At 42.8% G+C, this 144,179-nt stretch overlaps 2 protein-coding genes across 2 annotated transcripts; one reads left to right on the top strand and one right to left on the bottom strand.

The window, feature by feature from the left end:
* Positions 1 to 62,671: 62,671 nt before the first annotated feature.
* LOC134572387 (cytochrome P450 2G1-like) lies at positions 62,672 to 112,510 on the top strand. Its single transcript, XM_063431314.1, has 9 exons — positions 62,672 to 62,934; positions 87,907 to 88,069; positions 95,474 to 95,623; positions 106,212 to 106,372; positions 109,400 to 109,576; positions 109,701 to 109,842; positions 110,149 to 110,336; positions 111,878 to 112,019; positions 112,104 to 112,510. Exons 1-9 carry the CDS (start codon positions 62,764 to 62,766, stop codon positions 112,283 to 112,285), a joined length of 1,476 nt encoding a protein of 491 aa, XP_063287384.1. The 5' UTR covers positions 62,672 to 62,763; the 3' UTR covers positions 112,286 to 112,510.
* A 6,486-nt stretch (positions 112,511 to 118,996) lies between these two features.
* Positions 118,997 to 139,625, bottom strand: LOC134573469 (uncharacterized). Its single transcript, XM_063433236.1, has 5 exons — positions 139,545 to 139,625; positions 130,534 to 130,792; positions 126,583 to 126,616; positions 120,268 to 120,388; positions 118,997 to 120,193 (listed from the first exon to the last, which is right to left on the bottom strand). Exons 1-5 carry the CDS (start codon positions 139,585 to 139,587, stop codon positions 119,895 to 119,897), a joined length of 756 nt encoding a protein of 251 aa, XP_063289306.1. The 5' UTR covers positions 139,588 to 139,625; the 3' UTR covers positions 118,997 to 119,894.
* Between the last annotated feature and the right edge of the window lie 4,554 nt (positions 139,626 to 144,179).

Below are 144,179 nucleotides of genomic sequence, written 5' to 3'. Positions count from 1 at the left end.
GTCAGGCATAGAAAGCCTGTTAAACAAGACTCACTCAGATTATGAGATAATTTCTCTTATTTGTGGTTTGCTAAGAGGAAGTGAGTTTATTTCCTAGAAATTAGCATCAAGGACATTTATAACTCGCTGCTTCAACAGCGACATTTTAAATGAATTGCTGTTTCGATTCACTTTAACTCCAAAGGGAGATAGCCATGCAAAGCATCATGGGAGTTGTAGTTCTGCAACCATTACCGTAGCCTGTTTGTTTCACATTATGTTTGATTTTTCGTACCATTTGTACAATGCTACAGAATATGTTGCTAGATAATATAAATGAATACTTGTGGATATATAACATACATTCTCAGCATATACCTAACCAATTCATTTTTTTGAAATAATTATTCCAAACAAAGGATCTTTGAATGATCATTTTAAAGAACTCCCATAATGCTATGCAATATATACAAATGAGCATACTGTCTTGTCCACGTTCTGAACTACTCTTTGCTTTCTTCAAATCTGTGCTGATTCTTTATGGCTCTGTTCAATATGAGACTGATTTGCTTGGGCCTCCTGGAACCCTCAAGAAAACAAACACAAACAAATAGATTGTAGATTATATCAGCGCTCCTCAATCTTTTCTCACCCAAGGTACACAAAAGCTCTTCCCAGAATTCCACAGCAAACCACAAGCAAAAATATACAACCACAGGGTCACCAAGCACCAGCACACTTTTCAAAAGGTCACACTGCCCCCACAGCACTTGCAAAAGGGTCAGACTGCCCACACTCTTGGCACAGGGGCACTTGGCAGAAGGGCAATTTAACACAAAACTTGCTGGTTGCCAGTATCACATTGCCCCATAGAACATGCCACAGTCCATTACCCATTAACAATATACAACAGTCAGTGCCCATTAATAAATATCACAGTCCGTGTGCCCATTAATAAATATCACAGTCAGTGTGTCCATTAATAAATATCACAGTCAGTGTGCCCATTAATAAATATCACAGTCCGTGTGCCCATTAATAAATATCACAGTCAGGGTGCCCATTAATTAATATCACAGTCAGTGTGCCCATTAATTAATATCACAGTCAGTGTGCCCATTAATATCACAGTCCGTGTGCCCATTAATAAATATCACAGTCAGGGTGCCCATTAATTAATATCACAGTCAGTGTGCCCATTAATTAATATCACAGTCAGTGTGCCCATTAATATCACAGTCCGTGTGCCCATTAATAAATATCACAGTCAGGGTGCCCATTAATTAATATCACAGTCAGTGTGCCCATTAATATCACAGTCAGTGTGCCCATTAATATCACAGTCAGTGTGTCCATTAATATCACAGTCAGTGTGTCCATTAATATCACAGTCATTGTGCCCATTAATAAATATCACAGTCAGTGTGTCCATTAATATCACAGTCAGTGCGCCCATTAATAAATATCACAGTCAGTGCGCCCATTAATAAATATCACAGTCAGTGTGCCCATTAATAAATATCACAGTCAGTGTGTCCATTAATATCACAGTCAGTGTGCCCATTAATATCACAGTCAGTGTGCCCATTAATATCACAGTCAGTGTGCCCATTAATAAATATCACAGTCAGTGTGTCCATTAATATCACAGTCAGTGTGCCCATTAATATCACAGTCAGTGTGCCCATTAATATCACAGTCAGTGTGCCCATTAATAAATATCACAGTCAGTGTGTCCATTAATATCACAGTCAGTGTGCCCATTAATATCACAGTCAGTGTGCCCATTAATAAATATCACAGTCAGTGTGTCCATTAATAAATATCACAGTCAGTGTGTCCATTAATAAATATCACAGTCAGTGTGCCCATTAATATCACAGTCAGTGTGTCCATTAATATCAGTCAGTGTGCCCATTAATATCACAGTCAGTGTGTCCATTAATATCACAGTCAGTGTGCCCATTAATAAATATCACAGTCAGTGTGTCCATTAATAAATATCACAGTCAGTGTGTCCATTAATAAATATCACAGTCAGTGTGCCCATTAATAAATATCACAGTCAGTGTGCCCATTAATATCACAGTCAGTGTGCCCATTAATATCACAGTCAGTGTGTCCATTAATATCACAGTCAGTGTGCCCATTAATAAATATCACAGTCAGTGTGTCCATTAATAAATATCACAGTCAGTGTGTCCATTAATATCACAGTCAGTGTGTCCATTAATATCACAGTCAGTGTGTCCATTAATAAATATCACAGTCAGTGTGCCCATTAATAAATATCACAGTCAGTGTGTCCATTAATATCACAGTCAGTGTGTCCATTAATAAATATCACAGTCAGTGTGCCCATTAATATCACAGTCAGTGTGTCTATTAATAAATATCACAGTCAGTGTGTCCATTAATATCACAGTCAGTGTGCCCATTAATAAATATCACAGTCAGTGTGTCCATTAATAAATATCACAGTCAGTGTGCCCATTAATAAATATCACAGTCAGTGTGTCCATTAATATCACAGTCAGTGTGTCCATTAATATCACAGTCAGTGTGTCCATTAATATCACAGTCAGTGTGTCCATTAATAAATATCACAGTCAGTGTGCCCATTAATAAATATCACAGTCAGTGTGTCCATTAATATCACAGTCAGTGTGCCCATTAATATCACAGTCAGTGTGTCCATTAATAAATATCACAGTCAGTGTGCCCATTAATAAATATCACAGGCAGTGTGTCCATTAATAAATATCACAGTCAGTGTGTCCATTAATATCAGTCAGTGTGTCCATTAATAGCACAGTCAGTGTGTCCATTAATAAATATCACAGTCAGTGTGTCCATTAATAAATATCACAGTCAGTGTGTCCATTAATAAATATCACAGTCAGTGTGTCCATTAATATCACAGTCAGTGTGTCCATTAATAAATATCACAGTCAGTGTGCCCATTAATAAATATCACAGTCAGTGTGTCCATTAATATCACAGTCAGTGTGCCCATTAATAAATATCACAGTCAGTGTGTCCATTAATAAATATCACAGTCAGTGTGCCCATTAATATATATCACAGTCAGTGTGTCCATTAATAAATATCACAGTCAGTGTGTCCATTAATAAATATCACAGTCAGTGTGTCCATTAATAAATATCACAGTCAGTGTGTCTATTAATATCACAGTCAGTGTGTCCATTAATAAATATCACAGTCAGTGTGTCCATTAATAAATATCACAGTCAGTGTGTCCATTAATATCACAGTCAGTGTGTCTATTAATAAATATCACAGTCAGTGTGTCCATTAATATCACAGTCAGTGTGTCCATTAATAAATATCACAGTCAGTGTGCCCATTAATAAATATCACAGTCAGTGTGTCCATTAATATCACAGTCAGTGTGTCTATTAATAAATATCACAGTCAGTGTGTCCATTAATATCACAGTCAGTGTGTCCATTAATAAATATCACAGTCAGTGTGTCCATTAATATCAGTCAGTGTGTCCATTAATATCACAGTCAGTGTGCACATTAATAAATATCACAGTCAGTGTGTCCATTAATATCACAGTCAGTGTGTCCATTAATATCACAGTCAGTGTGTCCATTAATAAATATCACAGTCAGTGTGCCCATTAATAAATATCACAGTCAGTGTGTCCATTAATATCACAGTCAGTGTGCCCATTAATAAATATCACAGTCAGTGTGTCCATTAATAAATATCACAGTCAGTGTGTCCATTAATAAATATCACAGTCCGTGTGCCCATTAATAAATATCACAGTCAGTGTGTCCATTAATAAATATCACAGTCAGTGTGTCCATTAATAAATATCACAGTCAGTGTGTCCATTAATATCACAGTCAGTGTGTCCATTAATAAATATCACAGTCAGTGTGCCCATTAATAAATATCACAGTCAGTGTGTCCATTAATATCACAGTCAGTGTGCCCATTAATAAATATCACAGTCAGTGTGTCCATTAATAAATATCACAGTCAGTGTGTCCATTAATAAATATCACAGTCAGTGTGTCCATTAATAAATATCACAGTCAGTGTGTCCATTAATAAATATCACAGTCAGTGTGTCCATTAATATCAGTCAGTGTGTCCATTAATATCACAGTCAGTGTGCACATTAATAAATATCACAGTCAGTGTGTCCATTAATATCACAGTCAGTGTGCACATTAATAAATATCACAGTCAGTGTGTCCATAAATATCACAGTCAGTGTGCCCATTAATAAATATCACAGTCAGTGTGCCCATTAATATCACAGTCAGTGTGCCCATAAATATCACAGTCAGTGTGCCCATTAATAAATATCACAGTCAGTGTGCCCATTAATATCACAGTCAGTGTGTCCATAAATATCACAGTCAGTGTGTCTATTAATAAATATCACAGTCAGTGTGTCCATTAATAAATATCACAGTCAGTGTGTCCATTAATATCAGTCAGTGTGTCCATTAATATCACAGTCAGTGTGCACATTAATAAATATCACAGTCAGTGTGTCCATTAATATCACAGTCAGTGTGCACATTAATAAATATCACAGTCAGTGTGTCCATAAATATCACAGTCAGTGTGTCCATTAATAAATATCACAGTCAGTGTGCCCATTAATAAATATCACAGTCAGTGTGTCCATTAATATCACAGTCAGTGTGCCCATTAATAAATATCACAGTCAGTGTGTCCATTAATAAATATCACAGTCAGTGTGTCCATTAATAAATATCACAGTCAGTGTGTCCATTAATAAATATCACAGTCAGTGTGTCCATTAATATCAGTCAGTGTGTCCATTAATATCACAGTCAGTGTGCACATTAATAAATATCACAGTCAGTGTGTCCATTAATATCACAGTCAGTGTGCACATTAATAAATATCACAGTCAGTGTGTCCATAAATATCACAGTCAGTGTGCCCATTAATAAATATCACAGTCAGTGTGCCCATTAATATCACAGTCAGTGTGCCCATAAATATCACAGTCAGTGTGCCCATTAATAAATATCACAGTCAGTGTGCCCATTAATATCACAGTCAGTGTGTCCATAAATATCACAGTCAGTGTGTCTATTAATAAATATCACAGTCAGTGTGTCCATTAATATCACAGTCAGTGTGCACATTAATAAATATCACAGTCAGTGTGCCCATAAATATCACAGTCAGTGTGTCCATTAATATCACAGTCAGTGTGCCCATTAATAAATATCACAGTCAGTGTGTCTATTAATAAATATCACAGTCAGTGTGTCCATTAATAAATATCACAGTCAGTGTGCCCATTAATAAATATCACAGTCAGTGTGCCCATTAATATCACAGTCAGTGTGCCCATTAATATCAGTCAGTGTGTCCATTAATATCACAGTCAGTGTGCCCATTAATAAATATCACAGTCAGTGTGCCCATTAATAAATATCACAGTCAGTGTGCCCATTAATATCACAGTCAGTGTGTCCATTAATATCACAGTCAGTGTGTCCATTAATAAATATCACAGTCAAGGTAGGCATACAATGTGAATAAACAAATACAAGTGGCTGGGAATTAAAAATAAATAAATAGCACAACCCATTGCTAAAATTCTACTGCATTTGTGAAAAGTAAAAATTATCTTCCAATTGTACAAGTAATCAGCAATTGTTTTTGATATACAAGTAATCTATCTTTCCTGGACCCTTTGTGATATTTGGACCTCAGAAACTGTAAGTTTTGTGATGACTTTGCAGGGTGTCAAACACTGGGTCTGAAAGTGGAGGAACTGAATAAGTATTTTATAAAGGGATACATTTTAAAGTGATCAATAATGGTCTCTATCTTGGTTTGAAATAAAATGCCTTACCTGGATCTCGATCTGGCCTCTATCTTAAACAACGCTGAGATGAGATCTTACAACAGCTAGAATGGCTTTTATTTGTCCAAAATTAGAAACACATAGTACAGTACGGATCAGTCAAAATTTCCATTGCACCTTCTGTGGCCGGAGTTGTGGCTAACCATATCAAGTATCTCTTCAGTCTTGATGGTTCCTGTTCTCAGAACATCTTTATCTTTCTGAGGTTTATTAACCCCTTAAGGATACATGACATGTGTGACATGCCATGAATCCATTTTATTCCAGAAGTTTGGTCCTTAAGGGGTTAAACAGATTGCTATTTGATATTTTCAGGAGATTTATTCACTAAACAGTGATGAGTGGATAGACAAGCTTGCGCTCCCTCACTTCACATAGGGAGCGTCGTAGTCGGTACCAATATCAGTGTGCCGTAGCTTCAAGGGCCCTCTTAAAGTGATCTGCACCCAATGTTAGTGCATACACAAAACACCAGACCACCATGGATTCAGTTTACACTCCACCGTTCCACTAGGAATTCAGCTCACACTCCACCAGACCACCAGGGATCCAGGGCACACTCCACTGGACCACCAGGGAAGGTAAACGGGATTAGGAGGAGAATATCATGCACACATGCACACACACCACTCAAACTCCCCTGCACATGCACACGTCGCCTGTCCTAATTGTTATCTAGATTAAGAAAATGGAGACAGCAGTCCAAAGTCAGGCTGAAAGCTTTGTGCAATACTTAGAAAATTAATCCAATATTTAGAAACTGACGTCACTTCCACATAAAAAACTTTTTCTTTTTTTTCCCGCACATTAAAACATATCCACAGCATGGACATTAGTGCAAATAACAAAAATAGAAAAATGTCAAATTACGCTACAGCGCCCCAAGTAAGCTCCCCACGCATTTCGCGTTCCATGCTCTTATAACAGCACTTATAAATAAGTGTCATTATGGCACAAAATGCATAAAGTGTGGGCAGCTTACTGTGGCTTATCTCGATGTCAATGATTTTTAATTTTTCGAATTTTGTTATACTTGTATTTCTCTATGCTGCAGATGTGTTAATATGTGAAAACATTGCTAATGACATTATTTTTAAATAAGGGAACATGTTTCTCCAAACAACACAATTAAATCAGAGATCTTATCCCTACAGAATTATTTAAAGAAAGGGTTAATCCTAGGAAGTTAAAGAGAGCAAAACACAATTAGTGAGTGGGAGGAGGCTGCAAGACACCATTCAACACCTATCATGGAAATTCTATGTATATATAAAAAATTGGAGAAAATTAAATTCAGAAGTAAACGAAGAGGTTGATAAAATGGTCCTGGGTATTGGGCGGTTGGGCAGTCTTGTTGAGGTGGAAAATGCAACAATTTAAGTCCAATTCCCTATTTGATTCACTGGATGCAAAATTAAAAACAAATCTGGACGAATTGCAAAGATATCACCAAACTACAAAAACCATCAAGAATTTCTGATGGCCCATCGAGCTTTCAGAACTGGGAGAATATATATGAGATTTAAAGGACTATATAAAGGTCTGTTTAGACTATCACCTCAAAACTGTTCTTAATATAATAATCTCTTCGTCAAGTTTCTAAAGGAAATAGACAAATATATATATTTTTAAATGAAGTATATAAAAAAAAATGAGAAAAAAATAAAGATTTCACCCTTTTAAGTCCCATGAGAGGCATTAGACTTATAGACACTCCAATAGTACATCACCTCAGAATTCATGATATTAGTGAATCTAGTGTACTTTGGTTCACAGGTATAGAATTGGTCAAAATGGGTCAGGTGGAAGGTAATCTTAATAAAAAAGTAAGAGGAAGAGAATGTTATTGGATTTATCATTTAAAAACATTGACACCTCTTGGCCTGATTAAAGGCTTTCTTAATGCACCAGTTATAGAGGATTGATTAGTGGTAATTTAAGGAGCCAGTGGACACAATTGCCAATTATTGGGTATCTGCTTGGTGGTACAATCATGGTCTTGGTTTGTCTATGATAATTGTATATAAGTAAGTTTACAATGGCTTTTTGGTTTGTGTGTTTATCCCCCTTGTACAATCAAGTATTTACTAGACTCTGGCTGTTTTAACTTAAACCTATAGCCAGACTAATTACTGGGATGCACTGTACTTTCCGTTGCATACTAAATATGGTCCACAAATTAACAGGCTACAGTACACAGTAAAAGGGTGTTGAGGTACCCTCAGAATATCCTAATATGTCTTTAGTTTGTCCCAAAGTGTGAGACGATTCTCGGTTATTTTGCGTCTAGGTATGGCACATTCCATTGCAGTGCACCCAGTGCCAATAGATATACCCCTCCTCGTTTTGTCTTTTTATGCTGCTGGAACCTGATATGTGATGGTGCTGAGACCTTAAAGAGATGAAAGGGAGCATTTACTACCTACGTATCCTGTTGATATTGGGGGTCTGCAGTTGTGGTTTGCTCTTGACCACATTAATGGAATGTGTGCTGTTTGTTTCCAAATGACATTTCTGTAGACCACTTATAACAATGCTCAGTTTAGCTCTGATTGCCTTCAGAGAGGCTTAACTCATTATGAAACAGCAATGGCACAGACGTTTCTTGACGTGAACACATTTTCCTAAACCCCATGTCTAGTTGGAGTTTTGGAATTTCTCTTTGCTGTTTTTTTTCCCCATTGACTGTACTTGTGGTTCACTTTTGACAATTTAAATACAAATTTGAACAAAGATTTAAAAAGAGCTGCTCTTCTTTTGGATTTATTGGCTAGGTGTCTTGCCCAAGGACACTTACTGGTGAGGGGATCGAACCTGGGTTTCCCGGGAGTGTTGTAGCTGCTGCTCTAAACAACCAATAACTGCAGTCAGCGTCTCCAAGAAGATATTAGACTACACTGGATAGACAATGTTGAAATAATCCGACATTACCCAATACGAACATGTAGGCTCACATTTACCAAAAAATGCATTTCTGGTAAATGGGGTCTTTTTGTTGCACAGAAAGATACTCAAAATGCAACCTGCTGAAGACCATCTATATTGGCTCTTGTTCCACTACATTTACGAAAACTAAAACAGACCGTGTCTCAACCACACGTCTCTTCTTTGTAGACTATTTCCTGTGGTCTCTTAAGGTTTTAACACTTTAATTAAATTGAATATATGTCATTATTTTATACCTATGGAAAGTAACATGGAGGAAGGGCTTGCTACGAAGACCTGTCCAATGGCAGCACAGTTTAACACAGGATTGCAGTCAGTATTAATATAAGTATTGGTATCACAGTATTACAGTACTGATGTCAGGGTATTACAGTATTGAAGTCGCAGTATTGTTATCACAGTATTACAGTCTTGATATCACAGTATTACAGTACTAATATTACAGTATTGTTTTGTTATTGCAGTATTACAGCATTGATATCACAGTATTGTAGTTTTATCAGAGTATTACAGTACTTATATCACAGTATAGTGATAACAGTATTACACTAATGATATTATTGCATTGTTAGCACAGTATTATAGTATTGCTATCAATGTATTACAGTAATGATATCACAGTATTGGTATCACAGTATTAAAGTACTAATACTACAGTATTGTTATCACAGTATTACAGTACTGTTATCACAGCATTATAGTATTATTATCATCACAGTTTTACAGTATTGATAGCACAGTATTACAGTATGGATAGCACAGTATTACAGTATTGATAGCACAGTATTGGTATCACAGTATTACAATGTTGTTATCACAATGCTGATATTATGGTAATGTTATCAGAGTATTAGGGCATTGGTATCACAGTATTACACCATTGATATTATTATATTGTTATCAGAGTATTACAGTCTTGATATCACAATATTACACTACTGATATTATGGAATTGTTATCAGAGTATTATAGTATTGTTGTTGCAGGTTTACCGTACTGATATCATCACATTGGTATCACAGTGTTACAATATTGATACTACAGTACTGTTATCACAATATTACAGTATTGTTAGCACAGTATTATAGTATTGTTACAGTGATACAGTACTGATACTACAGTTTTGTTATCACAGTATTACTATCACAGTATTATAGTATTGTTATGACAGTATTACACTACTGATATTATGGTATTGTTATCAGAATAGTACAGTACTGATATCACAGTATATGAATTACAGTATTGATATCTCACAATATTAATAAAATAGGAATCACTGTATTACTACATTACTGATATTATGGAATTATTATCAGAGTATTAAATTATTATAATTACAGAATTATGGTATTGCTATCACAGTATTATAGTATTGTTATCACAGTATTACAGTACTTATATCACAGTGTTGGCATTATGGTATTACAGTACTGATATCACAGTATTATAGTATTGATACCTTAGTATTAGAGTATTGATATCATGGTATTACAGTACTGATATCACAGTGTTACACTACTGATATCACAGTATTACAGTATTTATATCACAGTGTTGGTATCACAGTCTTACACTACTGATATTATGGTATTGTTATCATATTATTACAGTATTGATATGACAGTATTATAGTATTGATACCTTAGTATTAGAGTATTGATATCACAGTATTATAGTACTGATATCACAGTATTATAGTATTGATACCTTTGTATTATAATAATAATAATATCATAGTATTACAGTACTGTTATAACACTATTACAGTACTTATATCACAGTGTTGTTATCACAGTATTACAGTACTTATATCACAGTATTGGTATCACAGTATTACAAATACTGATAACATGGTATTGATATCACAGTATTACAGTACTGATATCACAGTATTATAGTATTGATACCTTAGTATTAAAGTATTAATATCATAGTATTACAGTGTTGGTATCACAGTATTACACTACTGATATCACAGTATTATTGTATTGATACCTTAGTATTAAAGTATTAATATCATAGTATTACAGTGTTGGTATCACAGTATTAAAGTACTGATATCACAGTATTATATTATTGATACCTTTGTATTAGAGTATTGATATCATAGTATTACAGTACTGGTATCACAGTATTAAAGTACTGATATCACAGTGTTGGTATCACAGTATTACACTACTGATATCACAGTATTATTGTATTGATACCTTAGCATTAAAGTATTAATATCATAGTATCACAGTGTTGGTATCACAGTAGTACACTACTGATATCACAGTATTATTGTATTGATACCTTTGTATTAGAGTATTGATATCATAGTATTACAGTACTGGTATCACAGTATTACACTACTGATATCACAGTGTTGGTATCACAGTATTACACTACTAATATCACAGTATTATAGTATTGATACCTTTGTATTAGAGTATTGATATCATAGTATTACAGTACTGATATCACAGTATTATAGTATTGATACCTTTGTATTAGAGTATTGATATCATAGTATTACAGTACTGATATCACAGTATTAAAGTACTGATATCACAGTGTTGGTATCACAGTATTACACTACTGATATCACAGTATTATAGTATTGATACCTTTGTATTAGAGTATTGATATCATAGTATTACAGTACTGGTATCACAGTATTACACTACTGATATCACAGTGTTGGTATCACAGTATTACACTACTGATATCACAGTATTATAGTATTGATACCTTTGTATTAGAGTATTGATATCATAGTATTACAGTACTGGTATAACAGTATTAAAGTACTGATATCACAGTGTTGGTATCACAGTATTACACTACTGATATCACAGTATTATAGTATTGATGCCTTAATATTAGAGTATTGATATCACAGTATTATTGTATTGATACCTTTGTATTAGAGTATTTATATCACAGTATTACAGTATTGTTATCACAGTCAGTGGCCGCACCAGGGCCTGCATGTTTGAGGGGCGTTATCTGTATATTGGATATATATTTACTTTTTAATCCTGGGTTACTTTTTTGGTGGTGAGTGGAACTTTGATTTCATATTATATTGCAAATGTCCTAGAGGAATTGTTCCACCACCATTCTGGCTTATACCCAGAGTTTTTTTTTTTTTTTTAGATGTATTTTGTATATCTTTTCATTTGAATAAATAATATATTTTTTTGCCAAACATCTGATGTCCTATCTGCTACTACTGACGAGTGGATCCTGCAGCCAGTATTGGCACTTTTGAGCCTCTGGTACAGAGCCTGGTACGACTCTGGGCCACGTGAGTGGTACTCCTACAGTCGTTTTAAGAAGTAGTTTTCAATTTGTATTTTATTATTTTATTGAGTTTTCACTCACAAAACACAACTGTATCACAGTATGAGATTAATAGGGTGGTAAACACAATGGTACAACAACGTCTTCTTCTAGTCCATACATATATTACGACATCGTTAAGTATAACATAGGGGTATGCCCGAGGGACCCGTGTTACCAACCATATCTAAAAGCAGAAGTGGTTATGGAGACTGGAGTAACCATTTAATGAAGAAAGATTCAAAGTTCCACTGTGTTATTAAAATAAATAAATACAAATGAAATGTAGCTGACAAGTAAATGGTTATTTCCATTTAAAATAATTTAAATCCAAGGTTATTAAATAGCTTTTAAATTGTAATATTTCAATTTTTTGGGGCATCTTTTACTTATTATCATGATTTACAGTGGTATTAAAAGGCTGGTGTGATAGCAAATAATCCTAGATTTTATTTGAAAATGTTTAGAGTTATTTAGTGAGAAGTTGGACTGGTTCTCTCAGGTCTATATCCCCACCTACCTACCTTAGATTTAGAGCTGAATTTCAACTACTTTAATAGCTGCAGCCATTGTAGCTCAAACCACGTCTAACAGAGTCCAAGGTGTGAAATTTATTAGAACCGTGCGTCATGTGCTATGGGAATTTTTAAAGTGTTAAAATTGTTATTTTGCAAAAAGAAAACAAATAACACAAAATGACACATTGCAACATAAATGAAGCCACAACTGTGGAACGTAAAAAACAAAACCAACATCACATGAGCATTCAGTTCATATTCAGTGGTGGTTGGTGTGGTTTTAAGATGGAACGGTGTCAGGCTAATTTCACAGAATTTTAAAGTACAGAAATATTCATACAATACAGAGATATTCATACTATACAGAGATATTCATACAATACAGAGATATTGATACAATACAGAGATATTCATACAATACAGAGATAGTCATACTATACAGAGATATTGATACAATACAGAGATATTGATACAATACAGAGATATTCATACTATACAGAGATATTGATACGATACAGAGATATTGATACAATACAGAGATATTCATACTATACAGAGATATGCATACAATACAGAGATATTGATACGATACAGAGATATTGATACAATACAGAGATATTCATACTATACAGAGATATTGATACGATACAGAGATATTGATACAATACAGAGATATTGATACAATACAGAGATATTCATACTATACAGAGATATTCATACTATACAGAGATAGTCATACTATACAGAGATATTGATACGATACAGAGATATTGATACGATACAGAGATATTGATACAATACAGAGATATTCATACTATACAGAGATATTCATACAATACAGAGATATTGATACAATGCAGAGATATTCAAACTATACAGAGATATTCAAACTATACAGAGATATTGATACGATACAGAGATATTGATACAATACAGAGATATTCATACTATACAGAGATATTCAAACTATACAGAGATATTAATACAATACAGAGATATTGATACAATACAGAGATAGTCATACTATACAGAGATATGCATACAGTGCAGAGATATTCATACTATACAGAGATATTCATACTATACAGAGATATTAATACAATACAGAGATATTGATACAATACAGAGATAGTCATACAATACAGAGATATTGATACAATACAGAGATATTCATACTATACAGAGATATTGATACAATACAGAGATATTCATACTATACAGAGATATTAATACAATACAGAGATATTGATACAATACAGAGATATTCATACTGTACAGAGATATTCATACACTACAGAGATATTCATACTATACAGAGATATTGATACAATACAGAGATATGCATACACTGCAGAGATGCTCATACAATAAAACAAGCATAATCGGTGGTTGAAGTAAAGTAGAGAGGGCCCTGGTGCAATAATTATTTTGAGCCACCTATCACAAGGATAGAAAAAAGGCAGATCCCCATCTGTCGTACAAGACCCACAATGCTTTGCCAGCTGCAGATCTACCATGTGCCCATCCTTGCAGGGTTGTACTTAGCACTGAGCAGTGTTTGCATGTTTGAATGTAATAATGTTTTTGTAGTGAGTATGTGTATGTGAATGTAGGCGTGCATTTGTGTATAGTGTCCATTTCTTTGTCTTTTTTGAACTGTTGCCATTTGAAAGCAGCAGCACACTTGTGTGTAGTGTTTGCCTTTGAATGTAGAGGTGTGCCAGCAGGGCCGGCACAAGACATTGTGCAGCCTGGATCCAAGTATGAAATGCTGCGCCCCCCCCCCCCCAAAAAAAAAATACCAAACAAACATATATGATTCTGCTATGGTACTGTCTCTATGTGGATGTGCTGGGGATGAAGTGTGTGCCTGTGTGTGTGCTGGAAGTGAAGTGTGTGCCTGTGTGTGTACTTGGGATGTATTTATGTCTGTGTGTGTGCTGGGGATGTAGTATATGTCTGTGTGTGCTGGGGATGAAGTGTGTGCCTGTGTGTGTACTGGGGATCAGGGCCGGACTGGCCCACCGGGATACCGGGAAATTTCCCGGTGGGCCGCGGCACCTGGGGGGCTGGAGAGTGAGAGGAAGTCCTGCTCCCTATATTTTAATAAAATCGCGGTCGCTGGCCGCATGTCGGTGCCGCCGGGTGGCCGGTTCGGCGGCACACTCAAAGGTGATTACTCACCTTGCGGCCAGCGGCCCCATCTCCTGTGCTGACAGCTATGCTGCTGTCAGTATCAGTGAGTGTGCCGGGCGGCCGCCCAAGCGATCCGGTGGCACACTCACTGATACTGACAGCCGTGCAGCTGTCAGCACAGGAGGACTGAGGGAGGGGGCGGAGCTAACTACCATGCTCCCTCGCGGTTTCCATAATTACCAGCATCTACACATCATAGAGTAGGGATTACTCTATGATGTGTAGATGCTGGGAATTTTGGGAACTGCGAGGGAGCATGGTAGTTAGGTCCGTCCCCTCCCTCAGTCCTCCTGTAAAAAGGTCAGAAGGGACACTGTGGCGAAACCAGCTTCGCCACTGTGAACTGGAGAGGCCTGGCTGCTAGCCTCCTACCTGCTGACTATGGCCCCTGGAAAATTGGTACAGTTAAAGATTTATATTTGGGCATATTGTACTGTATATTGCTGCTACTGGCCCTTTTAACAGCATCTATGGACACATTGGGACTTTTGGGACTACTGTCCCTTTAAGACTGTGAAGCATGTTCTAGTGTGCTGCCTGTAATATTGTATATGTATTCATGTGTTAAGTTTAACCTGGGTGATATGTATGCAGCATTCAGCTGATTGTTCGGTAGAATCACTCCATTCATTATATTGAGTGAAACTACCGAACAACCAGACCACCCAGGAATAAGTGTGCCTCCAATTACAGTTTGCAACAATGTTGCAAACGGGTAATTGGCAATCAGTGTAATGTATTCTTTGTCCTCTGGGTGGCCGCCATTCGGGAAACAAACACGTGGCGGCGGCCATCTTAAACTACCGAACAGCGGTGTTTTGCCGTCGAGTGTCTGGAACTAAAATCGGACACTTGACTAGGCAAACACCGCTGAGACCTCCATACTTCCAGGAATTCGTATATAAACTACCGAATGACCCGCCGTGCGGTAGAAAGAACCCCACAAACAAGGGAATTCATTCAAACCCTCTCCAGGCTCTATAACACAGGCAATTCGTCTGTTTTCATTCCCTTGTTTGTGACCGACCGCAGGGCCAAAATGCATGGAACTGTTTTCGGATACTTTACCCATGCGGTCGGTCAAATCTTTGGAAACCCATATCTGCCGAACTGTTCATCCGAATGACTTGAATTTTGGATATGTTTCCCCCCTGAATGAGGGCTATCCAGCGATGCTGGATTTAAAGGTGTACCCCCTGTTTTTGGGGTACATCCAGGAATTGGGGAAAAGGGTGTAGGGTATAATTATGTTAAGTGCTAATCTAAGGGGAGGAAATGTGTGGGAGGTACATCCATGTGATTGGTTAAATTCATCCTCCCCCTGGGAGTGTCCTGTATGTACTTGTTTGTAATAAAAGCCAGACTGGGTGTCCCAGTCCAGAGTTCTTGCTTAACCCTCAAAGCGATGTGTCGTCTCGGTCTTTGGGGGAATGGGATTGTTTGCTGACTGCCAAGAGTGTAAGCCGATGTCTGCTTTTCTTGTTCAGCTGTTCCAGTGTTCGTGTGGTTCCAGTCGGGAGAAGGGTGTTTGCAGTAGCTGCCTGTGCATCTGGAAAGGGGATTATCGCCTAAACTGGGTTTTATCCTCTTGTAAGTGAAACGGTCCGTTACAGACACAGAAGGGGAAGGGGGGGCAAATAATAGAGGGGAAGGGGGGAGACAAATAGAGGGGAAGGGGGGGCAAATAGAGGGGAAGGGGGAGACAAATAGAGGGGAAGGGGGGAGACAAATAGAGGGGAAGGGGGGACACAAATAGAGGGGAACGGGGGGGGGAGACAAATAGAGGGGAAGGGGGGAAACAAATAGAGGGGAAGGGGGGAGACAAATAGAGGGGAAGGGGGGAGACAAATAGAGGGGAAGGGGGGAGAAAAATAGAGGGGAAGGGGGGAGACAAATAGAGGGGAAGGGGGGACAAATAGAGGGGAAGGCGGGAGACAAATAGAGGGGAAGGGGGGGCAAATAGAGGGGAATGGGGGGACAAAGAGAGGGGAAGGGGGGAGAGAAATAGAGGGGAAGGGGGGAGACAAATAGAGGGGATGGGGGGAGGCAAATAGAGGGGAAGGGGGGAGACAAATAGAGGGGATGGGGGAGACAAATAGAGGGGAAGGAGGAGAGACAAATAGAGGGGAAGGGGGGCAAATAGAGGGGAAGGGGGGAGACAAATAGAGGGTAAGGCGGGGCAAATAGAGGGGAAGGGGGGAGAGACAAATAGAGGGGAAGGGGGGCAAATAGAGGGGAAGGGGGGAGGGACAAATAGAGGGGAAGGGGGGCAAATAGAGGGGAAGGGGGAGACAAATAGAGGGGAAGGGGGGGCAAATAGAGGGGAAGGGGGGACAAATAGAGGGGAGGGGGGCAAATAATAGAGGGGAAGGGGGAGACAAATAGAGGGAAGGGGGGGACAAATAGAGGGGAAGGGGGGAGACAAATAGAGGGGAAGGGGAGAGACAAGTAGAGGGGTAATAGAAACACAGGGGAAGGGGGACACAGAGACTGAGGGGTAATAGAAAGACACCAGGTTGGGGATGACGACAAAGAGACAGAGGGGTAATAGAGAGACAGGGGATGGGGACAAAGAGGGGTAAAAGAGACAGAGGGGTAATAGAGAGACATAGGGGTTGGGGGACAAAGAGAGGGGTATTAGAGAGACACAGGAGAAAGGGGGGACACAGAGACAGATGGGGTAATAGAGAGACACAGGGGATGGGGGTACAAAGAGACAGATGGGTAAGAGCAGTGGCGTACATACCAGGGTCACAGGGGTCGCGGCTGCGACCGGGCCCGGCCCACCAGGGGGCCCGGCCGCCCCTGCGACCCGGTATGTACGCTCTGGGCCAGCCTCTTCTCCTGGGGGGCCCAGGAGCCGGCCACCTCCGGGCCCCCCGAGGCTGGCCCTGCTTACACCCGGCGGCCGGTCAGGCTGGCTGGTGTGCGAGGGAGCACTCTCCCCTGCGTGCTTCCTCTTCAGCTCCCTCGCGCACCGCACTGATACCGGAGCCGGAAGATGATGTCATCTTCCGGCGCCGGTATCAGTACGCGGCGCGCGAGGGAGCTGAAGAGGAAGCACTCAGGGGGGAGTGCTCCCTCGCGCACCAGCCAGCCTGACCGGCCGCCGGGTGACCGCCCCCCCAGGAGCCCAGCAGCACCACTGGACCCCAGGGAATCCCCTCAGCACTCCAAAAGGTAGGGAGGCTGGGGGGATTAAATTAAAAAAATAACGTGTAAGTGTGTGTGAGTGTGAGTGTGTGAGTGTTAGTGAGTGTGTGTGTGTTAGTGAGTGTGTGTGTGTGTTAGTGTGTGTGTGAGTGTTAGTGAGTGTGTGTGAGTGTTAGTGAGTGTGTGTGTTAGTGAGTGCTTGTGTGTGTGTGTTAGTGAGTGTGTGTGTGTTAGTGTGTGTGTGTGTGTGTGTGTTAGTGTGTGTGTGTGTATGTGTTAGTGTGTGTGTGAGTGTGAGTGTGTGTGTGTGTTAGTGTGTGTGTGTTAGTGTGTGTGTGTATGTGTTAGTGTGTGTGTGAGTGTTAGTGAGTGTGTGTGAGTGTTAGTGTGTGTGTGTGTGAGTGTCAGTGTGTGTGTGTGTGTGTGTGTGTGTTAGTGTGTGTGTGTGTGAGTGTGTGTGTTAGAGTGTGTGTGTCTGCTAGTGAGTGTTAGTGAGTGTGTTACTGTGTGTGTCTGTTACTGAGTGTGTTTGTGTGTGTTAGTGAGTCTGTTTGATGTCTGTTAGTGAGTGTGTGTTTGTCAGTGAGAGTGTATGTTTTGTAAGTGAGTGTGTATGTATGTCTGCCGCTGAGTGTGTCTTTGTCAGTAAATGTGTGTGTCTGTTAGCTAGTGTGTATGCATTTGTTCGTGAGAGTGTGTGTTTGTGTCTTAAGCACTTACCTTTCTCCAGCGCCGGACTCCCATGGCGCTGGGGATCCCTCCGCCTCTCAGCTCTGAATGCGCATGCACGGCAAGAGCCGCGCACGCATTCAAACCGCCCATAGGAAAGCATTACTCAATGCTTTCCTAGGGACGTTCAGTGTCTTAAAATGGCGGAAGCGCCTCTAGCGGCTGTCAGTGAGACAGCCACTAGAGGCTGGATTAACCCTCAGTGAAACATAACAGTTTCTCTGAAACTGCTATGCTTTCAGCTGCAGGGTTAAAACTAGAGGGACAAGCAGAAGTGGGATACGGCTGTACAGTCTATATAGGGAACATACAAGGAAAAAAACAATAGTGTGATACAGTATATACAGTGAAAATGTGCGCTTAAATGGATGCACTCACGAGATAGTAAAGGTAAAACAGCATTCAAGGTGCCTCCCCAGGGAATATGGGGGGATGCTGGTATCCTTCGGTAGTGTCTAGCAGCCAAATGGGACACAGGACTCCAGGTGAGTAATGGTAGAAAATATTTGTAGTTTTATTTTCTTTAAAAGGTGATACAACACCAAGCAGATAAAATATAAAAGTGCAGCAGTAGGTCCAACGCGTTTCGTTCAACACAGGAACTTCATCAGGGACCGCACAGTAAAAGAAATAAACAACAATATTGCAGATTGTAAAAAAATACACATCCTACTCACCCTAACAATAATCACTATAAATAGGGCTAATCCCAATGTCCCATTGGTCCTAAGTGTGGGGGGTGTCCTCCGGGCTGCTCTCCATTGGTCAAGGGATAATATCATCCAGCTGATTCCATTTTCGGCATTTCAATGCCCAGAAAACGAGCGCGTTTTTTTCATACGCCGGAACCGGAAGTAGACGTTTTCTTTCACTTCCGCGTTCCACATGCGTTCCACGTGCGTTCCACATGCGTTCCAAGGGCAGTCCGCACATGCTCAGTGGGTATTGCACAACTATCTCAATCGAAAACATCCTAATGCATTTAAAAAAGCCCTTAAAAGCTCAAAACATAACTAAAGGTGCAATTAATCTCTAGAAAGAGAAAAAATAAATTAATATATGATATACAAACATAATTAATTACTTGAGTGAACCTAAACTTGTCATGTGACAAAATTAAACATTAAACATTATACTTCTGGTGTCTGTAGTTCTATGGAAATAACAAACACCTTCTCTGCAAATCTATTTAAAGTGACAGACTCTTCATAAATTTCTATAAACCTCTTCTTTATTGAGGATATTGTCATAATAAACCCCTCTATAGGTTTATTTTAAAGTGACACGCACCTTATCTCCAAAAACCTGTTTGAAGTTATAGATTCCTCCGTGAATCAGTAAAGGTGACAAGCACCTATTACAAAATTATCTAAGTGACTCATACCTAATAGGCTAAACGAATAATAAACTAAAAAACCATAACCTATAGATTTTACAAATGTTCCCTGAATATTATTAGTTAAGGACATTATAAATACCTAGTTAGTACACATAACCGTATAATATAAACTACGTTAGTTATTATTATTGTTTCATATATGTTATCTTGATCTGTTTTTTATCTTAATTATATTCTTTGGTTTCATACATATGCACCAAAAATAGATCACTCTCATTGTCCCATATCATCAAAAGAAAAAAAGAGAAAGAAAGGAGAAAAAAGGAGAAAAAAGTTATCCCCAGGCCAGAGGGAGTCCACATTAACATGTCCCTAGTAACCTATATGATTGATTGGTACTCCTTTGTCTGGAAGAAGGGTACTCCCTTTAAATAGAAATTATAAAGAGAAGAGTAATCATTACGGTTACTCCAAAAAGCACACCAGATCTATCCCAATGTTTAAGCCCCTGGGTTCCAGGGTCTTTAACTTGTGTATCCAGAAGGTTTCCCTCTGGGATAGCTTCTTAACTCTATCTCCTCCCCGCCAGTAGGGCAGAACATGCTCGATCCCCATACATCGAAATTCTTTAAATGAAAAAGAAGGACAGCTGGAGCAGTGGGCGGAGACTGAATGAGTTACAAGTCCCTTACGTATATTGTTTAGGTGTTCCAAGATTCTAACTTTAAAAATACGTTGTGTCCGTCCCACATACTGTTTGCCACACGGACACTGCAGTAAATATACTACATGGTCCGTGTGGCAGCTAATAGGTGATTTAATCCCAAAGGATTCTCCAGTTACAAAACTGCCGAATTCCTTGGTTCTTTCCATATGGGCAGTGGTGCAGGCTTTGCAGCTATTGCATCCTCTAAAACAACCTGAATCGGGAGGTACATTAGATCTGTTGGTTTTAATCGCATAGCTAGGCGCTAGCATGTTCTTAAGGTTCTTATTTCGCTTGAAAATCACTGTTGGACGTTCAGATAGAGAACTGCCCAAAATGGGGTCCTGTTGTAAGATAGGCCAGAATTCAGTTAAACTTCTTTTTATCTTAAGATGATCGGTATTGTATTGGGTTACAAAGGAAGATCTGAAATTACCCCTCCCTCCTGTCCCCGGTGGTTTGTCCTCCAAAAGTTGGCTTCGTTCTAAAGAGCCTATGGAACGGATCTCTTTCTCTAGGGTGTTTTTGTTATAGCCCCTCGCGCACAATTTATTCTTTATATGTGTGGACTGGGTATGGAAATCATGTGGGCGGGAACAATTGCGCTTAAGTCTAGTGAACTGGCTTCGCGCTATGCCTTTAAGCCACGGTTTGTGGTGGCAGCTACGTTGGTGAACGAAACCATTGCCATCCGTTGGCTTGAAGAAACATTTAGTATGGATTTGGCCCTGATCACAAAAAATTTCGAGATCCAAAAAATGGATCCTGCTCTTGTTCCACTCAGGAGTAAAGACAAGGTTGAACAAGTTGGAATTGAGATAATGAACATAATCTGAAAAGCTGTCAGAAGACCCCTTCCAGATAACGATCACATCGTCGATATAACGCCGCCAGAGCACCAGGCTCTCCCTCCAGTCATGCCCAGACCATACGAAGAGTTAAAACTAGAGGGACCTGACACCTAGACCACTTAATTGAGCTGATGTGATCTGGGTGTCTGTAGTGGTCCTTTAAGTGTGTGTGCATCTGCATGCAGTGGCGTACATACCGCGGTCGCAGCTCTGCAACCCCTGCGACCAGGTGCCCGCCGCCATGTGTTGCTGCCCCGGCCCGCGCAGAGTAAGCGCGAGGGGGGGGGGCCCACGGATCAATTTTCGCACCGGGGCCCCATGGGTAATGTGTACGCCACTGGGTAAGAGAGAGGCACAGGGAGGAGATGGGGAAGAGAGACACAGGGAGGAGATGGGGAAGAGAAACACACTGAAGGTTTGTTGGGGGGACAAAGAGACATACAGTAGGGAAGGGGAACAAAGTGACACAAGATTTGTGGGAGGCAACACTGGGCTGGGGAAAAAGAGACAGAGAGTGGCTGGGAGAAGAGAAAGAGGCACACAGAGTCTGGAGTTAGAAAGAGACACACAGATGAGATTTGGAAGGGGAGAAAGAGACAAAGTGGCTGGGGCTAAGAACAACACAAAAGGGGCTGGGGGAAAGAGAAATACAGAGGCTGGAGAAGGGTAAAAAGAAACACAGGGACTGGGATGAAGTAAAAGATGCACAAGGGTCGCTGTAAGAGAAAAAAAAGGAGACAATTGGAGACAAGATACACTAAACGAGGTAAAGGTAATAGACGTAAATTGATGTGATCCTGACAGTAATACACACATATATATATATGCATGTATATTGATGTGTGTATTAGTAACATATAATAATGCCTATAATATTTACACATATAGCAATATACATTTATATATGCATAATACACACATAAGTTTAAGGCCGTAAGGCCTGTATTTGTGGGAGGAGTTAAGCGTTCCATATAAACGCTACTCCCCCCCCCCCTTCCTACCTGCCGTACGCACGCTGTTCACCTGAGCACAACTTCCGGGTCCTCAACAGCACTTGCGGTCCTCGCCTCATGACAGCCGAACTTCCAGGTCTCTTCCCTGCTGCTCTTCCGGTCCGCTCATGTCATCCTTGCAGATTTCCCGCCAGTCGGCTCCTTTCGTACGCACAGGATGCAAACAAGTGAACACCAGGTAATCGGTGGGAATAGCCGCGTTCGGGCTATTTCCCGCCGTTCAACACATTTCATTTTCGCATTTTTTCCCGCACAAACGTACAGGTTGCCTAATTCTTACGCTTTCTGTTTTTTATACCGGTAGTTTCATTAAACTTTGACCAAACGAGGTCTCATGTATAATTTATTTTACTGCTGCCTATTTCCTCTAATTTTATACAGTCATCTACTGTAGCTGGCATAGAGAGATATGCTGCAGGTATAACTGTGTAATGGCTACAAACTACGATATCTTCACCCACAATTCCAGGTGTTTAATTGAACTACCAAAATGCCTAGCCTGTGTGCTAGGATTACTGCACAGACCCTTCTCACATTGTTAGAGAGTGTGGATTTATTGATACATTTATCACTAACAGATTTGTGGACTGTAAAGGCTTCATATGCAACTCCAGTACGGGAGGCAAATACTATTAACCCCCCTGCCTGTCAGCACAATACACTCCAGAGATTCCTTTCTGATGATGCCATTTAATGGCTGTAGTAATGTTGTGCACACACAGTGGCAGTATATCGACGTGATAAATGAGCATTTCTCCAGCAATGCATTGCCATGGGTTCTTTTGTTGGTGTAAATATTTAGCAAGCTACAAAAAAAAAAAAAAAAAAAAGGGTGCAACTACACAGTTCCTCCCATCCACCAACCCGCTCATACGCTAGTTCACTGGTAGGGAGTACTTATCCCTCCACAGGTCCAGAGGGATGCTAAAACTTCAATCATTGGGTGCAGGGATGTATATTGAATCACCGGGGCTTAAGAGTATGCATTGTTATTTATAATATCCTGTACCCCTCAAAAGTACTGTAAGTTTAATTATTATTCCGTCACCTTCCAGCTTTGACGATTTCACTATCTGGTTGTATTACATACGTGTCAATCTAGTAAATTCATGCACTTTCTATGCTATGTATTTAACTTAAATATTAAGTTCACTGTTGAATTTAAATTGTCTTATCTATCATCCATTGAAGTCGGTTTATAGTGAGCAAGCTGTTAACCAATTGCAGCCTTTAGTTGAGAATGCACGACATATTGATTACCAAAACATTTTCACTCCTACTCTCCATCATGTTTTTCATGTGCAAGATATACTGTGCAGGCAAGACTTTAAGGTAAATGTTTTTCATATGTGTAATTGGAGGAAACATTCAAATGTTACATTAGTTTCACAATTGCTATTGTTGTCATCTGCTATCAGTAGACAATTACTGGTTCGCTATTGTAGCCTGTTTCTAACAGGCTTAAATGTGTTTTCGTTTACATTTCCTACAATTGCTACGCAATTGGCCTTTAGTCAAACGATTGTCACCTGTTTATCAGGTTTAATTTCGTTTTGTTTCCAGACAACTGCCTCTACTAGGCCACGTTGTTACTCGATTGGGTTTTGGGGTACGGGGGCTTGATTCCTGCCTTGCCTCATCAGGCCACGGCTCCACTCGACAACTCTTCATTCGTACTCGCTACCCATAACAATCGTTTTGTTACTCGCTACCTTGCTAATTTCACCCTCCTCTTTCCGTCAGCTGCTACGTTTTCTTGGCGCAACGCCTTCTTTCATCTCCTTTCAGGTTTATTTAGTAACCATCACGAGAATCTTCAGCACCCTCAGGGTCTATCGATACTGTTCTATCAGCTATATCTCCATAGTACTTCACTGTACAGCACATTATTTTCCTTCCCTCGACTTCAGTTCCTTTCCTCTTCTTTTTTTTCCCCTCCTTCCTCTCCCTTCGTTTCCTCTGTCTGTCTGGGAATCTCCGGGTACCTGTCATTAACCACAACTTGGGTTACCAAACACGTTACGTTACCCCCTTATCAAGCCCCCGTCTAGGGTCAGAGAACTGGCTATCTAGGGTTAGGAGCTGGCCTCAGCTGTACAACGTAGCTGGTCCCGCGAGGCCAACTCCCCAATCTCAACACGGAGATTTTCGCCCCTCGGCCCAAATTATAGTTAGTGCCTCGCATTCACCCACCTATAGTTAGGGCCTCACCTGACACGGCCACACGTTTTTTGGATCTTTACTGTCACCGAGAGGCCACCTCCCCGCCACCACGCTAGTGGCTCGAGCCCCACGCCCAAATCATAGGTAGAGCCTCTTGCCAGCCGCTTGGCTACTAGCAGGGCCTCACTTGTCACGGGGTAGTGAGCTTTTCGCTTCGGCACTAGTTAGCCAGCCAGTTCTATTGTACTTAACCGTGTTGTTGTTATTTGAGTTCATTGTTGTTTTCATATTCTTTTTCAGGATGTCCTACAAAGGCAACGTCGGATGAGGGATTGCAGCATTTTCGTATCTATTGGGGCCGACTAACCAAGAGTCGCTCAGTCTCGTACCTCACCCAACTCACATCTCTCAAGCATAATCCGCATTTTAGCATCCCCTTCCGGTCACTCGGCTGTTGGGGCTCGACACATGCTGTCATCTAGAACATTATTCGTTTGCTCTAAGATACATATAACAGAATCGTGACATTCTTCCAAGAATCAGTGGAGCATGACTTCCACAGGCATACTGATCACCCTGTAGTCTTTTCTACATTTTTGCCACCTTTTATTCAAACCTTCATACGCACACGGTCGCACTATTCCGAACTGACATACACGTTTCTGACAAGCCTTTCAAACCATACCCCGTTTTTTTACACAAGATATCAAAAGATAATTGGTTTATCGCTCTACAGTAACGTACGTACACAGATGGGAATACCGGGCAGTATCAGACTCCCTAAACAGCATTCGCGCCACACAACCAGGTCTTAAATCTATGTGCCTGCAACCGTACAAGGGTTCGGGAACCCTACAACTCCACGATCACAACTAATCAGACTGGTAAGTCATGTCTCCCCAAGGAAAATTTAAGAAGGCACAAACACTACACCGCGTCACGTCAACATTCGAACCAGACAGTCAAGACACTTGACCTACTAATCATTCCCTAACTACTTCTAAATACGATTCTACATTCACACTCCTGTCATTAGAGTAAGTAGGACCACCGGCTCCTATTTTTCACATCCATTCTATAAGCACGACATCCAGTAGCAGTACGCCGGAACAAACAATTAGAGGCAGGAGATTATCCTGAGTTCATTTCTTTACTCCTACCTGTCTGCTACTAGTATATTATCCATGCTTTGTATTTGTCATTTTCTCTAAAGTACAGGAGCATTTTCTATATTGAATGATGAGGTTTGACAGCATCTTTTATTTTATTTTCTGAAACACAGACTGTGCGTCAAAAAGAGGGAAAGTCACCCCATCATCTATTTAAAAAAAAAAAACTTTTTTATGTTGTTAAAGCTGAAAATAGCGAAGATGTTTTGCTGTTTGTAGCTAAAATGTCAGATTTGTACTTGTTTTTTCATTGCATGATTCAAACTCTGCTCTTATGTAGGGAAAAGCAATCCTCCAAATCAGTTCAGTTCTGATCAATTGTCAGCTTGTGAATCCTCTAGACTGTAAGCTCGTTTGAGCAGGGCCCTCATCTACCTATTGTTCCTGTGTCACTGTGTAATTGTCTCATTTATTGTCAATTCCCCCCACCCCTTTTATAATATTGTAAAGCGCTGCGGAATTAATAATAATAATAATTCAATTAGTTATGGTGATTTTACCACCATTTAGTAAATCCACTTGTGTTAACACCTGCAAAAACTGTTATTAACCTTAGTTTCATACCTGTGACTACATCAAGCTGGGGTAAGTCCAGGACTTGCAGTTTTAAAAGAAAAGATCATTATCACCTCAAAATGTATAGGTTCTAGTATCAGGTATACTCAATAATACGATGATTTCAAACACAGAGCTTCCTGTTTTATGCACACATTTAGGGAAGTTGGAATGTGTTTCCACATTGCTCTTTTAACCACTTAAATGGTTACTCCAAACCCTGCAAGTGTAACTCTTTTTATTTAGCATGTCCTAATATTCATGGCTGATTAGGTCCTCCTCCCATTAAATCGTTAAAATAAATCAACAAGCTTAACTGAAATCCTGCGCAGTGCACGCTGACGACAGACATCATTCTTGCACAGAATTGACATTTGCCAGTTGCAGGCTGCCTAAGACACGTGTGCTGGGGGTGCAACTATCCACTGGCGCAAACGTTTTGATTGACTGATTACATTAGTGGAACACTCAACCTGGAAACTATGAATGTTCAAAACCTTGGCCAAGAATGTCATTTTACACAGAACCCCCTGTATAGTCTTTTTATTATGTTAGGCACTAATACAGCAGTCTATTTGGTGGACATCATCTACTAACTACACTGTGAACAATTTGCGATTCTATAATTTTATTTGACAATTAAGTGAAATATCTCGGGTACCCACATTTTTGTTTTGACAATCAGTAAGTGCATTTGGGATGTTCGTTTAGGATCATTTCTCCCCCTGTATTGTTAGAACCAGCCTGGGTTGTACATAGTGATACAGTATGTACAGTAACTGGAATATTAAATAATAATTAAGCATAAAGAAAAGGTTTCATTCTTTTAATATATTCATCCACATCTGGCCTACATTGAGGAAAATATCACTGAGTAGCAGAGATTATATAAAAGTATTTCTGTTTAACATCATTTGATATAAGAAGAGAATAACTACTGCTGTCCTCATAGAAGAGGTTAATGTTAACAATGACCAGCATGAGCAAAATGCACAGGTACGTTTTTCTTACATGCTAAACAGACTTGTGAATTGGACATCGTTGACTGTGAGTAGATACAGTTTGGTGGCCGTTTTCCTTTTTTGAGTGTACATATGGTGAGGTCGAAGTTGTGTGGACATGTTAGACTGTGGTTAGAACAATCCCCATCACAGAAGTAATCACCGGTGAAGGGTCTTGCTTTATGCATGAAGGTGTTGATTGACTTGCATTTTCCACCAGGGCCTTTTATCCCCCGATTTCGTATGGTAGAATTACAGTCAATGGGACCTGGATTAACAATGTGCTTTTCCTGGAACTGTTTGTAATTTTGAGATGTGCAGAGAGTAGAAATGCTTAGAAGTGTCCCAAAAACAATCAGTAAAGGAATTGATGACATCGTGGCTGAGATCTGCGGAGAAAAAGAGAGAAATCACAATTAGCCAACCACAAGGACTTATATCCTGAAACTCCCACCTTTAGGTCCAGGGAGAGTGTTACTTTATTTTGGTCTCTTTTTACCATAGATTTTAATAATAGTTAAAAACTATTTTATTTAAAATAAACTTTTGCCTATCAAATTTCCAAATCAACCAAATATTTCACTTGCATTATTCTGGTGATTGTCAACTCACTGTTTGCATGTAATCTCCTTAATAAATTCACTGTATTCCTAACCTTGCGCATAATCTCTTGTCTCTCGTTGAAGCCCTCCTCTGCCTTTTTAGTATCTTATCGTAGGCCTCATCAGTTTCTTTGTTTAAGAGAACCTCCCTCCATACACACACCAGGCACACCATGTCTCCATGACATCTTTCCCTGATGAATAATAAATAATTAGAATTATTTTGAAAAATTAAATTGAGAGGGGGAAAAGGCCTGTAAAAGGATTTTTATATACTTACCTGTGTGCCTTCGGTTATATCCTCTCCCTGCTGTTGAAATGCTTGTAATCGGTTCATTTTTACCATGTATTTGAGAAATGTATTTGTTCTACCGAACGGAGACCACCTTGGGTAGCAATCAGAATTGGAACGTTGAGAAACCAAAACTTAATTTCTCCTAGGTGGCCGCCATTCGGCATACGAACACGTGACGAGAACAAAGGATGGCGGCCATCTTAAATCTCACAAATACGGTCAGCGGGACTTACGCATGAGTTGCCTGGAACTGTTTTCGGCATGGCAACCACGCGAACGTCCGGTCATCATGGAAGTCCCGGCTGACTACTTTCCACCTCACGAATCAAACCGGCATTCGGGAGGTGGAATCTACCGCACAAGGGTAGCATTTCCATATAACAAACTGCAACGTTCGAATGGTAGTTTTCGTGTAATTAGGCGCGAACGGAGACCGGCTCTTGCTGCTGATTTCATGGAACTGTAAATCGGATACCACCACATGGCGAGCCGGTCAAACTTCCACACGATGCGACACGGAAACTACCGAACGGAATTTTGTGAGATTTGGATATGTGACTCCCAGTATCCTCAGCTACCCAGGGATGTTATAGTTGTATATGATGCAGAAAGTACTTTTCAAAAAATGTTAAAAAATTGTAATGTTTCTGGCCAGCAGATAATTGAGTTTAGTATGTTGCTAAAACTCAATTATCTAGCCTGGCCCAGAGGAGGAGTCTGTTACTGTATAAATTGAATGCCTGTTGCTTCCAGTAAATCAGTCTTGTTCCAGCATTAAGCTTTGGCTCATGTGTGGATTATTTGGCGATACCAGCAATATTTATTCCTGTGGATTATTGGGAATATTCTGCTATTGGGAAAAAGGGAATACTGGACGGTGATACAGATTACTAACGTCACAAGGCCCTCCTCGAGTGAGTTTACATTCTATAAGAATTAGAGATAGGCAGATATATGTTCTAAGACATTAATGTTATCACTGCTCACCTGTGGGGTTTTTCTGAGGACGTTGAGTGTTACTCAGCTATTCCCTTAGACCGTGCCAGGTAAAGTGTCCTCTTCCAGTTCTCGTGTCTGATCAAGTCAGGCATAGAAAGTCTGTTAAACAAGACTCACTCAGATTATGAGATAATTTCTCTTATTTGTGGTTTGCTAAGAGGAAGTGAGTTTATTTCCTAGAAATTTGCATCAAGGACATTTATAACTCGCTGCTTCAACAGCGACATTTTAAATGCATTGCTGTTTCGATTCACTTTAACTCCAAAGGGAGATAGCCATGCAAAGCATCCTGGGAGTTTTAGTTCTGCAACCATTACCGTAGCCTGTTTGTTTCACATTATGTTTGATTTTTCGTACCATTTGTACAAAGCTACAGAATATTTTGCTAGATAATATAAATGAATACTTGTGGATATATAACATACATTCTCAGCATATACCTAACACAATTCATTTTTTTGAAATAATTATTCCAAACAAAGGATCTTTGAATGATCATTTTAAAGAACTCCCATAATGCTATGCAATATATACAAATGAGCATACTGTCTTGTCCACATTCTGAACTACTCTTTGCTTTCTGCAAATCTGTGCTGATTCTTTATGGCTCTGATCAATATGAGACTGATTTGCTTGGGCCTCCTGGAACCCTCAAGAAAACAAACACAAACAAATAGATTGTAGAGTATATCAGCGCTCCTCAATCTTTTCTCACCCAAGGTACACAAAAGCTCTTCCCAGAATTCCACGGCAAACCACAAGCAAAAATATACAACCACAGGGTCACCAAGCACCAGCACACTTGTCAAAAGGTCACACTGCCCCCACAGCACTTGCAAAAGGGTCAGACTGCCCACACTCTTAGCACAGGGGCACTTGGCAGAGGGGCAATTTAACAACACACAAAACTTGCTGGTTGCCAGTATCACATTGCCCCATAGAACATGCCACAGTCCATTACCCATTAACAATATACAACAGTCAGTGCCCATTAATAAATATCACAGTCCGTGTGCCCATTAATAAATATCACAGTCAGGGTGCCCATTAATAAATATCACAGTCAGTGTGCCAATTAATAAATATCACAGTCAGTGTGTCCATTAATAAATATCACAGTCAGTGTGTCCATTAATATCAGTCAGTGTGCCCAATAATATCACAGTCAGTGTGTCGAAAAATAATGTAATGTTTGATATTTATAGATACACTGATACTTTCTTTTATATATTACATATTTTGTCAAAGTTTAAAAAGTTTATCCAACAATATGAAATTGATAGCTTAGAATGGATGTGTCAAGCATGCGTAATGGCCAAACTACCTCTCTTTCATTTCCATTAGGCCACACAGTAACTTTAGCTAGTTTTTTATCTACAACATTATCATCCTGATAATTGATGATATCCGATTATCACTAGAGTAATTATATTAGTATTTTGTGTCTATGTTTTTAAAGGGAAAGGCTAGCTTAAAATGCATACTAACTCCTACTTCAGGTAACACCCCTGTTACTAAAAAGTTAAAACAACAGCCTTGGATGAGATAAAGCCTCAGGAAATGCATTCAATGGAAATTTTCCCTTTCATTTATGTAAACACATCGTCACGAGATGCCCTCCTATCTGAGGTAACAGTAAATACAAGTGCCATGCGACTGCTCCAATTTTTAAATGCCAGGGACACAAAATTTGGGTGGGAAGAAAGGAAGAGTTTGGTTTTTCCATAATGGTTTTTGCCCCCAGTTTGCCAGAGTTGCCTCTTGTATAAATATAATTTCACGGGTGGTGAAGTTAGCTTTGCAATCATAATGAGTGGGTTATAATACACAGATCTCCTGCATGTAGTCTGGGCCCTAATCTCAGGTGGAACTAGGACCTCCAAGTCTTGGTCTGTCCAAAACTAGCTGGTACTCCACTATTGAGCTGCACCGGCCACCGTTTTAATCCAGGCCATTCCTGAGCTGAGTTAATGGCAGTAGCTAAAACAGTTACTGTCCAGGACTGTAACTTACTTTTATCTCTTGGTCTCGTGGTTGGTTCAGCCAGAGCTTATTCTCCTGTAATACGGTTCACCAATGGGTATCCTATCTCTCTCTCACTCTCTATCTCATTATATAGCTAATTTCTCCTCTGTTTACATATTTACATAATATCTTAGTTCCCTTTTTCTTGAAATTCATTTTGCTAAAGCAGAAGTTTTGTTCTCCTTTCTAGAAATGTCTCGAGTTAGTTTTGAGTTCTGCGTTCAAAATGAGTCCAATGCTGGTTTGCCTAATCAGCGAATCCGCTGTAAGTACATTTACTGAAAAAGCTCTCTCTTAGTGACTATTAGTTATTTAACGTTCCGAACATGGAATTCTCAGTATTTTTCCAGTATGTGTACAGTTGTCTCAGTAACTTCATTTATTTAAGCTATGTCACAATATCTGTGTCAGGGTACCTGTGGTCTCTACCTCCGAAAGAGGTAGAGACTTAGCTGTTCCTCCATCCAGACGGCCTGATGGCTCCCTTCCCCACGGTCTATTTTACAGCATCTAGGCAGGAAGTTGTCATCAGGACACTCCTCCGGAACGACCTGTCACTCAATTGCTGCAGGACCAATCAGGACGCCCCGGAGGCGTGGTTACTGCTCTGAACAGGGTACCGTATTTAACAGAGCTTCTTTCATTAGCTCATTGCCCTGTCGTGGTTCTAGCTTGTTCTAGTCACTCAGTGCTTGTGTATTCTATTATCCCTTTTGGTTTTGACCCGGCTTGTTTACCTTACTCTGCTTATCTCTGTTACCCTTGATTCGGCTTGTCTCTCGCTTACCTGTCTTCTGTTACCCTCGACCTCGGCTTGTCTTTGACCATTCTATACTGTACTACTTACGTTAGTCCGGCCATTCTAAGGTCCGGTATACGTATCTGGCTACTGTTTGTACTCTGCGTGTTGGATCCCTGTCCCGATCCTGACATTACGACAGGGCCAATGGATCCTGCAAGTACAAACAGTCAGCTGGCTTCTCCTGATCCTAGGTTTGAAGCCATGGATCACAGAATGGATCAGATGGCGCTTGCGCTACAGGCTCTATTATCTCGTGCCAATAACTCACCAGAGGAGATACGTAATACCTCTGTTTCTCCTGTCGGTTCAGGTCTAGAGGTAGCCACAGTGGGTGCTTCTTCTCGCATTACCCCCCCAGTACGCTATGGTGGGGCTCCTGAGAAGTGTCGTGGTTTCTTAAACCAAATTAGTATCCACTTTGAATTGCAACCTCGCTCTTATCCTACAGATAGGGCAAAGGTAGGATTTATTATCACCCTACTTATTGAGAAAGCTCTGAGATGGGCCAACCCATTATGGGAGAACGATAACCCATTAGTTTATAACTATAACGCCTTTGTAACTGCTTTTAGAAGAACATTTGACCCTCCAGGTAGAAAGGTTAATGCAGCCAGATTACTGTTGCGTCTGAAACAGGAGAACCAAACACTGGTGGATTATGCACTAGAGTTCAGGTCTCTGGCGTCAGAGGTCAAGTGGAATGAGCAGGCGTATATGGATGTATTTTTGAATGGCTTATCTGAAGTAATCCTTGATGAGGTTGCTACCAGAGAACTCCCTGAGAGTTTAGAGGATCTAATTTCGTTCATCTCTCGTATAGATGAACGTTTAAGAGAGAGACAGAACACTCGAGAGAGGAACCGGAGACCTTCTTTTAGGTTAGCCCCCGCTTTTCCAAGTCCTGACTCCACGGTATCTTTGCTTCCTGAACCTATGCAGATAGGGTATACCCGCCTCTCTGAGGAGGAAAGACAGTACAGGAGAAGAGAGGGTTTGTGTATGTATTGTGGAGCTAAGGGTCATTTACTCTCGAACTGTTCTAACCGCCCGGGAAACGCTCGCACCTAAGTCTCTCTAGAGGACAGGCCTTGGGTGTTTCTATTTTGTCCTCTACTACTAATTATAAAGATCACAGGCTTCTGCTACCAGTTTCCTTAACTTGCGGGAGGGAAGTAGTAAGGGCTATGGCTTTGATAGATTCCGGTGCTGCTGAGAATTTTATCGACCAAGCCTTTGCTAGTAAAAACAATTTCCCATCCCAGCTAAGGGAGACACCCTTGGCCGTTGAGGCCATAGATGGTAGACCACTACTAGACCCTGTTATCTTTCGTGAGACCATACCCATTGAGTTAAATGTTGGTATCCTACACGTGGAGAATTTATCTCTTCTGCTCATTTCGTCTCCTTCCGTTCCCATAGTTCTGGGGTACCCGTGGTTGAAAGAACATAACCCTATTATCGATTGGGAGTTAGGGGAGATACTCTCGTGGGGCCAGGGCTGCCAGGATCGGTGTTTGCGCAAGGTTTCTCCATTAGCTAATATTAACATACTGGAGAATCCTACTCAGTCCACAGAGAGACAAATACCAGACCTTTACCTAGACTTAAGGGCAGTGTTTGACAAGAAGAATGCCGATTCCTTGCCGCCACACAGGTCATTTGACTGTAAAATTAAGCTTCTACCCGGGACTATGCCTCCGAGGGGCCATGTATATCCTTTGTCTGTTCAGGAAAACTCGGTTCTAGAGGAGTATATTCAGGAGAATTTAGAAAAGGGATTTATCAGGAGGTCTTCTTCTCCGGCCGGGGCGGGGTTCTTTTTCATTAAGAAGAAGGATGGCACGCTGAGACCTTGTATCGATTACCGAGGCTTGAATAAAATAACTGTCAGAAATGCCTATCCTATCCCACTGATTACCGAGTTATTTGATCGTCTTAAGGGCTCCAAAATCTTCACCAAGTTAGATCTCAGAGGGGCTTACAATTTGGTGAGAATCCAGCAGGGTCACGAGTGGATGACGGCATTCAATACCCGGTATGGCCATTACGAATACACTGTTATGCCATTTGGACTATGCAATGCTCCTGCAGTATTTAAAGATTTGATTAATGAGGTACTTAGGGAGTTTCAGCATGATTGTGTTATTGTTTACCTGGACGACATACTAATACACTCTAAGGAGATTGAGACTCACCATAGACAGGTCAGAAAGGTGTTACACAAACTTCTGCAACATGGTCTATACTGCAAATTGGAGAAGTGCAGTTTTGATCAGTCTCAGGTAGACTTTCTTGGGTACGTGATTTCTGGGGAAGGTTTTAAAATGGATCCTGGTAAACTCCAATCTATTTTAGACTGGCCTTTGCCCAAAGGACTCAAGGCTATCCAAAGGTTTATTGGTTTTTCCAACTACTATAGGCGCTTCATTAAGGGTTACTCCTCTATCATTGCGCCTATTACCAATATGACCAAACAAGGGGCTGATACTAAGTTCTGGTCTGAGGAAGCTCTTGGTGCTTTTAAGACTCTCAAGGAACTTTTTGCCTCAGCTCCCATTCTAGTTCATCCTGATACGACTCTGCCTTTCTTGCTCGAGGTCGATGCTTCGGAGACAGGAGTTGGGGCTGTTCTGTCTCAAAGGTTAGGGGTGGATAAACCGTTACACCCTTGTGGTTTCTTCTCTAAAAAATATTCTGGGCCTGAGAGCAGATATGACATCGGGGAGAGGGAACTGTTAGCGGTCATTAAGGCTTTAAAGGAGTGGAGACATTTACTGGAAGGGACACTACACCCTGTTACTATTCTAACGGATCATAAGAACTTGTCTTATATTGGGGAGGCGAAGCGCTTGTCCGCCAGGCAGGCTCGCTGGGCCTTGTTCCTCACTCACTTTAATTATGTCCTTACGTATAGACCTGGTTCTAAGAACTCGAAAGCCGATGCATTGTCTCGTCAATATGAACCATCCACTATAACTGAACCACTTCTGTCCTCCATAGTTCCTAAGGGGAATATCATCGCGAACACGAATCTCAGGATTCACTCTCCATTGCTTTCTGAGATCATGAAGTTTCAGCATTTGGCACCCAAACAGACCCCTGGGGATCGACACTTCGTTCCTGCCGCTCTCCAACTGGAGGTGCTACGCTGTCTCCATAACAGCAAGGTGGCTGGGCATCCTGGCATCCGCAAGACTTATGCGCTGGTCTCTAAAGATTTTTGGTGGCCTGACTTACGCAAGGATATTAAAGAATTCATCGGGGCATGTGAAGTTTGTACCAAGACCAAGCTACCCCATTCGCTTCCATGCGGATTTCTGCACCCTTTAGAGGTTCCTGAAAAGCCTTGGTCCTGCCTGGCAATGGACTTCATTGTTGATTTGCCTATCTCTAAAAAGCAGACTGTCATCCTCACTGTGGTAGACAGATTTACTAAAATGGCTCACTTCATTCCCTTACCTAAACTCCCATCTTCGCCCGAATTAGCGGAGATATTCGCCAGGGAGATTTTCCGTTTGCATGGGATACCTTCCCAGATTGTCTCTGACAGAGGCTCCCAATTTGTTTCCCGTTTTTGGAGATCATTCTGCTCCCAACTAGGCATCAAATTGAATTTCTCCTCTGCCTATCATCCTCAGTCCAATGGAGCTGCTGAACGCACTAACCAAAAAGTTGAACAATATTTACGTTGTTTCGTTTCAGAACACCAGGACGATTGGGTCGGTTTGATTCCTTGGGCGGAGTTTGCACATAACAATCTCATTTGTGATTCTACGCATTCTAGCCCTTTTTTCTTGAATTATGGCTTTCATCCTTCCATCCTTCCTTCGGAGTCTTCTTCTCAAGGAATACCGTCGGTGGATGTTCATGTTGCCAATTTAAGAAAGTTGTGGGATCAAACTCGACAAATCCTTCTGCACAATTCTACGCTGGTTAAAAAACACGCTGACAAACGTAGAAGGGCAGCACCGGTGTTTGTTCCAGGCGATAGAGTATGGTTAAGTACTAGAAACATTCGGTTAAAAGTGCCGTCCATGAAGTTTGCTCCTCGATATATTGGACCTTACAGGGTACTGTCTCAAATCAACCCAGTTGCGTATCGTTTAGCGTTGCCTAATGCCTTACGCATTCCTAATTCATTTCATGTTTCCTTGCTAAAACCATTAATATGTAACAGGTTCTCCTCCACGATCGCCCCTCCCCGCTCAGTTCAGGTGGAGGGTCAGGATGAGTATGAGGTCAATTCCATCGTTGATTCTCGAATCTCCCGGGGGAAACTGCAATATCTGGTCGATTGGAAGGGTTATGGTCCTGAGGAGAGAAGTTGGGTACCTCAGGAGGAGGTGCATGCTCCCCGTCTCCGCAGGGCGTTTCACTCTCGATTTCCTTCTCGCCCTGGTGTATTCCGCCCGTCGGGCGTATCTGAGAGGGAGGGTACTGTCAGGGTACCTGTGGTCTCTACCTCCGAAAGAGGTAGAGACTTAGCTGTTCCTCCATCCAAACGGCCTGATGGCTCCCTTCCCCACGGTCTATCCGGTCATGCAAGGCCGGCCGCGAGGGAGTGACTGCCTTTTACAGCATCTAGGCAGGAAGTTGTCATCAGGACACTCCTCCGGAACGACCTGTCACTCAATTGCTGCAGGACCAATCAGGACGCCCCGGAGGCGTGGTTACTGCTCTGAACAGGGTATTTAACAGAGCTTCTTTCATTAGCTCATTGCCCTGTCGTGGTTCTAGCTTGTTCTAGTCACTCAGTGCTTGTGTATTCTATTATCCCTTTTGGTTTTGACCCGGCTTGTTTACCTTACTCTGCTTATCTCTGTTACCCTTGATTCGGCTTGTCTCTCGCTTACCTGTCTTCTGTTACCCTCGACCTCGGCTTGTCTTTGACCATTCTATACTGTACTACTTACGTTAGTCCGGCCATTCTAAGGTCCGGTATACGTATCTGGCTACTGTTTGTACTCTGCGTGTTGGATCCCTGTCCCGATCCTGACAATCTGATCTTTGAGCATTGACTATCTCTTGATTGATTTAGTGCTGTTGAGAAAGGTTTTCCATGTTTGTGTGTGAATTGCTCTTTTAGCTATTAATTACTAATCAATATTGCTTTGCACACTGACCAGAGACGTATGTGACATAAACATAGGTGTTATCCACCTTCCTGTGTCCTGTGACCGTATGAGTGATCTGATTGGATGATTGACCATCTGCCATTCCTCCTCTTTGGCTTGGCCTATCCTCCACTACTAGTCAATCTAATAGTGGGGCGATCGACCACACACCTACGGTTCCTGTACACGCCTCTCTCCAATTTGATTACTAGATACTAGTGCTGCAAGTTCTCTTATATACTCATATATACTCGATCCTAACCGACACCTGTCGTGCCTGTTCACTCATTGGCACGTCCCCGTGGCGGCTTAATATGTCCTGCTGATGGTAAGTTGCTGATATTACATACAAACACCCCCCTTCAAACTCCAAAAGGATATACAAGCACACCCCTTCACTCAAACACAAATACTTCACACAAATGTACATCCACATTCAAAAGTGAACATTCAATTCAAAAACACTCCCCTGCAATCAAATGCAAACATTACATACTAACACACCCTGTATTAAAACACTAAATTTATATACAATATAAACAAACAATACAATATTACCCAATACAATATTTATCAACAAATCACCTCTATTACAATTAAGAGAGCGTGTTATTTCTGTATTGGTAAAATTCTCTGTGTAACTTTTTTCTAAATACTTAGTCTTTAAGAGGGAAGCTTGTTCTAAAAAAGGTTCTTGGTCGGTACAATTCCTCCTCAATCTTGTAAACTGACTCCGAGGAACTCCACGGAGCCAGGGTGGATGATGGCTACTTTCGGTGTTGATATAACCATTTGCATCAGTCAGCTTAAAAAAAGTTTTTCTTTGTATTTTAGAATCCTTAATAAAAATTGTAAGGTCCAAAACATTTATTTCATTTTTATTACAAACTGGAGAAAAAAAACTAATGAAAAATTATTATCATTAATATAAGCCATGAAATGTGTTAAAGTGTCTTCAGTGCCATTCCAAAAAAATTAAATGTCATCGATATATCTTCTCCAGAGTACCAAGTGTGTGCAAAATGTATTATTGGGAGGGAGCCTAACCGCAGAGGGAAGCAGTCGCACTAAACTGGAGCTCCGAGACCCACAAGGGAAAATCGAAGAATAAAACCCAAACGGCATACCCCCAAAGCAAAACCAAGATCCCCTAAGCGTCTCCAACGATATGGGACGAAAAACAAAGAAAATTACCGCAGAAAAAACGTCCACCGGACTTACAATAGGGGAAATGTGGAGGCAGGCGCGTGGCGCCAGCGGGCCCAACATGGCGGCGCTCCACGGAGGCTGCTCAGACTTCTCCGATAACATGTCGGGAGAAGATTACTCATCTGCTCCGGCGCCGAGAATACCCTCACAGCCCAATAAATCCACACCGGACTCCACCCCGGTTACTACGCTAATCCTGAAACAACTACTTGCAGACCTACAGACTAGCCTGCAAAAAGATATCATGGCGCTGAGAGGAGACCTGAGGGGTCTGACAACTCGCATGGACACCCTCGAAAACGCCTCCACAAATAACTCCCGAGATATTGGAGAGCTCCAAAAGACCGTGAGTGACCTGCAGCTACAGCAACAGAACACGGCACACCGCATGGCGGAACAGGAAGATGCCAGAAGGTGCAACAACCTTAAGCTGAGGGGGATCTCTGAGGCGATACCAGATGCGGCATTACCACAGCTCATCAAACGCCTACTCACGAGTATATTGCCGCCTACCCGAACTGACAGGATTAGCCCTGATCGCCTCTTTAGGATCCCCATCTCGCCCAAAGCGCCAAATACAGCCACCAGGGATGTGATTGTCACCTTACGTACAAGACAAGACAAGACGGCACTCCTCACTGCCCTGCGGGGAAAAACGCCACTCCAATTTGAGGACATGTCACTGCACTTTTTTGCGGACCTCTCAAGCGACACCCTGGCGTGGCGGCGATCCCTTAGACCGCTCACCACACTCCTACGACAACACGACCTCCGATATCGATGGCGGCCCAACCACACACTGACTGTTCACCAGGGGACAGACTCCCACCGGATCCGTGACATAAGCGAAGCAACACAGCTGCTGCAGGCCTTGGGCTTACCGCGAGAATCCCTTCCACCGTTGAACCAGCAGAAAGCATCATCCCCAAATCACTCCTGGGATCCGTCCCGAATAACCCCCTTTGTGCCACAGGTACTAACACCCGACCCATATGCTACAGTCACCACATGAATGATGACCGGAAGATATCTACCCCAACCGGGATGCAGTGACTGCTACCACATAGATAAGCAGACCACCTAACATAGGCCCCCATTGTTACCCCACCCGGGACTCAGTGACTTACACCACAAGGCCTAGCAACCCACCTACCGCAGGCCTGACTACTGTTTGCATGTGTGCTTTTTTGTTTCGATCATTTTAATTTTAATATTGTTTAACTGTTTATGTTTTATCTTGCATGCCTCCTATTAATGTCTCTCTGCCGGTTGACTGCGGCCAAGGCATCACCGGGACGCATAACACCTGTTGCTCAACACTCCGTGAGCGCTAATCAAAACGCCCCTTGCTACTGGCCCACCGCCTATTCCGACACATAGCAACTAGAAGGCTCCTGCCTTGCCTGATCGCCCAACGGCAGCACACCCACATCCCAGCAAATGCATCCTATGTTTTACCCGCCCCCTGGCCCCTAGTCTTTCCCATAGATATCCAGCACGGCTAAACTACCCACTCTAGTGGAACACATATCACCAACAGATAGGTTAGCTGCGATCTCTTCTCTGTTTACCTACCTCACTGTTTAAAATTTTTACCACGCCACGGGGGAGGACACCTAGGTGACTAGTACATTTCTTTATACCCAGCGTAGCTAGCTACGCCCCAAGCAGGTCTTGTTCAGCAGAGTATACCATACACACAATGGTCCATAACTGATAATCTAAACTAGCACTGCATTAGGTCACCTGCCAACGTACGTTAAAACTGCATTTAGACTCAGCTTCTCACTGGCATATCATCGATAGCTTAATTCCTTGTTACTTGGCCTGACACACACTAGTACTAACCGAATGCAACGCTACTCTCCTTGATTTGAAGGGCACTGTTATATGCTCTGCAGCCCATGTTTATTGCCTGGATATAGCTTTCAACATACATTTTAAAGCCGAATATGTAAACAGCACACAAGGGAATCCATGTGACCAGATGTTATTGTACAGCCTGTTGTGTTTTCCTTAAACTCAGTCACCTTATTGCTACAGCAAAAGTCTAACAAAAGAGTGACAAATTATAACCTGTAATTGAGAGTTGCAGACAGTTCCTAGTACTAGCCTGCAGCCCTCACTTGTATGTCAATATATGCATAATCTATGAGGTCAGCAGATCAGATACCGTGCAGACTAGGATTGATTATTGCTATAATCATACATTCTCTAACCAATTACGTAAGCAGTGTATAATAGAACCCATGTGGTCAGACGTTATTTTATAGTCTGTGGTCTTTTCTTAATTTTTAATCTTTCTGACACGGCTTAGAACTACCAAACGTGCGACATATTATAACCTGTCATCTAAAGTTGTAGACAATTCTTAGTGCCAGCCCATAGCACTCACTTGAACCCTTCTGTATGCATGACTTATGCTGTAAACGGAGCGGCAGACGTGCAGACTAAGCCTAATCATAGTTTTAAACATACACTTCGAGGTCAACAACCTCAACAGAATATGATAGACCTAATGTTGTCAGAAGCTATTGTATAACCAAATGTTTAGATTGTACCTACTATGCCTGGAATAATGTATAGTCCTGTTATACCCTAATCTTACTCAATTTAATACTAAAAATGTGCAAGAACTGTTATATACCTCACTGTACTTAATGTTTGCAAAAACATGTGGATTGCCTTTGGGGTACCGCATGTACGTTTTGTTACGTTTATACGCACTACAAAAATAAAGAATAAAAAAAAAAAAAAATGAATTATTGGACCAAATAAAATTCTGTTCCCAATGGTTCAAAAAAATATTTGCATAACTTGGCGCGAACATGGTACCCATAGCTGTCCCTTGCAATTGGAGATAAAACTCATTATTAAAAAGGAAGAAATTATGTGTTAAAATGAAAAGAATACTATCTAGTAAAAATTAGCAGAAATCTGATGATATCACTGTATCTAGTTCTAAGTCTTAACCACCAGGAGGCCCAAATGATGTTGAATTATCGTATAAAGTGACGTGACATCAACTGTTGCCCAAATATAGTCACTTTTCCACTCCAAACCGTCAAGTTCTTGTATAAGACTTTTTGTGTCCTTCCCTGAGCATATTTTTGGAGACGGAAATCTATAAATTCAGACAATTTGGATGTAAGTGAATCTACGCCACTAATAATCGGCCTCCCTGGTGGTTGGGAAATGGACTTATGGACTTTTGGCAGAAAGTAAAAAGTACTTCACTGCTTATAATCTGTGAGCATAGCCCTAAGTTTACTGTTAAAAGTAGAGTTAGGGTTAGAGATCAATTTCCGATAGGTAGAGGCTCCAACTTTGTCGGCACTTTTAATGATAATGTCTCTACAATTTCTGAGGGGCTTAAGGATAGTGTTCTCATTCTTTGTGAGATTAAAATCTCTTATTTTATAATCCAATTTCCTAATGTTCCTAAAAATAAAAACGTGGAGTATCCCCAAAAAGAAAAGGGGAGGTGGTGTGGTGTCAGAAAATGGATGAAACATATCTTTTATTATAGACAAAACATTAGAGACATGTTGTTTGTTAGAATCTTACATCCTTAGAATCGTTAGAAGTAATTGTAGATTATACTAGCTTTAGTGTAACTATAATCTTAGTTTTATTAATGACAGGAGGCGAATATTTGCTTAAGTCTCTCTTTACTAGAACTCCACAGCAGCACATTAACAGAGAGATAAACACCAACAAAAACATAAAGGTATCTATATAAGGCTCCTCCTAAGCCACCATTTCCTCTTTCACGCTGCGACAACGTAACGTACACAACAATGACAATAACTAAATAAAGAAAAATTCACAACATAACGATGAATGTCATCTGGAAAAACTTCGGATAATGGATGAACTTGATCTTTATCCCGCCAAACGGCCGATCCTATGAACTGAAGTCGAACCATTAAACTGAAACGAAATAAACAGAATCGAAAACACTGATTAGTGAACGAAATGTACTGATAAAACATAAATCCCACGATCCAGTACTGATAGAATAAAGACACGAAATCCATACTAATGACCGTCAATACAGTATAACATGCACTTCCCACAACATCACCCCAGACTAACCAACCTAGCCCAGATAATCAGACAAATCAACAGAAATACAATCAATGCAATCCATCCAAAACAAGGGGGGGAAGAAATCAAATTGGGTGGGAAATATTCGCCTCCTGTCATTAATAAAATTAAGATTATAGTTACACTAAAGCTAGTATAATCTACAATTTTATAGCATGACAGGAGGCTTCATATTTGCTGTTTTAACGCTCCGACAGCAAAGCAAAAGAAGCATGTTCCGACGGTCTAAAGTAAAATAGGCGAAAAAACTCTACACGGGACCTGTCCGCCGAACGCAAAATGTCCTGAAGGGAAGCGCTCGCCAAAAAAACTCCGGAAGCTGCGGCGCCCCTAACCAAAAGCGCTCCGAAGGTCGCATCCACGCCCGCCAGAGCCAAAAGACATCTTATCCATCGCGCCAGTGCCTTCGCTACACGAAGCTTAGGCGAGTCCTAGAAGTAAGGGCATGATACAACCGTCGATTCCGACTTGGTACGTCTAAGCACCTTGACGGAGACCCCCTCTGGAGAAAAACGAGAAAGCGCCGACATCGAAGGCCCGGACATGCGAAACACGTCTGAACGAGACCAGACACAACAAGAGGGCAAATTTCGCTGAAAGCTGGCGAAGAGAAAGGTCCTGGTTATCAGGCCAATTCCGAAAGAACGCCAAAACCAAACGCACGTCCCAGAGGGAAGAATACTTGGGCGCCGGAGGGCGCACCAGTCTCATTCCACGCAGGAGCCTGCAGACTAGCGGATCCTGGCCGATGGGGAAAAACCCGAAGCGGGACAAGTGCCGTCGAGATAGCTGATCTAACCACGATAACCAAGCGATATGACCGACCCAGGTCAAAAGAGAAGAGACAAGAAATTCAGCACGCTAGATACAGGACCCGTAAAGGGATCGGTATCCCGTTCCAAGCACCAGCGAAACCAGGAGCTCCATGTTGAGAGATAACACCTCCTCTAGTGCTCGAAACCGAGTGGTTGATGTATTGCACCGCCGAACCATTGTCCATCCGAAGGAGCACGCATCAGTCCAACAGATGCTTCGCCAGGCTCCGAATTGCCAACGAACCTGCAATCAACCCCAGGCAATTGATGCGGGATTCAGATCTATTGTCTGACCACGGGCCCCCCGTGGACCTCGTCGTGCACGAGGCACCCCAGTCCCAAAGACTCGCATCCGACTCCTACACGAGATCCAGGGTCATCCCGAATATCGCCTTGCTGTTCCAGGCGGATATATGCAGGAGGCACCAGCTCAATCCGGCCTGCACGTCCGAGGCCAAGGAGATCATCTGGTCCTAAGAGGGTCTCTTGCGTAGAGAGTGCGCCTTCAGCCGCTGCATGGCCCAGTAATGTAGTGGGCCCGGGTAGAACGCCTGTATCGAGGCCAAGAGGAGACCCACCACGCGAGCCAACCTCCGGAGGGGAGTTCGGTCTTGTCGAAAACACGTCTGATCTCCTTCCGAATGGTCGTTATCTTCGCCACAGGCAGGCGGAGAATGCCGTCTTGCGCAACGACTATGAAACCCAAGAATTCCACCGTCTGCGCAGGCTCCAAGGCCGATTTCTTCAGAATAACCACAAACCCCAGGCATTCCAACGAGGAAAACGCAGAGCGCGTCCGAAATCTGAGCCCGGCGGGGTCCTCGCAAAGATAAGCAAGTCGTCCAGATAGACGATGCAGCGTACGGCCTCTGCTCTGAATTGGGTGACCACCGGTTTCAGGAGCTTGGTGAAGCACCAAGGGGCCAAGCTGAGGCCGAAGGGGAGGCATGGGAATTGGTACGGAGAGTCTCTCCATACGAATAAGAGGGGACTGCGACAGGCCCCGTCCACCGGGACGGAGAGGTAAGCGTCTTCTAGGTCCAGTCTCGCGACCCAGTCTACTGGCCAGAGAAGGCTTTGAAGAAGGTGAATGCCCTCCATCTCGAAGTGGTTGTATACCACGAAGGCGTTCATTTCTCCTAAATTGATCATTGGACGGAATTCTACAGACTTCTCCCTACCAGGCCTGTAGGACCGCGCCTTTGGCTAGCGGAGCTCGAACTTCCACCTCCAACAAGGGCTGTTGGCCTCTTGTGATGACGGGGATCCTCGGGCGTCCAACCTGTGTAGGGGAAGAGTGGAAGTCTGTGACATAACTCCGCACTGTCCCAAGGACCCATACGTCTGAAGGTAACCGTGGGCGGAAGACCTTCCCGATCGAAGACTTCGCTTTATCCCGGGAGGTCAACAGAATAACCTGTTTCTGCAGTTCCTCAACGAAAGGCTCCCTGAACAGCAGACCTTTAGCCAGGGGACCCACATCTTCGGCTCCCAAATCCGACAGCTTGTTGTCCATATGGAAGAGTGCCGTCTTCCTGGGTTCCGTGCAAAGGGCCACAGTGGCATTGCCCAGCAGGTAAATGGAACGAAGTGCCCAGTCCCTCATGGTGGCTGGGTCCAGAGCCCTACCTTCTGTGAAGGCCTCGTCTGTTAGGGCCAACATCCGGGGTAACCGCCACCCTGTCCGGCAGTACCGGTCTGGGGCATTCCGCCCGCAGCTTCTTGCAGGCCTCACTTCCAAGGGGTCTACGGACCCAGTAACGCACGAATTGTGACTAGTCCGAGGACCTGGGGCGTCGGATAGATTGAGGCTCTAACAGAGGTTCTCCAGTAGTGCCCAAAAGGGTATCGTCCCCCAACATTGTCGTGGGGGCCCTAGTCGGTGGCGCGTCTTCCTCGTCCCAGCGTCCACCGGGACCCTCGCCAAGGTCCGCAATCCAAACATCTTCTCCATCTGAGGGAGGCTGGTCTGCCCGCCACACATCCAGCACGGCCAAGGTGGGGGGGGGGGGGTAAGGAGGCCTCCTCCCCTGCGCCCGATAGGCGGTGGCGCCTGGCCGGCGAGGTTGTCAACCTCAAACCACGTCACTTCGCCAGAGTCTTGCCCGTCCGGGAGCGTGGTTCAGGGTCTTCACCCTTTCAATAGCGCGTTCGCGCACTTGCCTGCTCTCGCACCTGAGAGTCTGACTCATCCGAGTCTTCTGCCAACTGAGGGGTTCCACACACACCCCTGTCCGTATGTGGTTGAGGGAGGGCCCTAGCCAGGGCTTTTTCAACAGATGCGGTCACAGCCGCATTAAGTAAAGCCTGCAAATTCTGCTCCTGTGCAGAGGCGTCCATAAAGTCTGAGTCTATGATACTTGATACCTACGAAGCTAGAAAACAGGTATCATTAGCAGGCAAAAGGGGCAGCACCCCTAGTGTTGGCAGAGGCAAGTAATAATGCATGCAGGCTCAACAAACCGTTATCCAGGGTATGGAGCCACCAGTCCAATAGCATGCATAGTATGGCACAGACAAAGCAGGCCAATCATGGGGCACAGACAAAGCAGGCCAATCAAGGGGCACAGACAAAGCAGGCCAATTATAAAGGCACAGACAAGGCAGGCCAGTATAAGGGTACGGGCGGTACCGACCCAGAGGTATAATGCAGGCGGAAACCTAGATCCTTTTAGACATGTAGTAGAATCTTGACTATTAGGGTGCAGGGTAGAGAGGAAGCTGGGTCCTTATAGGCAAGGTTCTTCAAGATAGCGAAACACTTTAGTTTTTATATGGTTGTGCCTAATCCATTAGGCCACAAAATACGAGTGCCATGCTCAACCACCCAGATGGGGCCTGAACCCACAATCCCTGGCTTTGGACGCCAGTGCTACCTCCATCAGGCAACTGAGGCTTGATTAGAGCAGTCCTAGTTCAATAAGTGGGTAAGGACACCAGGCAGGGACACCTGCAGGAGGCACGCAGTGCCATGTGGAAGTCAGGAAAACCAGTAAACCGTAAAACCATGTCCATAGAAAAACATGCAGGGCAAGCACACATGCAAAGAATCGAAAACTAAAGTCTATTGCTTAGTTACTTGGGGAGGTGAGGGGGATTGAATCTGCGACCCTCATATATGGGGCATAATTTATGATGCAAGGGCTCACAGAGCTGCCTCACATGGACGGAAAAGAAAGCTGTCACCAAAAAATACGCACCCCCAAACCGCCCAGGAGATGGGGAAACACACCGGACCAGCTAGTCACTGTACCTTTAATAAGGCAGTGACGCGCGCGGAAAACACAGTGGAGAGCCGCGCACCCGCTGCCCGACCACGCGGTAGCGGGGAAGGTGACCGGGAGCGGAGGCTCCCGCGGCAAATGAGTAGATCCCTGCTCCGTCCCCACTCTGATAAGTGTTAGCGAGTGAGCGGGGACGCGGGCAGGGTAAAGAACAAAACGGGGATTCCCGCTCGGCGGACGAAGCCGGCGGGCGGGAATCAAAGGCAACACACGAGGGACCGCAGGAGTCTTTCTCCGCGGTCCCGGCGGTCGGCACGGGGAGCGGTCGGAAGACCGCTTCTCGGCGACCACCACGGCCAATAAGCCAGAGGAAACAGAACAAACAATAAAGCCAACAGGGTAAAACAAAACTCCCAAGGAGAAAACAGGCACAAAGAAATAAACACATGGTAAACTACTAGTAATCTGTATAAATAAACACATGGTAAACTACCAGTAATCTGTATAACTAAACACATGGCAAACTACCAGTAATCTGTATAACTAAACACATGGCAAACTGTCAGTAATCTGTATAACTAAACACATGGCAAACTACCAGTAATCAGTATAACTAAACACATGGCAAACTACCAGTAATCAGTATAACTAAACACATGGCAAACTACCAGTAATCTGTATAACTAAACACATGGCAAACTACCAGTAATCTGTATAACTAAACACATGGCAAACTACCAGTAATCTGTATAACTAAACACATGGCAAACTACCAGTAATCTGTATAACTAAACACATGGCAAACTACCAGTAATCTGTATAACTAAACACATGGCAAACTACCAGTAATCTGTATAACTAAACACATGGCAAACTACCAGTAATCTGTATAACTAAACACATGGCAAACTACCAGTAATCTGTATAACTAAACACATGGCAAACTACCAGTAATCTGTATAACTAAACACATGGCAAACTACCAGTAATCTGTATAACTAAACACATGGCAAACTACCAGTAATCTGTATAACTAAACACATGGCAAACTACCAGTAATCTGTATAACTAAACACATGGCAAACTACCAGTAATCTGTATAACTAAACACATGGCAAACTACCAGTAATCTGTATAACTAAACACATGGCAAACTACCAGTAATCTGTATAACTAAACACATGGCAAACTACCAGTAATCTGTATAACTAAACACATGGCAAACTACCAGTAATCTGTATAACTAAACACATGGCAAACTACCAGTAATCTGTATAACTAAACACATGGCAAACTACCAGTAATCTGTATAACTAAACACATGGCAAACTACCAGTAATCTGTATAACTAAACACATGGCAAACTACCAGTAATCTGTATAAATAAACACATGGCAAACTACCAGTAATCTGTATAAATAAACACATGAAAAAAACTATCAGTATTGTAAAGGAAACATTCCCCAAAGAAAATAAAAGAGCCAGAAAGGCACATAAATCTCACAACCAAGCATAGTTCATAACAATCATAAATAAATCACACTAAATCCCAAAGCCATCCACTAGAAGCAGGAGGCAGAGGTACTCTGACCTGTACTGATGCAGAGCCTTATATAGATACCTTATGTTTTTGTTGGTGTTTATCTCTCTGTTAATGTGCTGCTGTGGAGTTCTAGTAAAGAGAGACTTAAGCAAATATGAAGCCTCCTGTCATGCTATAAAATTAAATCTATCTATTACTAAATTCAATAATATAAAGTCATTTTTCAAATTCTTCTCCTTAACCCAGAATGTATCAAATAAAGAATCACTTCCAAACGTATTAATCTAAAGAAAAAACAAAAAAGGAACTAGAAAAGTGACAATTTCTGGGGAAATTGTGTGAAGTGTTCTTGCCTCCACCAGTAGTCTACAACTGGAGTGGGCGGAGTAACTGTTATTATTTATTTATATAGCACATTTAATTGCAACGTTGTTGCCCAAAGTGCTTCACAGTTACATTAAAACATACAGTTATAAAAACATTAGCAGGTGTACAAAAGGCCCTGTCTATGACATCACTTGCTGCTGCAGCTTGGCACAGGTCAGTGTATTTTGGCGGTTGCCATCTTCAAACGGTCGTATTTTAAAAACTATACATCCTACAGCAAAGAGCTTTATATTGTGAGAATCACAAGACCCAGACCTACATTTTGATGCATGTATGTCTCTGATGTATTAAAAATGAAGGCACAGACCGAGCAGGTTTTCTCTTTGTGTATTCTCATTTTTAAAAAAAAGTGTGCTGTTTGATCCATTATGCCATACTATGTTAAAATGTTGTGAAAATGCATGCAAATGCTGTTGTGGCCCTGTATGCCAGTTGTTCTTTCATGCACAATGAACATAAAGAATACAAAAAAAAAAAAAAAATGAAGGCACAGTCGCAGTTTAGAAATTGCCCTTCAAATTTGAGCTGGCTAGAGTGGAGTTTCAATGAATGTCAATGGACGGCGTGAGTTGCAAACAAATGGTCATATTGTGAAAACTATCAGGACTATGGCTTAGCCGTGGACATTATTAGTGGCAGCAGGGATTGCTGAACATTTTGATATAAGATCTGTGTAGGTGGGCTTGAAAATGAGGGAGTGTTGGCAGTTTAGAAATCATGTCCTGATTTTTCAGCTTTTGCCAGCTCCCACTCTAGCTTTGCCATTCATTCCTATGGGACCAATTTCGCCACAAGAACGACGATATTCCGTGAACCATTCGGCGAAACGTTCCACAAAGTAATAGCAATCCGATCGGGAACAATCCGCACGTTTCGGTATACTACTGTCAATGTAGTGTAAAAACTGTGGGAGGAGTTAGGGTGGTAGATTTGGCTATAATAAGAATAATATATATGTGAGATAACATTAAGTGGTCTTGCTATGCAAGAACGCTTAAATATACAAAGACAAAAGGAATGGATAAAAAATATTTATATGCTATGCACACAGGTAGGCACTAAGTAGCAGCATTGACTTGTATGTCAGTCTGTACAAGGAAACATCAACAATAGTGTGAGATATAAAGATATTCCACAAGGTGGCGCCAAAACCTTGTGTGAACTACTCTCTGAGCTGTCTTAGACATTTTCTATTTTCTCTTTACTTGGGTTCTGTGCCGGAGATTAGGCTTGTCCGAAATTCTGAAATTATTGCTATGGACCAAACGGAAATTTAGAGCAATTTCGGAACCAAAACAGACTATTATTCTCATTATTCCAAAGGATATTAAATTAGAGCGATGTGTTCCCTAATTTGGTAATCATAAAAATTGTAACCTCACACAAGGTACCAAATTAGGGAGCTATCTACTTAACACTAAACAGCTAACTGAAAGGTCTAAATGATTATATACATTTTTTTTCTTGATTTTCACCTTTCCACTGTTTAGTAGAATTTGGTATCCTTATGTGAAATTGACATAATGAAGGGTACCAAATTAGGGACCAATCTACTGAGCATGTGATAAGTGGCAGCCACTAGCATTTTCAGTTGTAAGCTATACCAAATAGAATAAGGAAAAAGGTCTCAAAAAGAGTATTAAACTAACGGGCCTAACCCTGAATATGAAGCTTAAAGGAGCACTATAGGGCCAGGAACACAAACATGTATTCCAGACCCTATAGGGTTAAAACCACCATCTAGCCACCCTGAGACCCTCATGCCTCCCTAAATATAGTAAATCTTACTTGTATTCAAGTCTGAAGCTGCTGGCTTTGTCCCTGTTTCCTTTAGACTTGCCTGCTGACATCAGCAGAAGTGGTAGCCTGATCCAATCACAATGCTTCCCTATAGGATTGGCTGAGACTGACAAGGAGGAAGATCAGGGGCAGAGCCAGCATGATTCAAACACAGCCCTGGACAATCAGCATCTCCTCATAGAGATGATTTGAATCAATGAATTTCTATGAGGAAAGTTCAGTGTCTCCATGCAGAGGGAGGAGATACTGAATGTTTGGACGCATTTTAGGCAGCCATGACCCAGGAAGGCTCTCTAACAGCCATCTGAGGAGTGGCCAGTGAAGTTACCACTAGACTGTAATGTAAACACTGCATTTTCTCTGAAAAGACAGCGTTTACAGCAAAAAGCCTGAAGGTAATGATTCTACTCACCAGAACAAATTCAATAAGTTGTAGTTGTTCTGGTGACTATAGTGTCCCTTTAATAATGCCGGTCCTAAATTAAACGAAAAGAAACCCAAAAGAATTGGAAAAAACTCATGAGGATCATGTGTATGCGATATAATTATTTACACTGAACTTACATTGAATAATAATATCCCACAATTTGGTGTACCATGGATAAAGGATAAAACTCTGACAGATTAAAGGAACACTATAGTCACCTAAATTACTTTAGCTAAATAAATCAGTTTTAGTGTATCGATCATTCCCCTGCAATTTCACTGCTCAGTTCACTGTCATTTAGGAGTTAAATCACTTTGTTTATGTTTATGCAGCCCTAGCCACACCTCCTCTGGCTATGATTGACAGAGCCTGCATGAAAAAAAAACTGGTTTCACTTTCAAAGAGATGTAATTTACCTTAAATAATTGTATCTCAATCAAGGTTCGTGCAGGGTCTAGCAAGCTATTACCATAGCAGGGGATAAGAAAATCTTAATTAAACAGAACTTGCAATAAAGAAAGCCTAAATAGGGCTCTCTTTACAGGAAGTGTTTATGGAAGGCTGTGCAAGTCACATGCAGGGAGGTGTGACTAGGGTTCATAAACAAAGGGATTTAACTCCTAAATGGTAGAGGATTGAGCAGTGAGGCTGCAGGGGTATGTTCTATACACCAAAACTGCTTCATTAAGCTAAAGTTGTTCAGGTGACTACAGTGTCCCTTTAATCCACAAACCCAATGCAAATACAAATAATCCTTTATTAGTGCTAGGAATATGCGAGTAATTCTATCAACAAAATACATTAAAAAGTGTAAAATATTGTCCACTATATAAGACAGGAATTGCCTAAACTCAATACTATATGAGAAATAAGCTCACTGAAAGGATGCAAGCTGGAGATTCAGGATATAAAACATATGTGATATGTGTTAGTTAGTTTATGTAGACATTACACAGGCAGCGAATCTAAAATCAGAAAAAATAAAGTGCGCAGTGCCTTTGAATTGTGGCTTCAATTTTTGTGCAATCAATATACAAATAAAGTGCTGAAAAAAAACAGCAATTTATTTGTATATTGTCTGCACAAAAATTGAAGCCTAACTAAGTTATCTTCTTTGCTACTCTGATTTATTTTTATCTACTAATGGAACACCAGGAAACTTAGTATAATATTTCCTCTTGAGTTACATATCAGATGTATCAAGCACGCTGTATTTAGACAGCATTTACTTTTGAATAAGCCTCTAGTGATTGAGTTTTGATTTAAGAGTACGGGTGCATTTGATGGGACAGTTCTATTAGCATACAGGGAGTGCAGAATTATTAGGCAAGTTGTATTTTTGAGGATTAATTTTATTATTGAACAACAACCATGTTCTCAATGAACCCAAAAAACTCATTAATATCAAAGCTGAATATTTTTGGAAGTAGTTTTTAGTTTGTTTTTAGTTATAGCTATTTTAGGGGGATATCTGTGTGTGCAGGTGACTATTACTGTGCATAATTGTTAGGCAACTTAACAAAAAACAAATATATACCCATTTCAATTATTTATTTTTACCAGTGAAACCAATATAACATCTCAACATTCACAAATATACATTTCTGACATTCAAAAACATAACAAAAACAAATCAGTGACCAATATAGCCACCTTTCTTTGCAAGGACACTCAAAAGCCTGCCATCCATGGATTCTGTCAGTGTTTTGATCTGTTCACCATCAACATTGCGTGCAGCAGCAACCACAGCCTCCCAGACACTGTTCAGAGAGGTGTACTGTTTTCCCTCCTTGTAAATCTCACATTTGATGATGGACCACAGGTTCTCAATGGGGTTCAGATCAGGTGAACAAGGAGGCCATGTCATTAGATTTTCTTCTTTTATACCCTTTCTTGCCAGCCACGCTGTGGAGTACTTGGACGCGTGTGATGGAGCATTGTCCTGTATGAAAATCATGTTTTTCTTGAAGGATGCAGACTTCTTCCTGTACCACTGCTTGAAGAAGGTGTCTTCCAGAAACTGGCAGTAGGACTGGGAGTTGAGCTTGACTCCATCCTCAACCCGAAAAGGCCCCACAAGCTCATCTTTGATGATACCAGCCCAAACCAGTACTCCACCTCCACCTTGCTGGCGTCTGAGTCGGACTGGAGCTCTCTGCCCTTTACCAATCCATCCATCTGGCCCATCAAGACTCACTCTCATTTCATCAGTCCATAAAACCTTAGAAAAATCAGTCTTGAGATATTTCTTGGCCCAGTCTTGACGTTTCAGCTTGTGTGTCTTGTTCAGTGGTGGTCGTCTTTCAGCCTTTCTTACCTTGGCCATGTCTCTGAGTATTGCACACCTTGTGCTTTTGGGCACTGAAGTGATGTTGCAGCTCTGAAATATGGCCAAATTGGTGGCAAGTGGCATCTTGGCAGCTGCACGCTTGACTTTTCTCAGTTCATGGGCAGTTATTTTGCGCCTTGGTTTTTCCACACGCTTCTTGCGACCCTGTTGACTATTTTGAATGAAACGCTTGATTGTTCGATGATCACGCTTCAGAAGCTTTGCAATTTTAAGAGTGCTGCATCCCTCTGCAAGATATCTCACTATTTTTGACTTTTCTGAGCCTGTCAAGTCCTTCTTTTGACCCATTTTGCCAAAGGAAAGGAAGTTGCCTAATAATTATGCACACCTGATATAGGGTGTTGATGTCATTAGACCACACCCCTTCTCATTACAGAGATGCACATCACCTAATATGCTTAATTGGTAGTAGGCTTTCGAGCCTATACAGCTTGGAGTAAGACAACATGCATAAAGAGGATGATGTGGTCAAAATACTCATTTGCCTAATAATTCTGCACTCCCTGTAGAGGATACCACTTACCTCTATTTATGTCCGGCCGGACTAATTAATTACCCATCTTTCACACTATAGCATTGGGGATTATATGGGGTATTATAATTGGGGTTGTAGGTATTTTGTTGGCTAGCATCCCGACTATATTATTGTCATGCCTTAACTATGGTATCCTCTTACTTCCTGGTTCCACGGAGCCTAGCCACACCCCTTTATGACACGGTCTCCTTATTTAATCCGACCGCACCAGCTGATCGACGCTGGATTATTGAACTACGTTCCGTACTCACGAACCGGCTACAACTTTGTTGTGAAAGCCCTCTGTTATCGGACCGGACTGGAAGACTTCAAGTTCCCTTCACCTCTCCTCATCCACGACTAAAGCTGAACTCTCTTCACTCATGATAACCGCCTCTGCGGAGATCTCGGGAACCAGTGTTCTATATGCCGGAAGCTAAGTAAAACCTCTGTGATAAGCGTTACATCTCAAAGCCGTTATTTCCTGTCTCCAAGGTCCTTCGATAAAACAAACCAGTTACAGCTAACTTCAACTCATACTCTATATAAGTTAGCTGCATCTGTCTTGCTTCAGTTAAATGCTATGGAACAGCTATTGTAACTTCTTATCACCTAATTCATTAATGCTTCTAAAAGACTCTTTCTGATTCAGTGTCTACTAATTACTACCGTTTACTACTTAAAGCTACAGTGCCTGTAATTGTGGACTTCAGTTATCGTTTACTACTTAAGCTACAGTGCCTGTAATTGTGGACTTCAGTTATCGTTTACTACTTAAAGCTACAGTGCCTGTAATTGTGGACTTCAGTTATCGTTTACTACTTAAAGCTACAGTGCCTGTAATTGTGGACTTCAGTTATCGTTTACTACTTAAAGCTACAGTGCCTGTAATTGTGGACTTCAGTTATCGTTTACTACTTAAAGCTACAGTGCCTGTAATTGTGGACTTCAGTTATCATTTGCTAATTAAAGCTACAGTACCTGTAAATTGGACTTAACGTCAATACCTTTTACTTTTTATAATAAATATTCAAACTATAAGAAATCTGCAGTTGTGTTCCTTCATAACAAATGTTTAGACGTGACAGAATAATCCAGTCCTTGTAATGGATCCAGCAGATTTCGATTCTACGATAACTACGCTGAATCAAAGAGTTGATACACTAGCCCAAGGTGTGCAAGACCTGCAAGTTACTAACGAAAGAATTCTCACTTATGTCAGAGAACTCATACTCCTCATACTATTCTGCACTCGGCTAGTGATCCTGCTGTATGTAACCCTGAAAAGTTCTCTGGAGATCGTTCTAAATACAGGGAGTTCCTTAACTCTTGCAAACTATTAATTGCTTTGAAACCTAGATCTTATCCTACAGAAAGAACTAAGGTTTGTTCGGTTATTTCCTTTTTAAGAGGTGAACCTATGTCATGGGCCCATTCCTTTCTGGAAAACGATGACCCCATCTTAGACTCACTGGATGAATTTTTTGAAGCCATGTCTCTTCTCTATGAAGATCCTAACAAACAAGCAACAGCTGATTTAACAATCAGAACTCTACAGCAAAGACATAGACCCGTTGAAGATTACATTGCTGAATTTAAAAGATGGGCAGTAGAAACGCAATGGAATGACATCACATTGCGCAACCAATTTCGAATTGGTTTATCTGAAGCTGTAAAAGATGAACTATCTAGAACAGAACTCCCTACTACTTTGAACGCTCTAATTCACCTATCAATCAGCATTGACAGAAGATTAAGAGAAAGAAAGGCTGAAAAAGCCCTCTTACATACTAAAGACCGAAAACCTTTCACTCCCTCAAAAGCTCCTGAAAAGACTTCCTTACCAAGCGAACCTATGGAAATAGGGGTAATAAGAAGTCCTCTCACTCCTGAAGAGAAGAACCGAAGACGTCAATTAAACCTATGCATGTATTGTGCTTCTCAAGATCATTTGGTTCCTGATTGTCCCTTATTGAAACGGACAAAGGCCGGTAGGCAAGCCTATGCCTCTGCTATCTTAAGTGCACTCCCTTCTACACCAACCACTCAGTTCACTCCTATATCTCTCATACTACAGTGGGATAAGGTGAGAATTATGACTGAAGCTATCATCGATTCTGGTGCAAATGGAGTATTCATCGATTCAACCTTTGTAACAAAGAATAAAATTCCTTGTGTTCGAAAAAACACTTTTGTTCCTATTAGAGTGATTGACGGCTCCCTTATCTCCTCGGGACCGATTCTTCATGAAACCATCCCTCTAAAGGTAACCACCAATCATATTCATACTGAATTTCTAGTATTTGATGTTATTCCATCACCTCTCTATCCCGTTATAATAGGGATCAACTGGTTAAGGAACCACAACCCTCAAATTTCTTGGTTTCCTTTCTCTCTCACCTTTAACTCCCATTATTGTAAAGAAACATGTTTACAACAAATTCCCATTCTTCAGATCTCCAAAGAACCAACTATACCTTCTTGTTATTCAGACTTTTCAGACGTATTCAGTAAAAAAGAAGCTGAAACGCTCCCACCTCATCGTTCCTACGATTGTCCTATAGACCTCATACCTGGTGCCCCAGTACCTTTTGGGCACATCTACCCTCTCTCTGAGGCTGAATTGCAAATTCTCAAAGAATATCTGGATGAAAACCTACGGAAAGGGTTCATTAGACCCTCTAGTTCACCTGCTGCCTCAAGTATGTTTTTTGTGAGAAACAAAGACCAGACTATACGTCCTATCATTGATTACAGAGCTTTAAACAAAATAACAGTTAAAAATCGTTATCCTCTTCCCCTCATCAATGAACTGGTTGAACGATTAAAAACTGCTACCATCTACACTAAGCTTGATCTTCGCGGGTCATATAATCTCATCAGGATAAAGGCTAATGATGAATGGAAAACTGCTTTCCGCACAAAATATGGCCTCTTCGAATATCTGGTGATGCCTTTTGGACTCTGCAACGCCCCTGCAACATTTCAACATTTCATAAATGATATCTTTAGAGACCTATTGGACGTCTGTGTTATAGTTTATTTAGATGATATTCTCATATACTCCAACACTCCTGATGAACATAGAAAACATGTCAGATGGGTGTTATCCAGACTCGGAACTCACAAACTATTCGCTAAACCCGAAAAATGTATTTTTCACGTCAATGAAATAACCTTCTTAGGTTATGTTATTTCCCCTCATTCAATAAGTATGGATAATTCAAAAGTCGATTGTATCATCAACTGGCCTGTTCCCTCTACAGTAAAAGAATTGCAGCGATTTCTAGGGTTCGCCAACTTCTACAGAAAATTTATTAAAAACTACTCTGAGATAGCTCACCCACTCAATCAACTTAACAGTAAAAAACATCCCTTCAATTGGAACGAGAAGGCTCAAACTGCCTTCAATGAAATAAAGAGAAAGTTTATAACAGCTCCTGTTCTTCAACTTCCAAATCCTTCATATCTTTATGTCCTTGAAACGGATGCTTCGGAAATTGCAATTGGAGCTGTCCTTTCTCAACATAAAACTCCTCAGGAACCTCTTCATCCAGTCGCCTTCTTCTCGCGATCATTATCTCCTGCCGAAAAGAATTATCCTATAGGGGAAAAAGAATTATTAAGTATCAAAGTGGCTTTAGAAACCTGGAGACACCTTCTTGAAGGTGCTCAGACCCCTTTAATCGTATATACTGACCATAAAAATCTCGAATATCTTCACTCCAATAAAACACTGTCTGCTCGACAAGTAAGATGGAATCTTTTTTTTTCCCGGTTCAATTTCCAAATCGTCTTTAGACCTGGGTCTAGAAACAAAAAGGCTGATGCCCTTTCCAGGATCCATAAAGACACTATAATTGAACCTCCTCCGCCTACAGTCATTGGAATCTTATCTTCTCTTATTGACGACATTAAAGATCTCAGTGAAGATGCTCTTGAACTTCCTAAATCAATTAAATTATCCAAGAAAAACGGTCTCTACTATTTTAAAGACCGGATTTATGTACCTCCCTCTTTCAGAATTAAAGTACTTGAATTTATTCATGATTCTCCTCTGGCAGGTGATCCAGGTATAAAAAAGACCCTTGAATTGTCTAAGAGATACTATTGGTGGCCTCGTCAAGACCAAACTATTGAATCTTATGTCAAATCTTGTTCTATATGTCAAAGATCCAAACATGTCCATCATCAACCATTCGGTCAATTGTTGAATTTACCAATTCCTGAACGACCTTGGCAATCCATTTCTATGGACTTCTTGGTGGAACTACCTCCTTCTCACCATCATACCACCATTTTAGTGGTAGTAGACCGCTTCACGAAAATGTCTCATTTTATTCCTTTAAAGAAGTTACCCTCATCCTCTGAACTTTCAAAAATATTCCTTGACAACATAGTTAAACTTCATGGACTGCCAGACGAAATCATTTCAGACCGAGGAACTCAGTTTACCTCCAAATTCTGGAATGCATTATGTGCTACTCTTCATATCCAACGTAAACTATCATCTGCATATCATCCTCAAACAGATGGACAAACTGAAAGAGTCAACCAATGCTTAGAGCAATATCTACGATGTTATTGTTCTCACTTACAAGACGATTGGATAACATGGTTACCCATGGCAGAATTCGCATACAATAACTCTTTTCATACCAGCAGCAAAATGACTCAATTTTTATCCAATTATGGATTTCATCCCTCCTCATTTCCTGCTCAGACAGTTTCTTAATCTAACCTCTCCGATTCGAATCAAATCTCTCATATGTCCTCTTTATTCAAGAAATTGCATGAAAATCTAGAATTGGCCTCCTCCAATCAAAAGAAGTTTTTTGATACAAAAAGACAACCTTCACCCTCTTATGAAATCGGTGATCTTGTCTGGCTTTCCTCAAAGAACATCTCTACAAACCGTCCATCAAAGAAGTTAAGTTCCCTTTTTCTTGGTCCTTTTCCAATAATATCGGTTATCAACCGTAATGTTGTTAAATTGAAACTTCCACCTACTTTGAAACTACATCCTGTTTTTCATGTGTCCTTGCTAAAACCTCATCATCCTGACCCTTTCCAAAGAAATGTCACTACTTCTCCTGATCCCATATTGGTCCAGGGTGAAGAAGAATACGAAATTCAAAGTATACTGGATTCAAGGATCCATCGTGGCTCTTTACAATACCTCATCAGATGGAAAGGATATGGAATTGATGAAGATACATGGGAAAACTCCTCTGTCGTTCATGCTGACAAATTGATTTCCAAATTTCACAAGCGTTACCCTTCTAAACCAAGTCAATAGCACCCAGAGGTTGCTCATTAAGGAGAGGGTACTGTCATGCCTTAACTATGGTATCCTCTTACTTCCTGGTTCCACGGAGCCTAGCCACACCCCTTTATGACACGATCTCCTTATTTAATCCGACCGCACCAGCTGATCGACGCTGGATTATTGAACTACGTTCTGTACTCACGAACCGGCTACAACTTCGTTGTGAAAGCCCTCTGTTATTGGACCGGACTGGAAGACTTCAAGTTCCCTTCACCTCTCCTCATCCACGACTAAAGCTGAACTCTCTTCACTCATGATAACCGCCTCTGAGGAGATCTCGGGAACCAGTGTTCTATGTGCCGGAAGCTAAGTAAAACCTCTGTGATAAGCGTTACATCTCAAAGCCGTTATTTCCTGTCTCCAAGGTCCTTCGATAAAACAAACCAGTTACAGCTAACTTCAACTCATACTCTATATAAGTTAGCTGCATCTGTCTTGCTTCAGTTAAATGCTATGGAACAGCTATTGTAACTTCTTATCACCTAATTCATTAATACTTCTAAAAGACTCTTTCTGATTCAGTGTCTACTAATTACTACCGTTTACTACTTAAAGCTACAGTGCCTGTAATTGTGGACTTCAGTTATCGTTTACTACTTAAGCTACAGTGCCTGTAATTGTGGACTTCAGTTATCGTTTACTACTTAAGCTACAGTGCCTGTAATTGTGGACTTCAGTTATCGTTTACTACTTAAAGCTACAGTGCCTGTAATTGTGGACTTCAGTTATCGTTTACTACTTAAAGCTACAGTGCCTGTAATTGTGGACTTCAGTTATCGTTTACTACTTAAAGCTACAGTGCCTGTAATTGTGGACTTCAGTTATCGTTTACTACTTAAAGCTACAGTGCCTGTAATTGTGGACTTCAGTTATCGTTTACTACTTAAAGCTACAGTGCCTGTAATTGTGGACTTCAGTTATCGTTTGCTAATTAAAGCTACAGTACCTGTAAATTGGACTTAACGTCAATACCTTTTACTTTTTATAATAAATATTCAAACTATAAGAAATCTGCAGTTGTGTTCCTTCATAACAAATGTTTAGACGTGACAATTATTAGTTCAGGTAGCACTGCCGTGTACCCTCCCCAATACCCCTTTATACCCTCTGTCTACTATTGGTTCCGGTATACACACACACATACAGAGACACAGATATACAGATACAGACATACAAACATACAGACATTCACCCGATGGGTCTCTTCATTGCTGTCCTGGCGGTTGCTCCGCGCACCTGGGGACACACCACAATGCCGGCGGGGACCCCGGTCACAGGGGTCGGCAAGGTGATCAGGCACCCTGGAGTGACGGGCCTGGTCGCAGCTGTGACCGTGGTAGTTCCGCCACTGCATGGAATAGCCTTCCAGTGGAAGCAGTTAATGCTAACAGTGATATAGAAAGGGTAGTAGATACCTGGAATAGCCTTCCAGTGGGAGCAGTAAAGGATAATAGTGATATAGAAAGGGTAGTAGATACCTGGAATAGCCTTCAAGTGGGAGCAGTAACAGTGATTTAGAAAAGGTAGTAGATACCTGGAATAGCCTTCCAGTGGAAGCAGTTAACGCTAACAGTGATATAGAAAGGGTAGTAGATACCTGGAATAGCCTTCAAGTGGGAGCAGTAACAGTGATATATAAAGGGTAGTAGATACCAGGAATAGCCTTCCAGTGGGAGCAGTAACAGTGATATAGAAAGGGTAGTGGATACCTGAAATAGCTTTCCAGTGGGAGCAGTAACAGTGATATAGAAAGGATAGTAGATACTTGGAATAGCCTTCCAGTGGGAGCGGTAACAGTGATATAGAAAGGGTAGTAGATAGCAGGAATAGCCTTCCATTGGAAGCAGTAACAGTGATATAAAGGGTAATAGATACCTGGAATAGCCTTCCAGTGGGAGCAGTAACAGTGATATAGAAAGGGTAGTGGATACCTGGAATAGCCTTCCAGTGGGAGCAGTAACAGTGATATAGAAAGGGTAGTAGATACCCAGAATAGCCTTCCAGTGGGAGCAGTAACAGTGATATAGAAAGGGTAGTAGATACCAGGAATAGCCTTCCAGTGGGAGCAGTAACAGTGATATAGAAAGGGTAGTAGATACCCAGAATAGCCTTCCAGTGGGAGCAGTAACAGTGATATAGAAAGGGTAGTAGATACCCGGAATAGTCTTCCAGTGTGAGCAGTAACAGTGATATAGAAAGGGTAGTAGATACCTGGAATAGCCTTCCAGTGGAAGCAGTAACAGTGATATAGAAAGGGTAGTAGATACCTGGAATAGTCTTCCAGTAAGAGCAGTAACAGTGATATAGAAAGGGTAGTAGATACCCGGAATAGTCTTCCAGTGTGAGCAGTAACAGTGATATAGAAAGGGTAGTAGATACCTGGAATAGCCATCCAGTGGAAGCAGTAACAGTGATAGAGAAAGGGTAGTAGAAACCTGGAATAGCCTTCCAGTAAGAGCAGTAACAGTGATATAGAAAGGGTAGTAGATACATGGAATAGCCTTCCAGTGGAAGCAGTAACAGTGATATAGAAAGGGTAGTAGATACCTGGAATAGTCTTCCAGTAAGAGCAGTAACAGTGATATAGAAAGGGTAGTAGATACCCGGAATAGTCTTCCAGTGTGAGCAGTAACAGTGATATAGAAAGGGTAGTAGATACCTGGAATAGCCTTCCAGTGGAAGCAGTAACAGTGATAGAGAAAGGGTAGTAGAAACCTGGAATAGTCTTCCAGTAAGAGCAGTAACAGTGATATAGAAAGGGTAGTAGATACCCGGAATAGTCTTCCAGTGTGAGCAGTAACAGTGATATAGAAAGGGTAGTAGATACCTGGAATAGCCTTCCAGTGGAAGCAGTAACAGTGATAGAGAAAGGGTAGTAGAAACCTGGAATAGCCTTCCAGTAAGAGCAGTAACAGTGATATAGAAAGGGTAGTAGATACCTAGCTCCTTAATGGTACCCATATGCAAGAGTTCCACTTTAAGAGTACTGAATTAAGGAGCTATTTACAAATGTAACTGTTATAATTGTTCAGTAGTCCCCAATTTGTTATCCTTACGAAAACGAATGGATCCTAAAAATGTAATTTCAAATCTTTTGTTTTCTGTTTGTTTCAATTTGTTAGGAATTTGAATATTCAGATATTTAAGAATTGACGAATTTGTCTATTTGATTGCCGGTGCCTAGGAAAAATTAGCTGGATTGTCGAATCTCCTCCCCAGGGAATAAAACACGCTGTATTTACTAGCCACATGTTTATTTTATTGATTAAAGGTTACTTATCCTTATCTTTGGATCAAGGCATTTCTTTTCCACCCTACAAAGCTTTATATGTCTTCAGATATAGGTACAATTTGCTGCACATTATATGGTACAGTAAGAATTGCTCTTGTCTTCAGCGCTTTCTATATTTTCTAAGATAAAGACATTTTATTTAATTTTACCTCCAGTGTTATCTTGTACCTGTGTGAACTTTAAGACTGAAACTCTATAAACCCCCACAGAGGCAGAACCTCAGATTACATATAGCTGGGAAATAGCTGAGTGGGTGGACGGTGGGTGTGACACAATGTATTGAGCGTTCACATTGTTAGTGTCTGCTTTTTGTCAGCAAACATTGTATACAATCTGCTTCCTGCTTCTCACAGCTCTTCCAGAGAGCAAGCTTATAGCTATGGACTGGGCCCAGGGACTGGCCAGCTTGGCTTTCATTTCACTGATAATTCTACTGGTCAGAAATGTGTTTGGGAAAAGACAAGGTCTGCCTCCAGGTCCCACACCGCTTCCGCTGCTGGGTAATCTGCTGCAACTTAAAAGCAGAGAGACACACAAGCCCCTGCTAGAGGTGAGATACTGTCTTAAAATATTTCTAGGAGAATACAGCGTACTAATGACAGTGACATGTTTAAAGGGACACTATAGTCACCAGACCAACTACAGCTTATTGCATTCGTTCTGGTGAGTAGAATCATTACCTTCAGGCTTTTTGCTGTAAACACAGTCTTTTCAGAGAAAATGCAGTGTTTACATTACAGTCTAGTGATCACTTCACTGGCCACTCCTTAGATGGCTGTTAGAGATCCTTCCTGGGTCATGGCTGCCTAAAATGCATCCAAACATTCAGTGTCTTCTCCCTCTGCATGCAGACACAACTTTCCTCATAGAGATTCATTGATTCAATGCAGGATTTACCGACTTATTATTAAAATTCTATTTGGTGGTAATGAAGCCAGTGTGTATTTTATTACTGCTTAGAGTGATGGGAGTTATCGCAGAAGAAGAATCAGAGAAGCACGACTCTCATTACTTTATGCAGCCACAGTTTTGTTGCTTATCATTTGACGTCAGAGCACAGTTGCAGAACTCTCCATGCTGGATGGGTTTTAAATCCCTGAACCAAATTACTGAGTCATGTCCTATTATTGTTCTATACGATTATGATGTAACTCTTTGGGAAAACAGAGTCCTCCTCAGCCATTATCATGTTAATTTGGTATTTTTATTAATAGAGTCCTCTTCCGCCATTATCATATTAACTTGGTATTTTTATTAACAGAGTCCTCCTCAGCCAGTATCATATTAACTTGGTATTTTTAATAACAGAGTCCTCTTCAGTCATTATCATATTAACTTGGTATTTTTTATTTTTTTTCCAATGTATATTTTTATTGGATGAAATAAACATGAAACAAACATGGGAATATCAGTCACAGTAGAATACATTATGTAATACGTATATGAGCTATACAGAGTGTAATACAATGGCGATAGAGTCTCTTACAAACAGTTTACACACAAGTAATAGAATACAATAGAGCTAAGTAATGTATCATGATATACAGAAATCAGAAGTAAGAACGAAGAGTGTGTACTTGTCCCTGCACATCATACTCCAAGAGACTCAATGTCCACAGTACTGTACTGGTGAGGTAACTTGGTGTTGACCTTAAACCTAGTGCTTTATTGCAACATGCTGTATTTAACAATTATAGCAGATTATTCATTTAATGCAAAACTAAAAATATACCAGGAATGCCACCCTGAGGGGAGAAGAGAAGTGATACATGTTGCGTGGAGTATGAGGCCGTGGGGGCATTCCTGATTATACCCAATGGATGGATACACTGTGCATCATGTAGCGAACGTAAATTATGACCTAAAACCATTGTGACACCAACGTAAGTGAGAGCTCTAGAATACACGTGTGAGTGAGTGAATTCCCATAAAAATGTTACAAATACGTAGGAAGGACTACGTTAATTATATTAACAGGGGAGGAAAGAGGGTGGGAGGAGGGAATAGAGAGAATATCAGCATAACAGAGTACCTATAAAGATAGTTATTGTGCATTGTCTGCTATTTTTTCCCAGTTTTGCCAAAGTTTGAGGAATGACGGGTTATTTCTACTATGTGCCCATTCCTTTTTGAAGATGTAGGTGGTTTGGACCCTGTGTATGACTTCCTGGACAGTGGGGCATAATTTGCTTTTCCAGTGAGCGGCTATGCTAAGTTTAGCTGCCACAAGGATGTTTAAAACTACCGCTCTGGATGGGAGGTTATGTAATACGGGAGTCAGGTGGAGGAGATATGTAGCGGGTGAGAGTGGAAGACTGTAATTACTAATTGAAGCAATCAAAAGCTGGATTTGAGACCAGAAGGTATGCAGGACCTTACATTCCCAGAAAAGATGCTTCAGTGTACCCTCTGTGTCCTTACATCTCCAGCAACATCGATCTGAATCAGAATAAATTCTGCCTAATCTGGATGGGGTCATGTACCACCTCATTAATATTTTAAAATAAGCTTCCCAATGGGTAACACATTTTGATGAGTGTTTTGTATAAGTTATGGCGTTAACCCAATCGGTCAAGGGGAATGTTACATTTAGTTCTTGTTCCCAATGCAACATATAAGACAATTTAGCATTACTATTGTCATTGTTCATCGCCAGGTTTGAATAACAGAGGGAAAGAGATTTCATTGTGGGTGACTTTTTATGTGCTGTGAAGCATATAAGCCCCAGTTTGCTCATCGCTAGGGGACGGACATGTTTCACGGATCTAGACTGTAAAATGTGTTTGACCCTCAGGTATATGAAAAGATCCCTTGGAGGTAATGTGAATGTTTTTTGCAGAGTAGGGAAAGGAGTGAACCCTGCAGATGAGTACAATGAGTGAACATGGGTTATGCCCCTGGATACCCAGTGTTGTATAGGCAAGTCTGGAGACAAGACCGTGAGTGCTTGCAGGGGAGCATTAAATAGCAATTCAGGACTTGGACACAATCGGGGGCTCCAGAGCTTCCACGATCTTAATAAAAATTTTGAAGCTGATAACATGCTCTGAGATTCAGTAAATGACGTGGACCACAGATTATGTGACAATTTCTGTACATTGCCACATTTCTCTTCTAGATGTAGCCATACTGGGTTGGTTTTATGTGTTATTAAATCGACTCCTTGCGCTAGCACCGTAGCCATGTAATAGTTTTTAAGGTTAGGTACGTTTAGACCACCACTCTCCATGGGATGCCACAGGGTCTTAAAGGAAATCCTCGGGGGTTTTCTTTTCCATATGTGAGCATTTAAAATTTTCTGGAATTTTTGTAAGAGAGCATTAGAAAGGGCTATGGGCAGTGTCCTAAACAAGTATAATATTATAGGGATTGCCATCATTTTAATCGAAGAGATTCTACCCAACCAGGAGATATTGGCTTTGTTCCACGATTCTATTTGTTTTGAAAGCTTAGTCAGGGTCTCCATATGATTCTCTAAGATAATTTGTTTGATTGTGTAAGCTATTTTGACTCCTAAGTAGGAAATCGAGCTTTTGCGCCATTCAAACGGATATTGGGCTTTGAGAATGTCTATCGTATTGGATTCTAGGTTGATGGGAAGGATTTGTGTTTTTGCAATATTGTTTTTGTAATATGATATTTTGCCGTATGCCTGCAAGGTGTGAACAACATGAGGGATTGAATGCAGTGGATCAGAAAGGAACAGCATGATATCATCCGCAAAGAGTGCAATCTTTTTTTCTCCAGCTGGTGTGATAAGGCCGGGGATTAGAGTATCATTTTTAATAAGTCTAACCAGGGGTTCTAGACATAGAATAAAAATATGAGGTGATAAGGGGCAACCCTGTCTGGTACCATTTTGTATGGAAAAGTTACGAGAAGTAAATCCTGTATTGAATACCTTAGCAGAGGGCGATGAATAGAGGGCCTTAATGCTAGTGATGAAAAGGCTTGAGAACTGGAACGCTGATAGTACGTGTTCCATATAAGACCAATTCAGACGATCAAAAGCCTTTTCAGCGTCCAAAGCCATGAAGGTACTTTTTATCTTGTTTTTGAATGCCCATTCTAATAGATCCATGCAATATCTTGTATTGTCGCCTACTTGTTTACCCGGGACAAACCCTGCTTGTTCAACCGAAACTAAGTTGGGCAATAAGGGTTTTAATCTGTTGGCGATTAATTTGGCATATAATTTGACATCTGCATTCAACAGTGAAATTGGTCGAAGGTTGCTACAGATCGTTGGAGATTTATTCGGTTTGGGCAGGGTTATGACGAATGCTTCCAGCATTTCTCGTGGAAATGAACCTGATTTTTGAACAGTGTTAAATAACTTTGTAATGTGAGGAATCAGTTGAGGTGCTAATTTAATGTAGTAGTAGTTTGAGAGACCATCAGGACCCGGGGCTTTGTGTTTGGGGAGGGACCGTATCGCTGTCGCGACCTCCTCCTCTGTGAAGGGTGCACTAAGCATGTCATTCTGTTGCTGTGTGACCTGTGGTAGATCAACCTGTGCTAAGTAATTTATAATTTCCTCAGGGTTGGGCGTATGGGTGCTTGTATCTGTATGAAGATTGTAAAGGTCTTCATAATAATAGGACAACTCGTCCACTATTTTATTAGGGTTATAGATTTTTGAGCCCGCCTTGGAAATAATGTAGGGAATTTTCGTCTGAAGGTATTTAGCTTTTAATTTGTTTGCTAGCAATTTACCTGCTTTGTTTCCCATGTGATAATAATGTTGTTGTAGCTTACGTGCATTATTATGGTATTCTTGAGCCTGTAATTGGCGAAGTGCCTCCTGAACTTTGGATATTTGTTTAGATAGGGATTTAGATGGATTTTTCTTATTGGATTGTTCCAATAAAGTCAGTTTTTGGTTTAATTCAGTGCACGAATTTTGGAAACGTTTTTTGAGTTGGGACCCCAATTTTATAAATTCGCCTCTGATGACCGCCTTATGGGCAAGCCATACTGTTTCCGTGGAGGTGATGTCATTGGAGTTTGTCGTGAAATAGTTATCTAGTTCCATAGCTACAGTTTCATGATTCTTTGGGCAGTCTAAAATTGACTCGTTTAGTCTCCATTTACCCCTTCCTTTAGCAGGATAGGGAACACCGATGACGGTTTCTATCGGAGCATGGTCAGACCATGAACGTTGTCCAATTGTTTGGCTTTTGAGATGCGGGAGTGTGGATTTGTCAATCAGACAGAGATCTATGCGTGTATACGTAGTATGGACATGCGAAAAATAAGAGTAGTCTCTGGCTGCGGGGTATAAGTTTCTCCAAGCGTCATACAAGTCTGCTGAGTGCAACAAGTGGGACAACATTCTGCCCATTTGTATGGATGCCTTACTAGGTGGTTTGTTCTGAATGCGTTGTGTGTCTATGTGCGGATCTAACGTGCAATTAAAGTCGCCACATAGAATTAAGTGGCCTTTTTTGAAGCGGGATATTTTGTTGATGGCTTTCTTTACAAACGGGTATTGGGCTACATTTGGTGCATAAAGGGAGGCTACTGTCAATTGGATACCATTCAAATCTCCTACCAGGATGAGCAGCCTGCCCTCTGGGTCAGAATATTGAGTATGTAGCGTGAAAACCCATTCAGAATGGAAGAGGATTGCTACCCCTTTGGTTTTGTTGGGTGCTTGTGCGTGATAACTAATAGGATAATTTTTTGAGTAAAGTTTAGGAGAATTCGTTTTCTGAAAGTGAGTTTCTTGCAAACACACTATAGCTGCTTTTGAAGCAGTCATTTCTTTTAATATCTGCCGTCTCTTAATAGGACTATTCAGGCCCTTAACATTGATGGACAGAATTTTCATAGCATTATGAGGCATTAAAGTGGGTGGAGAGTGATTATAATGGTGTGAACCATAGACATGCATGACAGATTATCCATTAGAACATTAACAAACTGCAAATGTATCCCAATTAAACCTTTCACAAAGTTTAGTGTACACCTGGAGGACTCTGTTAGAGATATATAGGTAATTAGGAGAATGGGGGGGGGGGGGAAATTAGGGGAAACAACAAACAAAAGTATATACAACAATCTCCAGTATGAAGGAGATGAGAACAGGCCATATGGAGTACACTCTAAGGTGAACTCGAGAGGTGGCCTTGGAAGGTGGGAGAACGTGGAGCTCCTGTCCTCCTGACAGGGGGTAACTTAGATAGTTAGAAGAGGTGAGAAACATATTTAGGCATAACAAACAAAACCATAACTACGATTGAATTTCACCTGTTTGTGACTAGCCTTGCAGCGTATACAGCATTATAGTGGGAGGGCGACAGGGGGTTACCAAGAGCCTTTTGAACGCCTATGGGCAATATCGTAAACATACAGTGCCAAAATATCAACGGTAGGCATTTAGCGATATTTCACATCCCAGGCAAAGTAGGAGGGAGCGTGTATGAGCATCCGAGAAAGTTATAATTAAGAGGACTGCACTTGAAGTGTCGGCTATTTAGTCGGTAACTTTATGGTGATTTTATAGACCTGACCTGTGGATCAAACTCACCCATCTGAGTAATTAATACCGAAAGTAGGCCGCAGGGAGTCCTTAATCTTTAAATGGAGAATGACAACTCCGATGATTATTTGGAGTTAATAACTATAACTATAGCCAGGGTGTAAATGCGACCGGTCTTCAAGCGGCGACACGGTAATAGGGTGGCAGGTGAACAGGTAATGTATAAAGGAGTTAACGGAAAAAGGAAAATAAAATATATAATGCCTTAAAGTGTGACATAAACTAATGGTGTCAAGGTATTTCCCGAGAGGGAGTCAGCGGTGTTACAGCAGGTTGTGGAGAGCGATAGATCATGCATTGGGTAAGCAAACCCCAACGTGCTCTTGGAAATCTAAAGGTGATCACTGCCTATTGAACCCGAGAACGGGTCTGGCTCAGGGGGGATTGCGTATCAAGCATATAACATTATTAACATTTAACATTTACATTGATACATCATACCCAAGTTGTTAGAAAAAATCTCGGTGGATGATAAGCAAAGTTCATGTCTTTGAAGACTGTGCTCCCGCCATGTGCCAGTCCGCCGTAATCTTCTTCGGGGAGGCTTCTCCGGGTGTTGTACTGTTACCGTCCGTGTTGCGCCATAATCCCCATTCCGAGAGGGCCTTCATGCCTTCACAAGCATTGGTGAATGTCCTTGTAGAGCCTTGTCTCCAGACGATCAGTTTCGTCGGGTATCCCCACTTATAGTTCACGTTGTTGTTTCTCAGCGTTTTGGTGATGGTTATAAATTCTCTGCGTTTCGCCATAGTGGCAGCTGATAAGTCCGCAAATAAAGCAATTTTAGAGTGAGGGTCTGGAAGAGTCGTCATTTTTCTCGCTGCTGTGAGTAGTGCATCTTTATGAGCATAGTAGTGGAATTTGACTATAACGTCTCTCGGTGTTTCGGGAGACAACCGAGACGGACGTGGAAGCCTATGCATACGGTCGTAGGCCCACGCAGAGTCGGGCAGAGCAGGGACTAAGGCCTTGCATATGGAAAGCACGTATTGAGGGAGAGTGTCTTGGGAGACATCATCCGGAATACCTCGAAATCTGACGTTCTGCCTTCTTGACCTGTCTTCCAAGTCTGCTAACTTCAGTTTTAGGGTCTCATTGTCGTCCGAAAGAGATTGAAGCTTATCCACCACTTCATTATGTGCATTGCACAAATCGCCCGTTTTATTTTCCAGGTGGCTTGTTCGATCACCCAGACACGCCAACTCTTTTCGCAGTTCACTGTCTATGCGGTGAAAATCCGCTCTGATTGTTGCTCTTAATTCTTGGAGCATCCTATGGAGGCTTTTCTCCGTAATTGGTGATTCAGAGTACTTAGACGAAGTCGATTCGTGATCCGAGAGTCCGTCCGACATGGCCTCTGTTTCCTCGCCGCCATCTTTGGTCAATGTTTGGCGGTCTTTTTTCTTCGTTTTGGTCGAGTCATGGACCTTGTTCTGTTTGGAAGGTGACATTTCCTATGTCCAGTGTCTCCCTCAAATAATAGCCGGTAAATGAGATGAGTTACTGCTTTTAGTAGCTTGATTGTAGCTGCACAGGAGGAAAAATCGCCGGAGCTCTTATTCCATGCGACTGAGCGCGCCGGAAGCCAGACACGCCCCCCTTAACTTGGTATTTTTAATAACAGAGTCCTCTTCAGTCATTATCATATTAACTTGGTATTTTTATTAACAGAGTCCTCTTCAGCCATTATCATATTAACTTGGTATTTTTTATTAACAGAGTCCTCTTCAGTCATTATCATATTAACTTGGTATTTTTTATTAACAGAGTCCTCTTCAGCCAGTATCATATTAACTTGGTATTTTTAATAACAGAGTCCTCTTCAGCCATTATCATATTAACGTGGTATTTTTATTAACAGAGTCCTCTTCAGCCAGTATCATATTAACTTGGAATTTTTATTAACAGAGTCCTCTTCAGCCATTATCATATTAACTTGGTATTTTTTATTAACAGAGTCCTCTTCAGTCATTATCATATTAACTTGGTATTTTTTATTAACAGAGTCCTCTTCAGCCAGTATCATATTAACTTGGTATTTTTAATAACAGAGTCCTCTTCAGTCATTATCATATTAACTTGGAATTTTTATTAACAGAGTCCTCTTCAGCCAGTATCATATTAACTTGGTATTTTTTATTAACAGAGTCCTCCTCAGCCATTATCATATTAACTTGGTATTTTTTATTAACAGAGTCCTCCTCAGCTATTATCATATTAACTTGGTATTTTTATTAACAGAGTCCTCTTCAGCCAGTATCATATTAACTTGGAATTTTTATTAACAGAGTCCTCTTCAGCCATTACCATATTAACTTGTTATTTTTATTAACAGAGTCCTCTTCAGCCATTATCATATTAACTTGGTATTTTTATTAACAGAGTCCTCTTCAGCCATTATCATATTAACTTGGTATTTTTATTAACAGAGTCCTCTTCAGCCAGTATCATATTAACGTGGTATTTTTATTAACAGAGTCCTTGTGAAGAAATGACTATATTATTCGATATTTTGTTGCATAGTTCTTGTTTTTTTTGTGTATTTTTCATTCGGCAGATGGGACTGCCGAACAGAGACCACCCCTGGCTCACTTAACTTCAAAGCCGGCATCACTTTCACCCTCTATGTGTGCAGTCAGCGTTCGTACTGTCGAACGCCACGTGGCGGAGAAAACCGCGGCCATCTTTTTTTTCGTCAAACAAAGGCCGCGGGACTTGGTCGTCGAGTGTCTGGAACTAAAATCGGACACTCGACTTCCCAAACACCGGTCTCCATCATACGAACGCTGGAACTAGTGATACCGATTAGCTAGGAGAGCGCTATTCGGTACAAATATGCACACGAATGAGGGGAACAATCGCTGCTAGGAGCCAGGGGAATTCATTCGATACTTTTATGTATTTTTTCCCTTTTTCTGAAGTGACCGGCAAAACCACACGAACCTCTGGAACTATTTTGGGCAGTCCGCCCACAGTGAACCGGTCACAAAGGACTTCCATACTTTTTGCGAACCCCTGAACCGATCCGGGTGAAATTTGGATATGTTGGTCACCCGGATCGGGGCTATCAGGGGATATAGTATTTGTGGGGATACCCCAGGTATAAAGGGGTGTTCCAGAAATTGGGGAAAATAGTGAATTTTCAGCCTGGAGATAATTAGGTTGTTACTATATCAGACCTGATTATCTCCAGGACTAGGGGAGGGAACTGCCTGTTTGTATTGGGTGTGTTTTATATTTTTACTATTCGGGATTGGATAAATGTTACTCCTCCCTGTGGGATGTCCCCTTGCATGGGGACCTGCATAAAAAGCCATGTGTGTGAATAAACGTTAGTTCTGCTTGTATCCTGAACCTGGACTCTGACTGTTATTTGGAATTCGTATGCTGTAACAAGGGAATTATCTTATGCAGCTGTTATATTCCGTATGGACTTCGTTCCTGTAACTACCGAACCGGACTCTCGCTACCTTAGGCTCTGACCGTCCGGGAGGAAACTACCGAACTCGATTTGGTTAAACGTGGTTTCCTTACAACTGGTGGCAAGCGGAGGGATTCGAATCCCGAATGGACATTGCAAACCAAGCAAGGGAATGAATGGCTCAGCAGTACCAGCTACTTAAAAGAACCACACTAAAGGATTTACTGGAAGCTCGAGGCAGAGTGGCAAGTAACAAGACAAAAGCCACGTTAATTGCAGAATTAATACAGAGCGATAATACCAGCAACACAGAAATGGATCAAGAGGAAGAAAACGTGATGCAAAAGGACATCCGATGGATGCTCAGTCTGTTGGGACCCAACCCAACTACAGAGGCGGTTCTGCAGGTCATGGCACAAGCCAGACAATCGCAAAAAGAGCGAGAGGACCGGGACAGACCGTCACAGGGAGATTTACTACACTCCCCGGGAAGTACTGGGGAAATACCAAAGAAGGTAAACTATGCAGCCTTTAAATCTTTTAATGACAATGAGATGGAAATTGACAGTTACTTGCAAGACTTTGAACGCCAATGTGCACTGGAGGGATTAGACTCCACGAAATGGGCTGCAGTCATTAGCAGTAAATTGTCAGGTAGAGCAGCCGAGGCGCTGCGAGCAGTACCTGAGGGGGACATACATAATTATGAAAAAATAAAAGACATTTTGTTGGCCAGATATGCTGTAACTCCGGAGGCATACCGGAAAAAGTTTAGAGATCTGAGAAAGACTGGGAGAGATTCCCATACGGAATGGGCGTTTCGGCTACAACGGGCGGCCCGCAATTGGATGAAGGGCTGCCAAGCAACCACCCTGGAGGATGCTTTGCAACTTATGTTACTGGAGCAATTTTTTAATCACTCTGCAGAGGACATAAAAGACTGGGTTAAAGATAGAAAACCAAAAACTGTGGAGGAAGCCGCCAGGCTAGCGGATGAGTATCAGGATAATAGGAGGAAGGAGCAAGGGGTGAGCAGACCACCTTTTAAGCCTAACTACCAGGCTCCAACAACCCCTACCCCTCCTAGACCCTCCATGAGTAACCCTTCACCGAACCCAGCAAACACACCACGTCCCCCTGCAGTGTGTCATTATTGCAAACAACCAGGGCATTATAAGAATCAGTGCCCTCGCTTAAACCGGGGAAGCTGGGAAAGGCAACCCCCACAACAACCCAGGGCAGCTGCTCATTGTGTGCAACAGGAAGGCACAACCGGTGTTCCTAACCAAGAAGAACAGTGGAGTGTGTTACACGAGGTCAACCCAGTTCAAGCTGGGGGTGACAACCGGGACCACCACCGCCAATGGATTACCGTAGATGGCGTGGGGGCCCGGGCTCTGAGAGACTCTGGGGCTACTTTGACTGTGGTGCAACCTCACACGATCAGAGCGCAAGCTCGCACCGGACGCACAGTCGCTGTGAGGGTGGCTGGGGGCGCTATCCACAAACTGCCCACCGCTAATATCCTTGTTGATTGGGGTTCCGGGTCCAAACAGCTGGAGGTGGGGATTATGCAAGAACTACCCGCCGAGGTTTTGTTGGGAAATGATGTAGGATGCTTGACCTCCCAACTGGCCCGAGACCCCCCTGCCGAGGCATACCCAGTTACCACCCGAGCTCAAGCCAGACTGGAAGCTCCGCTGCACTCTGAGGAAAACCAGGTAAGAGTCGAAATACCCCCCTTACCCGATCCTCCCTGTCCTTTCTGGGATACCCCCCAGGGGTTTGAACAAGAGCAGCGTACCGATCCCACATTAGAGGGTTATAGGAAGGCAGCGGCCGTTACACCAGGGAGCAACCCGCACGAAAAGTTTGAGTGGTATAAGGGGTTGCTGTATAGAGTGACCGAGGGGGTGGGACAGGGGGCCACCCAGGTCATCAAAAGACAGTTAATTGTACCCCGTAAATTCCGGGCTGAATTGCTAAAACTCAGTCATGACATTCCCCTAGCAGGACATTTAGGGGTTAAAAAGACAAGAGACAGGTTAACCCAAACCTTCTTCTGGCCCAGGGTCACCCAGGACCTCAAGTATTACTGCAGGACGTGCGACGTCTGCCAAAGGGTGGGAAAAAGGGGAGACCTTCGGAAGGCCAAACTTCACCCATTGCCCATTATAGAACAGCCCTTTCACCGAGTAGCGGTAGATTTAATAGGACCCCTCAGCCGACCCAGCCAGTCGGGCAAAAAGTTCATACTAACCGTGGTCGACTACGCCACTAGATACCCGGAGGCAGTCGCCCTCACCAATATAGAGGCAGAGACGGTGGCCGAAGCCCTTATTCAGATTTTCACCCGAGTAGGTTTCCCACAAGAGATCCTATCCGATCGGGGAACTCAGTTCACGGCTACCCTGACACAACAATTGTGGCAGAGCTGTGGAGTGAAACCCCTGTTCCGCGCCCCGTACCATCCCCAGACTAACGGGCTCTGTGAACGTTTCAATGGCACTCTAAAACAGATGCTAAAAACCTTTACGGAGTCCCACAAGAACTGGGAAAAATTCCTCCCCCACCTTCTGTTTGCCTACCGTGAGGTGCCCCAGGCCTCCACTGGGTTTTCCCCCTTCGAACTCCTGTACGGGAGAAAAGTTCGGGGCCCACTGGAGCTCGTACGGGAGCACTGGGAGGGCAATACAGACGAGGGGGGAGTCCCTATCGTCCAGTATGTCCTGGAGTTCCGGGACCGTCTGCGGGCGCTCACCGCATCGGTTCGGGAGAACCTGCAGACGGCCCAGGAGGACCAGAGGAAATGGTACGATAGGGGAGCCCAAGATAGAGTACTAGACTTAGGGCAGAAGGTGTTAGCTTTGAGGCCAGTTAAAAAGGATAAGCTACAAGCCGCATGGCAGGGACCATTTAAGGTAGTAGAACGGGTTAGCGAGACCACCTACATCGTGAGCAAATGCTCAGATGAAAGGCTGACCAAAGCCTTCCATGTGAATATGCTCAAACCATACTTTGAGAGAACAGAGGATGTGGGCGCCGTGTGTGCCCCCGCCACAGAAGTTAGTGAGGGACTACCCCTCCCAGATGTACTAGACACCGCTCCCTGTACTATTGACCAAGTAAGCTTGGGTCAAGATTTAAACCCCCTAGAGAAGGGTGAGGCCACGCAACTGCTGCAGAGATACCAAGAGATGTTTTCAGCCACCCCAGGCTATACCTCCGCTGCGGTACACCGCGTGGAAACCCAGGGAGAGACGCCACTGCGGCAACAACCATATCGGATCCCGGAAGCAGTGCGGGAGAGTATGCTCACCGAGTTAAGGGATATGTTACAGTTAGGGGTAATAGAACCCTCGCAAAGTCCTTGGGCCTCCCCGGTAGTACTAGTACCGAAGCGCGACGGCACCACGCGCTTCTGTGTAGACTATCGGAGGCTTAACGATCGTACCATAACAGACGCCTACCCCATGCCCAGAATAGATGAGCTCTTAGACCGTATGGCGGGGGGGAACTACTTGACTACCTTGGACCTGTGCAAAGGTTATTGGCAGATCCCCTTGGAGCCTGCGGCCATCCCCAAGTCGGCATTCGTCACCCCTTTCGGGCTATACCAATTCAAGGTTATGCCCTTTGGGATGAAGAATGCCCCGGCTACCTTTTAGAGGATGGCCGATCGGCTCCTGGAGGGATTTCAGGACTTCGCATGCGCGTATCTAGACGATATTGCCGTCTACAGCCGCACATGGGGAGACCATCTGGGCCATGTGTCCAGGGTACTCCAACGAATCCACCTCGCAGGGCTCACGTTAAAACCCGACAAATGTCACGTAGGTCTGGCCGAGGTACAGTATCTCGGCCACAGGGTGGGCTCCGGTAGACAGCGTCCAGAGCCAGCTAAGGTAGAGGCCATAGCGAACTGGCCCCAACCTCGGACCAAAACCCAGGTACTAGCTTTCTTAGGGACGGCCGGTTATTATAGAAAGTTTGTCCCAGAGTACAGCGCCCTGGCCAAACCCCTCACCGACCTTACCAAAAAGGCCCTCCCCAAACAGGTTTCCTGGACCCCAGAGTGCACGGACGCTTTCCAGAAGCTTAAAGCGGCATTGAGTGAGGCTCCTGTGTTGGCAGCACCCGACTACACTAAACAATTTCTTGTACACACAGATGCCTCCATTTTCGGACTGGGAGCCGTGCTAAGCCAAGTGGGCACAGACGGCATGGAACACCCGGTGGCATACCTCAGCCGTAAACTGTTACCCCGAGAAGTCAGCTATGCCACCGTAGAAAAAGAATGCTTGGCCCTCGTGTGGGCGCTCAAGAAACTACAGCCCTATTTGTATGGGCGGGCATTTACCCTTATGACGGACCACAACCCCCTGGTATGGCTTAACCGGGTAGCTGGAGACAATCCCAGGCTATTACGGTGGAGCCTAGCCCTTCAACCTTATAATTTCACTATGCAGTACCGGCCCGGAAAACAAAATGGTAATGCGGATGGCCTGTCACGCCAGACCGAACTGGACCCCTAAACCGCTACTTTTCTCGGACATCCCCAAGCCAACCCGACAGGGTCTAGGCGGGTATGCCGACCTATGGACTTATAGGGGAGCAGTGTGAAGAAATGACTATATTATTCGATATTTTGTTGCATAGTTCTTGTTTTTTTTGTGTATTTTTCATTCGGCAGATGGGACTGCCGAACAGAGACCACCCCTGGCTCACTTAACTTCAAAGCCGGCATCACTTTCACCCTCTATGTGTGCAGTCAGCGTTCGTACTGTCGAACGCCACGTGGCGGAGAAAACCGCGGCCATCTTTTTTTTCGTCAAACAAAGGCAGCGGGACTTGGTCGTCGAGTGTCTGGAACTAAAATCGGACACTCGACTTCCCAAACACCGGTCTCCATCATACGAACGCTGGAACTAGTGATACCGATTAGCTAGGAGAGCGCTATTCGGTACAAATATGCACACGAATGAGGGGAACAATCGCTGCTAGGAGCCAGGGGAATTCATTCGGTACTTTTATGTATTTTTTCCCTTTTTCTGAAGTGACCGGCAAAACCACACGAACCTCTGGAACTATTTTGGGCAGTCCGCCCACAGTGAACCGGTCACAAAGGACTTCCATACTTTTTGCGAACCCCTGAACCGATCCGGGTGAAATTTGGATATGTTGGTCACCCGGATCGGGGCTATCAGGGGATATAGTATTTGTGGGGATACCCCAGGTATAAAGGGGTGTTCCAGAAATTGGGGAAAATAGTGAATTTTCAGCCTGGAGATAATTAGGTTGTTACTATATCAGACCTGATTATCTCCAGGACTAGGGGAGGGAACTGCCTGTTTGTATTGGGTGTGTTTTATATTTTTACTATTCGGGATTGGATAAATGTTACTCCTCCCTGTGGGATGTCCCCTTGCATGGGGACCTGCATAAAAAGCCATGTGTGTGAATAAACGTTAGTTCTGCTTGTATCCTGAACCTGGACTCTGACTGTTATTTGGAATTCGTATGCTGTAACAAGGGAATTATCTTATGCAGCTGTTATATTCCGTATGGACTTCGTTCCTGTAACTACCGAACCGGACTCTCGCTACCTTAGGCTCTGACCGTCCGGGAGGAAACTACCGAACTCGATTTGGTTAAACGTGGTTTCCTTACAGTCCTCTTCAGCCATTATCATATTAACTTGGTATTTTTATTAACAGAGTCCTCTTCAGCCATTATCATATTAACTTGGTATTTTTATTAACAGAGTCCTCCTCAGCCAGTATCATATTAACTTGGTATTTTTTATTAACAGAGTCCTCTTCAGCCATTATCATGTTAACTTGGTATTTTTATTTTGCTGTAGTTGCTGTGAGGCGTTACCTTTGCTGACTCTAGTAACTGATGTGGGCGTAAGATATTAAGTAAATTAAGAAATTAATAAATGCACACTATTTACAGTGAAATAACAATATACAATGTGGGGGGTGCAAACAAGAAGAAAAGCAGAATAAATACTTATACTCAGTAGTTGTGAGTCTTGGAATTAATCTGAAAGATTTGACAATTTATACATAGCATAATACTGTATATATGCAGATGGATATGTAACAGAGGTAATGGATCACTCACAATCTGTAGAGCCTAAAATAGCAGGCTCTGGCTGTAGTCACTTCTGAAAAGTCAGCTTTTTTGGGCTATACGGGATAAATGCCAAAACAGGATAAATGAGGTATAAAAGATTTTACTCCAATAAAAACAAATAACAATAAAAGATCCGCGGTAAAAACATAACAATAAAGCACTAATCCCAGTGGAGTCTGCACCTACAGTAGCTTGATCGTTTACAGGGAAAGTTCATTATATATTGGGGGGCCAGTTATTAAAGGAACACAGCGGACTGACATGAGAGGGAGGGAGAGGACCTGCTGGAGGTGGAAGCAGGAGTCCCCATGGACCACCACCTTTAAGGCTGCTAGAAGACTTTACAGCAAGCATGTCAAACTCACAGGCCCACATGAGCCGTGAGCACATGCTTGCTGTCAAAGCAGAGTAGGCATCTGCTCTCTCCACAGTGCAGGTGGCTAATCTGCTAAAATTTACCTGGTCTGGGGCAGAGGAAGCTGGCGGCAGCAAGGGAGCTCAGTCTGTTCTTCCTGCTTCTCACTGCTCGCACGCGCCCTCTGGCATCACTAAACTTCGTGCATGAAGGAGCAGTGAGGAGCAGGAAGGGAGGCCTCCAGACAGAAGATGGACCACAGGGAGATGCCCCACACAGTTCAAAAGGTAGGTCTGTCTGTGTGTGTGTGTGTGTGTGTCTGTCTGTGTGTCTGTGTGTGTCTGTCGGTGAGTGTGTGTGTGTCTGTTAGTGTTAGTGTGTCTGTCAGTGAGTGTGTTGCGGTGAGTGTGTGTGTGTGTATGTCAGTGTGTGTGTGTCTGTCAGTAAGTGTGTGTGTCGGTCAGTGTTGTGATGGCCGCGGCTGGACAGTGGAGGACCTGGAGGTGCATGTAGGCATGCAACGCCACATCACATTCCGATGTGACGTCTATGTGCTCCACCTTCACAGGCTTTCAGGGAGTAGCGGGAGGATCTGCTTTGGCACAGAGAGATGGCGCCATTGGGGGTATACCAGAGGCTGGACTGCGGAGTCACATACTGGCAGCGGCAATGTGGGTGGAGTCTGCTTGTTGGCTAATGTTGTTTTTTTAAACAGGGGCAGGGGTTTTGTAGAGGGGGTGCTTGGATTTAGTAGAGGAGGCGAATGGGATATAGTACTGGGATTTAGTATAGGGGGAGGACTGGTATTTATAGAGGGGGCAAATGGGATTTCGTATACGGGGAGGACTGGGATTTAGTATAGGGGGACTGGAATTCAGTAGAGGGGGGACTGGGGTTTAGTAGAGGGGGGATGGGGTTTAGTAGAGGGGGGACTGGGATTTAGTATAGGGGATGCTGTATTTTTTTTGTTATACTGTACTTTTCAAAATAAACCTAACTTTCTATGAAAATTTAAGTTTTTGTTTTTTTGCAGCCCACATAAACTTAAACCTTGTTTATTTGGCCTATGCTAGCCTTTGAGTTTGACATGCTTGCTATACAGTGCCACCAGACATAATAAAAACAGCCAATCTAGTCTGCCAAATTTTCTAAATACTTTCATTAGTCCCTGGCCTTATCGTATAGTTAGGATAGCCTTATGCCTATCCCACGCATGCTTAAACTCCTTTACTGTGTTAACCTCTGCCACTTCAGCTGGAAGGCTATTCCATGCATCCACTACCCTCTCAGTAAAGTAATACTTCCGGATATTATTTTGAAACCTTTGTCCCTCTAATTTAAGACCATGTCCTCTTGTTGTGGTAGTTTTTCTTCTTTTAAATATAGCCTCCTCCTTTACTGTGTTGATTCCCTTTATGTATTTAAATGTTTCTATCATATCCCCCTGTCTCGTCTTTTCTCCAAGCTATACATGTTAAGATCCTTTAACCTTTCCTGGTAAGTTTTATCCTGCAATCCATGAACCAGTTTAGTAGCCCTTCTCTGAACTCTCTCTAAGATATCAATATCCTTCTGGAGATACGGTCTCCAGTACTGCGTACAATACTCCAAGTGATGTCTCACCAGTGTTCTGTACAATGGCATGAGCACTTCCCTCTTTCTACTGCTAATACCTCTCCCTATACAACCAAGCATTCTGCTAGCATTTTCTGCTGCTCTATTACATTGTCTGCCTACCTTTAAGTCATCTGAAATAATCACCCCTTTCCTCAGATGTTGAGGTTAGGACTCTATCAAATATTCTGTACTCTGCCCTCGGGTTTTTACGTCCAAGATGCATTATCTTGCACTTATCCACATTAAATTTCAGCTGCCACAGCTCTTACCATTTTTCTAGTTTACCTAAATCATTTGCCTTTTGGCTTATCCCTCCTGGAACATTAAACTTACGTATCATCAGCAAAAAATACATATCTTACCATCAAGACCTTCTGCAATATCACTAATAAAAATATGAAAGAGAATGGGTCCAAGTACAGATCCCTGAGGTACCCCACTGGTGACAAGCCCAAGCTTCGAATATACTCCATTGACTACAACCCTCTGTTGCCTGTCACTCAGCCACTGCCTTACCCATTCAACAATATTGGAATCCAAACTTAAAGATTGCAGTTTATTGATAAGCCTTCTATGTGCAACAGTGTCGAAAGCCTTACTGAAATCTAGGTAAGCAATATCTACTGCACCACCCTGATCTATAATTTAAGTTACCCAATCAAAAAAATCAGTAAGATTAGTTTGGCATGATCTCCCTGAAGTAAACCCATGTTGTCTCTGATCTTGAAATCCATGTGATTTTAGATGTTCAACAATCCTACCCTTTAACATTTTTCTTTCTCCAGTACTGAAGTATGGCTTACTGGCCTATAGTTGCCTGGCTCCTCCCTACTACCTTTCTTGTGAATGGGCACAACATTCGCTAACTTCCAATCGTCTGCAACTACTCCTGATAGCAATGATTGGTTAAATAAACCTGTTAATGGTTTTTGTAGTACACCATAAAGTTCTTTTAATAACTTTAGACCTTATCTACTCCAGATATAGTTCTAAATATAGTAACCTCACTAACACACTGTCCCTTATCACTATCTCCTAAGCTGCAATCTTATCTTGCCCCACCCAACCGCGCTCACGTGCCCCAGCTAGACTCTACAGTAACCTGAAATTCCATGATTTGCCGCAGCTTTCCATAGACATCCGTACTCTGAGCGACCTCTGCCTCTACATGTCCTTCTATGGTTGGAGGAGAGAGTGTGACAGTGTGAGAAGAGGTAAGTGTAACAAGATTAGAGGGTGAATGTGACTGGGTGAATGTGGTGGGGTCGGAGGAGTGAGTGTGACAGGGCAAAGGGAGGTAAATGTGACAAGTTTAACTGGGTTTAATTGATAGCATGAATGTGGCAGAGTGAGAGGGGGTTAATTTAACACAATTAGAGGTGTTAATGTGACAGGATCAGGAGGGGTTAATTTTAGTGTGGCAGGGTGAAGGGGATGACAGTGTGTGGGGGAGGTGACAGTGTGTGAGGAGGAGATGACAGTGTGTATGAAGGGGGATTACAGTGTGTGTGGAGGGAGTGACAGAGTGTGTGAATGGGGGGACAGTGTGTGTGTGACAGTGTTTGTGGAGGGGGTGACAGTGTGTGTGGAGAGGGTAACAGTGTGTGTGAATAGGGGGTGACAGTGTGTGTGTGGAGGGGGAGACAGGGTGTTTGTGTGGACAAGGTGACAATGTGTGTGTGGATGGGGAGACAGTGTGTGTGTGGGGGTGAGGAAGTGTGTGAATGGGGGGGGTGGCAGTGTGTGGAGGGGTGACAGTGTGTGTGGAGTGGGTGACAGTGTATGTGAAGAGGGTGACAGTGTGTGTGGAGAGGGGTGACAGTGTGTGTGTTGAGGAGGTTACAGTGTGTGTGTGGATGGGGTGACAGTGTGTTTGTGTGGATGGGGTGACAGTGTGTTTGTGTGGATAGGGTGACAGTGTGTGTGTTGGGGGATGTAGCAGAACTCCAATACCCAGCATACCTAGGCATCTCCGCTATTCCATCCTCGTAGCTGAAATAAACAGTATAATACTCCAAGCAACTTTCCCCCAGCAACTAGAACACATAGTTCTGGGAGTCAACTGATTTTATTTTGGCCATACACACCTTTTATGAACATACCCCTACATAGGGTCTCTCGTGCAATAATACAGGGCTTTTGTATTATCTGTGCCTGAGAGATAATTGCATGAGAAAAAAACTATAACTCAATTATCTCTCAGATACAGAAACAGATACAATATTTTAAAACACCCCAAAAATACATTTGAATAACTTCGGAACCCCACGAAAGTCATATCACCGAATAGCTTGGATCTGAGCGCATCCCTTCGTTGGTTAGGGAACGCCATTCAAATGAAGTTTTGACCGGTCGGCTACGAGGTGATGCCCCAAAACAGTCCCAGAGAAAACAAGGCAACGACCGGTCATCTTTCGGGGGTTCTCGCATGAACACTGATGAATCCATCCTCTGGCTGTTAGGGAATGAATTCTCCCCCTGTTCGGTAGTTTATGCCTCCCGAACGGCATTCTCATAACTGTTCGGGAAGTTGGATGGGCAGCGGTACTAGTTTCCCAGGTGTTTGCGGGGTCGCGTATCCGAAAACAGTTCCACGCTGTCGATGACCATGTACCACCAAATGGCCACCAATTGAGTGAACACGTGCGTTCGGTTATACGAATGACGGCCACACAGGGAAAACACTTGAACTAATAACCAATTTGTGGTTAACAGCCACGAGTGGTCTGTGATTAAAAGGTGCAATCAAGGGGCCACTTCGAGAGGGGGTTCGGTAAATGAACAGGGGGTGTACGGACAGCCAAACAAAAGGCTGGTGACAGTGTGTGTGTAGAGGGGTGACAGTGTGTGTGTGTGGGGGGGGGGGGTGACAGTGTGTGTGGAGGGGAGGTTATCAGACAGTGTGTAGGGAGTCTGTGGTTTAGTGACCAGCCACCCCACACTGAAATACTTTTTTTTTTTTTTTAAAGCGACCATTTCCCTGAGAGGGAGAAAGCCTATCGACTCCAGTCTGCAGCTCAGCCAGGTGCAGAACTGCAGGCCATAAGGTAAATGTCTTGTAAGCTCCAGAAGTATCAGAGTACTGCCATAGTAACCCGCAGCAATGCTCTGATTGGCTGGAGACACATACTTCACAGTCTGCATCTCTTTAGCTGGCAGGCAGACTGAGCATAGGGGCCGAGCTATCTCCTCCCCAGCTATCTCCTCCCCCAGGCGGCACACAGGGCAAGCCTGGCCCCCTTACTGTATCTGGCCCTTGGTCACAGATTAAGGACCTGACAGATCAGTTCTTTAACATGGTTTCTATCACTTCCCCCACTACTGAAGTAAGGCTTACTGGCTTATAGTTACCCAACTTCTCCCTATTACCTTTCTTGTAAATGGGCACAACATTCGCTAATTTCCAATCTTCTGGGACTACTCCTGTTTACAATGATTGGTTAAATAAACCTGTTTATGGTTTTTGTAGTACACCATAAAGTTATTTTAATAACTTTAGACCTTATCTACTCCAGATATAGTTCTAAATATAGTAACCTCACTAACACACTGTCTCTTATCACTATCTCCTAAGCTGCAATCTTATCTTGCCCCACCCAACCGCGCTCACGTGTCCCAGCTAGACTCTACAGTAACCTGAAATCCCATGATTTGCGGCAGCTTTCCTCTGTGCCTGAGAGATAATTGCATGACAAAAAACTATAACTCAATTATCTCTCAGGTACAGAAAAATATATAATATTTTAAAACACCCAAAAAATTAAATTTTAATAACTTTGAAACCCCACGAAAGCCATATCACTGAATAGCTTAGATCTGAGTGCACACTTAGGCGAAATATCATTCAGATTCCTTCGTTGGTTCGGGAACGCCATTCAAATAAAGGTTTTGACCTGTCAGCCACGATGTGATGCCCCAAAACAGTTGCTGAGAAAACAATGCAACGACAGGTCATCTTTCGGGGGTTCTCGCACAATCACTGATGAATCCATCCCCTGGCTGTTATGGAGCGAATGCTGCCCCTGTTCGGTAGTTCATTTACGCGATCTATTCCCTGGTAGTCCAGTGGCCTTGCTATCCAGTCTGCCCTGAGAGGGAGAAAGCCCATCGACTCCAGTCACTGTCAGCAGCTCAGCCGGGTGAAGAAGTACAGACCATAAGGTAAATGTCTTGTGAGCTCCAGAAGTATCAGAGCATTGCTGTAGTAACCCGTGGCAAAAAGCTCTGATTGGCTGGATATCACAGGACACATACTTCACAGTCTGCATCTCTGCAGCTGGTGGGCAGACTGAGCAGAGGGGCTGAGCTGTCCCCCCAGGCAGCACACAGGGCAAGACGGGGACCCTCTGTCACAGATTAAGGACCTGACAGACCTGTCTGCCCTTAGTCAATTTAGACGCCAGTCAGTGCAATGCCTTAGGCGGCTGTCTAAATCGCCTAATTGTAGAGCCGCTTCTGTCTGGAAGAATGAGAAAACTGGAGGAAAAAGTGGTAGTACTGTCAGATAAAGAAGGGTAGCCCAGTAAGAGGCAGCCATGTTTGAGTGATGGTGAGAAGATGGGGGGAGTTGGATATAAAGAAGTCATGAATGAAAGTTGGCAATGATACAGACAGAGGGAGCATTACTGAGAGCACAGAGAGGAAGGGGAGCAGAGGGGAAATATATATAATGTTTTTTTGGGAGAAGAGAATGAAAGAGAAAGAAAGGCAGAGCCAGGGTCACACACAAATACATTTGAACACTAACTTTGGCCAGTGTTTGTGACTAAGTGGCTACTAAGAAGGCCTAGACATACCCCACTTGCAATACTTTGGATTGTCTACTTTTGCATTTGGTATGCCATCATGGGGGTAAATCTCATTCCTGGGCTATCATATGGTCTCAAAGGCAACATAATCAATCTGGCGAATTTCAATCTGTATAAACTGAAAAATGTAACATGCTATATTTGACCTGTAACTTACCAAAACACCAAAAAAAACTGTACATGGGTGGTACTGTTGTCCTCGTGAGACATCACTGAACACAAATATGTGCATTAGATTGCAGTAAAAGCAAACCGTATTATGACATTTACAGTTAAAATGCCACGCAGAACTGAAAAAATAACAATTTTAATCTTAATTGCTCAAATCTTTTTTTATATTTTATTCATATTAAATTATGTTTCATATATAGATATTTGATGTGACATGAACGCCCTGTTTCTCCTGAACAAAATGATTTATAATAAGTGTGAGTGCACTCAGTATGAAGAGGTGAATTATGGTTGCACAGACATAGTTATAGACATGGTCAAATTCCAGATTTTGTTAACCTTTTGTATTTATCTGAACTGTACAATTGCCTCTGTCTTAGGGTTAATATATACATATACATTCTAGCTGTGTGTTAGCATATATTATAGACTCATAACACTTTAAAAGATTAACTCAGCATCGGATTGGTTAAAGGCTTACTTTAGGACAAAGCCATATGTTGCCAGTCCATCAAAGGGTAAACAAGGCACCTTGTTTAAACATCATTTAAACCAGTGGTTCTCAAACCAGTCCTCAAGACCCACCAACAGTCCAGGTTTTGTTAGTATCTCCATTGGAATAAAACAGGGAAATACATAAATCCTGGACTGTTGGTGGGCCATGAGGACAGGTTTGAGAACCACTGATTTAAACCTTTACAGAGCTAACTACAGAACCTGTGGAACATCGCTATACAGTATATTATATCATATAGCAGAGAACAGGTCAAGAGCTACCGTAAACATTTTGGAAAAAAGAAAGTTTATATAATCAGCAAAGGGATAGCTAGAAGTTGTCATTCATCTATACACCATTTATTCATTCATACACCCATTCATGTATCAATACACCCAGTCGTTCATCCATACACCCAATTATCAATATACCAGATCATTTATTCATACACCAATTCATTCATCTATACACCCAGTCGTTCATTGATACACCCATTCATTGATACACCCATTCACTCATCTATACACCCAGTCATTCATTGATACACCCATTCATTCATACACCCATTCACTCATCTATACACCCAGTTTTTCATCCATACACCCAATTATCAATATACCCAGTCATTTATTCATATATCAATTCCTTCATCTATACACCCAGTCGTTCATCCAAACACCCAATTACCAATACACCAAATCATTTATTCATACACCAATTCATTCATCTATATACCCAGTCATTCATTGATACACCCATTCATTCATACACCAATTCATTCATCTATACACCCAGTCATTCATTGATACACCCATTCATTCATTGATACACCCATTCATTCATACATCCATTCACTCATCTATACACCCAGTCTTTCATCCATACACCCAATTCTCAATACACCAAATCATTTATTCATACACCAATTCATTCATCTATACACCCATTCATTCATTGATACACCCATTCATTCATCTATACACCCAGTCATTCATTGATACACCCATTTATTCAATACACCCAGTCATTCATCTATACACCCAGTCGTTCATTCATACATCCATTAATTTATCCATTCACATCGTTTTTGTTGGTAAGATTACTTACCTGTTGTTTTTCTTTCTGTAATATTCACTCAATACACATACATTTTATTTTAATTTTTTTGCTATTGTCTCATTTATCCTACAATAGTTATGCAGGGCTCTTTGTGTATTCGAACAAGGTTATCAGCAAGAATAATGAACCGAACCAGTTGCAACAAGATCTCTGTTCCATAAAAGCTAAAGGATATAAATGTTATAAAATGCAATAAGCAACGTATGGACTGGGGCTAGGCATCTGTCTGTAGCATCTATGATACCTGAAGGGCACCATAGCGACCTATATTGAAGGGCCTGAAAACAGACAGCCCTAAAGGTAAAATATAGGCAACCAGACCACTTCAGCTCATTGAAATGATTTGGGTGCAGTGTCCTAGCACCCTTAATCCTGGAAAGTAAATTATTGCAGTTGTATATAAACTGCAATAATTACCTTTATGGGTTAACTCCTCCTCTAGTGACTGTCTACCAGACAGCCACTAGAGGGACTTGCGGATTGTTAGGCGACTTTTGCATGAGGACTTCCAGCGTCCCCAAAATCCCCATAGGTAATCATTAAATAATGCTTTCCTATGGGGAAATCCTAATGCATATTAGGTCTCCCCCATCGGTAGACGGCAACGGCGGAGGAGCGGAGGCGGTTCCAAGTCAGTGACGAGGGACATTGGCGCTGGACCTAGGTAAGTGACCAAAGGGTTTTTAATCTTCTGCATAGCAGGGGGGCACTATAGGGAGCTATCGTGCCCAGAAAACAGCATTGTTTTCCTGGCACTATAGTTTCCCTTTAACCTTTGAGAATAGAAATTAAAAATTAAAATTCCATTAAATACCTGTTACTAAACTAATGGCTATCTCTCCTGTCACAGCTCAGCAAGAAGTATGGACCTGTGTACACCATGTATATTGGCCCGCGGCCCGCCGTGGTGCTCTGTGGCTACCAAGCTGTGAAGGAAGCTTTGGTGGACCAGTCAGAGGTTTTCAGTGGCCGAGCAGAAGTCCCAATATTAGACCTGACCAGCGCTGGATATGGTGGGTCAATCGCTACTTTAAGGCTTAATTACACTTCCTGGAAAATAGATTGCAGTTTTAGTGACGTGGCCTGCTTTCTGAGGCTTCCCATCAGGAACAAACATTTCCTTTGCTCACTCCTTCAATTGTGGGGGGGTTCCAACATTTGACTCTCGTATGTGATAACTCTTGACACTTTCAAGCTCCCTCTATTCAGGAGTCTTCACCATTAATGTTAGGTTGGGTTACCTAGCAATTATAATAATCTGGACATCGGGTGACTTATTTTCTCGGCACACTCATTGGGTTTGTGACACGGAGGGAACATGTGCCGGCTGTCAAATATGTAGGGACTAGTTATTTCTTTAAACTCCTAGACCAGCACAGGGACCAACCGGCACATGCTCCTTTCCTGCCACCCCATATCTATGCCGATATTTAATCTTGGATGTTACAACTGTTCAACCTAGTGATGTCCCGAACGGTTCGCTGGCGAATAGTTCCTGGCGAACATAGTTTGTTCGCGTTTGCCGCGGAAGGCGAACATATGTGATGTTTGGTCCGCCCCCTATTCGTCATCATTGAGGAAACTTTGACCCTGTAACTCACAGTCAGCAGACACATTCCAGCCAATCAGGAGCAGACCCTCCCTCCCAAACCCACCCACCTCCTGGACAGCATCCATTTTAGATTCATTCTGAAGCTGCATTCTTAGTGAGAGGAGGGACAGTGTGCTGCTGCTGATTTAATAGGGAAATTGATAGCTAGGATAGTGTATTCAGTGTCCACTACAGTCCTGAAGGACTCATCTGATCTCTGCTGTAAGGACAGCACCCCAAAAAGCCCTTTTTAGGGCTAGAACATCAGTCTGCTTTTTTTTTTTTTCCTGTGTAATCTAATTGCAGTTGCCTGCCTGCCTGCCAGCATGTGTGTCAGGCTCACAGCGTATACTGTGCCTGTTTGCCCAGTGCCACCACTCATATCTGGTGTCTCAATAGCTTGCATTTAACAAAAAAAACTTTTTTGACTGTAATATAATAGCAGTCAGTTTCCTTCACACGTGTGCGTTTCAGGGCCTGCCAGGGTACAGTGTCACACCAGTGCAACTCATATCTGGTGTAACAGTAGTGTACATTTAAAAAAAAAAATACAATTTTGACTGTAATAGATTGAATAGCAGTTAGTTGTCTGCAAGCGTGTGTGTCAGGCTCACAGCGTATACTGTGCCCACTTGCCCAGTGCCACCACTCATATCTGGTGTCACAATAGCTTGCATTTAACAAAAAAAAAACTTTTTTGACTGTAATATAATAGCAGTCAGTTTCCTTCACACGTGTGCGTTTCAGGGCCTGCCAGGGCACAATGTCACACCAGTGCAACTCATATCTGGTGTAACAGTAGTGTACATTTAAAAAAAATTTTTTTGACTGTAATAGATTGAATAGCAGTTAGTTGTCTCCAAGCGTGTGTGTCAGGCCTACAGCGTCTACTCTGCCAACTTCTGCCAGTGCACAGAGCCACTCATATCTGTTGTCACAGTAGCTTGCACGCATAGTACCACTAATTGAAAAAAAAATGACAGGCAGAGGCAGGCCACCCCGCAGGGGCCGTCGTGGTGCTGTGATTCCCTTTGGCCCTAGAATAATGCCCAGTGTTCAGAGGCCACGTACCCTGAATTTGAAAAGTTCTGAGGACATAGTTGACTGGCTAACACAGGACACCCAATCTTCTACAGCTTCCGCTCGGAACCTTGACGCACCATCCTCCTCCAGCTTAGCTTCTGGCACCTCTCAAGTTACCACTCGCCCACCTGCCGCCACCACCAACACTAGCACCACAGCCGCTTCAATTGATCTGTCAGAGGAGTTATTTACACATCAGTTGGAAGAAATGAGTGATGCGCAACCATTATTGCCAGAGGATGTAGATAACAGGGATATGTCTCAGTCAGGCAGCATTACACACATGGACGTACGGTGTGATGATGATGATGTTGTACCCGCTGCTGCTTCCTTTGCTGAGTTGTCAGATAAAAGTGAAGCGGTTGATGATGACGATGCGTCCGTGGATGTCACGTGGGTGCCCGCTAGAAGAGAAGAAGAACAGGGGGAAAGTTCAGATGGGGAGACAGAGAGGAGGAGGAGACGAGTTGGAAGCAGGGGGAGGTTGTCGCAAGGAGCTAGTGGCACAGTCAGACAGCATGCATCGGCACCCGGGGTCAGCCCGACAGCACGCCAATCAACGCATGCTGTTGCCACCACCAGAATGCCGTCATTGCAGAGCTCAGCAGTGTGGCATTTTTTTTGTGTGTCTGCCTCTGACAACAGCGATGCCATTTGCAACCTGTGCCAAAAGAAACTGAGTCGTGGGAAGTCCAACACCCACCTAGGTACAACTGCTTTGCGAAGGCACATGATCGCACATCCCAAACGCCTATGGGATCAACACATGAGTACAAGCAGCCCACAAACTCAAAGCCGCCATCCTCCACCTGGTCCAGCATCTTCAGCCACGTCAACCACTGCTGTCCTCCTTGCCCCCTCTCAACCATCCGCCACTCCGTCTCTCGCCTTGAGCAGTTCCTGCTCATCTGCCCACAGTCTGGTGTCTGTCAAGAACATGTTTGAGCGTAAGAAGCCAATGTCACAAAGTCACCCCCTTGCCCAGCGTCTGACAGCTGGCTTGTCTGAACTCTTAGCCCGCCAGCTTTTACCATACAAGCTGGTGGAGTCTGAGGCGTTCAAAAAATTTGTAGCTATTGGGACACCGCAGTGAAAGGTACCCGGCCGAAATTTCTTTGCACAAAAGGCAATCCCCAACCTGTACTCGATTGTGCAAAAGGAAGTAATGGCATGTTTGGCACACAGTGTTGGGGCAAGGGTCCATCTGACCACTGATACCTGGTCTGCAAAGCATGGTCAGGGCAGGTATATCACCTACACTGCGCATTGAGTAAACCTGCTGACGGCTGCCAAGCATAGGCACCCCCCCAGCTCCCCAGGTACTATTCCACATGCCGGATACGGCAGTGTCACGCCGTCTTGGGGTTGACTTGCCTGAAAGCAGAGAGTCACACCGGACCAGCACTCCTGTCCGCCCTTAATGCACAGGTGGATCAGTGGCTGACTCCGCACCAACTGGAGATCGGCAAAGTGGTTTGTGACAACGGAATAAATTTGTTGGCGACATTGAATTTGAGCAAGTTGACACATGTGCCGTGCATGGCACATGTGTGTAATCTGATCGTACAACGCTTTGTGCATAAGTACCCAGGCTTACAGGACGTCCTAAAGCAGGCCAGGAAGGTGTGTGGCCATTTTAGGCGTTCCGACACGGCCATGGCGCACTATTCAGATATCGAGCGGCGAAACAACATGCCAGTGAGGTGCTTGATTTGCGACAGCCCGACACGTTGGAATTCAACACTCCTATTGTTCGACCGCCTGCTCCAACAAGAAAAAGCCGTTAACGAGTATTTGTATGACCGGGGTGCTAGGACAGCCTCTGTGGAGCTGGGAATTTTTTTGCCACGTTACTGGACGCTCATGCGCAATGCCTGTAGGCTCATGCGTCCTTTTGAGGAGGTGACAAACCTAGTCAGTCGCACCGAAGGCACCATCAGTGACATCATACCATTTGTTTTCTTCCTGGAGCGTCCCCTGCGGAGAGTGCTGGATCAGGCCGTAGATGAGCGTGAAGAGGAAGAGGAAGAGTTGTGGTCACCATCACCACCAGAAAAAGCCTTATCAGCATCGCTTGCTGGACCTGCGGCAACGCTAGAAGAGGATTGTGAGGAAGAGGAGTCAGAGGAGGAATGTGGCTTTGAGGAGGAGGAGGAAGACCAACCACAACAGGCATCCCAGGGTGCTAGTTGTTGTCTATCCCATGGTGTTGTACATGGCTGGGGGGGAAGAACATACCTTCATTGAGATCACTGAGGACAAGGAACAGGACATGAGTAGCTCGGCATCCAACCTTGTGCAAATGGGGTCTTTCATGCTGTCGTGCCTGTTGAGGGACCCTCGTATAAAAAAGCTGAAGGAGAACGACCTGTACTGGGTGTCCACGCTACTAGACCCCCGGTATAAGCAGAAAGTGCCTGAAATGTTACCAAATTACCGAAAGTCGGAAAGGATGCAGCAGTTCCAAAATAAATTAAAATGTATGCTTTACACAGCGTATAAGGGTGATGTCACAGCACAACGGGAATCTAACAGAGGAAGAGGTGAAAGTAATCCTCCTCCTCCCACGACCACGCCAGCAAAGACATGACGCTTTACAGACGTGTTGTTGATGGAGGACATGCGGAGCATTTTAAGCATCGCCACAGCCCTTCGGGGTCCACCCTCAGAGAACAACTCGACCGACAGGTAGCAGACTACCTCGCCTTAACTGCAGATATCGACACTCTGAGGAGCGATGAACCCCTTGACTACTGGGTGTGCAGGCTTGACCTGTGGCCTGAGCTATCCCAATTTGCGATAGAATTTCTGGCCTGCCCCGCTTTAAGTGTCCTGTCAGAAAGGACCTTCAGTGCAGCAGGAGGTATTGTCACTGAGAAGAGAAGTCTAGATTACCTCACCTTTATTAAGATGAATGAGGGATGGATCCTGAAGGGACTGACAGTGGGCGATACATTCAACTAAAAAAGGCCTGATGAGGGGGACTACTTAACACACCACTCCTATCTGGTGGCACATTAGAAATTTGAAGTAGGAGGACCGACCAAGCATCTTTTTCCATCTCCCGGTTCCTAAAATCGATGCCATATACACGTCCCCTGATAGGGGACGTAACAGGGATTAAACTAATAGGAATAGTACTACTTAACACACCTTATAATAACGCAGAGAGAGGCAATGCAGAGAGAGGAGTCTGAAGAAGAGGAGTCAGAGGAGGAAGGTGGCTTTGAGGAGGTGGAAGACCAAACACAGCAGGCGTCCCAAGGGGCTTGTTGTCACCTTTCAGGGACCCTTGGTGTTGTACGTGGCTGGGTGGAGGAAGAGACCTTCAATGACATCAGTGAGGACAAGGAATGGGACATGGCTAGCTTGGTATCCAACCTTGTGCAAATGGGGAGTTTGCGGTTGTGCAAATGGACTGTTTGCGGTTGTTTGCGGTGCGTTAAACGGGGAGTTTGGTCTGTCACTGTGAAGCGGGCGTAACCCTTACACTACCTGATCGATACAACATCATACCTGATGATTTAAAGCACGTTATTCCACACAACTCTGGACAAAAGTGGCAGACCTTACATCAGCTCTCCTACACACTAAGATTCCACTAGACCCATGGATCTGGCTACTATCCAAACCCCACACCCCCCTATTCAGGGCACAAAACAAACTACTCGCCAAGATCGCCTTAGCCACGCGTCGCACAATCGCCGAACAATGGGGCAACAAACACATTCCCACCCTGGACACAACCATCAGGAAAATAGAGGAAGCCAGGGAGATGGACAATCTATCGGCCCTACTCCACGACACAACCCACCACCACAACAAAATATGGGACCCCTGGGTCATTTATAGACTGACCCACCCTTAAAAATTCTCCCAACTCCGGAAGACAATCGCCCCGATCCCCTCCCCCACAAACCCTCCAAGATACCACTGCCCAGACCATCCCTAACCCCCACACGCCTTCACCAGACCACTGGTAAATGTACCATCAATAGTAGCCCCACTCCATACTACCACCTCAACCCCCCCCTCACACAGCTACCGACTCTCAACCGGAATCAACGGCAATACGTCCCCCCCCCTCAACACCGACCCCTCACCACCCGAAACCCACAAAGGGCGAACACCCCCACCCCCCTCCCTCCCAAACTCTCACCACGAAACCCTCACCCCCCAAGCAAGCTCCTGACCCGAAGCACCCATCACAGAGCACTGACTTAGACAGATCAAGGCCTATCCACTGAACCAACTCCGCACCACGACGTGAGGAACGGGCCTCATGGAGACCATAGAGACCTACAAACGTAAGCGCAACCCCCCCCACCTTCCCACCACCCTACCCGTCCCTGTAATCCCCCCTAGACGTACAAGGTACTAGCCCATATACACACCCACTGACTTACAGCCCACCTCCTAAACATTCCGGAGAACAGCAGCCAACGTTTCCGCGGAAGACTATCGCTAATGACACCCGATACACCAACCACAACTATCTCAGTCTCCTTATCCCCAAACCGAAAATGCCAAACTGTAACTCACCTGAATATAAGGACAGTACTTGTACCCCTCCCCTCCCTTATTCTGTATCCTTCATTAACAGCTGAAAACTTTGAAAATAAGGATTGTACTTGTACCCCCCCCCCTTTTTCATTCTGTACCCTGCATTAACAGTTGAAAACTTTGAAAATAAAGAATTTTGAAAAAGCACGTTATTCCAAACAATTTAGGAATGTTAGGTGATTTATGCCCTTTATGGATTAAAACCAGACTCTGCATCAACTATGTAATTTTCCATGGGAGTTTTGCCATGGATCCCCCTCCGGCATGCCACAGTCCAGGTGTAAGTCCCCTTGAAACAACTTTTCCATCACTATTGTGGCCAGAAAGAGTCCCTGTGGGTTTTAAAATTTGCCTGCCCATTGAAGTCTATGGCGGTTCGCCCGGTTCGCCCGTTCGCGAACATTTGTGGAAATTCGCGTTCGCCACTTGCGAACGGAAAATTGTATGTTCGCGACATCACTAGTTCAACCCCATTTTATCATCCTTTTGTAATACTTCGGCTACAACACAGTCATATATGAATTCCTTACAAGAGTTTCTCTGTTAAGATTAGAAGGGTTATCCAGTGACATCTAGTGGTGAACTCGTAACATTGTTATCCACAAACTAGCAAATGGATACTCGTTAGACAGTTTATTCATTTTGTATCAATTCTGTCCCCTGTTCCTCTCAGTGCCCCAATGCCTCCTAGGAGAAACCAGTCTGTGTTAAAAACGTAAATCTTTTTCTAATACAATATTCTTTTACCATATGTTAAATAATAAAATAATAATAATAATAATAATATGTTTGGATAGAAATTTGGACAATCTCGCATTGCTCGTATAACTCATATATTTCTTTTTTCACATATCACTTCGATTTTCCTTTGAATCTCTCTCTCTTTTCTTTTGAGTCACTCTCGAATCAGTAGTGAGTATATATAGATTTTTACTATTTCTATAGATCATTTTAAGGCTGATTACATTTTAGAAATTTTTCACCACAATCATCTATCTATTTTTGTTTATTAAGGGTTTAATCCCCTAGTTCTAGTGGTGAATTATCCTGTCTAATTATTTTCTTCCTGTCTTAGACAGTGGAAGACAAAAAATACCTTCACTTGTTGTATAGTACAGCACCCCCTTTTAATGTGCTTGTTTTTTAAATGTTCCACCTAATTTTCATTATATATTTCAAGGTATTGCCTTTACCAATGGTGAACGATGGAAGGAGCTGAGACGCTTTTCCCTAACCGCCCTGCGTAACCTTGGGGTGGGAAAGCGAAGCATTGAGGAGCGAATTCAGGAGGAAGTTTATAGCCTGGTGGAATTTTTCAAGGAAACGCAAGGTGAGGATAGACATGTCAACATTTCAAATAATTTATTTCTGTGTAAAGTGCTTTTTCCTGGGAACCTTACTTGGCTTTGTAGCACTCCAATGATCAGGAATATTTAGGGGACCCTTTATCACTCAGATCATATAGATTAAATTAATGCGATATATTCTCCTAGGTAAGGCTCTCATCAGCAAATAAATTGCGAAATGTACTCTGACAGCCAATGTTATGTGTTGCATGGGTGCAGGGACGGAGATATCATGGGCCCCCAGATAAAATTCGATCCTGGGACGTGTCAAGTCCAATATAAATCATTGAGTAAATGTTAACTATAACTTTACAAATGCACATTTGCATGTTTGCATTTGAGCGTGTAAAATCAGTGTCAATGGAGCTTTTGGTTTGGCACATGATGCCAATGTTAATATGTGCATGTTCAAAGATATGTGTGAGCCATCTAACCCTCAGTGTCTCTGTCTTGCCACATCTAGCCCTCAGGGTCTCTGTCCTACCCCATATCACCCTCAGTGTCTCTGTTTAAAAAGTTAGAATTTACTGTATAAAAATATAGCATGTACATATTATATTATGATCATAGCTGAAAATAAGGAGAACCCACATGGTCTGACGCGTTTTGTGCTGATGTATGCAATAAATCACATTTCTTTTTCTTTTTTTCTTTTGACTGCACATCTATGTTTTCAATACGTTTCTCATATTTAAATGGCTGTAGGTGTGTTTAGTTATTTTCGGTTCCCCGAAAATAAGACATCCCCCAAAAATAAGCCTAGCTTATTTTCAGGAGATGCTTGTAATATAAGCCCTACCCCAAAAATAAGCCCTAGCTGCTAGTTCACTAATCTATTTTCAGGGAATATTCCCCGAACATAGATTTGCGGGATTCCATGCTCTGTTGACCTGGTCTATGTTCGGGGTAATTGCCAGAATATAGAACTGCTTTCAAGGGGGGGGGGGGGTTATATTAATATAAGACCCGGCCTTATTTTCAGGGAAAGACGGTAGTATGGTTTTGGTGAGCCATTCCAATTGTTTTTTTTTTTTAAAGATTCTTTATTTTTCATTTTTCAAAAAAATAAGGGTAAACATTTTCACAGAAGAGAAAAAAGTAGGGTTAAGGGTATGGTTATAACAATATGGCATTACAGTAGTTCAGTTGGGTGTGGGTGTGGCACAATCGAGTATGGATGGTGGTTATTCGGGTTGTGCTCTTGGATTGTGACCTGGTCGTTAGTGAAGCCTTTCGGGTCGTTATCTGTTATAGGTGCGATTGGTTGCGTTGTGGCCTGAGAGGTTAGACCTGGGTAGGGTTCTTCAATTTTGGTCATGTGAGTAGGTGGTTGTGCTTGTTTGGTGGCCATTGGACGTGATAGTGGTGGCGTTGATCTTGTGCCTGGGAGGGTTAGGTGATGGTTTGTTATCATCAGTTGTCAGCTGTTGGGGGGTTGGGGAGGAAGGGGGAGGTGGTGTATAGGTGGTGAGGTATGGGGGTTCATTGCTGCCCTCACAGGGTCTCCCCCGGACCCCGTTGGATGTGCTGTGTGGGTAGTGGGTTGTATGTTGGTGTTGTTGTTGCCCTGGTTGGGGTTGACGGTGTGGGTGTATTGAGGATGGGTTTACCATGGTGTGGGGATGTGGTTTTCTAGCCATGGGTCCCAGATTTTGTGAAAAGATTTTGGGGAGTCATGTATCAGTGCTGTTATTCTGTCCATGTCTATGCTGTCTGTTATTTTGTGGAGGATGCGGTTGTGGGATGGTATGTGGGGTGTGAGCCACGTTTCGGCTATTGCTCTTCGGGTGGCTAGGGTTATTCTGGCTATTAGTTTGTTTTCGCTTCGGGTGAAGGGGTCTATGGGTTTGGATAGTAGTAGTGCCCATGGGTCAAGGGGCATTGGTCTACTGAGGATTTTTGTTAGGAGGTTTGTGATGGATTGCCAAAGGGGGACTATCTTGGGGCATGTCCACCAGCAGTGAAGGAAGGTGCCGGTGCCTCCGCACATTTTCCAGCAGAGGTTTGTTGTGGACCGTTTCATGGCCATCAAGCGTTGGGGTGTGAGGTACCACCTGAAGAGCATTTTATACGCCTGCTCTTTGTGGGTGACGCATATTGTGATTGATTTAGTGGCCGCCCATATGTCTGCCCATTCTGTGGGGTCTTGTAGGGGGCCTAGATCTTTTTCCCATGCTACGATGTATGGTAGTGTTACTTGGGAGTGGTGGGTTGTGAGCGTGAGGTACAGGTCTGATATTTGGCTTTTTCGGGATGGTGAGTGGAGGCTTTTTTTTTCGAATTCGGTAAGGGGTGACATGGCGGCGAGTCTGATTTCGTCTGTGGTTGCGAAGCTACGGAGTTGTAGGAATCGGAAGTGGTCGAACGTTGTCAGGGTGTCGGAGTTGGGTATGTCTGTGAATTGTAGGGGTTTGCCGTCGGGGTAGAGATGTCTTATTCGGCTGATGTCTCGTTCTTCAAAATGGGCATAGTGTTGTGGTGTTAGGCCTGTTGGGAACATCTTGTTGCGTAGTATTGGAGTAAGGGGTGATATGCCAACGGATAGGTCAAATTTTTCTCTGAGACGGTCCCAGAGGTCAAGCGAGTAGGTGATTGCTGGGGAAGTGGGGGGGGGTAGCGGTCTGTGTTGTCTTGGGAGCCACATGTATTGGGAGGGGTGGTCACGTCCGAAGATTAGGTGTTCGAGGTCTACCCATCGTTTGTGGGTTGGTGGGAGGTGCCAGTGTTGTATTTGTGTTAGGTGTGCTGCATGTAGGTAGTGTGTTAGATTGGGTAGGCCTAACCCGCCCGATGGTGTGGGGACATATAAGGTAGCTCGGCGGACCCTAGGTTTCTTTCCGTTCCATATAAAGTGGTCTATTGCTGTTTGTAGGTGTTTGAGATCAGTTTTTTTACATGGGATGGGTAGTGCTTGGAACGCGTAGAGGAATTTGGGTAAGAGGTTCATTTTTATAGAGGTGATTCTGCCTAGCCATGAAATGTTCAAGGGTTTCCAGCGTTGGAGGTCAGCTTGTGCCTTGCGGAAGAGAGGGGAGTAGTTAGTGGTGTATAGTGTGGTGGTGTCATTGGTGAGTTGTATTCCTAAGTAGGAGATTGCTGTTGGGCAAATGCGGAATGGGAATTTGCTTTTTAGGGTCTGGAGTGTGTCGTCCGTAAGGTTGAGTGGTAGTAGCTCGGATTTGGTGGCATTGAGTTGATAGCCCGAGATTTCAGAATATGTTTGTAGTGTCGATAGCAGTGCGGGTAGGGATGAGCAGGGGTTGGTCAGTGTCAGGAGGATGTCGTCCGCGTATGCTGCAATAGTAAATGTTTCGTCTCTGACGTGTAGTCCTTCTATTTGCTGGTTGTGTCGAATGGTTTCCAGGAGGGGTTCTAGGGATAGGGCGAACAGGAGGGGGGAGAGTGGGCATCCTTGGCGAGTGCCGTTTAGGATGGGGAAAGAGGGGGGGGATATATTTGGGATTAGTAATTGTGCTGTTGGGTTGTGGTACATGGCTTGTAGGAAGTGGACTAGTTCGGGCGGGAATCCGAATATGTTCAGTACCTTGTATAGATAGGGCCATAGGAGGCGGTCGAATGCTTTCTCCGCGTCCAGAGAGAGTATTGCTGTTGGGGTCTGCCGGTGGTTGGCTAGCCATATCAGGTCTATAATTCGTCTCGTGTTGTCTTGAGCCTGTCTCAGTGGTATGAAGCCGACCTGATCTGGGTTGATGAGTTTGTTTAGGAGGGGATTTATTCTATTTGTCATGACTTTAGTCAGTATTTTGAGGTCTTGATTTAGTAGGGAAATGGGGCGGAAGTGTCCCGGTTCGTCGTGTGGTTTGCCTGGTTTAGGTATCAGGGTAATGTTTGCTTGCGTCATGTCTTGGGGTAAGGGGTCTCCTTTGAGCATTGCGTTGAAGACTTTGCAGAGCTTGGGGATTAGGAGGTCGCTAAAGGTTTTGTAGTATAGGGCTGTTAGGCCGTCTGGGCCTGGGCTTTTGTTAGGTTTTAGGGTCTTGATTGCTGCTAGTAGTTCTTCTGGTGTGATGTCTGCTGCTATGTAGGTCCTGGCTTCATCGGTGAGGGATGGCAGGGAGAGCCGTTGGAGGAAGGAGTCTGTCTGGGAGAGGGTGAGTTTAGAGGGAGGGTCCGGGGAGTGGTTGTATAGAGTTGTGAAGTATTTTTGAAAGGTTGCGCCAATTTCGTGTGGAATGTCAGTGAGTGTTCCGTCAGGGGTGCGTATTTTAGTGATTCGTTTTGTCTCTGTGAGGGTCCTGAGTCTTTTGGCTAGCATGGAGTCTGCCTTGTTTCCTTTCTCGTAATATTTTTGTTTTGTCCAGGCTAGTGCTTTGGTAGTGGCTGTTAGGGAGAGACTCTTGAGTAGGGCCCTGGTTGTTGTGAGTTGCTCGAGGTAAGAGGGGTTCGGGTCTTGTTTGTGTAGTGTTTCCAGGCGGTCTAGTTCGGTCAGGGTATCTATTATTTGCCGGTTATATTGTTTTTTGCGTGCTGTTGCTATAGCTATTAGTTTGCCTCTTATGACTGGTTTATGCGCTGCCCATAGCGTGATCGGGGATGAGACTGACTGGTCGTTGAGGGTAAAGTATTCTGCGATGTCTTTGGCGAGAGTTGCGATTGTTTGTTTGTCGTGGAGAAGTTGTGGGTTTAGTTTCCATGTCCAAGGTCTGGTCATATGGGGGATTGTGAGTGTTAGTGATATGTCCGCATGATCAGACCATGTGATGTTACCTATGGAGGTTTGTGTGATTCGAGGGGTGAGGCCTGGAGAGATTAAGAAATAATCTATGCGGGAGTAGGTGTGGTGGGGGTGGGAGTAGAATGTGTAATCTCGGTCCGAGGGGTGTTGGGCTCTCCATATGTCAAGGAGGTTGTTCGTGTTTAGGAAATGTGAGAAGAGTGTGTCGTTGGGGGAGGTTCTCGGTTCATTCTGGTGTTTGGTGGTCCGATCTAAGGCTGGTGTGTGAGCTGCATTGCAGTCTCCTCCGATGATGGTGAATGTGGATTTGTGTGTCGCTATGTGTGCTGAGAATGAGGACCAGAACGCTGGGTCTGGGGATGTGGGGGCATATACAGAGGTGATAGAGTAAGTAGTGGGGCCGATTTTGCCTGTGATCGTCAGGTATCTACCTTGCCTATCGGGAAAGGCTTGGACGTCCGAGAGGGGGCAGGAAGTTTTGAGTACTATTGCTATGCCTTTGGTTTTTGCTGCTGGCGAGTTAGCCAGGAAGGTTCGGTTGTAGTGCTTGTTTTTGAGGGGGTAGTGTTTGTGGGGGGTGAAGTGGGTTTCCTGGACTAGGAGGACATCTGCGTGCTGTGCGTGAGCCCATCTCAATAGGGAGTGTCGTTTTTTTGGGTTGTTTAACCCTTTTGCATTAATGGATACGCAGTGTAATTTAAGGGGCATCCCTGGGCGTGGGGGGGCTTGGTGTAGGTTTGTTTCGTTTGTTTAGTGGTGTGGACTCTGGGGTCGTGATCCGGACTCCGGGGGGGTCCCGGAGGGCAGCAGGGGGGGGTAGTCTTGGAGTGGGTAGGGGGGGGTGGGTGCTGGGCTTATAACTAATGCCAGCAAGGGTATTTTGGATTACCGGTAGCCTCCCTGGCCTGTGTCTCCAGGCAGGGGTGGTAGGTATCAGGGTGTGTGGGGAGAAGTGGCCTTTTCGCCAGAGAGAGGATGGCAGATGTGTGGTGTATTTTGGCGGGGGTCGTTAAGAGTCCGACCTAGGATAAGGGGGGGTGTGTAGGGTGAACTGGACACCATACTATTCGTTTTTGGTTTAGTAATGGGGTGGGTGGAGGGGGTAGCCATGGTTCGGGACCTGGGAGGGTATCTTTTGCGGGACAGTGAGGGTTGGTAACTTATGTACATGGTTAGTTGCGGCGGGCCGCGCCGGGTTTCAGGCCATTTCGGTGGGTTACGTCCACTTGGTGTGGGTGCTTTTCGGGTGTGAGTTCGTGCTAAACATCTTTATCGTGGGCTCGTCTAGTGGGGTGGGGGGGACCCGCGTCCGCCCCTCACAGGCCGGGGGGTGGCTTGTTGTCTATGGTGTGGTCCTCGCGGACTGTTGTATGTGGGTATTGCGGCCCCTGGGGCTCCGGAAGGCAATGTGTTTAGGTTCGTTAGTTGGGTAGGGTTTGCAGGTGGTACATGACATTGTGTTACAGGTCAGCATGACATTCACGTTCTTCCCTCCCGCTCCCTGGCCTGTCGCGCCCCGCCGCCCCTCCGGCCTCGATGAGGCGGGGGGGGGGGGGCACGAGGGTCCAGCAATAGACCCTCCCCCGCCCAACAATGGTCTTTCCCCTAACACATATTTGCTATAACCTTTCTGTTTAGTCGACATTTATGTTGACCCAAGTTCAGCGGGTACCATCCAGGTGCCGTCCCAGTGTTTTACTGAGTGGCCGTCGCGGCCCCCCGCCCCCCCAAACCCCGTGGGGGGGGGGGGGGGAGGCCGCCAGGGCCCTAAGCATTTCTAGTGCATACATTTGTCTGAGATTTCCCTCCTCCCGCTCCCCCTCTAGGCATTTACCCATTAGGGCCGTCGCGGCCTCCCGTCCCCCCGGCCCCGCCGAGAAGCGGAGCGGGGGAGAGGGAAGGCCGCAAGGGCCTCCAGGCAGTCCCCCCGTCCCAAGGGCCCTTAGTGCTGCCCGTAGGGCCTTTGTTGCAATAGTGGGGTAATTCTCAAGAGTCTTACGACAGGTCCATGGTGGTTGTAGGTTCTCAGTGTGGGAATCGGCATTCTCTGCTTGGCTGTGGGTATTTTCGATCGTAAGATGTGCTAGTGTCGGTGTTCTTGTAATAAAGTACCTTTTCGATGCTTTTAAAACAGTTCAGGTAGGTTAGTCTTGCTTGCTGTCAGATAGATGATGTGTTGTTTATTCTGTGCTGTCTTGGGTGCCGGGATGTTGGGTCGTAGGGATGCTCTCAGTTCGAGTGTCCATTCAGCGGGTTGGGCTGGTCGTTTGTTCTGTTGCTTTGGGCCTGTGTTGCGAGTCCAGTGTTGTATGCACGGGGAGGGCAAGGTGTGTAGGCCTGTTCAGTTCTCCGGCGGTCCGGTCCCCTAGTCTTTAGGGGGGGTGCAGTGCGGGCAGGGTTTAGGCGTTTCCCAGGCCCGAACGTCTCGGCCATTTAGACATGTGGGGACCGGGACGGGTGCTGTCTTCGTTGAGGGTCGCGATCTCTTTGGGGTGGTTGGTGCTCGGGTCTCCACGATGGAGCCGGGCGCTGGTCTGCTGCGGTGGCATCCATGTTGACGTCTCGGATGCCCAGCTGCTCCGCCAGGTCGCGGGCCTCGGATGGTTTGCGCAGTATATAGGTGCGGTTGTCATGGCGCACCATTAGTTTGAAAGGATGGCCCCATGAGTATCTAATCCGTCTGTTTTGTAGAGCCTGGGTTAGGGGGCGCAGTTCGCGCCGTTTGCGAAGGGTTGTTGGTGCGAGGTCGTGGTACAATTGGACCGCGTGGCCTTCAATTTGCAGCGGTGTCTCTCTTGTCGCTCGCATGATAGCTTCCTTGACGTGGAAGTAGTGGCAACGTATAATGATGTCTCGGGGTTGTGTGGGGTTTGTGGATGGCGGGCGGAGGGCTCTGTGGGCCCTGTCCAGGAGGAGGTCGGCTGGCGGGGCATCTGGGAGCAGGCTGCTGAGCGCTTCATGGAGGGTGGTGGTGAGCGCCTCTGGGTTGGAGGATTCTGGCAGTCCTCTGATGCGGATATTGTTCCGTCTGGATCTGTTATTTAGGTCCTCTTGCGTTTCTTCAAGAAATGCTAGCTGTTCTTTGATTTCTTTTAGCTCCATGTCGTGGGTTGTGGTAGTGGTAGCCATGTCGTCCATTTTGTTTTCCAGCTCGCGTGTGCGCTTGCCGAGGTCTGACAGGCCCTCTTTGAGTGGGGCTAGATGTTTGGTGAGTTCAGATGCTACCAGTGATTTCATTTCTAGCAGGAGTTCTTGAAGGTCTTTTTTGGTTAGGGGTGCAGGGTCTTTTCTGTGGGTGGTTGTGCTGGCGTCTGAGTCAGAGTCTGAGGCCTGTTGCTCCTCTGCAGCCTGCGTGGTATCTCTGTCCGCCCTGGTTTTAAAGATCGGGGCCACGGCCGAGCCCGGTTTGGATTTTCTGCCTCCACCCATCCCGGTTTGTTGTAGTGGGGTTCGGGGGTATGGTGTGAGGTCTGTGGCGTGGTGGTGAGCTGTTCCGCCGCTGTTATCAGCTGGTATAGTTTCTGCCGTCTCGGAGACTCTCTAGTGTGCGGCCATCTTCGTCTGCGGTCAGGCTCCGCCCCAGCCATTCCAATTGTTAATGTGGAAATAGTCTTATTTAATGTAGAAAGAAGTTGCAAATAAAAAGCTGAAGATATAGAATTTGATAGAGGGAAAAACGTGATTTACTAGAAAGGGTGGAGGGTACATGGAATGCTTATCTGCCAAAAATAGTAACGCGGGGCGTGGCCGGACCAGCAACGCGAGCAGTCGCATGTCAGCGGTGCTCCGCACACTAAACGGCAAAATCGATACAACTAACCCGAAATACAGCAAATACCGACACCCGCTAGCACTCCAGACCCGTGCACGATCATGGGGAAGAAGCTTAAAAAGCTAAAGACGCACCCGGGAGACGGCAGCAGGAAAATTGGAGACCTCTTCTCAGTGAGGCCTACCTCTAAGATGGCGGCCGCAACAGACTCCCAAGGCTCATCCTCCGAGGAGGAACCCCTGGACGCACCCGATGCCATACCAGAGGCCAGGGACCCGTTCGCAGCAGCCTCCATGGGTGACCTGGGGGCCCCGGCCACAAAAGGCGACATAGTAAACCTGCTGAAAAATATGCGCTCCTGGTTTCACGCCGACATGGCAATACTGCGAGAAGACGTGACGGCGGTGACTGACCGGGTAAGGATCACGGAAGAAGATCTATCCACAGTCACACAACGCCAAACAGACACGGGCACACAAATCCAGAAAATCGAGGCCTCCCACAAGTCGCTGCAAGACAGGCTGGACATGCTAGACGACGCACGGCGACGGAATAATCTAAAACTACGGGGCATAGCAGAGACAATAGACGACAAGGAACTCCCCCACTTCCTCCGAAGGCTACTATCAACAATTTTACAGCCTAAACAAGCAAAACACACCCCTCTAGAGGGTTACTACAGGCTACCAAAATCCACAAGGGCCCCGACAGCAGCATCCCGCGACGTCCTTCTTCGATTCCAAACCTTCCGTGACAAGATGGCGGTAGTGGAAGCATTCAAGACCCAGAGCCCCTTTACATTCGAAGAAATGCAACTCACAGTATTCCAGGACTTATGCAAAGCCACTCTGGACTGGAGGCGCGCAGTCCGCCGGGTGACACTAACCCTCCAAGAAGCCGGCATAAGGTACAGATGGGGACCAGCCCACTCCCTCTCGGCCACCAAGGGAGGCAACACCTTCCAACTTACCTCGACCGACGACCCCGGTGCCTTCCTGAACAACCTGGGGCTAACGCAGATCATCCGTACCAGCACCCGCGCTGGAAGCTCATGGGACGTCACGAAAATTGTGCCCTTTGTGCCCAGCACCGCAGCAGGCACAGGCCGAAATCCTCCGCCCTAGTCCGGTCCTCCCACTCTCACAACGGACTTAATGGTGGAACCCACCGTCTGCTGGACTTAATCAAAAGTCGTTATAGTTATTTTCTCTCATTTTCTCTATAGTTAATGTATGTTCCTTTACCACCAACAGAGGGCCACATGGAGAAAACTCTTCGAGACCATCACACATGCCTCTAACCACCACTAGCAACACCCTAAAGCCTAGACACCCGCCTAGCGGCGAGCACACAAGGCTCACCAACCGCTGGGAAGCTTAATCACACGGCCTAGACCCCCCGCCAGGCCCCTACTCTAAGGTACTAACTATCCAACCAGTACGAGAGTCACGCTAATTAATGTCACACCACCCTCCCTATGACTTTCGACGGCTAGGAAGCAGCAAGCCCCTTAAAACGTGGGCTAAATACCAGCTCTCACTTAATGGTCCGTGACAGCACATACACCAGCATAGGCATATCATACAATACTAAGAGTTATCATTCTATTATGCCGTTCTCCTACTTGTTTTAATTATGTTTCAAATCTGTTTCAATGCTATAATTAACTTTTATCCTCCTCTCGCTGCTATCAATGTTTAGCGAAGCCAGAATAATCACCTATTTACACAACCAACACAACTGACTCTCCACAGACAAGTTGCTCCTTATAATTAACTCTTCGGCCTACTTTTTCCGGTAGAAGTGCACGCCTCAACACCCCACCATAATGCTGTAGCAGCATACAGCACAGCACCCTAACTCACACACTAGGCGACCTACATAGCGGCAACGCTTCACCCTTCTTAAACCTGCTGCATGGATCTCACTTGTATTTCATTTTATATCCTAAAATGTGCATGTACCCTTGCCAATGCTAAGATTGTATATCTTTATATATGTACGCTGTTGTGGCGCCTGTCACTGTCTTGTACCCTCCTGCACTACAAAAATAAAGAATAAAAAAAAAATAAAAAAAATAGTAACGCAGTGTCCATTGTTCCAGGGTCTCTGTTCAGCCCAGCGTTCTTCATCCGTCGTTCTATTTCTAACGTGATTTGTTCGGTGATGTTCGGGAAGAGGTTTGAGTACACTGATCAGAAGCTGCAGATTCTGCTGGACCTTGTAGAGGAGAATCTAAGGCGTGTGGACAATATATGGGTTCAGGTAGAGTATTTGGGTTATTAAAGGTCATTTTGGTAGATCATTTACACTTTAAAGGACCACCCCAGCACCTTAATTCCTCCAGCCCTCTGCAGTGGCTATGGTGCCATTGTGCCTGGTGCCCTTCCAGGGCAAGTACTCAAACCATTTGAAAACAGTGTAATTACTTACCTGGGTCCTGTTGGGCACCCTGGCATTACAACCATTGCACTGGCCTATATTTGTTATGATGTTAGAATTATTCCTTGCAGACCCTCTCTTTCTACCCAGAATACCAGCAGCTACTAAAACTGCTAAATCATTTCAATGGTAGCCTGCCACTTATTGGGGTTCCCTCCCCCCCCCCCCCATTATATTTAGTATTATATTTAGTATTGTCAAAAATTAACCAATATTGAAAAAAATAGCTGACTCAGAAAATAGTAAATTAACCCTTTAGTAAGTAACCATCTACAGTTTTCATTTTCCAAATGTGACAAACCGGATTAATTTCTTGAGACGGGCAGATGTTGACAAATTATCAGAGCGTGGGGGGATTGTACGCCTGAGCCACATGTAATTTAGAGGCTCCATCACAACTGCACCATAGTCAGGTCTATCAATCATTCCATTCTAGTGGGATATAGAGTCGGCTAAGGTTTAGGGTTGCTTCCATCATCAGCAATGCCCAACTTGGCTTGAAGAATTGTTTATATCTTACTCAACCAATCCGTACTCTTTGACCAAGTGATTAGTAAGCAGTTGGAAATAATTGTGAAAAAAAAAAGAAAGATGGATTGAGATTTAACTTGATATTTGTGTTACTAGCAGGCAACTAGTATTATTTTTGTGCTGAATTGTCCCATTCATGATTTTTTATGTTATTGTCTACAAGATATTAAGTATCAGTGTCCCCTTGTTAGGAGATGGTTGATTCAGGAGAAATGTCTTTAAATTTGAAAGATAACCACTTTCGAAAAGGGAAAATTTTCTCGCATTTTTTCGTGTTTGCAGAACCCAGGGGTTTAAAAATCCTTCAATTAATATTTCTTTCATAAAAGCCTTCTCTTAGAGCAATGACCTTCATTGGGTTTAAAGGGACACTGTAGGCACTTCATCTATTTGAAGTGGTTATAGTGTCTGGAGTCCCATGGCTGTGTCCTTCCTTTCAGCACTAAACTTTTTTAATGTTTTAATGCTAAACAAGAATCTCCAGCAGCCGATCCCCTCTGTGCTGTTTGGACTAATGACCAAGTGTTAGCCTGAGCAGCAATGGGTGGCTGTGATTGGCCGAGAGTTTAATGTCTGCTTCAGCCACACGTCCAGCGGGGGCAGAGCTATGGGAAGCCCGGGATCCTCATTCAGTGTTAAACTGCTCGATAATAGCTTATTACTGAATGGAGGGACAGCGCCAAGGGATTTCAGGCACTATAACCACTTCAATAAGAAGCCTGTGGCTGCTCACTGTTAAAAAAAAAAAAAAAAAGTCCTACCCCTGGTCCCCACCCCTGAGCGGTGGGTGGGGGCCCTAAATACTAATAAGGGGGGGACCTAAGGTCCTCCCCCCTGGCCCCCACCTCTGAGTGTCGGGTGGGGGCCCTAAATACTACAAAGCGGGGGGACCTAAGGTCCTCCCCCCTCGCCCCCACACCTGAGCGGCGGGTGGGGGCCCTAAATACTAATAAGGGGGTCCTAATGTCCTCCCCCATGGCCCCCACCCCTGAGCGGTGGGTGGGGGCCCTAAATAGTAATAGGGGGGACCTAATGTCCTCCCCCTGCCCCCCCCCCCCGAGCAGTGGGTGGGGGCCCTACAGTAAAATAAGGGGGGGGACCTAATGTCCTCCCCCCTGGTCCCCACCCCTGAGCGGCGGGTGGGGGCCCTAAATACTAATAAAGGGGGGGTACCTTAGGTCCTCCCCCCTGGCCCCCCTGAGCGGTGGGTGGGGGCCCTATATACTAATAAAGGGGGGGACCTAATGTCCTCCCCCCTGGCCCCCACCCCTGAGCGGCGGGTGGGGGCCCTAAATACCAATAGGGGGGACCTATTATCCTCCCCCCCGGCCCCCACCCCTGAGCGGTGGGTGGGGGCCCTAAAAAATTGTCCCCCCCAGGTGACTAGGGGTCCCCAAACCCCTAGTCACCCCCCCCAAAAAAAAATGATCCTCCTACCTACCCCCCTCACCCTAAAAATAATGAGGGGGGACATTTATCTAAGAACCTGTAAAAAAAATAATAACTTACCATTCGATGTTTTCTTTCTTCTAAAATCTTCTTTTTTCAGCCCCCAAAAAGGGCAAATAAAAAACCATAATAACCGACGCAATTAAAAAAATAAAATGAAAAAAAACGAGCGCCAAAAAAATAAATAATCCTTCTTCACCCATGGAGGGCTCCGCGCAGACTGAGCTCTGCATGGCAGGGGAAGGCTTATAAAGCCTTGCCCCGCCCTGCAATTAGGCTCCGAGCACTCTGATTGGTGGGTTTAAGCCATCCAATCAGAGTGCTCTGACAGGTAAATGAAGAGACTGACAGGTAAGTCTCTACATTTACCTGTCACAGCACTCTGATTGGTTGGTTTGAAATCCACCAATCAGAGTGCTCTGTGTCATTTTACACAGCGTGGGAAAGTTCTTTGGAATTTTCCCACGCTGTGTAATTTGACTCATATCTCTCTGATTGGCGGAGCCCTCCATGGGTGAAGAAGGATTATTTATGAAGTGCCGAATTGCCAAAGTCCCGAATTGCGAAAATTCTGAATTTCGGAATGCCGAATTGCCAAAGTCCCAAATTGCGAAAATTCAGAATTTTCCCCATGCACATGCCTACTCATGACTGCCCGCACATTCAGGAGAGGAGCAACTATGTGAATATAGTGTGAAGGTTTGGGTTCCAAAGAAAAAATAGTTCACACATGAGTCGGTGATCAAATTGTAAGAGATCTAAATGGTATAAGGTCCATTCTTTGATGTAGCTAAAGCTACCTTTCCCTTCTTCTGAAATGTAATGTTTAACTCAAATAACACATTATATCCATATCTCCTATTTCAACAGCTGTACAATTTTATACCCTCAATCTTGAAGCACCTACCAGGCCCTCACAACAAGTTGCGCGAGAATTATCAGCAGCAGTTGGAGTACGCAGACGAGATCGTGAAGTTACATGAAGAAACTCTAGATCCTGACAATCCCCGCGATTATGTTGATGCTTTCCTCATTAAGATGCAACAGGTTAGAAGAAGCACAAAATGTCGAGAAACACTGCTAAATGAATTAAAAACACGTCAACATCCTGTTGGCAGCCTATGTCTTGATGCAATTTGCTCGGTTAAGTAATCTCTGTTTGTATTTTTAGGAAAGAAAAAACCCTCACACTGAATTTATTAAACCAAATCTCCTCTCATCTGCTCTGGATATATTTTTTGCTGGACAGGAATCAACAAGCAGCACGTTGTCTTATGGGCTCCTCATTCTTATGAAGTATCCACATGTAAAGGGTAAATCATTAAAATCAGGCCTAAAAAATACATTCGGCATTAAAATGACATATCAACAATCATATTGTTTGAACTTGTACGGCATGTCATTGGCATGATTGGCAAGGTCAATTTAGTGCTACATTGGCACTGTCATTGTAAACCACCAAATATATCACTGTCACTAAGTCAACTAAATCCATTAACCCATTAAACATATCTCTTTCCTCTCACATGGGACTGCCAGTGTCCACGTTGTTGGCCTCTGTCTTCACAGTAATACTGATATAATGCATATTTCGGTAATTGTAAACTCCCCCTTCTTAGAGAAATTGCAGCAGGAGATAGACCACGTGATTGGTCGATCCCGTAAACCCAGTATGGAGGACCGTTCCAAGATGCCATATACGGAGGCCGTTATCCATGAAGTCATGCGATTTATGGACTTCCTTCCTCTGGGAGCACCACATTGTGTTACCGAGAAGACCCAGTTCAGAGGGTACACCATTCCCAAGGTACTAACCATTCTGGTGAAACAGAATTTACTAAAGATCGAATTCCAAGTGAATTTGAAGTGAATTTCCAGTTTAAGGCCAGAGTAGCCACATTGAAAGCAACGCTAATTTGAGAATCTCCCCTGTGAATTTTTCCAGTTAAACCATATTGACCTTAAAGTTGAAATTCACTTTGAATTCTCATTTTAGTAAATATCACTGTGACACCTAAAACATCTTTAATGAGGACATGTAGAATGCTACAAGAGTATTTTGAAAATTGGGCAGACTAGATGGGCCGAATGGTTCTTATCTGCCGTCACATTGTTTCTACGTTTCCCACATATGAAATGTTGTTTCTAACAATTCGATCATTTGACCATTTAGAACTTTATTTAAGAATATTGTCTTTGTATATTGTATACTAAGAATTGTGAAGTAGCATTTATCTTAAAAAAAAAGCAAGGCCGGGATACAAGTTGTACACCTGATCTACCAAAAAGTACATTGGATAAATCTTGGAGCATCACCTTAAGCTAATACCCATGAAGATTGGGTTGCTACAAGGGACATGAAACGCAAAAAAAAAATCAATGATCAGCTGAAGCCTCTAACGTGGAGCCAAGTCTGCACCTTACTGTTTGTTAGTGTATTTCTACTAAAAAAATACTAACAAAAAAACAACATACACAAAAGAAAAACAAAAGAAAAACATATCTCTATTATTCGGTTCTGTAAATATATACCGAATTTGGACAAACATTAATTCAATCATTCATACTCTAGGGGCCTTCTGTTGGTACTCTCCATCAGACTATTTTGCGTTGAGAAAATCAACATTTAATCCCATAAGCAGTCTATAATACGTTCTCCTAATTCAGAGACCAAAGTAACATGGAGAAACCTCTAGTAATACATTTGCTGCATTACGTAACACATCAGATAATGTCATAGGGCGTAAGATAGAGGAAATACAGCCCAGGGTGAGCACAAAATGTGAAAGCTGCGCATAATGATACTGGAACAAGTCTGAACCAACACCCTCAGGCAGCAGTTCAGCTAAATCCACGAGACCTTCTGAGTTGCATATCTGACCAACATTGGCCAAATACTGCTATGTAGCCACGTGGAAACCAGAGTTATGGGACAGTGGTGTCAAAGGATTAGCAACAGTAGAGAAATAAAACTTCAAACAGATCCTATACCAGATCCGAAGGGTTGCAGAAACAAAGGGATAAGAGACCACCACTTTTGTGAAATGCTTATTTTACAGCAAAACAAATGGGGATATAGTAACCCAAGCTACCTCATGATCCATCAGTGGCCAGAGTCTGTGAGAGTGCCCATAATGTATTCTGGGACACGGGAAAGTTGGGTTGTGTGATAGAAATTCCAGTCCTCCTTTAGCCTTCTGTAGACATAGTTGTGCCATGTAGAACTTTGTTCCCGAAAGGTTTGTGGAAGTTTTTGGCAAAATTACCATTACAGTGCAATGTGAAAATGTAAACTTTCAGCAATGAGCTACCATACACTCTAAATCTTCACCATTTATTCCTTTCCAGGGTACATTTGTCATCCCCGTTCTACACTCTGTGCTGTTTGACCCTTCTTTGTTTAAGAAGCCCTATGATTTTGACCCTGGACACTTTTTGGATGAGAATGGCATGTTTAAGAAGAATGAAGGTTTCATGGCATTTTCTGCTGGTAAGCATCTTCTGCTCTTGGATGAGCTAATGCTCCTCTTTTTCTGTTCTATACCTTACTGAATCCTATCGGTCTCATCCACAGGAAAGCGAATTTGCCCTGGAGAGAGCCTGGCTCGAATGGAGCTCTTTCTGTACCTCACCACCATCCTTCAGACGTTTGACCTACGATCTGCCACACCTCCAGAGGACATTGACCTCTCCCCAGAATACAGTGGATTGGGAAAGAAAGCACCAACATACCAACTAAGTTTAGTTGCCTATTAAAAAGTTTCCTTCTTTAGACATAGAATAACACAATTTAATGAGATTACTTTTATTTGATTGACATCTTAATATCTTATTTTATATCTTACTTTTACTCCTCATGACAACATATCTTACAGTGTGCCAAACAAGTACACATGACATAAGGACATTTCTACTCACTCACATCTTTTGTTTGTACAAAATCACATCACAGAAAGATCTAATAAAAATCACATGAATTGATTAAAAGTTCCAGTTTATTTTTATATTAAAAATATCTTTCACACTATGACTTCGAATGAAGCTTGAGATCAACTTCCTCTGGATGTTACTAGGCAGCTGCCCAGACCATCAATCTCTGGTTGATGCCCATCTAATAACAGGACCACCATGGGAAGGTAGAGAAATGTGTGGTGAGAAAAAGCAAAGACCAGATATTACTCTATATGATATGTAGATTATGTGAATGTGATATCATCATTTATCAGCAAGAAATGGAGATATGGAAACGACTGATTAGAAATTATAATTCACTTCCATCTATATAATTATCAGGTTAGATTGTACGCTGTACTAAACTGCAGCAAAAAAAATGTTGCACATGTGAAATGTGCTGTAGTGGTTATTGTGCCAGAGGTGCCCTGGCCCCACCCCCAAAGTAAAAGACCACTTACCTGTCGTCCTCTAGGTGCTGGTCAACTCTTCCATTGAGAGCCAGAAGATAAGTGCCCTGAGCTAGTTTGGCTGTGCAGGTCTTAGCTCATTGGCCAAGAGTCATCACTTGACATTTCATCAAATGCATTCTCCCCTTCAATACAGGGTTTACATAGTTACATAGATGAAAAGAGACATACGTCCATCAAATTCAGCCTTTCTCAAATCTGTTTTTGCTGTTGATCCAAAAGAAGGCAAAAAAAAAATCTGTTTAAACCACTTTCAATTTTGCAAAAAAAACTAGGAAAATCCCTTCTTGATCCCATATTGGCATTCAGATCTCTCTTTGGATCAATAAGCTTTTACCTCACAAATGAAAAGATATATCCTTGAATCTTATGTTTTTGAAAGTAGCAAGTATTCATCCAGTTTCTGTTTAAACATCTGTTTAGACTCTGATAAAACCACTAGTTCAGGCAGAGAATTCCACATCCTTATTGTTCTTACTGTAAAAATCACGTTCCTTGCCTTAGACTAAATATCCTTTCTTCCAGTGTTAAAACCTGGGGGACCTGGCACCCAGACCACTTCATTGAGCTGAAGTGGTCTGGGTGACTATAGTGGTCCTTTAATGCCTTCATATCTCCTCTGAGGCACCGTTTTTCTAAACTAAAGAGATTGAAATTTGTTTCATTCCTTTTTTAATTCTGTAGCCCATCTCTGCACTTTTTCTAGTGTCATAATATCCTTCTTTAGAACAGTTCCCCAAAATTGCATATTCAAAGTGGGGTCTTACCAGTGATTAATAAAGAGGCAAAATCCCAAGAATGAATGCCCATATTTATACATAACAATGCCTTACTGGTCTTAACAACTTCTGGTTGACATTGCACAGTGTTGTCTATAACAATTCCCAAATCCTTCTCGTGTGTTGGTTTCCATAATTCACTACCATTTACGGTATAATTTGCTTATGCATTCTTTACCCCAAAGTGCAAACTTTGCATTTTTTCTACATTCAATTTATTTTGCCATTTGAGTGCCCAGTTCCCCAATCTATTCAAATCCATCTGGAGCAAAGTAATAGCCTGTTCACATTGTATTATGTGACAGGCAATGTGGCCACCTTCCACTACATTTCCAGAGGTCCTGGAGTCATCACAGACCAGCAGGAACCCCATGCTCGCCTGACAAGGAGCAACCAGCAAACGTTCTTGAACTAAATATGCCGTCAAACATGAGTTTTTTGGCTTGTGTCGGGGTTAGCAGGGAGGCCACAAGTCGTCTTAGATAGTGTGGCAATTCCTCCATAGTGATGGACTCTGGCACTCCCCTTATTTTAAGGTCTGGAGCGATCATCGAGTGTAGCAAGTTGTAGAGAGAATGCACGTTGTGTCGTTTGTATGTTGTGTAGTGAGTCTTTCACTTTAGACAGTTCTTGCCTCACATCTATGATACCCTTTTCGGTGGCTTGAACCCTGTTAGTGACCACCTGAATGTCAGCCTGAATCACTGCTATATCTGCTGCCAGCTTCTGACGGAAATCTGTAAAAAGGTTTTTGATATCTTGTTTTGTGGCCAGAGCTGACATATCTGGGCAGTTGTATGGGGTCTGTTCAAGCCCCTGCAACGTGGACGGAGTGTGGCTGTTGTCCTGCGTTTGTCTCAGGGGGTCAGCTGGAGCCTCTTGTTCCTCCTGGGTCACCATTTTGTGCTGGGCCTGCCGCTGGAGTAGGGTCCCTATGTCATCGGACTCCGTCTGTGTACCTGGACCTGGCTTCTGTGTGCGCTTATCCATAGTTGTGGGCTGATCAGATGTGGGTCTGCTTCCGGGATCCAGCTCCGTGGCACTCACCTAATTTTTTTGAATTTATGAGCTTAAAAAAAAATGTGGGTTGGTTTAGCTCTCTTTAGTTATCACATTCTAGTTAAGCCAATCTAATCTCCTTTTTGCATGCGGTATTGGCTTCTTTATATCTTATATAGAATGCCTTTGATTTGTCCGATTTAATTGCTGTAATGTTCTTTTCTTATTTTTATTCTCTTGGTCTACTTTCCCATTAAACCACATTGGTTTCACTTTGCTTATTTTAAATTGTTTACACGATCGTACATACTGAGAAATGCACCTTTCTAATATTTGTTTGAAGATATTCCATTTATCGGCTTTTTAAATGTATATTTTATTAATTCTCCTTAATATTGCATATATAACAAAATGGAGCATAGACTCCCCAACAGGGTATTAGAATTAGGGGTGGTCTAGTGACACAATCACGTCACTGGCATTGCCCAGTGAGGCACCCCACCCAAATTACTGGCAGATCATCATGGCATGAATGAACACCAGGCTGACTGCCAATCAAGCAGGCTGGTCCACTGATGGCAGAACATCAGTTTGAGCACTCTGTGCTGGGTCCCAGCATTCTGAGTGCAGTGAAAGCTCGTCTCATGAGGAACTCGTACTACACTTTTTGGGGTCAGTTCTCTGATGTCCTCAAAAGCGGGACACCAACGAACAAATTCAGGACGGTGGGGCAGGACCCAAAAATCGGAACTGTCCATTCATTGGGATTGTTGTAAAGCATGCATATGAACATATAGATGTCCCAAACCATCATAAGAATCCAAAATAAATACAATTCAAGGAACGACTTGTCTTTTATTGCTATATAGACAAAAACACAGTACGTGGCAATGGTTTAACTAGCACAGTACGTGGCAATGGTTTAACTAGCACAGTACGTGGCAATGGTTTAACTAGCACAGTACGTGGCAATGGTTTAACTAGCACAGTACGTGGCAATGGTTTAACTAGCACAGTACGTGGCAATGGTTTAACTAGCACATTACGTGGCAATGGTTTAACTAGCACAGTACGTGGCAATGGTTTAACTAGCACAGTACGTGGCAATGGTTTAACTAGCACAGTACGTGGCAATGGTTTAACTAGCACAGTACGTGGCAATGGTTTAACTAGCACAGTACGTGGCAATGGTTTAACTAGCACAGTATGTGGCAATGGTTTAACTAGCACAGTAGTCTTTGACAAGCCTGTTAAACCTTCTGTTTATTATGGCTGCAGTTAGTAACTTGGCCACTAGATGTAAGCCAAGCTCTTTGTTTAAACTGTAATCCTGAGAATATTTCTTAACGGAACATTCTCAGCATTACGAATAAAAACCTGTATACCTAACACTTTAGTATCCCTGTACCCATTTAGAGATGTCCCCTTTGTGTGCCATAAATGTTAAAAAAATATATATATATGTTTTTGACTCCCTCAGCTCTTCTTACCTCACCACCTCTTGTGACGTCATGGAAGACGCACAGTGTTCACCTGCATGGTCCAATCCAAGACTCCCCATAGAGGATTAGTGGGGACCTGATGCACATACGCTGTGAGCACAGTGCACACATGCAAGCTTCCTCATTGAATCAAAGCTTTCATATGAATACTCCGTATTTGTAGTAGAAGGGCCTCCAGTGGCTATCAGATTAACATCCACTGCAGGTGTGTTCAACCCTCCAAGGCAAACATTGCCATTTCTACAACAAGTCAATGTTTTACATAGAATGGTTCACTGAGTCGTGGCCTGGGTGACTTTTGTGGTCCTTTAATTGTTTCTTTTTAACTGATGACACTAAAACAACTTTACCTTGATGAAGCAGTTTTTGTGTATAGATTACGACCCCGCAGTTTTATTCTCAATATCTCCCATTTAGGAGTTCTATCACTTTATGTAATAGGACTCACTGCATGTAGAATGGGAGTAGGGACCCCTAGTGGTGATTAAGAGGATCTTCTGCTTGGACAGCAGTGTAGTTGTTTTGCTACTGTGTTTCCTTTTGTGAAAGGGGCCTCTCCTTACATTTTAAGGGGGGGTGATGGGGGTGGAGCTGAGTTTGTAAGGGACAAACCAGGAAGGGGGGCACTGTACGGAGCTATAGTGCCAAGAAAACAACATTGTTTTTCTGGCACTATCATTTCCTTTTAACTTCTAATTAGCAGAAAATTGAGAAGTGAGACTGCGGACACCTGATCTATACACTAAAACCACTTCATTAAGATAACGTTGTTTTTTTGCTTACAGTGTCCCTTAAGTGTCCCTTGAAATCTCTGCCTAACTTACTTTTGACCTTTTCCAATTACTTTATTTGCAGAATTATTAGTGTGATATTGGTTGGTTAGTGAAAAAAGACAATAAATAACCAAGTTTCATCCTGAAAATACATCTTTTTAATAAAGCACAATGAGAGCCACTGCATGCACCATACATCACAGGAGCCGAGACTCCTCAGAGAATATTACACAGTAACAGAACAACATTATTGTAGGCAGGTAAGTGCTTATTGGCAAATGGTCTGATCAAAGGAGCAATGAAGCAAAGATTTTTCTTTCTACATAGGGGAAGAATAATTAAAAAATGTCTCAGAATTTCTGAGCTTCTGCGAAGTGTGTCTCTGAAAAACTCTGTATAGAAATGAACACGATCCATTTCAGCAACGCATACTTGTTAATATTCTCTGCCCACCTACCGGTACAGAAGTGGGCAGTGGAGAGCAGGCTGCACAGGGCAGAGAGCAATGGGCAGACCTTGACTTCATGATTCAGTCCCCTCCTGCAGTCTGAAATACGTAACTGTCCTGGCAAAGTCGGTTCTGTTGGCACATATGGTAATGCACATTAATCTCAGCCACCCAGGGCTACATTTTGGAAGAAGGGGATCATTGCTCCCATTGCTCAGTGCCATAGGCTCACAAACCTGAATACTGGATTAATTTACATTCTAAAGCTGCATGTCTCTATATAAATGATAACCAAAATTAGGTCTCAATCATTCGGCATTAGAAAATATTCCAAATTTATCAGATTAATACCCACGCGTTTTAATGGTGACTTCTGTAGATATTCAACCTATCGTTCCTGAACGTTTTCTTGTAATTGTCCTATTTATAGTTAAATCCCCCCTCTAATAATATTGTAAAGCGCTATGGAATCTGTTTGCGCTATATAAATGGCAATGATAATAATAATAACAGAACAGATTGGAATCATTTCTGATTAAAACAAATTAAATGGAAGCCTTGACACATGTTTGTACCTACATTTTGCTTGATAAGCCAGAAACCATTTTTAAAAAGAGAATATATATCTCTAGTCAAGCTCTCCAATGCTAGTTCTCAGATTTTGAAAATAATAGAAGTGCACAAGATTGCGCAGCAAAAATATGATAAAAAAACCATAACTTTACTAAGGTCTACTTGGGTTAAGGGAACAATGAAACATGTTTGACTCCAAAATGCATTAAGACACAAGTGTAGCCAACATTAAAAAATATCACTAGTTTAACATTTGCCTAACGCGTTTCATCTCAAGTAGACAAGATGATAAAGTAACTAATACCACAATATGGGGAACAAACAACCAATCTGGTCATTCCTGGTTTAAAGATCTGTGAATGTAATCTGTTATATTATTCTATTTCTGATTTGTCGAGCAGTCTCTCGCAACCAAACATCTGCTGCAATAAGGTTAGCAATCTATCATAGAGAATGGAGCTTTGGAATAGGTAATAATCGGCTGCAATTATTATAATGTTTATAATGTGATCTACACTGGGTACATTAAAAAAGGTAGGGATCGAACATAACTCGATAAACTAGTATAAAGGAAACAAGACTGAATCTCGCTACTTTCTATGAGCTATACAAAGATTGGCACGGGAAGACAAACACAGGTTTTTCACTTATTTGTAGAAAACATGCCAGTTACATAGTTTGCTAGCCATTGGAGGGAATGTGCCCCTTAAGGGCCAAGAATATATTTTTAGGGTCTTTGCAATCTGGCCCCTAACAATCTTTCAAAAAGACACATTTTCCTGCTTATTTATCTTTGCAAACTAAGCAATAAACAAAAAAACGTTCAAAGAGTTAGAAGTTCCATTTTGGATTGTTGTGATGGCATAGATTGTTATTGGTTCTTAGTTGCCTTAACCCCTTAAGGACACATGACATGTCTGACATGTCATTATTCCCTTTTATTCCAGAAGTTTGGTCCTTAAGGGGTTAAAGGGATATTCTAAGCATGACTTAAGAATAGTTTGTCACCCTCTCATAACATACATTTTATTTGATGCTGCTTGTTATTCCTAACTTATTTTTTAGAACTCTAACATTTGAAGTGCAAGATTCCTGTTGCAAGCTACATGGTGTGAGTGGCTATCATTACCGCGCTCGACATTACTTCCAATGAGTAGCGGACTTTTGCCGACTGCAAAATTTCACAAGTAGTAAGAGGTAATCCCAAAGTTGCCACAAAGGTTGAAGTACACATGCTCAGGTGTGTGTTCCTGAGCATTGGTTGTAAGCTGGGTGTAATAAAATAGAGATTATTTATCATTAACATTATTTTGTCTAAATTAACGCCAGCATTTTTCTTCTTTATTTATTGTTTTATGTACGTTGTTTAGAAGCTATCTTGTCTTCTCTGCATTTATGTCCATCAAAAAGAAGTTATTGGTGTCTCTGCCCATTGAAGCTATTGGCAGGGATACAGTTATAAAGAGAGATAGTATAGACATGAACATTATTGAATAGGATGGGTCTTCTTCATGGCGTCTGCATGTCAGAACGAGGACCTAGAAGTTGACATTGGAAAAAGAAAAGCATTCATGGTCCTAAATGTATATGAGTAATGTTAGAAAAAGTATTTACAAAATAAGATGGGTATCTAAAATAAAAATGATAAAATACTACTTTTGAAACAACCATTCTGTAACCCTACTTGAATGGTTGTTATGTTTGACCCAGGCCTTAGAACCTAAACCATATCTGCTACAGGAGAGGAACACATAATATGACAATTTACTTTAACCACTGTTTAAGCATTGTCTAATTACTTTTTAGATTCAAGATTGGAAACATATCTAGAAAGACCACCAGGAGTTAGGTTAAACAATGGAAACACGTTTCAAAAGGCAAAACCACCAAAGTCAAAGGCGTTGTAATCCTGGTCCATGCCCTCAAACTCCACATCGTACTGACATCCCTCTATGTCAGAAGAATGGTTGTAGCCCAGCCCTCGATAATCTGGGGTAGAAGTAGTTTCGGCTGGGCGAGCACTGTGACTTGTAGTCACCATGTAAGCAAGTGTTGGACCAGCTGCAGCTTCTCCCATGAGCACGCATGCTGTCTTCACTCCCCAGTTGGACTGAGAGCTGTGACGAAGGCAGCGAGCAGGACACTTTTCCTTATACTGAGCCATTTTATCTAAAGAGAAAGCCCAAGATCAGTGATTTGCTGGAGGATGCAAAAAAAAGCGACTTTGCAGAAAGGACACCTACCTTCTTTTCCTTGGATCTTGTCCTTTGTCTGAGTAGAAACATCTCTCCAGCAACACCTTCTAATGGGGGAGTTGGGATGAAGCCTGCAGCTTGCTGGAGATAAGGGAGGCATGGATAGACTCTGACATAGGAAGAGAGAGGTGGTAGATAAAATGCCAAGTGGACATTTTCACAAAGTAAAACAAATATATATTTATCAATGTGCTTTAATTTATTTAAATGGATTTAGATTTTTTTTTTTTTGGCTTCTGTTTTTGCACATTTTGTTTTGAGTGTTTCACTTTTTTGTAAGATAGATTGGGAAAGTTCCATTGTATTCGTCAACTTCCCGTTAGTTTATTGAACCTACTCATATACTGATAGGTTATGTCTGGGGTAGAAAGTCTCTTGGACTCTGGTTTATATTTCAAGACCAGCCCAGGCAATGCAAGCTTTGCGAATTGTTTAAAAGTAAACCAATCATCAGAGAACGGACTGCTGCCTTAACTTCCTGCCTTTGAGATCAGATGACCACATGGGCCAAGTTTACCAAATCCTCATCCAATAACTCTATAGGAAAGTCACTCACTGCCTATAATTTTTGTCCTCTAGAATATTTTAATTTGTGGCATTTGTGAAATTCAATTAATTACTGTGTTTGGAATTGTGGAGAGCTGACAAGAGAACTATTTTTTAGGTTAAAATACCATAAAAGTTGTACCATACTTACCGGAATTTTAATTAACTGTCCATTTCGCACATCAGCATCACTAATGTTTTCACTAATGAGTTAAATTCCTCCACTCAGGATGTAGAAAGACGCAAATTTGCATAAATAACATCCCCTTGGTAGTAGTCAGACTAGTTACAAAGTCCAATCATTGAAGGATGGGAAAACAAATCTGATGCTGCTGTGAGAAATGGCAAGGAAAAAACCATTCTGATAAGTTTGGTAAGAATTTTCTGTTTTCCTGGCCAATCACTGCAGCGTCACTAATGGGGATTCCAAGAGCTAAATAAAGGTGAGCGATCAGAATTATGCTAAATAGTTTTATTAGAGGATAAGGAGTGCAAAACACTAAATAAAACATCCTTAGAGGTAATGCTTAGTAAAAGTGGAACTGGAAGATCACGTAGATGCTCTACAAATTGCCTCTCGAGGGACATTGACTCAAGCCACCCAAGATGTTGCCATAGTCCTGGTGGAATGAGGATGGATGAAGAGGAGAAGTTCCAGTACCTAGAGGGAGAGGGATTTAGAGATAGTCATGGACAGCCAGTGTCTGATGACCTAATGATCTAATGCCAATGACCCTTTTGGCAGAGCAAATAACCTGACAGATCTTCTCCTAGGGTTTGTCTTTGCAATGCAGATCAATAGAACCCTCCGCATATCCAAGGAATGTAGTTCTTGCTCTTCTGGGGAATGACGATTTTGAAAGAAGGCTGGTATTACAATCTACTGCTGAAAGTAGAATTGTCACTACTTTAGGTAAGAAACTTGGAACAGGTATCCAAATTTTTCCCCTGAACCGGTTTCTCTGCCCAGATCATAATTGGGATTGATTTTGCCAATGGAGCTCTGCTTCAAGTAACCCCTTAGACTTGTTTATGTAAGCAGCTGTATTCTTGTTGCCTGTCTTTATTAGGTTCTGTTTGTTCTTCAGATAAGATTGAAAATTACTTAGGGCTTTGTAGTTAGCTCTCAGTTCTAAGCAATTGAGGATCGAGATGAAGAGAGTAGAATTGGCTTGGAAAAGGCTGATCTGTCTGCCTCATATGCACGGAGCATTCATATTCTCTAGATGAGTGCCCCATCCTTGTGAACGGTAATCTGTGATGATAGATATCCAGTCTGGTTCCTCTAGGGGATATCTTTTCAATGTTTACCTTTGTTACCTACCATTGTATTGATATCTTGGTAGCATTGGAGATTGAAATCTTTTGATCCCAATATAACTCTGGGCAAAACTAGGAACTTCAACTGTAGATTTCTGGTGTGCCAGTAGGCCCATCTGACAAGGCCTATAGAAAAAGTCATGAATCCTAGGGTGCTCATAATAACCCGGGCTGGATGGGCTTTGCATTTGAGTAACTTCATAGGACTGATCTTATATGATGATACATGAGAGCATCCATCTTGTATCCGTTTTAATAACCAAGAGTCTGATATAGTCATGGTCCAGGTCAGAAAGAATGCTGTTAATCTTCCTCCAACTTCCTTGATCTGAACCTGTGAACCTTCAATAGCTCTTCCACGAGATTGAGCAAATTAGGAAAATCCCCAGGGGCAATACTGTCTGGAGTTCTAAAAGAAAGTATCTTCTCAGAGATTTGTTTGTGTCTCCAAGAGTGAACCTCACAGTAACACAAAGTACTCCCATATGCTATACATCATTTTAATGCTGGTGATGGGGCCCATGGTCTGTGGGCAGGAGGCTAGCCTTCAACCATCTCCAGGAGGCTACGGAACGGGAGCTTCAATGACAATTGGTTTTAAATTTCCCTCCTTGTTTCCGGGCCTATCTTCTCTTTTTAATTTCTTATCTCATAACTTCCCTTGTTCTATCCTTGACTTCTCGAGGGTGTCCTTATCTGGTTTTATTTGTTCGCTCTATGTTATCATCCTTACTTTGTACTTGCTTAAGACACATATTTGCTTGCTCCACATTGATTACTGTGAGGTTTTTTTTTTTTTTGAATTCTTTATTTTTGTTCGTGCATAAGGTTAACATGTGAATTTGCACTGCCACAATAGCTGGTGCACTCAAGTTTGCAAACACGCTTAGTTACATGGCATTAATAACATTGCACTTTTTAGTAGTTATATAAAACAGGATAATTTCTCACGCTTATAAATACAAGTTAAAGTAGTAGTTTGATTCACAGATATGTGTCGCTGCATAGTCACGTTAAGTCTAACGGTCAAGCTGAGGCATTGCAGTACAGAGCTTGGTGTTATACTTTTAGCTTTGCGGTGGATTATACCGTGTTATGCCCTTGGTACAGTCTATGCTATGAGTAGACAGTGGCACAGGAGAATTGCACATTTTAGTTGTATAAACACATATGTAACTTGTGTCAGGATCGGGACAGGGATCCAACACGCAAAGTACAAACAGGTACAGGGTACGTATACCGGACCTTAGAATGGCCGGACTAACGTACGAGAGTATAGAGAATGGTCAGAGACAAGCCGAGGTCGAGGGAACGAGAGGACAGGTAAGCGAGGAACAAGCCGGGTCAAGAATAACAGAGGTAAACAGAGTAAGACAAACGAGCCGGGTCGGAACCAAAAGGATAACTGAAAAACACCAGAGCACTGTGTGACTAGACAGGCTAGAACCACGACAGGGCAATGAGCAACAGGGCGAAGTATGTTTAAATACCCTGGCTAGAGGGGATAGACACGCCTCCGACGAGTCCTGATTAGTCTCCAATGGATTGAGTGACAGGTCGTTCCGGATTGGCGTCATGACGTCGGTCTCCGGGCGCCATGCTACATAAGGAAGTGACTCCCTCGCGGCCGGCGTTTATGTGACCGGGTCGACCGCGAGGAACAGGAGAAACCTGGCGTCCGGACGGATAAACGTTTAAGTCTCTACCTCTCTCGGAGGCAGAGACTTCAGGTACCCTGACAACTTGTCTGCTATGTCCGATATTTGAGTAGTTCTGGTAGAAAGATTAGTGAGACATGGTGTACTAGTGAAATATTTTACGTAATGCAAGTTAAGTGGAACAGGTTTGTAACACGTGGAGTCTATCTGTAGTGTCCTAGTAGTAACTTGTATAATAGCTTTAACGTGTGTAAAGGTTTGAGACATGTGCATGAGTGTTTCAGGCAGATTATAACATTTTAAGATTAACAGTAAAAGCCTTATGTCTCTGTTCTGCGCCTCCATCGTTGTGCTGCCTTAAGGCATCATATAGTAAAACACTGCTTCGGGACATTTGTTAGTGTCATTGCTGCCACAAGTGTTCATAGGATATGCTAGCATGCAACTGGAATATCTTTAACCTAGTACTTTTAAGTAACTAGAAAATTCACAGGATTAGCACCCCAGGCATGGGATGTGATCAGGTCAAAATGTACAACTGTAGCTTTACTAACCTGTGACAGTCAGAAAGAGTATGTGCTAGGTAAGTGGGTCTGGTTTATGCGATATTCATAGCTTTTAGTAGTAAAAGGAAAGGCGCAAACCAAAAACAATATAAGTAAAATATAAATGAAAAAACAGTTCTAAGGTATTAACCCCTAGACGTGCGGTCGGACTGTGCTGTGTATAATTTCTGAGTGGTATCAGTCCCCGTGGCAGTTCACAGCAGTCAGCCTATGCCCATTCTGGAGGTCTGGGGTATCAGCCGGAGGTGTAAGTGCAGCATACTGTGAGGTTTTAAATACATTCCCTTTCAAATACTTTTTCCAGGGTTATTTTTTTTTTTGTTATATATTTTATATTTGACGTTGGTGCCCAAATTGCTTTCTTAAAAAACATTCTTTGCAACAGTTGTTTATTATGCTTTATTTTGTTTATTTTCTCTACTCCCAGAAATTATGAGGATCTGCAATTCTCAGGGACTCTTTATTTATTTCATTCTCACTATTTACACTTTTAGCTTATTACTCCCAGGAAGGTCCTGGAACTCCTATAAATCATATGACTCCTATTGTAACGTTTCTCACTAAGTCCTCCTGTAAGGATAAGGAAACCTGTGAACACTTACCTGACCCCCCGCTTCCCCGCTAGCTGCGATCTCACACTTTGTTAACACTCATATCTTGTCCACCATGTCTCTTTACTTATTTGCCCAAGAGAACAAACCCCTTCCATGATGCCGACCTGCTGACTTCATTGCGAGGTGCCCGTTTCTAAACGGAGTGATGTCAGAGACTCTCTTCCTATACTCTCTTACGAGTGCTAGCAGCACCTTCTACTGAATTACCATAGCATCACAGCATGCGTGGTGGTTGCTATGGGTGGGGAGTAGAAGGACCACCTATGGGTGGTCTATTCTCTCCTTTTACAATCAATTACTTGGCTTAGAGATAGAGAATTGATTGGCAGGTGGGAGAAAACATATGTTGAAATCTATACTTTTGCTAGTAAAATTGCTAGCACAATGTAAAAATGACATTTCACGATCTTTATGAAGAGTTAAAGTAGTTTTGGGCATACAGGTGCCCTAAGAAGGGACATTTTAGACTGATTTGTTATGGTTTGTATGCCATACTTCGTATCCTAGATTTACTGATTGCCTGTGTTAGTGTAACCTGGAACCTTTTCAATTTATTCTGGAAGAGTCGTGATTTGTTGTCTTTTATCGTCTTTGTCACTATGAAGCAATGGCCTTGTACAAACCATTTGATTTCATCTCCTACATTCTTCTACTCCTTGGTTTACATTCCAAATTGCATTTATGGACAATTTATGGCTATGTTTCACGCCTGAGTCATCTTAGTTGTGATTCCACTAACAGAGCTTGTTACTGTGGCTGTCGGGAAGCGAAGGCTCTATATTCTATGCTTTAATGTGGAATGTAGCTGGGTTTTGTTAGGATTCCGGTTGCATCCTGGTCTGCCCATTTCTTGGTTTCTTTTAATCTCCAGATAAAAATGAGAACAAGCTCAATCAGTATATTAATGGAGTAAAATATGTTGATCGTCCAATCCTCAAGCCATTCTAAAAAAGACTGACATCCAACATTTTCTTTGCAACTTTTATGGTCCTAAACAGGTTACAGATGTTGTTGGTATTTTAAATAATGTACATCAGGTTTGTTTTTCCCAATAAAAATTTCAGTTAGGAAAAATGCTAACTGGCCTTAACATTCAATGGGAACCATCGACATTTATACAGTTACATAAGATTAGAGGCTCAAAAAACTGCTCAATTCGATCATGATTTTCGTTCAAACATTTATCTTTCTGTTGGTGATATAAAATCGGGAAAAAAAACTCTAAATCTGAAGCAATTTTCAACTTTGCCAAAACATCCTTCTTAAATACAAAATGTCAGCTGTCTTCTTATTTTAACGGCTTTTTACCTACATATTAACTATTACATCCGTCCCGTCAATAGTATGTTTTTCCAAAAAAAAATACAAATCTGTATAGAATCTGGTAAAACAATCTCTAGAGGCAGAGAACTACACTTCTACATTCTATATACATGCAGCCAGGGCTTCCATCAGGGGTGTGAAAACCATGACGGTTCTCGAAGGCCCAGCGGTTAGCTTTTAGGATGTGTTGGGAAGACCTTGGGTTCTTGTGGCTTAATTCCAGTTATTACCTCATACATCGACAGACCCGCTGGTTCGGGGAATCATATCACTCACCTCTCTCACTTTTCGGAGGATATTTATCCATTTGCTGTAAATAATGGAAATATCGGTTTAGAGCAATGATCGTCAGAGACCTGTGTTCTTATTTTAATGTTAAATTAGGAATGAAACCAAAATCACATTGTAATTATGTTTATATTTGTGCATTTTATAAAAATGTTTCAGTTTAGTTGACTGTTACAATTACACACACTTGCGCACAGACACACACACACACACACACACACACAGAGAGACAGGTTAGATGGAGAGCCATTGGAAACGTAATGTTCAATGTTCAAAACATAACTTTTGTCATAACAATTTCTTATAAAGTGGTGTGCTAAAGGGCAAATTATTGAAATTATTGTGTGCAAAGAATGTTACAAGTTAATGTCTTGTACATTAATTTCCTACTTGCGATAAGAAAAATTCTACAATGTAAATTGTAACAATGCCTGTCAGTATTTCTGCTGTGTGGCATGAACCTTGTTCAGAGTTTCAGGGTCCTGTTTATACAGATCATATAGTACTGAGTAAGATATTATATTCCCCATCATCTGATATTACACGATAAGGACTGCTGTATTTTCCATTTAAAATGAACCAACTTTGATATTTATGTTAGTTCTTTCAGACCTTCCGCGATAAGATATTAAAGGGACTCTACAGGCACCCAGACCACTCCATCTTATTAACGCTATCTGGGTGCAGTGATCCCCGTCTGTTTAACCCGGCTAGTGCAGTTTCTGAGAACCTGTAATGATTACAGTGCATGGTTAACTCCACCTCTAGCGACTGATTTTCAAACAGGTCCTACAGGTGCTTCCGAATCTGTAACAGTTTTTACTCCATTAAACAACGTTGGATATGAGGACATCTAGCATTTTCAAATTCCTCACAGGAAAGGACTGAATCATTGCTTTCCTATGGGGAAGCTTTAATGCGTTCTTGGCGAGCATTAGCTCCCACTATTGCCATGACATCGTGAGAGGAGGAGACCTGGCCAACATCAATGGAGCCTTGGTGCTGGAAAGAGGTAAGTGATGGAGGACCTAATAAGTTATGGAAAGGGACACTATAGGGTTAGGAATACAGAGTTGTATAGTGTTCCTTTAAACCATATGAATGACATGAAGTGATTAAGAGATAGTTATGAAATGTAATTTAATTGACATTTCATTTTCATAAATCAAGAATTAAAAAAAAAAAAAAATTGGTCAAATTCTACTGTTATCCGAAAACCTACTGCGCAACATTACTTGTCTGCTGCTACAGTTTCACACAGAGCAATCACAGGAGTAGCAGCAAGTAAGGTCGAGCAGCAGTTGGTCAGATAGCAAAATCTGTTTACATTATTCGGTCATCAGAACATTAAAGGACCTCTTCACACCCTGTAGCGGAATGCATGCACTAGCTAAACTTTTATTCCATTTTGTTCGGCTGTCCCTACGGCCTTGTTCATTCACCGAATCAACTCTGTGTGGTCCCCTTGTTCGCACCTTCTAATTACCGACCCCCCCGGCTGTTAACCACAAATTGGTTATTAGTTCAAGTGTTCCCCTGTGTGGCTGCCGTTCGTATAACCGAACGCACGTGTTTAAACAATTAGTGACCATCTTGTCTCCCAAACGCGGGCAGTGGTACATGGTCATTGATAGTGTGGAATTAATTTTGGATACACAAACCTGTGAATGCCCGGTAAACTGGTATCGCTGCCCATCCAACTTTTCGAACAGTTAGGAGAAAGGCGTTCAGGAGGCATAAACTACCGAACAGGGGGAGCATTCGTATCCTAACAGCCAGGGGATGGATTCATCAGTGTTCGTGCGAGTACCCCTGAAAGATTAATTCAAATGGCGTTCCCGAACCACCAAATGGATCTGAGTAATATTTTGGCAAAGTGTGCACTCAGATCCAAGCTATTCAGTTCTATGGCTTTCGTGAGGTTCTGAAGTTATTCAAATGTATTTTTGGATGTTTTAAAATATTGTAGATTTTTCTGTACCTGAGAGATAATTGAGTTATAGTTTTTCTCACGCAATTATCTCTCAGGCACAGAGGATCTTGAGAAGAAAAGCCCTGTAATTGTGATTAAGAAACCCCATGCTAGGGGCAATGTATAAAAACTGTGTGGGGCAGGAATAATACCAGTTGTACTCCCAGAACTATGTGTCGTCTAGTTACTAGGAGGCTATAATCACTGTTTAGCACCTTGTTCCAACTCGTGGAGGATTCGGCAGGGAAAGTCCCTGTAAGGACTAGAGTTCCCAGAACTGTGTCGTCCAGTCCCTGGGAGGGAATCAAGCTAGTCCCCTATCCTGTTCCAGGACAGTGAGGCTCCAGGAGGACCTAGTTAGCTAGTCCTTGGCGGAGTTACCCAGCAGGAGTACAGGGAGCTATGCTACACACCCCAAAAGCAGTACCCTGGAGGAGTACCCTCAGCACTTTTATAAACTAGGGAACTCCCCCCTGGCTGTCAAACAGCCAGTGAGAATTCCTTCCTACTTCCACTAGCTCCTATGCGAGCATGCCTTCCCCTTCCTCCCTAACAGACCTCAGACCAGATACTCTGGGCGCGCGTGAACATGACCACCAAGCCAGAGGCTTCTCAGTGAACAGTCTCGGATTGATTATTTTCCTGTGAAGAAACTTAAAGCCTCTTCCAGGAAAAAAGGAGAGGGCTTACAAAAGCTGCAATTCATAACAACTATAGCCTCTTCAAACTCTTTTAAAATATACCCCCAATTAATACATGTATGTATGCATTGGGGGTGTATCTACTAAACAGTATTTTTTTTTTTACTAGGTGGCAGCGGAGTGCCTCTTAATATATTGATATTATTAGGCCATGTGGTATTAATCCATTAGGATATTAATAATATTAGGCCATGTGGTATTAGACCTTTAGCATATTGATATTATTAAATCAGGTTATATTATACCATTATGATATTGCTATTATTAGGTTATATTATATAAGATAATTAGGTTATTGATATTATGAGGTCATGTGATACACTATTAGGATATTGATATAAGTAGATAATGTGATATTAGACCATTAATTTATTAATATTATACGGTTATGTGATATTAGACTGTAAGAATATTGATATAAGTAGATCATGTTGATATTAAACGATTAGGATATTGATATATGTAGATCATGTGATATTAAACCATTAGGATATTGATAATATCAGGTCATGTGATATTAATCAATTAAGATACAGATATTGTTAGGTCATGTGATATTAGGCCATTAGGATATTGATATTACTAGGTCATGTGATCTTAGACCAGTCGGATATTGATATTATTAAGTCATGTGATATTAGACCATTAGGATATTGATATTATCAGTTCATGTGATATTAGACCATTAAGATATTGATAATATCAGGTCATGTGATATTAATCAATTACGTTATTGATATTACTTGGTCATGTGATCTTAGACCGTTAGGATATTTATATTATCAGGTTGTGTGATATTAGACCATTAGGATATAGATATTATCAGGTCATGTGATACTAGACCATTAGGTTATTGAAATTATTAGGTATTGTGATATCAATCAATTATGATATTGATATTATCAGATCATGTGATATTAGACCATTAGGATATCTGATGATAATAGGCTTTTAGGAATAGTCTTATTTATTTTTTGATATTAGTGCATGAGTACCTATCATATGTCCTAGGGTGATATTATATGCCATGTGAAATAAAACCTTTGGGATATTCTTATGTTTCATGTGGTGTTATGCCTTTGGATATTTATCTCAGTGATATTGTTTTCATGGATTCTTTGCTAATTAGTGATATATTAGGCCATTGGCATTTTATTTCTAATGATGTTTCTTTATTCTAATCTCCAAGCATATTGACATTGTGCATACATTGGCCTTGACCTTTGTTAGTGTCCTTGTTGTGCTCTCTGTCAGAGTCCTGGATACCTGCAGTCCTGTGAATCTCGGGCCAGGAGAAGGAGTTTCCTTCCATCATTCAACGAGAGCCCCAGGCAGCAGTCCTTTTGGGTCCCCACAGGAAGTTTAGGCATGTCCCCCAAATCTGGTCCTTCCAGTACTGCTTGGCAGCGGGAGAGCAGAGAGACTTCCAGCTCAGGAGGAGAATCTAAGTCTCGTGACACGAAGAGGCTACCATCCTTGCTAAGATGAATGTAACGCTCCTTCCACTGCTTGAAAATGAACCCGCCTATGGGAGAAAAGATTGCTTTAATATGTTACGAGTTTATTTTCCAAAACATGACAGCTTACAATATATTTATAAAGGGTGGGGGTCATGGAGAATGTAGTCCACAGACATCTGATGTGCCATGGTTAGCCATCACTGGTTTAGGGTTATTTGTTTTATCAAGCATTGTGCCCCCACAGTTAGAACAGATTGATAATTTCCGTGGGTCCATGCTGCCTACTTTAGACTCTCATTGCCGGAGAATACAATCAGCTCCACGGAGCTATGCAGGACCACTGACCACAGCCAACAAGAGGAGGGGAGAAAGGCAGAAGAGAGAATAGGAAAGTAGGCTATATGAAGAAAGAGAGAATGGACCAGCCCACCACAATCAGCCCCAGTCAGAGAAGGATAAATATCCCATAGGGCCATAGCCAAGTTACCAAGTCTGTGTGTGTGTATTCAGCAGTGGGTGGGTGTATTCAGCAGATTCTGTGTGTTTTTTCAGCAGTCTGAGTGTATGTGGGTATGTATTCAGCAGTCTATATGTGTATATTCAGCAGTCTGTATGTGTGTATTCAGCAGTGGGTGGGTGTATTCAGCAGATTCTGTGTGTTTTTTCAGCAGTCTGAGTGTATGTGGGTATGTATTCAGCAGTCTGTATGTGTATATTCAGCAGTCTGTATGTGTATATTCAGCAGTCTGTATGTGTGTATTCAGCAGTTTCTGTATGCATTCAGCAGTCTGTGTATGCATTCCGTAGTCTGTGTGTGTGTGTGTGGGGGGGTATGTATTCAGCAGTCTGTATGTGTGTATTCAGCAGCCTGTCTGTGTGTATTCAGCAGCCTGTGTATGCATTCCATAGTCTGTGTGTGTGGGGGGGGTATGTATTCAGCAGTCTGTATGTGTGTATTCAGCAGCCTGTCTGTGTGTATTCAGCAGTCTATGTATGCATTCAGCAGTGTCTCTGTGTGTGTATTCAGCAGTCTGTGTGTGTGTGTATTCAGCAGTCTGTGTGTGTGTCTGTATTTAGCAACGTGTAATAGGAGAATGGTGAGAGAAATAGAACCAGAATATCCATTTCTGTTAATTAGCGTCATGTGCACACATATTTACACACTATATACACACAGTAACATACACAGACACACACTCACAGTATACAGACACTGACACACACACACACACACACACACACACAACAGTATGCACATTGAGACAACGACACATTGATATACATACTCTACTATGCCCACACTTATTCAGACAGTATATACACATTCCGCCTCACATACACAAAACTATACACACAGTCAAAGTATTTCATTCACACATATCGAAACCAATGTTTTTTTTAACTATCAACAAAATGTTATGTTAACCAGAAATTATAGATTATTTGAGCCCTGGTGTAGAAATAATCTATTTTGCAAATATTTTGCAGTATTCTCTTTATGGTCATGTCCAAACAGCAGCAAAAACATCATAGAAACATAGAAACATAGAAACATAGAATGTGACGGCAGATAAGAACCATTCGGCCCATCTAGTCTGCCCAGTTTTCTAAATACTTTCATTAGTCCCTGGCCTTATCTTATAGTTAGGATAGCCTTATGCCTATCCCACGCATGCTTAAACTCCTTTACTGTGTTAACCTCTACCACTTCAGCTGGAAGGCTATTCCATGCATCCACTACCCTCTCAGTAAAGTAATACTTCCTGATATTATTTTTAAACCTTTGTCCCTCTAATTTAAGACTATGTCCTCTTGTTGTGGTAGTTTTTCTTCTTTTAAATATAGTCTCCTCCTTTACTGTGTTGATTCCCTTTATGTATTTAAATGTTTCTATCATATCCCCCCTGTCTCGTCTTTCTTCCATGCTATACATGTTAAGATCCTTTAACCTTTCCTGGTAAGTTTTATCCTGCAATCCATGAACCAGTTTAGTAGCCCTTCTTTGAACTCTCTCTAAGGTATCAATATCCTTCTGAAGATAGGGTCTCCAGTACTGTGTACAGTACTCCAAGTGAGGTCTCACCAGTGTTCTGTACAATGGCATGAGCACTTCCCTCTTTCTACTGCTAATACCTCTCCCTATACAACCAAGCATTCTGCTAGCATTTCCTGCTGCTCTATTACATTGTCTGCCTACCTTTAAGTCATCAGAAATAATCACCCCTAAATCCCTTTCCTCAGATGTTGAGGTTAGGACTCTATCAAATATTCTGTACTCTGCCCTTGGGTTTTTACGTCCAAGATGCATTATCTTGCACTTATCCACATTAAATGTCAGTTGCCACAACTCTGACCATTTTTCTAGTCTACCTAAATCATTTTCCATTTGGCTTATCCCTCCTGGAACATCAACCCTGTTACATATCTTAGTATCATCCGCAAAAAGACACACCTTACCATCAAGACCTTCTGCAATATCACTAATAAAAATATTAAAGAGAATGGGTCCAAGTACAGATCCCTGAGGTACCCCACTGGTGACAAGCCCAAGCTTCGAATATACTCCATTGACTACAACCCTCTGTTGCCTGTCACTCAGCCACTGCCTTACCCATTCAACAATATTGGAATCCAAACTCAAAGATTGTAGTTTGTTGATAAGCCTTCTATGTGCAACAGTGTCAAAAGCCTTACTGAAATCGAGGTAAGCAATGTCTACTGCACCACCCTGATCTATAATTTTAGTTACCCAATCAAAAAAATCAATAAGATTAGTTTGGCATGATCTCCCTGAAGTAAACCCATGTTGTCTCTGATCTTGAAATCCGTGTGTTTTTAGATGTTCAACAATCCTATCCTTTAACATGGTTTCCATCACTTTCCCCACTACTGAAGTTAGGCTTACTGGCCTATAGTTGCCCGACTCCTCCCTATTACCTTTCTTGTGAATGGGCACAACATTCGCTAACTTCCAATCTTCTGGGACTACTCCTGTTATCAATGATTGGTTAAATAAATCTGTTAATGGTTTTGCTAGTACACCACTAAGCTCTTTTAATAGCTTTGGGTGTATTCCATCAGGTCCCATTGACTTATTTGTCTTTACTTTTGACAGTTGAAATAGAACCTCTTCCTCTGTAAACTCACGTGTAATAAATGACTCATTTATCCTTTTTCTTAACTGAGGTCCCTTTCCTTCATTTTCATCTGTAAATACCGAACAAAAATATTCATTGAGGCAGTCAGCTAGACCTTTATCCTCATCTACATACCTTCCTTCTTTTGTTTTTAATCTAACTAATCCTTGTTTTACTTTTCTTTTCTCATTTATGTATCTAAAAAAGGTTTTGTCCCCCTTTTTTACTGACTGTGCTATTTTCTCTTCTGTGTGTGATTTGGAAGCTCTTATAACTTGCTTAGCCTCTTTCTGCCTAATCTTATAGGTCATTCTGTCTTCCTCACTCTGGGTTTTTTTATAATTACTAAATGCTAACTTTTTGTTTTTTACTATTTTGGCTACATCTGTGGAGTACCACAGTGGTTTCTTGATTTTTTTGCTTTTACTGACAAGCCTAATGCAATTTTCTGTTGCCTTCAGTAGTGCAACTTTTAAATAATCCCATTTATTTTGGACTCCATAGTCATAGTCAAAACAACTAATAGGCAACAGGTAGAGTCTATACAAAGCAGAGCCTTACGACACAAGTTTCTCATTCTTTGAAGTGAAGACATAAAGTGTCAGGAAGAAACGAAAAACCAGAAGAATCTGAACAAATTTCAACAACGACAATCCAACCAATATTTTTGATGTGGATGGTGAATCCAATGACCGAAATCCATGTTAAACTAGGAGAGAAAGAAAAACATTGTGAACGTTACGATACCAACCATAGAGCAACACAATAGGACACACATCATAAAAAAACATCTAAAGGGACCCATGGAAATTTGGTAACCATATGGATATCCCCACATAAACATAAAAAACACCAATGAGACATAATCAAAACAAGGTAAAAGAAGTAGAAACACAAAAGAGCAAAGATAACGAAAAATTGAAAGAAACCCCTTAAGGATGGACAAGAAAAATATTTGCCTCCTGTCTTTATTAAAATTAAGATTCTTTCTATGCCAAGACTCAAAAATTTTAAAATTTTAAGGCATGACTGGAGGCTCCATGAGTTGCTCTTTTGATGCTGAAAGAAGAGAAAAAGCGGGTAGGATAGAGATAAATTAAAAAATGTGTAATGTCTAAACCAATCAGCAGACCCCAAGAGAGATTAGCCTGCAAAGACTCGACAATGACGCAGTTGTGCATTGTACGAAATGCGTGTCGAAAAATAGGGAAACACCCACCGGAAACATCAACCAGCGAATCCACGGGGCTAAAATACTTAAAGACACAGGGATAAAAGGATGGACATGAGAAATAAGAAGCTCACTCAATGTAGAGCTCTGAAGAGGGGTGGTAATCAACAGATATTTGGAGAGACAGGTGACAACACATAACTGAGGTTCCTCAAGAAAAAACAACCTGGTAAAATATTGAAGCACTGACATCTGAAACACGACTAAACAACATCAAACAAATGAATAAAGCTAGCTTGGCAGACAGTTGCCAAAAAAACAAAACAAAGAATCCTTAGACTGCCAAGTCTTAAGAAACCGTAGGAGCAGGGAAACATCCCAAAATTGGGAGTATCTAGACTGAGGACTCAGGGTAAGCTGGATACCTCGAAAAGCACATGGCAAATAATGTAACCCCACCAAAATGCTCTCAATCAGCATCTGAACTGCCGAAATAGTGGAGTGAAAAAATTGCTCAGCATAAAATTTCTTCTGAATAAAAATGAGATAAGAAATTCAACACAATGTAGAAAGAGGCTGAAAATCCCTCGCCAGAAACCAGCTACACCAACTGTTTCAAGCACTGATGTAACATTTCCGGGTTCCAAGATCCCACAAACCCAATTTTAGATTCAACTGGCTTTGGAGAATATCCAAATGGGAAAAGAAAGTCTTGTCCAGCATCCAACCAATTGCATTCCCCACTGACGGGAAAACTGCGGTAATGTTGGTCACTCCGGGAAGATTCTGTACCTGCAACCAGATATACCTCTGAAAACAGAACTGGTAAGGTAACTATGACACTATGAATGATAAGAGACACTATGAATGAATGAGCACCTCCAAGCTTGTTGATGTATCAGACCACTAACAAATTGTTCATGCGCAGCAGATTGCAGCAGTCTCTCACTTCCCTCACCAGGCTGCAGATCGCAAAGGAACGGACGATCAACTCCAGACAATTAATATGATGGTCAACTCCTCAATCAGACAAAGACCACCCATGGACTGGCCTCCTCCTGTAGTGTCCCAATCCCATAGGCTGGAATCAGATTCCATATGAAGCCTGGACGATGCACGAAAATGGCTCTGCTGTTCTATGCCTGCATGTTGAGAAGTCACCACTGAAGTTCGGAATGAACGTCTGGTGTGAGTTGTACCACCTGCTTGTAGAAGGGAGCCATTTGCAGGTAGATGTTGCATCACTTGCTTCTTAGAAGATGGTCTGAATTGAGGATGACAGAATGCCCACCATCCTTGCCAATGCTCCCCGTCATCCTCCTCAAGAGAAAGATGTTGCCCCATCCCCCTGGAATGTGGCGCCAATCCTATTACCCCCTTGACTTGCCTGATGCAGACATCATCCCCAATGAGAGCCCACCACTGACAAAACTTAATTGAAACCAATTGTTAAGAAAATCACATAAATCATTTTACCGACTGTAAAACCCAAGCATCTGAGAAAAACACCCAGTTTTAGAAAAAAAATTGTCAGTATGCCTGGAAATTGCAAAATAAATAAAACCTATATCCCCTTAGGGATTACCTGGGGGTATTTGGGCATTCCTAAACCTCTTGTCCTGTGTCCCTTGTAAGCTACCCACCATGAAAGATATCTAGCTCTAGGGGTGTGCGAGAAAACCACCAGAGAGAATGTCAGTAGCCTGTTGGGGCAGAAGTGACAGGAGGCACGACCCTGCTGCTTTGAAGTCCTGGAAAAACCCTCGGCGCATTCCGGAATACACGCCTCATTGACATCTGGGTCTTGTTCAGGGAATTATACAAGTCCACATGCTTATGCAGTTCCTCAAAATCATCAACGAATAAGGGTCTTTGGGCTTCTGCATCCAACTCCTTAGTTCCTAATTCTCCCAGCTTCCAGGCGAAGCAGAGCTGTATTGCATCTTTCAGATGACATTGCAACATTGACTTTGCTGCGCAGGTCCAAGTACGATGACGCAGATTGAGCCTTATCAGCCAAGTACAAAATGCGTATAAAATGGCCTAATAATATTAAGCATTTTATCTTGGGCAGACTATAACCCATTTTTTTACAGTTCTCTTCCCAGGGTCACAACTACTCTTGGCCATAGAACTCACCATAAGCACAATACGCCTGTTGCTGTAAGCTGAACAATAAGGATACATTAAAGGGACACTATAGTCACCAGAACAACTACAGCTTATTGAATTTGTTCTGGTGAGTAGAATCATTACCTTCAGGCTTTTTGCTGTAAACACTGTCTTTTCAGAGACAAGCAGTGTTAACATTACAGCCTAGTGATAACTTCACTGGCCACTCCCCAGATAGCTGTTAGAGATCCTTCCTGGGTCATGGCTGCCTAAAATGCATCCAAACATTCAATGTCTTCTCCCTCTGCATGGAGGCACTGGAGGCATTCATTGATTCAATTCATCTCTATGAGGAGATGCTGATTGGCCAGGGCTGTGTTTGAATCATGCTGGCTCTGCCCCTGATCTGCCTCCTTGTCAGTCTCAGACAATCCTCTAAGGAACCTGATGTCAGCAGGCAGTGGGCAGGTCAAAGGGAATAGTGGCAAAGTAAGCAGCTCCAGACTTGAATACAAGTAAGATTTTACTATATTTAGGGAGGCATGAGGGGGCCAGGGTGGCTAGATGGTGGTTTTAACTCTATAGGGTCAGGAATACATGTTTGTGTTCCTGACCCTATAGTGCTCCTTTAAGTAATCTCCTAGGGTGCTGCCTTATACAGACATTATCCTATTTGCCAATTGGTTGATTAATGCCGTTTTTGCTGCTGTTTGGAGAGGACAGTAAATAGAGTATAGTGAAATATAAAGCCACCTGTCATGTCTTAAAATTGTGTTTTTAAACAAAAAATCTCATTGAGCGAATATTCCAATATTTTTTACTTAGTGGAAAGCATAGCACAGTATATTATTATCGCCATTTATATAGTGCCAACAGATTCCGTAGCGCTTTACAATATTATAAGGGTATAGCATATCATCTGATGAAGCCCAATAATTCAATTTCATCTGGGTGTGCTGATTCATTTTAGTGTATTTTGTAAAGACTGATGGCACCTGCTATTAAGCAATCTATGTTTCGGGCAGTGCTTCCTATTTCTGCATTATGGAACAAAAACCAGGGTCATATTGCTAATCTAGTCTAATGACAAAAACTTATAACAGTGAAAGTAAAGTATTATCTCTTCTTGTGACATATCAGAGCATGCAACATATATTTATAGTGCTGGAATACTCACATATATATTTTTAAAAATGTCATCTTATATGAGAACAGCTTATAGTCTCAGAACTGGCTCAGAATCTCGTGTTTAAAAGTAATTTTTGTTTGAAAAAAGTTGTCAGTACAAAGTAGTTCCTATAGCCATCGGTGGCAGTGTGGATTTAATTATTGTACTACAAATGATGGGATAAAAGAGACATAAAATATAATGTTTTTATCACTTATCGCATCACAATTCCCCATCATCTATGTTGGAAAAGTCGCAAAGTGACAATAAATAAATAAAAATGCGAATCCACTTTACATGTTCGCCGTCTATATGGACATTGTTAGAAATGACCAAATATGGGTCATTCCAATATTTGCACATTAAATCCTTTTTTCACGAATATCCAATGACCATTACAAATAAAAATCTCATGGAAATTGTCCTTCATCTTGAAGTATATGTTCAGCTATTTCCTTTTACAGAGATTAACAAACACGCCATGCGGAATTCCACATTTCTGTTTAGAGTTACTTAAACGCCAATGAAAAGAAGATAAAATGTGTCAATGTGGATTCATTCCCAGTGGCGTATGTAAGATGGACTCATATTTCTCTTCTTTCTCTTTGTATTGACAGTATTTTTATTTTGTCTCTGTCTATCACTATGGGGTATAGGGAGCACGATCACCCTCTTATAAAATCCCACCTTGTGTCCATGGATCTACTGTAAGGATTACACAGCGTTCCCCGCATCTCGCATGGATTAAAATACAATTATATCTCTCACGCTGAAACTAATCTTTTAGGCAACTCATAATCTAAACATTCAGTAATGGTTAGCAGGAAAATGTAACATACGGACACTGCAACGAGGACGCATCGTACCCGGAACACTGTACACACATTGAAGACTAGAATTAGAATTGAGAATTTTTATTATTTATAACATACCCTATAATACAAAATATCTTTGAAGTTTAACAGCAGAAGGAATAAGCGACATTCCATGTTCTCAGGGGTGTCGAGTAGCACCACTCAGCCAGGACTGCGTTCGGCATCAGGCAGTCAGCAGTACTGCGTAGCATTTATTAAAGCAATTTATAGCGTAATAATAAGATGCCAAGATTACTGCCTTGCACACACAGCTGCGCATGGCCATTTAATGCAATATATAGAGAACATTTCCTGCAAGATGCATGCCTATGCTTGCCATACAATCTGTGAATTGTCATCGTGCCTCTTTCTTACCGTATTTCTTTAGATAACCTTGATGTACAGGGGACGAATCCATAGCACTTGAGCTCTCCCATCAGAGAAAAGGATAGAGAGACAGATGGAAGCACGAGCCAGCAAAGAGACTCAGAAATGGGACTGATCTCTTAATCTCCCCCAGCAGCCTATCAAAGCAAAATACTGCACCCCTTCACTGCCAGCATCATTGACATCTAAAAACACATATGGAGAAAGCCAGAGACACTATTGTCATATCCACTTGCAAACTAGAAAAGTGTAATATCTTAAAAATGTCACTTGTCAAATGTCATCCAAGTAGGGACAAAATGTTAAACATGTCACTGTCATTAGTACACTGTGACCCTGGGAGGGACCGACCATTAAACATGTCACTGTCATTAGTACACTGTGACCCTGGGAGGGACTGAGCATTAAACATGTCACTGTCATTAGTACACTGTGACCCTGGGAGGGACCGACCATTAAACATGTCATTGTCATTAGTACACTGTGACCCTGGGAGGGACTGACCATTAAACATGTCACTGTCATTAGTACACTGTGACCCTGGGAGGGACCGACCATTAAACATGTCAATGTCATTAGTACACTGTCACTTACCCTCTGGAAAATAATCTGGGGTTTGATGCTTCTCATTGTCTGTCAGATGGTTGGGGAGTCAAGTTCTATGGTGGCCTGAGCTTCTGGCCTTGTTACAGGATGCACAGGCGAGATAGGGTGCAATGATCTGGTTGCTGTTCTGGTGCTGGATTTGGCAAGACTTTTCTCCTCTGGTTGCCAGGCGTGCGGATTGGGTGACCCACATGTTGCAGTGCCTTCTCATTTCTCTTCCCTGTACGTGGCTTTTAGGGGCTGTAAGAAAGTCATCAGGCTGGTGGGACAGGCGGCAGTTGAGCTGTATGGTTTTGTCATTCCAGTGGAATTTTTTAGGCCTGATGGGGTACAGCTCAATGATGCTGGTTCGAATCTGTTTTTGTTGGGCTTAGGGACTTGGGCAAGGTTTAACCAGGCTGTTTTTTTTCCTAGTGGATAGAGACAGGACAGTGGCTCTCTTGTGGTGGGAGGGTATAGCTTTGCGCACGGTAGCAGAGATGGGGGACGGGAGTGGCAATGGTAAGGTGGCCGGGCTTTACCCCCTCTTGGGCAGTGACCTTATTCAGCTAGTTAGGCCTTGCTGTCCTTTATGCCTCTGTTTGGGCAGATGCAATGGGTCCTCCACTGCAGAATTCGACTTGAGTGGCATCCTCTTGTGGGCCAAGGAGTTTAGCTAGTCCCCCAGCGCCGCCACGATAGAGTTATTTACAGGGCCGGACTGGGAATTAAAAGCAGCCCTGGAAAAAAAATATTTACCAGCCCCATAATGCGTCGCGCCAGCATAGTGTGCAGATACAGAGTTAGAAAAGATAACTTAAAATTAAAATTATTACTCCAACGTGAAAAAAAGCACATATATGCTTAAAAAAAAAGAGTGCAGATTTATTTTAAGCAGACGTGCCTTTGCATATAACCAATGTTTCAGTCCAACTACCATGACATATTAAGGAAAGCTTGGTAATGGGACTGAAATGGTGAATGTATGTAGGGCACAACTGTAAAAAATGATGTTATCTTGTTTATTTTGAGGTCCTGTGGGTGCACTCTTCACTTTAAATATGTTATTGTGCTGGATTATGCACCTAGCAACAAGACTGGGCCAATATCTGCTTATTACATATTGTACATATCAATTACATTTCTTAGTGTATTATTCAAATATAAATGTACATTAATATATGTGTAAATATATTAGGCATAATTATATATATATATATATATATATATATATATATATATATATATATATATAATATAAATCAGTGGCGGATCCAGAGCCTGATCTCAGGAGGGGCACCTATAGATTATTTAAAGAAATAATCCATGCACAATAACCACTACTGCTCTGTGTAGTGGGTATGGTGCCAGGACCCGCTCCCAGAGTAAGTAGTCAAACCGTTTAAGTACAGTTTGACAACTTACCTGGGGTCTGCTGGGATATGGGGCTGTAGTAGGGTATAGGAGCAGTGGTGCAATGTGTGAGGGGTGCAATGTGTGTGAAAGGTTCAGTGTGTAGGGTGCGTGGGGAAATGTGTGTATGGGTGGCTGTGTGTGTAGGGGAATGTGTGTGTGTGTATGGTGTGTGTGGGCAGTGTTTGTATGGGGCTAGAGTTCACTCTCACCACTTGGACCCCCAGGAATCCCTGGTGGTCGCAGTGGTGAGAGTGAACTCTAGCCCATAGCTCCAGGGCTAGAGTTTCCCTGTGGCACTCCCCCTCCCCCCGTCTCTCTCTATTTACGCCTCTTTCTCCCCTTGTGTCTCACTCTCCCCCCTCTGTCTCTTTCTCCCTCCTTTCCCTGTGGCACTCTCCCAACCCCTCTGTCTCTCTCTATTCACCCCTCTTTCTCCCCTTGTGTATCACTCTCCCCCCTCTGTCTCTTTATCCCCCCCTTTCCCTGTGGCACTCTCCCTCCCCCTCTGTCTCTCTCTATTCGCCCCTCTTTCTCCCCTTGTGTCTCACTCTCCCCCCTCTGTCTCTTTATCCCTCCTTTCCCTGTGGCACTCTCCCTCCCCCTCTGTCTCTCTCTATTCGCCCCTCTCCCCCCCCTTGTGTCTCACTCTCCCCCCTCTCCCTGTGGCACTCTTCCCCGCTCTGTCTCTCTCTCTCTTTTCACCCCCCCACTGTCTCTCTCTCTCTATTCACCCCCCTCTGTCTCTCTCTCTATTCACCCCCTCTGTCTCTCTCTCTATTCACCCCCTCTGTCTCTCTCTCTATTCACCCCCCTCTGTCACTCTCTCTATTCACCCCCCTCTGTCACTCTCTCTATTCACCCCCCTCTGTCACTCTCTCTATTCACCCCCTCTGTCTCTCTCTCTTTTCACCCCCCCCCCTGTCTCTCTCTCTTTTCACCCCCCCCCCCCTGTCTCTCTTTTCACCCCCCCCCCCCTGTCTCTCTTTTCACCCCCCCCCCCTGTCTCTCTTTTCACCCCCCCCCCTCTGTCTCTCTTTTCACCCCCCCCTCTGTCTCTCTTTTCACCCCCCCCTCTGTCTCTCTTTTCACACCCCCACTTCCATCCCCCCACCCACCTGAGAGGAGTCAGGGGGCCGGCCGCATTGCACGCTGCAGCCTCGCCGGTCCGGCAGCACTGTTAATGCTGAGGGCTGAAGGGGGAGGGAGCATATCTCTACCATGCTCCCTCGCGGTTCCCACAATCCCCAGCACGGATGCTGCTGGGGATTGTGGGAACCGCGAGGGAGCATGGTAGAGAGACATGCTCCTCCCTCAGCATTAGGTGTGCCGCCGGACCGGCGAGGCTGCAGCGTGCAATGCGGCCGCCTGCCGGCCGGCCCCTCAAAGTGTGTGCCACCGGACCGGCCACCCGGTGGCACATATATTGCCAGAGCAGCCCCCAGGTGCCGCGGCCCACCGGGAAATTTCCCGGTATCCCGGTGGGCCAGTCCGGCCCTGGTTATTTATTTTACGTACGTTCTGTTTGAACGTTTTTTGCTGGATGCCTTTTTAATTGGAAATACCGGTAAATGTGGCCGGTTGTGGCTTTTTTTTCCTCCAGCCTGTTGCCATGTGTGACATATTTGGGTAGTTAGATGGGATGTGCTGTCTCAGTACTGGTGGTTGGGTTGTTCTTTAGAGAGGGTATGGAACACAGGAACGTAGGAGGCATCTTGTTACTTGAGTGAAGATGCAATACTTAATTTATATCTCTGGATCTTTCAATGTTTTCCCCCTGCACTGCGTATTCCAGGAATAAATGGCTGACCCACCCAAATGACATCAGGGAGAACTATGCAGACACATCATTATAATCCCGGCCCCTTCACAGCTGTGTTATTTAAACCTCTCTAACCCTCAGTATTGGTGGTATTGGGGGCACCCTCGAAACATGCATTTCTCAGCAAAAGTGCTGCCGTAGAAAGAATATTAAGGATCAACGCACACACAAAAATTCAGTTTTACATTTTATAAGCCTACTTAAAGCCAACTATCTCAGCAAAGAAATATGGGGATTCAGTTCCACCATATGACCGTATCATGTTAAACCCACCACTACTCCACAGTACCCCAAGATCGGTGGGTCCTACACTTATACCAACATGGGAGACAAGTTAAATAGCGGTAGTGCTGATGAGGTAAAATGTATTTAAATGATCTATTGTAAGAGCATTGTGAATATAATGCAAAATGAATGTGATAAGCACAATTCAAAAAAATAAAAAAAAGTGATAGTGCTTTGATATATATACTCACACTGCATATCGTATATCTGCTCTATAGCAAGTGAAAATTATAATTAAAGTGACATTGCTATCCAAAACTTCCTCAAATTTATACTTTCCTGTTGTCACCTCCAAAGCGGCATCCGCATCTGGTGTGCGTGGTGGTTAACCCAAACTGAGGGGAGCACAGTTCACATTCCACCTGTATGTCACTATCCATCAAGTGCAAATTTCAATAAGTGCACAGAATTATAGAAGTTCTGTACCTAGCCATGTGTGTAGTGTAAGTAAGTACTACTCTATCACCATATATGCATTATTTGGAACACATTTTTTTTATTGTTTTCATCTCCACCCC

This window comes from Pelobates fuscus, chromosome 9 (assembly GCF_036172605.1).
Source record: "Pelobates fuscus isolate aPelFus1 chromosome 9, aPelFus1.pri, whole genome shotgun sequence".
Taxonomy (NCBI): Eukaryota; Metazoa; Chordata; class Amphibia; order Anura; family Pelobatidae; genus Pelobates; species Pelobates fuscus.
This window is presented reverse-complemented; position numbering and strand designations above follow the sequence as displayed.

What these genes read in the sequence shown, in the direction of transcription:
- LOC134572387 (XM_063431314.1), top strand. Translation starts at nt 62,764, where the DNA reads ATGGACTGGGCCCAGGGACTGGCCAGCTTGGCTTTCATTTCACTGATA. An exon ending in GAGGGTACACCATTCCCAAG is followed by an intron (nt 110,337 to 111,877) that starts GTACTAACCATT and finishes ATTCCTTTCCAG; the next exon opens with GGTACATTTGTCATCCCCGT. An exon ending in TTTCATGGCATTTTCTGCTG is followed by an intron (nt 112,020 to 112,103) that starts GTAAGCATCTTC and finishes TCTCATCCACAG; the next exon opens with GAAAGCGAATTTGCCCTGGA.
- LOC134573469 (XM_063433236.1), bottom strand. Translation starts at nt 139,587, where the DNA reads ATGGATTCGTCCCCTGTACATCAAGGTTATCTAAAGAAATACG. An exon ending in AGGTTATCTAAAGAAATACG is followed by an intron (nt 130,793 to 139,544) that starts GTAAGAAAGAGG and finishes TTTCTCCCATAG; the next exon opens with GCGGGTTCATTTTCAAGCAG. An exon ending in TCCTCCGAAAAGTGAGAGAG is followed by an intron (nt 120,389 to 126,582) that starts GTGAGTGATATG and finishes TTCCTATGTCAG; the next exon opens with AGTCTATCCATGCCTCCCTT.